Here is a 144179-nt window from a genome sequence, read left to right as displayed (position 1 = left end):
TTGATTTTTACTTCGATTACAATGGAAACTCTGCCTGCTTCTGGAGCAACAAGGGATTCTGAGAACAAGACCAACAATTCAGCATAAATCTTCATCCTGATTTTCACCCTGAAAACTATTTTTATGTGTTTTTTATGAACATCCTTTCAGATATAGCAAGATGTGTTCTGTGCATTTTTAGTATGTGTATCGGAGTGTTTTCATTGCTGTTCTATTTTAGTTTGTATTGTTTTGTGCCATTTGTCAACTAAGCATAAATATATTAACATATTTTCGCAACAAAAGAGGATATAAAGATGGTTAAAAAATCGGCTTATTTAACCAAAATATGTGAATGTGCTTAATCTATTGTTTTTATTCTCTTTACTATAAATCAAACTTTATTTCCACCTTAAAGCCCTGATAAAATCATGATTCAGTAATGTCTGGAGAAATAATTTAAAGTGCTATTGATTAACATAAAGGGGACATATTAAGCCATTGTTTTATTTGAGTTTGAACGTGCTACCTTCTTCCTGAACAATTCTGCAGCCCCCTCTTCGTCCATACAGGTCAAATAACAGATGTCCAGTTTCTGTCTCTGCTTCGTAGTTGCAGGTGGAGTATGTCAAATTCTGAGCAAGAGCACTCATAAAAATGATTTTTAAGGACTTGCATGTATATGTTAGAGTTTACAAGTTGTAGTCATCTTTTTTTTTTGTTACATAACTTGATTAGGAATATAAAAACTACAAAAAAGGGGGCGGGGGGGGGGGGGCGATTTGGGTTAAAGCTGTTAAAGTGAATCTGCATACAAGCTAGGTTTTGAAGCGAAATGTGATCATGGGAAACTCACCCCTCCCCTTGGGTATCTTCCCTGAGATGCTTCTGCTGGAACCGGAAACCCACATTATCAGAGGAAACGAGATAGCACTAAACACCAGTCCCCGTTTTCTACGTCCAAACTTCTTTTGTTAACTTCAGATGGTGTTTTTCTTTTTGGGACTCGGGTAGTTTGTCCAACAGTTGAAGTGGTAGTAGCAGCCGACTGTTACTCCTTCCCTGTGGAGAACCTCTCACACCAGTGGTGTTTTGCTGCTAAACACACAAGTGCGTAAAAGTGGAGGACCCAGGGAAGTGTGGTGGCGAGGCCGACACTCAAATGGTTCCTGTCAGTACGAAACGTGTTATTGGTTAAATGCAAGAGAGTCACTTTTATTATTTTTTTATACAATATATTTATGGCTGTACTATGTTGGAATGTTTGTAAGAGGAATGAAGAAAATGTTTTAAGTAAATTGTTTTTCCAAAGCTACTGCAGCTTTACCATTCTTAAGAAATGTTGGAGCAGAGTTCTGGACAAACATTTGCTCTTTTGATTTTGATGCTTTGTCTCTGGAAGAAAACCTTCAAATGATTTAAAGAAGAGGAAAAACCATCCTTCACCATCTGAGATCAATGGATCTGCTCAAGGCCTCTCAACAACAACGCCGCCATTGCCTCCTGTTTTTGCAGTCCTATTTACTTATTCATTTGCCCCCACCCCCACCCCCACCCCCTCACTGCTTACTTCTTATCTCACCCAGTAAAATTAATCCTCATCTAAAAATATCTCCTCAGAGAGGATGTAATAGTGGAGGAGCCGGTCTTGTAACGCTCTCCCTCCTCCTACCTCTCAGATACGAGAGTTCAAGTGCTGCCATGTGAACCTGTAAGGAGGAAACACAGTCTTTGTTTCTGTTAAAGAGGCTTTAATCACACGCACACTCGCCATCACATCCTGCAACCTGATTCTGAATACATGTCTGCACAAATGTTTTCTTTTTTGATGATAAAAGAGTAGATGTCCGAGTCCCTGTTATTCTTTTTGCAGTTTTCAGTTTGAACGTAAAGTACTTAAAATGAAAAATAAAAGATCCTTTATTTGATTAAAAAATAGTTTTGCTAAGTTTGGACTGTAATTTGAAAAGACATATTTCAGTGGCTTAGAAGAGGCAATAGTGAAGATAAAAGATTTATAAAAAAGAAAAATACTGAGAAATAATTAGTCGGCCTTTATTTGTGCTTCACAAACTCAACACAATCCAAAGAGTTTTACAGGAAGACATTTTAAAAGAACAAGCAATGAAAGGTGAACACAGAAGAACAAAATCACAGGATAAAAGTGATTATAAAGCAGAAAAGAGCAATGGTTACACTTTTCACCTTTGCTTCAGACATCCAGAAGTTAAAGAGTTTATCTGCCGTCTAAAATATGCTTTTGTACGTAGATTCATGTGAGGCCTTTTTTGTGAATAATTGAGTACTTGTCCTTCAGGACTTGTGTTCTGATTCATCCAAGATCATTTTCTATGCCTTAAAACAGCTGCAGTCTCCACAAGTTCATAGTAGCTCACGCAAGCTGGATTTTATTGATCTGTATACCTCTGTCAACTTTGCTTTACACAGCTATATCAGCAGAAATGTAGCAAAATACTTAGAAATTCCTTCTGGACTTTGGATGCACCAAAAAGTTTTGCCGGTGATGTTCAGACTTGTGATAATAACAAACTTTACAAAACCTACCATTAACTTATTTGAAATGTTAGAGCATGGGGGGTGTTTGAAGTTTGCAGCAACACACTTTGGTCTCTGCAGCCTTTGCTTGTCAGTCCTAGCGAACATAGACTCTATTTCTCTGAGCATAGGCTGTTCAGGAAGCCATCTTTAATGACAAGTTGTTCATTTTTAGACCAAAGAAACACTTCAAATTGACCAAAAAAGACCTTGTTAGTGTGGTCAAAGTTGCTGTTAAAAAAGATATGGTTAGAAAAAGTCATAAATTACATTTTTTTAATTCTATTCAATTCAAGTTTATTTATATAGCGCCAAATCCCAACAAGAGTCGTCTCAAGGCACTTCACATAATAAACATTCCAATACAGGTCAGTTCATTAAGCCAATTAGTAAAAAGTTTCCTATATAAGGAACCCAGCAAATTGCATCAAGTCAGTGACTTTAAAGCAATCCTCTTACTAAGCAAGCATTTAGCGACTGTGGAGAGGAAAACTCCCTTTTAACAGGAAGAAACCTCCAGAGGATCCTGGCTCAGTATAAGCAGCCATCCTCCTCGACTCACTGGGGATCAAGAACACACACACACACACACACACACACACACACACACACACACACACACACACACACACACACACACACACACACACACACACACACACACACACACACATACACACAATCATATATACCAAGTAGTAATTCTATGGTTACAATGTGATTTCTTAGTAAACATTCTATTTAGTAAGAGATCAACTTTGCTGTATCTACCCTGGTGAATCTATAATTAATTCAATTTTAGATAAACCTGCCTGGAAAATATGAATAGGTTTGTTTTTTAATTGTTTTTCAAAAATTCATATTAGGGGTAGACCGACCAAAATTTACAGACAAAAATCGGCCAACATTTGCCAAGCCGATTTCAAGTCAGTCACCTCCTTGGGCAGCTAGGTACTGTTGCAGAATTCAATTTAAATGTATTTTTATGTTCACTAATAACATCTGCATAATGAATATTCAAAATTAACTTTATTTAGGTGATTTTTTTAACACTGAACAGTGCACAAAGTTAAGATTTAACAGTTAAATTCAGAGTTCAAAAACGGATTCAGCTTCAGAAATGTTGTGCATCAATCAATGTTATTAGTGACATTTTGGCATGAAAATAAGGTGGAAAATGTTTAGATAGTGGCCATAAAAATCATAAAAATCAGAAGTACATATCGGCCATCGGCTGACCATGCCTCCTACATATCGGCCTCTAATTCATATATGATGTTTTTCTTTACTGCAAACTGCTGTGCCTCAAATATATTTTCTAAAAGAAAAAATAAGGAAGAACAGATTATTAAATGTATCGATGCTGAAAATATTTTCATATTGCAGTCTAATTTTAGCAAGAGGCAGCATGACCACAGTGTCCAATGAAGCTGCTCAAGCTGGATCACTATGTGTGTGTGTGTGTGTGTGTGTTTTTGTGTGTGTGTGTGTATGTGTGCACGTGCAAGCAAGCGACGAACCTTGTGTCATGCCAAAATGCTGATTACCTGTCAGCAGGTTTTGTGTACCTGCCACAGTAGTGTGCGCGCACACACACACACACACACACACACACAGAAATCACTGGCCACCACAGACTGTGCCCACTGAGCAGGTCACCACACTATTGGACAAAGCATATTGCCAGTGAAAGTATACACACACACACACACACACACACACACACACACACACACACACACACACACACACACACACACACACACACACACACACACACCTAAATGGACCCACGCAGGCTCTGGAACAGAGATGGTCTATTAAGTAGTGCATTAGACAGCTCAGGGGCCTGACATTGAGACAGTTTGTGTGTCATTAGAGAAAAGACGCGATGTTGCCTGGTGACTAGTGATGCTGACTGGCGAAACACAAACATACCGGTTGGCACAGATGAACATGCTTCATCCAGTAATCCCGCTAACAGAGAAGAAATGGGCCAGCAGGAGGCGGATATTTGTAGAAGGTTTTGATTCCTCTTGCTTCCTGCCTGAGTGAAAATTAAAGCTAGTTTTATTTGATGGACTCCATCTTTCCTCATCTGAAACTCGTCCTAAAATGTTCTTTGACCCACACCAACATTCATCTCCCGTGATTGATTTCTATTTTGGTCCTTTTTATCTGCAACTTCATATCACAGCGTGTGTGACTTACTTATCCCAGCAGTGCTGGATTTGTGAAGTGATTAGCTCAGTAAATAATGTTTTCCAGTGGAAATTAAAAGCATGGGTTGATGTTTTGTAGAGCATGCATGAGCTCAAAAACAGCCAGCCACAGTGCTGCTCAGGGCGTGCAGCACTGTTGTACACCTTTTTATTGGTTTTCAAGTGTGGGGTTATGGATAAGTGGTTGTTTTCAGCCTGAATACACTTAAACAAGATTTTTTTTTACAGTAATTAACTTAACGGCTCAGTTGGCTAACTTTACAGAAACGTAAAACTGTCACCGAGTTAAAGATGCGGATGTGAACAAGATGTTAATATATATTTTTGTAAGCTGATAAAACCAGAAATAGATGGATGTACCAGATTTTCTGTTAGTGACCTCATCTAACTGGTTCGTTAACGCGACAAATAATTAACAGGGGATTTGGAAATTTGCAGGGCTGCATGGTGGAACAGTTGGTTGCCTGGCAACAAAAAGATCACTGGTTCTAATTTTGAGTTGCAGCTTTTCTGCATGGAGTTGGCCAAATGCATGCAAGTTGGCACCCCGAGCACATGTGTGGATTCATAATGGAAACAAGTCTACTGGTAATTAAAGCTGCAGTGTCAAATTTGAAAAACTTTATAGCTTAAAACATGTTTTTCATGTTTTTTAACAATGTTCATATATAGTAAAGCTATAACTACATTATGGAGATAAAACCTACAAAAATTTAATTATGAAGTGGTTCTCTCACATTTTTTTAAAAACCGATGCCAATTACATACTGGACCATCCGGATGTCTGACTCGCCAAACCGGAGCACTTCCGCACTTTCCTGGGTTCTCCATTTATTACGCACTCGCAACAGAACACCACTGGTGGGAGAGGTTCATGGCTCAATACAATCAGAGAGAAATCGCCAGCTACTACCATTTAAACTGTAGGGCCAACTACCATAGTCCCAAAAAGAAAAACACCAATAGAGCTCCGGAGCCCACGTGACTCTCAGTTAGTGGACGCCATTTTGGCATGCAAAAAAGGTAAACAAACACGGATGTAACCATGAAAATGAAAGGGATCCGCTTGGATTTTACTTCGTTGGAGTTTACTTCACACTTTAAAACAGAAGAAATCGTTTTATATAGTCAGAAATTAAATAGACTAAACATCTCCGACCCTTACCGTGCCCCTGAGATACTTTTTAAAAACGCCAGAAGCTGTCGGAGGGACTTCTTACCGGCACAACACCGGACCTGGCCGGGGGAACCCCTTGGGATTCCCCCGGCCGGAGGAGCTGGGGAGAAGGTCTGAGACTCTCGACTCTACTGCCCGCTCCGACGCCAGAAGCTGTCGGAGCGGGCTTCTTACCGGCACAACACCGGACCTGACCGGGGAACCCCTTGGGATTTACCCGGAGGAGCTGGCTCCGGCGGCTGGGGAGAGGGCAACCCGACTCCGGATACGCGGATGAAAATGGATGGATGGACGGACAAATAACAGATTTACACGTAAGTAGTCTCGGAGAGGCAGAAAATAGCAATCCAAAGTGCTTTTTATGTGTGATCTGACAATTGATCAACCATTGCTTAAAAATTTAATACAGCTTAGCCGGTTAATTGCTGTGATCATAAAACACGGCAACGGCAGCACGCAGAACTCACGAGGCAACGTTTTACGTGATGTTTACTTGTTTCTATGAGTAATAAGACAGAAAAAGCCACGCCAAAATAAGTTTAGGAAGCCCACTAAGAATCACAATAAAAGCATTTAAAATAAATACCATACACAGTTGAGGAAACGTTGGTTTAAGTACCTGATATGAAGTGGTCGCTGCATAAGCAAAAACCTTTACTCTCGGGATCCCACAGTTTCATTTTAGCCCGGTCACTAGTGCGTTTTATTACAATGATCCAACGTTTGCGGCGCTCCGGATCTTGGGGAATCCTGTAGATGGCTCATTCCTTATGTCGTCCGCGTCTGTTCTGCATCCTGGGGCACAACAGGAATCTACCATATTTCCCGTTTGATTGAGTTTTCTGACAATAACAAATAGTCCAGCTGCCGGCTTCTGCATGCCAATATGGTGCCGTTTCGATTTTAACTGTTGCATGCCGGGAGAAGTGACGTCAACTCCCGGAGCTCTATTGAATTCATGGACAAGAAAAGACGTTTGCACTTAGAAAATGGTGGCTGGTGTTCAGCACGCTTTTGTTTCCTCTGGTAATGTGGATTTCCGGTTCGGCAGAAGCATTTCAGGGAAGATACCCGAGAGAAAGGGTGAGTGATCCATGACTGTGTTTGCTTTAAAAAAACCAAGTGTGTACTGAAGATTCACTAAAGCTTTTTTTATGGTGCTTGGCAGCTTAATTGTTTGCCTTTTCCTGCAGTAGAAAGGGAATAACAACAGATATTTGTTCTTAATGGTCATATATATTTTACTCAGTCAGGGTCCTCAGCGGAATGTTGAAGACACATAAGCAGCCACAGCAGTTTAGCTTCTCCTTCTCTTTGGTATGACATCCCATTCCTCAACCAAGCGTTGTTGAAGGTCAGCCAGAGTGATGCAGTTGGGCACTCTGGCACATACAGCACACCTAAGCTCTCCAAGAGCCATCACTCTGGTGACAGTCATGCACCTGTGACTGACACACACCTGGCAGCTCTTGAATCTTAAAAAATATTGGAAACCAACAGGGGATTATTAAAGGTTTTAAAATTCTACCCACACGTTTAGCTGCGTTGCTCTTTCCATGGATGCGCAATCCTGACTGATCAGGATTTGATTTCATTGTTGTAACAAGAACAGAATGAACCAAAAACACATTTACTTACATTTTGTTCCAGGGTTACTCTTCTCATTATATTTGGGATTGTTAGGTACTCAGTGTGTTATGCCACTTAAGGTATGTCTCTATGAAAATAAGTTTATTGATGGTGTTATATCATAGACTATGCAACTGTAACATTTCTTGGCTTTATCCTGTAAATCCTGTAACATTAAATGCATCACAAAACCCTGATTTGATTGGAAAAACAGAAATCTGGAATATTTAATTTGTGTCTTTGTCATCAAGGTTGATCCTCTGTTTCCATCCTTGTTTACATTCGTGACAACACCTCAGCATCAGTTCACAGGTTACTGCGGTTCGCTCACAAATACAGTTTCTATGACCGTGAAGACGACTCTGGTAAAGTAGCTGTGGCTGCTTCTATTAAAGCCGTCTCTGCTGAAGAGATTAACTCGTCTCAGTGTCACGTTAAGGTAACAGATTTATATCACGTCTGCAGACTTCGGTTGGGACAGCACAGCTGGTTATCCAAGCACTTGTGTTCTTGAATAATCTGACAGTTGACACAAGTTATTTACCTCCCACAGTTTCAACAGTACTTACTACTTTACATTTTCCATAATGGACATGTTGAGAAAAAAACAAACTCTGTATCGGAGTTTTGAAATAAGTTTTGAAAGTACTAGAAGAGGATGGTTTTTGTCATTCATTCATTATTCGAATTGCTTATTCCTCAGTAACGTTGAGGGAGCTGGTGACTAACTACAGTCGTAGAGAGGGAGGCGGAGAACACCCAGCACACTTTGACTCACACCTAGGGCCATGTGTGTTTTTGGACTGTGGGAGAAAACCAGAGCACTTAGAGTAAACTTATGCAAGGGGAGAACATGCAAACTCTAATACTGAAGCCAGGATTTGCACCTGCAAACTTCTTGTTGCGGGTCAACAATGTTTCCAACTGCAGCACCACGCGGCCCATTGGGAGTCGTTCATAACAAAAATCTAAGCAAGTGATCTCTTAAGGTTTTGCCAAATTGGATGCGATCGAACAAATTTTTCAAGATTTGACAACAAACAAAACTCAATAACTTGCATTAAAGGTGCCATATTATAGAAAATCCACATAAACCGCTGGACTACCAAAGTCAGTACAACAGATGCTATCCCTGAGATGCTGTTGTAGGTGTGTTTTCGTCAGAGCGGGCATGGGCAGAGCTTCACTGACACGAGCCATTTTATTTTGGGGTATACATTCAGGCTGACGAAAATGGTTCATATTTAAAGAGATAGCGTGGAACTTTTTCATGAATTTAAATCATTTTCTTGAGTCAGTATGTGCTAAAGCGATCCTTTACAGAGTTAATAAAATGCCACTCAGACCCCTACCACCATCTGTGGCCAGAGTACCGCACTTGCAACTTCAGAGTGGTGGTCTGCCACCTGTTGAAAAATCTGCTGACATACCTGGCACTGCAGTCTGCCTTCAGCACATTTCCTGCATGTTTTACATGATGAACACAGCTGATTTGTTTCATTTAGTGATGAACCACTCCTGTAGAAACTAATGAAGGCTGAGGAAACATTTCAGCAGTTAGATTAGAGTGTTTGAAAGACGAATGCACAGCGACCAGACACGTTTTATTTTCGATCTAACCACAGAGAATACTAATGGACTTTGGGGGTGCTAAAAGCAAGCAAAACTGCCAACGTGACTTTAAGATAGTATATGACATCTCAGTAGCGCCAATGGTACTATTTTATTATACTCTGCCTACCTTTGCTCTCAGATGTTTACAATAGCATGATCTGGAGCCTTTAAACTCATTTAGGAAAGTCTGTATCATTTAATTATGTGCTGTGAGAAAAGTTTCAAAAGTCAGTATGCACATAGAAAACCATGCTAATTCCACTCGACCCTTTCTGTTTGGTTTCCTCAAACAATAAATTAAATGTCTGTCTCACATGCCCGCTCCATTTTACACTCAACATCTTCACAATGGTTTCAGATTTATTGACATTGGCCTCTACTAACATCCAACGTACACGTAGATGTAAAAAATGCCATTATTTCTTCTACAGTCAAGCTTTTGGAGCTCTAAACGATTTTTTGAACACTTGGTGCTTGAAAATTTCTTTTCAGTATATCCGATTATTTCCATCCTGTGTGATCTTTTAGTTTTTCTCTTTGTTTTCGGGTTGCTTTTGCAAAGCTCAGGGTGAGGCAGAGGAAAAATCCAGAAAACATCAGATCAGTGAGGCGACAACTGGAGTAGTGGAGGTCCTGCTAAACGTGGTGCCCCTGGAGTTGCCTGGAGGACCTTTAGAAGTCAGGTCCCTCTTTCTTCAGGCTCTTGTAGTCCGTGTTGACGGCCAGAAACTGTGGAGGAAAGGTGGAATACATTTAAATCTGTTTAGCTTGAATTAAGTTTACTGGTGCTGTCTGAAGGAGGGCATGTTAAAAAATTGAAGAGGTGTTAAAAATGTTTTTTTTTTCCTGCAACACACTCATCTAAACATGTCTACTATGGTTGTTTTATCTTTCTGCTGGACGTGCCATGGATACTATACTCTATGTGACTGCATAAGTAAAAACTAAAACGTATAAACATGTTTTTTGTCAAAGATTATTTTCTCTCAGTGATTTCTTGATTGATCTGCCATCATCCATTTCACTCTCTCCTACACCCCTTCCCTCATTATGATTATTGTTTAGACGCTGGTGGAATTTTGATGCGAGACCTTTGGCTTGCTATCGAGAATTAAACATGTCTTGTCCTGACCTTTTGTCTGTAGAAGCTCCAGCTCTACTGGCAGGAACCCAAGTCCTAATAAAACCCTCAGAAAATGGTCATTCCTCTGAAAAATACATTATCCAGACGGCTCGGGCTCTCGTCATGTTTTCTGCTTGTGCAGGTTTTGTTTTTGTTTCTTTATCAGGGTTTTGGTTTCATCAGAACTCAACAAGCTCAGGGTTGTATCTGTCTTTTCATGCTTTTGAGAAATACTTGATTCTCTTTTGTTTGAACAGACGAGAGGACGTGGCCGTAATCAACTGAAGCCATATCGTTAATTTGTTTAACTCTATCTTGGTAAGTTTTTAATCTAAAGAGGATTGTGAGATTTCCACTGAAATGACGCCATTCTTGTCTAGATTAGTTTTCTGGCAAACATGGATGTGTGCGAGTTGGAACACAGTCAAACTGTGTGTGTGTTTGTTATGTGCGTGTGTGTGAAGGGACCTTGTACTGATAGGTTGGATCAAGCTTGTTCCACGGCTCAGGGTTGTTCTTTTTGTCCCAGAGGCTGCAAGTGTGAAAAGGATTCACAGCATGTTGGAGGATGAGAAAAAGAGCAAAATAAAAATGTTAAAAGAAGGTGCAAGGCAAAAATAAAAGATTTGGTGCAGATAGAAAGAGGACAAGATTACAAGTATAACAGAATAAGTAACAAAAAAGGGTGAAATAAAGGATAGAGGAGCAGAAGGACAGACATAAACACACACACACACACACACACACACACACACACACACACGCATGCATGCACACGAGGAATGGAACCAGAAGTTGGAAGGAAAAACAGTGATTATGAAATGAACTCAGCCCAGTGAATTGGCAGTTCTCTGCTGTTCATTAAGCAAAGTCTGGATTTCTGAGCACTCCGCTGCGACTGCCCATCCCTCCACTTCCCCCTCCAGCAGCACATTACGTCGCCAAAGCACAAACAAAAAGATGGGGATGGCAGAAGGAGCGTGTCTGTTCTCTTCCTCTGTGTCCATTACAACAAACACTCGACAGCCTGAGAGGGAAGCATCCACTGACCGCTGCACTCATCAGCAGCTGGTGATGAGGTCAGGCTTCATAGCTGACCCTCAGAGGGAAAAACAGCCCAAAATGGGATGTAATCCATCTACATTTACAGTATGTGAGAGGTCACTGGGTTCAGTCTGGATGATGTAGTTTTAAAATATGTCCCTTTCCAAGCATGTTTCATCCTTTAGGGCTGATTTATTATTCACCCAATACTGTCAGACACTTATCATGAGAGTAGATTGGTTGCAAATGCAATCATTTTCATTTTGTTAGTCTCATAATATACCGTTTTGACTCAGTATGAAGTGTTTTTTCTATCAATATTTTACAAGCAGACCAAAAAAAGATTTATTTTATTAACTCGAGACATGGTTTTGGGGTGTAGTTCCTCCTACTGCCAGATGGGGGAGACAAAAGTAATCTTCACTTAAAGAAGCTCAGTGTGGATTACCAGCTCAGATTTGGGTCTTTGTTTAGCTGAAGAGACTTTCAGGTTTTCTTTCATGGATGACTAAAATGTACATGCATCAATGGGTTTCTGATACCAACAAGCTCAATTTTCCCTTTCCTCATGTAAAATGTTGCTGTTAGCAAACACAATCCAAAAACATTACCCATCTATCCATCCATCCATCCATTTTCATCCGCTTATCCGGAGTCGGGTCGTGGAGGCAGTAGCCTAAGGCGAGAGGCCCAGACTACCTCTCCCCAGCCACTTGGGCCAGCTCCTCCGGGGGAATCCCAAGGCGTTCCCTGGCCAGGTTAGAGACATAGTACCTCCAACGTGTCCTGGGTCTACCTTTAGGTCTCCTCCCGGTTGGACGTGCCCGGAAAACCTCACCAGGGAGGCATCCAGGAGGTATCCTGACCAGATGCCCGAGCCACCTCAACTGGCTCCTCTCGATGTGGAGGAGCAGCGGGTCTACTCCGAGGCCCTCCCGAATGGCCGAGCTTCTCACCCTATCTCTAAGGGAGAGCCCAGCCACTCTTTGGAGAAATCTCATTTCGGTCGCTTGTATCTGCGATCTCGTTCTTTCGGTCACTACCCAAAGCTCATGACCATAGGTGAGGGTAGGAACGTAGATCCACCGGTAAATCGAGATCTTCGCCTTCTGACTCACCTCTCTCTTCACCACGACAGACTGGTACAACGCCCGCATCACTGCAGAGCAGCACCAATCCGCCTATCAATCTCACGCTCCAGTTTTCCCTCACTCGTGAACAAGACCCCGAGATACTTAAACTCCTCCACTTGGGGCAGGACCTCATCCCTGACCTGGAGAAGACATTCTACTCTTTTCCGAATCAAGACCATGGTCTCAGATTTAGAGGAGCTGATTCTCATCCCAGCTGCTTCAAACTCGGCTACGAACTGCTCCAGCGAAAGCTGAAGATCACGTTCTGATGAAGCCAACAGGACCACATCATCTGCAAAAAGCAGAGACTTTATCCTCAGGCCACCAAAACGGATGCCCTCAACACCTTGGCTGTGCCTAGAAATCCTGTCCATAAAGGCATCCTGACCAGATGCACCATCTATAATTAAAGGTTGAATGGTTCTTTTTGTCCCTCCCACTATACCATCTGTAATGGTGGTCAAAGTGCTCAAAAAGCCTCCCTGACTTATCCAGCTGCTGCTCTGCACACTTCACTTACTTTTATTAGAAAACTGCTGGTCAGGCTTCTCTCTGCTGATTGTTTAGTGTTGAATGTTGGAGCCCAAGAGCTCCTTTGTCAGCTACATTTTCTACCGGCTGCTTCCCAGTTTGGGCGTTAAGAATCACAAAATGACCATTTGGGATGGGTTGACACCCGATAGCTGTGAATGAGTTGGGTTTTGCTCATTGGTCAGCTGTATTTAGAGGTGGGGCTTATGAAAATTAAATATAGGAAGACAGTATTGGGTTCTGAGCCTGATCTAATCTTCAACTTGGAAGATTTACTCCTAGTGGAATATTAGTGTATCAACCTTATCATCATTCGTCCACGTGAGCCCTTGGTTCGTTACTGGAATCGTTCTACTCCATCACGTCCCAGAATGCAAAGCGCACCTCGATATGTGATGGTGTTTTGATCAGGCAGGCAGCAAACATCTGACAGTTGTGTTGGATTTGAGGTTCTTTCAGTACGGAAGAGGATTAATGCCAGATTAAAGGCACACTATTTTTTGAGCCAATGTGCTAAAATGACACTTTACAGGGTGAGTGAAAATCCTCTCAGCTTAAATCCTCAGTTTAGTTTTTTACAATAGTGAATTAAAATTACACTATGGGGTGCTAAAAGCAAGCCAAAACTGCAAAGTTTCCCTTTAATCCCAGAGAAGGCGTTATGCCACAAACCACTGTTTTGATGCTTTCTGACTTTTTAGCCTGCGACCCAAGGCGGAAGCTGGTTCGCTTACTTCCGGAGTTATGATATCATTTGAAACATTTGTCTTTATTTGACTGTCGCATCTTAGATGCAGCCTAGATTATCCCATGTACATTATTTTACTGACAAACTTTCTCCTGATTTAAATTATATTTGACTTAAAGGAACAGTACCCATTTGAGAAACTGATCAAGTTTGGGAATGGCGACTGACGAGATATGACATCTCATGAAATCTACATTGATTGCTGAATTTAGATCTACTGTAAACTTCATTTGGGTTTTGAAAGGGGGTGAACCCATTTTCTAAAAGATAACCAAATTCAACCCACTAGAACTAATGATCTTCATCCACACTAAGGTCTGGGACCAGGATAGCACCAAGAGAAGCACAAAATGATTATTTAACAAACACATCAGTAAAAAGCAAGATGCAAACTTGAATAAAGTTGGCAAAAACTCACCTGACATGGGGTCCTCTTGCCAGTCGGATCAGGTAAAGCGAAGCCCCGGAGATTCCCAGAGTCATGAAGAAAAACTGAGGGATTAACTGAAATCAGGAGAGGAGCAATGAATCAGTCCCAGATTAGAGCTATGATGGTTTAAAAAATCCATCAAGTTTACTGTGGTATGTAACATGAAAATGAATGTGTGAGACAAACACACACACACACACACACACACACACACACGCACACACACACACACACGCACACACACACAGGTAATTGTTATTCTTTCTTCTGCTCTCCCTGTCCTGTTGTATATGCATGAGACTCGGGCCATGTGTGAGGCTGCCCACTGTCAGCGTGGTTTGAGCGGGCAAGGGCACAGTGGCACAATACACCCGTGTGTGTGTGTGTGTGTGTGTGTGTGTGTGTGTGTGTGTGTGTGTGTGTGTGTGTGTGTGTGTGTGTGTGTGTGTGTGTGTGTGTGTGTGTGTGTGTGTGTGTGTGTGTGTGTGTGGTGAAACTAAAAAGCAAGCTGAGGGGGCATGGGGACAGTGTGATGTGTCATCTTAAACGCTCCAGCTTAGGTGGGAGAAGTGCTGAAACCAAACAGCATCTATTTGTCGACATCGCACAGCTTCATACTCTCCGTCTGCTTTGCTGTGTGATGCTGTGTATCAGACAGAGTCACACCGCTGGTGAACAGCTGTTCTCAGCCCACACAGATCTAGTCAAGCTACAGAGAGCTGACAGTTTGATCAGGTTGAACTGAAGGATGTCTCTACTCAGCTGTATCTAGACATCTGTCCCTTGCTAAATGCGTTACCACTCGCCTCGTTGTTGATCAGAAAAGTGTCTGGTGATAAAAGTTTGAGATTCACGACATTAAAGTTGCTGCTAATAAATCATCTTTCCCTCAGCACTCAAGAGTCCCCCAGGACAACACCACTCCATGCAAACACTCCCTTTTTTTTTAGTAAAGACTTGATTTTTTTTTATAAGATAAAAAGCAGAAATCTGTAAATGTGCATCATATTTGTGTTTATAACCATTGTACTTTCAACCATTAGGGCGGAGGAGCAGGAAACTGCTCTGTGTTACTTTAAGGGCCTCTTGATCATATGTATTGTGTACTGAACTTTTTAACCTTGGAAATTGGTTCATTGAGTACACACACTGAACACTCACACAGGCAGCAACAAACACTGATGCGCAAAAGCAGGTCAGCTTTGATCTGACACACACACACACACACACACACACACACATGCTCACACACACACACACACACACACACACACACACACACACACACACAACAAATTAAGAGAAGCCTGTGCTGTAGCGCTGATTTCTTTATGCTGTTCTAAACCTGTGAGTGTTTCACCTCCCACTGTTCAGCCTGACCGATACAGGAAGTGTTTTATACTCGCTGGGGTTCGATTCTGGTGCTGCCCTTATTACTTTTCTGGTGCACTGCCAAGCCAACCCTGTCAGCCCATGAATTTGGGTCACCCTCAGTATAGCTCTGAGGCAACAGAGGGGGTGAGGAGGAAAAGAAAACAAGCACGGAAAGCTCGGGTGTCTTTCTTCCCTTTCATGATATGATAGAGAAGAAAATTAAATTACAGTGTGTGCAAACAAAGCACGTTTGCTTCAATTATTATTATTTTTTAAACTCAAAGTTCCATTTATTATCTTTCTGAGTCTTTAGAGCTTTCAGATGATTTGCTCACCTTTTACTTGATGATTAAAACCAGTTGATATGCTGGGGTTGCTATTTTATATAGCAATTTCCATTTTGAAATCCAAAGTGTTTGTTGCAAAATGTTAGCGAGCATTGAAGAAGAGCTCCAGTTTTTGTTTCATATTTTTCTTCAGAAACTGGTTATAAAGTTCCATGTTTGTGCTGTAGATGCACTTTTCCATCTCAAACATTTTGCTGAGTCACTTATTTGAAAGCAAATTTTCATCCATACAGCTCATGCTGCATATTTGTAATGTATCCTTTCTAAGAAACAGTCATGGATGATGAACCCTCCAAGTATTAAGAGATATTTAGTTTAATATGTGCATGAAAAAGTAAAAAATGAGGGTCAGAATGTTTAAAATGTTCATATAAGGTTTGTCATTATCAATGTAATCCAACCTACCCCTGGATGTTTCTTCGCATGCTGAATCATGGTCCTAATCATCTTTTTTATACTCCTGAAAATGAATCGTCCTAAAGAACAGCAGCAGCTAATGTCTGCTGTCTGCCTCCATGTGAGATAATGTGTATGGATTTACTGAAAGAGCCGTTTGCTCGCTGACGTACAAGTCGTACAGTACTGCGGGACCTGTTGCCGGTCTCTTCCCTCCTACTGAATAAAAGAGAGGGTCAGGGGCGAGAGCAGAGACGTAGTAAGTCCTAATCCTCATAATCACATCTGTTCAGGACACTGTTTGTTTCCATACAGCCTCGCTGAGTACTCGGTGTCCCAAACTGTTTTGTTATTCAACACCAAAACTGCAGGAGCTGAAATTTGGCCATTGTGTTTAGCAATTTTAGTCATTTTCTAAATGATGACTCACCTTTTTTTGGATAGTTGTTGCTTAAAAACTTCAAATCACCCCTCAGTAATGAAAACATGATACTGTTTATTTATTTATTGGGTTCTTGCTGCATCTAACGAGAAGTAATCGCAGCATCCAGCATGTCCCTCGGGTTGAGACCTTTGTCACCATCAGGATAATGGCGACTGATTAGTCACTGGTGCTGCACCTGCAGACCTTTCATGTTTCTTACCTGCACTTTGCAACCTAATGAACCAAATGTAATTAATACCAGAATGCTACGCTGGACAAATTGCTCAATTACTGTTCTTCCCTTAAAGCATCAGTTGTACATAAATCATGTAGAAAGCCCAACACCAGAGTGATATTTGATGATGGAGACTGATGTGATCAGGTTTTATTTATTTATTATTTTTGCATTTTATTTTTTCAGATCTGCAAAGAAATGTCATTATCGGAGATGGTCTGATTATAGTACAATGCAGTTTTCTAATAATGAAAGAAAGAACCTATCCAAACCTTGGACCTATGCTGAAAACACAATTGAACTACTCTTTGCAAAGTTGTTTAAAATCAGCCACATTGGAGGATTAAGCAGCATGAACTGTCATGTTCTGAGGCAAGAGTCTAACCCAGGACATGCAGATCCAGGAGACAGAGTCGGGTTGTATGAAAAAATAATCATTTTTATTTCAAACGATGAACTAAGGGCGCACTGGAAATTCAGCGGGTGAGGAAAAGGGAAGCAGCGTGCGTGGCTTGGGAAGAAGAGAAGTGTGTGGGAGGGGTGAGCCGGGGTAGAGTCTAGGGAATGAATGGAGGGCGGTAGAGGTGAATGGTGGAATTGGATCCGGACCGGTGTGGTTCTGGAGAGGGAGCGAGATGTGGAGGAGATCGGGTCGGCACTTTGGAGGAGGGTGAACCAGGAGGCGAACCGGATAAAAATCCAAAACAGTGTTGAAGAGAATCCTGATGAGAATCCAGACCTAAGGTGGGTAAATCCAAAATACAATTAATCCAAGTCATGAGAGAAAACACACGAGAGAACTAGAACTTGAGACAAGCGAAGGCTAGAGACTACCAGTCAGTAGTAATCATCCGGTGTCGAGTCATGTCCACCTTCCTCCTTATAAGCCGGCCCGCTGATCAGCTGATTAGGAACAGCTGCTGCTCCCTCTCCTGAAACCAAGCACTCAGAGATAGTGAGAACATGAGGCGAGTACTCACCCCGGCTCATGACATGAATAGCCTGTTGAAGGTCAAAGTTCAGATATCTTTCATCAGGATTTTATGCTTTAGAGCAGATTTCTTGGTTCTATCAGTTACAGCTTGTTGTCCTAGACCTGAAGCAGCCAAGCCGCCCCAAACCATCCCACTACCACCACCATGTTGACTGATGCTGCTGTTTTTCTGAAACAGTCTTAACACCACATGTGACAGAACAAATATTCTGAGTTAAAGTGTTGACTCATGACCTCTGACCTTAACCTATACCTAGTAAGTCCTGCAGGAATTTAGATGATCTCAGATTTTTCTTCGCAGCAGTACTTTATTATGAGGAGGACACACGCAGCAAGTTAATCAAACAATGTGGTTCAGAGTCTCCAAAAGCAACAGAGCTCATGCCCGCCATTGTTTATCTAATTATGGAAGACACAGCGGACTTTCTCGTGCATGTTAAATGCCGCCCACGGGCTCGGGGTTTTCCGCATTCCTGGAAAGTCCTTCGGATTTATATGTGAACACTACATAGCTTTTTGCCCCTTAATAAATTAAATCATTATTTGAAAACTGCATTTTAGATTTACCCAGATTATATTTTCTAAATTTGAGGGCATACACTGTTGAAGGCTATAGTGGAACCTGAAACATGTCTGTGTAGTGATCTGTAGTTTGTATATTTATACACTGTAATTAGATCTAAATATTATAATCAGAAGTGGTTGTTTTTATCATCAGGGAGTTTACTTAAACACTCTGTATTGACTGAGAGACAAGAAAAGAGAGAGTTGGGATCGTTTAAGAATCTTTAATTTCTATAATTATAAATTCTTACAATCTACCAGGACTATCTCAATGATGAATGCATATGGATTTGAATGTTTCGTGTTGGTGTGTGTGTGTGTGTCAGAATCTCTAGGCTGACGTAGGCGGATCTGGTTGTTATGACTACGAATCACGAGGCTTCAGAAGCTGATGACATGAGCAGCAATTTTGCCGTAACCACATACCGTCTGGAGCCTCCCGTGTTAGATAAGGAAATGCCAGGTCCTCGGACCTTCGGATGTACTGGAGCTGGTGAAACAGTGGTCGCAGCACGACAAAGCCCGTCTGCGGATCGACTCCCGGTATCAGCGGCAGGCGTCAGCGAGTTAGCTCTTATTTTGAAGGGACGTCGTCTTGTTGTTCAAACGACGGAAATCTCCAGCTTGACAGTTCTCAGCTTAAAGTAGGAAAATGCAGCTGGCCAGCCTGCAACTTTCTTAATGATGACGATGGAATCCTTAGGACCTCCAACTGAAAAGAACTGAGGTTAAAATGGAACTGAGTATAAAATGGCGTTGCCTTGTTTTATATCCCCTAGTTGTTTACAAATCTTAGTAAACCAGATTGGACAACTTCATTAAACAACCCAGATTCTGCCCTACGACAGACGAAAGTTCGGATTGGTTGAGAACAATGTGTCATGCGTTTCCATGTTAATGTAAATCAGTCTGTCTGGTGCAGTCCTGTTTATTCATTAAACACATAACTCATGACATCTTTATTTCACAGATCATTCACCTGATTGTTATTGATCAACATATGCTTTGATTAGCTTATCACAAATAAAGTACTTTGATTAATTAACGGAAAGCGTTCTTCTTCTCTTCTTCTGTCTCTTCTTCTGGAATGTAAACATACTGAAACCAGCATCCGACCTTGGCGTTTCCTACACGTTGTTACTGTGTGAAGGGGCAGCTGTTAAGGGCAGACAATAGGATCTTAATAACGCTACATCTGCAAAAAGGTAAAAACAAGTTCTATTTATTCTGTGTATAGTGAAGAACCAAAACCACGGAATCAGAAAAGGAACACAAAACAACCTTTTCACAAAGCTCTACAGGATAGTTAAACTCTTCTACTTCCTGTCGAAATTTCAGTATTTGAAATATTTTGAACAGTTTTAACTCCTTGCAAAAAATTAGATTTACTGTGTGTTTCCATAACAGCCACATATACTCTGGATCTCTGCCTCTATAAGAAGAGGATAGAAATCTGTCTCCATATGTCATGGTTTACTTTGCACAGTCTGCATTATTTGCAATCTAAACCAATTTTCTCCACTTTCTAACTTGTGTTTACTGTATCACAGTTGTCTAATGGTTAGAAGTGACTTATGTTGCAGTTTCTGTCACCCAAAGTTGTTTTACTTGATATTTGTCAGTAAAAATAATGCTATTTCTGTTCACTACATGTCAAATGTAATGGGTGTAATTTTTCACCTAGCAAGGGTAGGGACATTGATGAGGGTTGATGGGGAAGGAAAAGTGCTCAACAGAAGATTTTTAAAGGAAAATGAGATGCATTAAGATGGGAGAGGTGAAAGGAAAAAAGTATAAATGCACTTGTTCTCCTGAACTGATTGAAGACTGAGAATGCAGTATTTAAATGTATTTGCTACTGGTGGTCTTGCTAGGAGGAAGAATGGTTCAGTAAGACATTTGATAAGATTTCATACTGAGAAGATGAGGGAGGAGTCTCAAGTTTCTGACCCATACACTGTGATTGTGTGCGTCTCCAAAAAGTACAAATTCTGCTATATAAAGTCAATTCAGTGCAATTATTGTTCATATACACTGTCTGGCCCCTAAAACAAGGCTCCACCACAACAAAAAGGTCACACACACTAATATTTTGTTGGACCACCTTTTGCTTTGATCACAGCACACATTCACGGTGGCATTGTTTCAATAAGCTTCTGCAACATCACAAGATTTATTTCCATCCAGTGTTGCATTAATGTTTCACCAAGATCTTGCAATGATGATGGTAGAGTCTGACTGCTGCACAAAGCCTTCTCCAGCTCATCCCAAAGATTCTCAATGGAGAGTCAATTTTCCACACCTACTGAAAACCTTAAAAAATTCTGTGTACACATTCATACATACTGTAGGTACAAGGAGGTCATGTAAAACATGTAATCATCTTAAACAGTTTGGACTGGATTTCAGACTGATTCCAGCAAGATGTTTGCATCTTTTCTCACTTAAAGATCACTCTGAATTTTAGCATCCTCAAAATGATTAAATGTATCTGAGGCTTGAACATTAAGAACAGATTATGATGGATTCTCATCTCTGTGTCATTTTTCTCAAGCACACAATGTAAAGTGAACCCTAGAGGAAATAATCAAGATCTGTAGGTGCTAGAAAAATGCAAAAGAGGATTTATGTTTCTTGAAATGGGATAAACGGTTCTTCTTGGATGATTACACACTAATTGCATTTTTTTGTTTCAATAAATAAATTTCGATCTCAAAACCAGTTTTAGAACACCTTACTCAGACATCTTAGTAAATGTTGTAACGCTGCATAATCAGTGCCTCGTGGCAATGCAGCCTAAAAGAATAGGAGAGTTTAATTTTAACAGAGCTGCGGCTGTGATTGTTGAAGGTGTGGCACACTGAAAAGCCACTGCTGTTTCCCAGTCAGAGGTGAGATGTCTAAATATCAAGAAATAAGACTCCAAATCCTGTCGTCAGGCTCAGATGTGACGTTGCTCACTTCTAGTTCTTGGAAATGGTGCACCGGTGTTTTTTTGCCCCGAGTACAACTTCCAAGTACCGTGTGTCCTACGCCTTTAATGCTACCCCCGTGATTGTGTGGCAAAATGACTCTTTACTCTTGTCATCATCAGTTTCTAGGTTAACAACATAAAAAGCCTAGAAGGAGTAATTAAAACATGAACGCAAATAGTTTTGTGAAAAGAAACTTGAAATCATGTTATTAAAATTTTAAACACTTGTGTAAATGAAAAAAGTCAAGAATGCATTATATAAACATTTCATTGCACACAAGACTGTCTCTAATAGCTGGTAAATGTTTTCAGGAGAAAATGCACATTTTCTCTGCAAAGATGGAAATATATTTTAAACACTGACAAACCATGTAAATCTCATTAAAGCACTTAGTTTACCAGAAAAATGCCACAAAGAGGCGAAAACGGTTATAAACGTGTTTTCTATTCATTACATCTAAGAAACCATTAAAATCCAGTTATAAAAATGAAGAAAAGGAGAGTTTATAATCATAAGATGAGCTGTCTTCTTTGCTCTGGGACACTACGGAGCAGTACAGCTCATGATCAAGCTTTCAATGACCAGTTTCCTTGTGGAGACGTTTGATTTTTTAACGTTTGCAGTTGTGTAATGTGTAGCAGATGCTACAGGTTACACTATGTCACGACTGATTGTGCACCAATGAGGCGTGACCTCATGACCGTTGACAGGTGAAATGAAAACATTAAGTCTTTACTGCGGCAGTAAGTGAGATCTTTCAGGTAACAAGTGACACAACCTGCCCTGGATGTCGACTAGTTAAAACCCAGAAATAAAAGTGTAATGTGGAAGGATCGGCTGACGTATTCATGGCTGCATTATGATACCAGATTGGCTTGTTCCTTACACTTCCACAGGTTCAGCTCTTGCATTTCTGGTCTTTAGCCTATGCACTAACTTTTACTTTGTATGAATTTACAAAGCTACGGACCTGTCAGGGTGCCCTGATCATTGACCACTGCTGCAAACCTATTCAACGGGGAAATGAACTGTACTGGATCGTGGAGTTGTGGAGAAATTTAGCCTGATCCCTGAACTCATGTAAATCAGGCTAGGTCAGTCTATGCTACCTCCGACTGACAGAAAGCTTCAGGCAGCAGAATGTTCAGACACCTTTTGTCCTGCCAGTTGTTGCTTTGCTATGCAGCATAGGGTGGGAGAGTACTGAGGGCTGCATTCCACTCCTGCAGCCGTGCATGCTAGTTGTTCAGTAAAACTGCTAATGAGTAGAACTCCTTTAAACGCAATGCAGCCCTCATTATTACAGCTGTAAATGCCTGCTATGAAACATTTATTTTACTTAGCTTGGAAGTGGTGTTCTCTGGTGGCACAGGCCTTTTTCAACAGGATTTAACACTAAAAACATCTTTAAGATTGGATTGTTAGTCCGATGTGTTTATTTTATGTATCACAATGAGTGTTGAAATCTTTTGCCAGCACGTAAATTTGTCTCTACTTTCTGGCTAAATACACACCGACTACCTTCAGCTCATGCAACATATATTTCTGAAATCCACCTCATGACTCGACACACGGCCATACAGCAAAGCTCTATGAATTTCAGACGAGCTCTTGAGTCTTTGTAGAAGAGCAGAGATCCAAGGATAACATGAGTCTTATCCAAACTCCATCTGCACCTGTGTACAAATACCAGTGACCCCTACAGGGGATCTCACCAGGACAACTTCTATATAATAGATGATTTAAAGGTGTGGAACACTGAAAAACATGTATTTTATTAATATTATTTCTGATTATAATCAGTGACTGTTATTTTTTCATGCAGACTGATCATGAAAACAGTCTCCTACACCTATCTGCTGCATTAGCTTCTGATAGAAAATGACTCCACATCCGGCCGTTTTAAGCTCTCCTCTGATGTGACGTTCTGCTAGTTCCTGAAACAAGCAAATCTTAACCTTTTCCCTCCCTAGAGTACCACTTACAAGGCATTCATTATTACTAGGTACCACTGCAAATGTGTGGCTTAAATGAGTGATCCACACCTTTAATAACAAATTTCTTTTCTCACTTTTCTAACTCTGGGAAATATAACAGACAAAATTTAACTTCTGAGTGGAATATCCCTTGAAGTTTGGTGTTTAATGTTTGCACTATTCTTGAACCGTCACCTTATCGTGGTGGAGGAGTTTGAGTGCCCTAATGATCCTAGGAGCTATGTTGCCTGGGGCACTTAGTGCCCCTGGTAGGGTCTCCCATGACAAATTGGTCTTAGGTGAAGGGTGAGACAAAGAACGGTTCGAAGGATCTTTCATGGCGGTGAAAACGAAGAGTCGGAGTACCCGGCCCGGAGGGTTACCGGGGTCCCACCCTGGAGCCAGGCCTGGGGTTGGGGCCCGTGAGCGAGCGCCTGGTGGCCGGGCTTTCGCCCATGGGGCCCGGCCGGGCCCAGCCCGAACCGGATACATGGGCTCGTCCAACTGTGGACCCACCACCCGCAGGAGGAATATGAAGGGTCCGGTGCAATGTGAATCGGGTGGCAGACCAAGGCGGGAGCCTTGGCGGTCCAATCCCCGGACAAGGAAACTAGTTTTTGGGACATGGAACGTCACCTCGCTGGCGGGGAAGGAGCCGGAGCTTGTGGCAGAGGTTGAGCGGTACCGGCTAGATATAGTCGGACTCACCTCGACACATTGCATTGGCTCTGGAACCCGAGACCTGGAGAGGGGTTGGACACTCTACTTTGCTGGAGTTGCTCCGGGTGAGAGGCGGAGGGCTGGGGTTGGCTTTTTGTTAGCCCCGAGACTCTCTGCCTGTGTGTTGGGGTTTACCCCGGGGGACAAGAGGGTAGCATCCTTGCGCCTTCGGGTCGGGGAACGGGTCCTGACTGTTGTTTGTGCGTATGGGCCAAATATCAGTTCAGAGTACCCACCCTTTTTGGAGTCCCTGGGACGAGTGCTAGATAGTGCTCCATCAGGGGACTCCATTGTCCTGCTGGGGGACTTCAATGCTCACGTGGGCAATGACAGCTTGACCTGGAGGGGTGTGATTGGGAGGAACGGCCCACCTGATCAGAACTCGAGCGGTGTTTTGTTATTGGACTTCTGTGCAAGCCGCAGTTTGGCCATAACGAACACCATGTTCGAACATAAGGATGCCCACCGGTACACTTGGTACCAGGGCAGCCTAGGTCACAGGTCGATGATAGATTTTGTAGTCGTATCATCTGACCTGCGACCGTATGTTTTGGACACCCGAGTGAAGAGAGGGGCGGAGCTGTCAACTGATCACCACCTGGTGGTGAGTTGGATCAGATGGCAAGGGAACATGCCGCGTAGACCTGGCAGACCCAAACGCATAGTGAGGGTCTGCTGGGAACGCCTGGCAGAAGAACCTGTCAAGACGGTCTTCAACTCCCACCTCCGGCAGAGCTTTGACCACGTCCCGAGAGCAGTGGGGGACATTGAGTCCGAGTGGGCCTTGTTCCACTCTGCGATTGTCGAGGCGGCTGTTGCTAGCTGTGGTCGTAAGGTGGCCGGTGCCAGTCGTGGTGGCAACCCCCGTACCCGCTGGTGGACACCAGAGGTTCGGGGAGCCGTCAGGCTGAAGAAGGAGGCCTACAGGGCGTGGCTGGTCTGTGGGTCTCCGGAGGCAGCAGACAGGTACCGGATAGCCAAGCGGGGTGCAGCAGTGGCAGTTGCCGAGGCAAAATCTCGGGCGTGGGAGGAGTTTGGTGAGGCCATGGAGAAAGACTATCGATCGGCTCCAAAGAGGTTCTGGCAAACTGTCCGGCGCCTCAGGAGAGGAAGGCAGCAACTCGCTCACACTGTTTACAGTGGGGATGGGGAGCTGCTGACGTCAACTGAGGCTATAGTCGGACGGTGGAAGGAATACTTTGAGGAGCTCCTCAATCCCACCAATGCGCATTCCGAGGAGGAACCAGAGCTGGGAGGCCTGGGGATGGACTGTCCGATCTCGGGGGCAGAAGTTGCTGAGGTAGTCAAACAACTACACAGCGGCGGAGCCCCGGGGGCGGATGAGGTTCGTCCTGGGTATCTCAAGGCTATGGATGTTGTAGGGCTGTCATGGTTGACACGTCTCTACAACATTGCGTGGTCATCGGGGGCAGTTCCTAGGGAGTGGCAGACCGGGGTGGTGGTCCCCATCTTTAAGAAGGGTGACCTGAGGGTGTGTTCCAACTATAGGGGGATCACACTCCTCAGCCTCCCTGGAAAGGTCTACTCCAAGGTACTGGAGAGGAGGGTCCGATCGATAGTTGAATCTCAGATAGAGGAGGAGCAATGTGGTTTTCGTCCTGGCCGTGGAACTGTGGACCAGCTCTATACCCTTGCAAGGGTGATGGAGGGGGCATGGGAGTTTGCCCAACCAATCCACATGTGCTTTGTGGATTTGGAGAAGGCTTATGACCGTGTCCCCAGGGGCACCCTGTGGGGGACGCTCCAGGAGTATGGGGTGGGTGGCTTTCTGTTAAGGGCCATTCAGTCCCTTTACCAGAGGAGCGTGAGTTTGGTCCGCATAGCCGGTAGTAAGTCGGACCTGTTCCCAGTGAGGGTTGGACTCCGCCAGGGCTGCCCTTTGTCACCGGTTCTGTTCATCACATTTATGGACAGAATTTCTAGACGCAGCCGTGGTGTGGAGTGTGTCGAGTTTGGTGGCAGGAGAATCTCGTCTCTGCTTTTTGCGGATGATGTGGTCCTCCTAGCTTCATCCAGCTCTGACCTTCAGCTCTTGCTGGGTAGGTTCGCGGCCGAATGTGAAGCGGCTGGGATGAGGATCAGCACCTCCAAATCTGAGACCATGGTTCTCGACCGGAAAAGGGTGGCTTGCCACCTCCGGGTCGGGGGAGAGGTCCTACCTCAAGTGGAGGAGTTTAAGTATCTCGGGGTCTTGTTCACGAGTGAGGGTAGGAGGGATCGGGAGATCGACAGGCGGATTGGTTCGGCGTCTGCAGTGATGCGGACGCTGAGCCGATCTGTCGTGGGGAAGAGGGAGCTGAGCCAGAAAGCCAGGCTCTCGATTTACCGGTCGATCTACGTCCCAATCCTCACCTATGGTCATGAGCTTTGGGTAATGACCGAAAGAACGAGATCGCGGATACAAGCGGCCGAAATGAGTTTCCTCCGTAGGGTGGCCGGGCTCAGCCTTAGAGATAGGGTGAGGAGCTCGGACATTCGGGAGGGACTCGGAGTAGAACCGCTGCTCCTCCGGATCGAAAGGAGCCAGTTGAGGTGGTTTGGGCATCTGGTCAGGATGCCTCCTGGACGCCTCCCTGGGGAGGTGTTTCGGGCATGTCCTGCCGGCAGAAGGCCCCCGGGTCGACCCAGGACACGTTGGAGAAGTTACATCTCCAATCTGGTCCGGGAACGCCTTGGGGTCCTGCCGGAGGAGCTGGGGGACAAGGCCGGGGAGAGGACGGCCTGGAGCTCCCTAGTTGGGATGCTGCCCCCGCGACCCGGACCCGGATAAGCGGAGGAAGACGAGACGAGAGACGAGACTATTCTTTATATATAGTTTAGATAAATAATTTTACTACAGTGTGATAGTGTGCTTTTATTTTGTTTTGGGGTTTTTTCTTGGAGATTTTACCTCAATCAGCCACTATTTTGCACCATTATTCTGGGTACTGTTTGATTTTTTTCTTTTAAACACTTAAAAAACTTGAATCTGTTTTTTTTTTTTTTTTTGTAATTATATTTTCTATTGTTCTGAAACACAATGTTTTGAGTTTGGTTTGTATTTGAAGTCCAATAAATATTGAGATTTATTGACCTATTTAATTTATATTGCCTCTACTTTTGGGCAACCCAAACTATCATTTATCACTAATACGCTAATACAAGACAGTGATGGCATCATTGACATTTTCTTCTGATATACCAGATTTAAGAAAATGTCAGTGTTGACTTGGTCACCTTTTCCTGTTGATATTGCTAAGCAGTGTCCAGCAGATACAGCTAAGCAGAAATAAAAGACAAAAAGATAGTTTTTTAGGAACATATTGGCTATGTATGATGTGTCAAACATCTGTTGGGACTCATTTTAGTTTCTAACACTCCGTGCACAAGCAGGAAAGTCGTAGTTAGACTGTGACCGTCGTTGATGATAATTTCTCTCAGCAGAAGGTGGAGGAGAGTTTTTTTTCCATGCAGAATGCATTTCACTTAATGGCCATGTGTGAATGCAAGCATGAAAAACAGCACAATCTGTTTACAAATGGCATAAAAAAATACCATCCACCACTCCTGACAATTTGTCTGAGCGCACGGTCTCACAGCAAACACACAAACACACTTTTTTCATCTCTGCAGGCACACCCGCCGAAATAACAGGGATCTGTTTGGTGGGGGAGGGTTAGCGTTTATTATTGAGGGAAGTAGTGCATTTTAAATCCCGTCGCTGTAAGCAGCAGCTCTGTTTTATCCTCATCACTGAGGTTTGGATGGTGGTCACGACTTTGTGTGCCCAAGCCCGGTCTCGTGAGTTCTGCTATTGCTTTGATGCATTTTTTAAAAGGGCTGTGACACGAATGCCAGAGAACACACAGCCTCCCATTCCTCTGGATAGCACACAGTATCCTCAACATTTCTCCTTTGTCACATTTTATTTTCTCAGCTGTGGCCGAAGCCTTGTAACAATAATCCAAGTTATGGTTTGAGACCCCTGTGCTCTGTGTAGGCAGCTGACAGGACTGTGGCGGTGCTGCAGATCTGGAATACAACTATTTCTTCTCACACTTGCGCTGTTTTGTTGTTCTGTCATGAACTGATTTTTGTTCTGTATATCTACGTTTCATAGAGAAACGGACAAAACATTTGTACTTGAACATTGTTTTATTACACTCTTTTGTGATCAGTTTGATTAGAACTATTAAATTTAAAGGTATAATAGCAGTATAACAATACACATCATGTAGCATGTCTATGCATTCTTAATAAACTAATTTTGTGTCCTAAATAGTTTAAAACTTACTTTTCACATGTTTGACCTCTGTGGAACAATTCATGAATGTAAAAGAAATAGAATTCTGGTGAATTCTCAAGATCATCACAAGAAAATGATCTTCCTGATCAGAAGTAAAGCTAATATTTCAGTACATTTTTAGTACTTTTATGTAATTGATGATGTCATGCAAACAAAAACAGTTATAGAAATGTCCAGATGCTTGAGTCCCTTCAACTGGCTCTTCATAATGTGGAGGAGCAGCCGGTCTGCTCTGAGCCCCTCCCGGGTGACCGAGCTTTCTCACCCTATCTCGAAGGGAGAGCCCAGCCACCCTTTGGAGAACACTCATTTTAGTCGCTTGTATCCACGAACTCATTCTTTTGGTCACTACCCAAAGCTTGTGACCATAGGTGAGGGTTGGAACATAGATTGACCGGTAAATCGAGAGCTTTGCTTGTGCAAGTTGTCCCACTTAAAGAGATGAAAGTGGTCCCAGCTCTCTTCAGGTCATTGACCAGCTCCCCCTTTGTAGTTCTGGGATATTTCCTCACTGATCATTTGTCCCTCACGGATTGAGATCTTGCATGGAGTTGAGGGAAATTGTCAACAATCATATACTTACTCCATGTTCTAGTAATAATTGCTCCATCAGTTGATCTCTTCTCACCAAGATGCTGCCCATTGTAGATTGGCTCATGCCAGTCTTGTGCAGGTGTACACACTTATCCCTGGTGTCCATGGATAGCTCTCTGGTCTTGGCTGTGGAGGAGGTTGAGTCTGACTGTTTAAAGGTGTGGACATGTGTCTTTTATAAAGATAACAATTTCAAACAAGTGCTTTTTGTAGGGACCATGAGTGTAGGATAGAAGAGCTTCTAACAGATCTGTAAGGGCCAGAATGATTGTTTGTAGGTGCTAAATACCTATTTTCTGAACCATAAATTATTCAAAAATTATTCTATGAGATTTCCTGTTTTTTTCTACATTCTGTCTCTCACAGACTAAGTGTATCTATGATTAAAAAGTACAGACGTCTCTCATCTTTTTAAAAGGGGCAGCGTGCACAATCAGTGGTTGCCAAATACTTTCTTGCTCCACTGTAATTAATGTGATTGCTTATGGTTTTGGTTTGTGCACAATAAACGTTAACGTAAGCAACTGTTTGCCAACAACTCAGCCATATTAAATGTAAAAATATGGCTAAAAAAAGAGACTCGCTAATGCATTCACACGTTGAAAGCGAAGATCTTTACACCTTTTTGAATTTGTTTGCAGTTCCTGCTCCAGCGCGTGATTAGCACATGCTTTGAGTGTATTAAAGCAAAGCAAAACATATTAATGAAAGGTGAGAGGAGACGACGCTGAGAAGACAGAATTATTTTTTGGCCTCCATCCACTTTGAAAAGGGTTCACTTTCCTAAAATACACTAAACTCCAAACAGATTTCTTTATTTTTGTCTGAGTTTTTGTCAGTGGGGCAGTTTTCCTCCGGCGTTATGGATCGACTAAAGCATCATAAATTCTGCCAAATGGCCTAATATCATAACATTATAGGCAGCGTCATATCTGAATGTGAGAGGAATAATAGCTGTTCCTGCTTGTGTCTGCAGGTCTTGATGAAAACCTAATTTTATTGCCACAATCATAATGGAATTATCTCCAGGTGTGAGGAGGGCATTTAATGAAATCATTACAAAGGATGACTTGCTCTTTTTCATGGGCTTATTAAAAGAGCTTTTATGATTGGAGGCTGTAGTTTCATTTTTTTCCTGTGTTCTCCACTCTGACTGATTGCATGGTTGTCAGTCGCAGCATTTTGTGGCAGAAAAGCCGGCAGGGAGTCACAAGATCTGATTGGGAATATCTGGGGGGTGAAGAAGGGTACCGTTATGCTTTATTGATGCATTTGAACACGGGGCTTGCATTTTCATGCCCTCAAAGCAAATATGTTTTCATATATTTTTTCGCTAAACGCTTCTCTGTGATGCAGTTTATCTGTTCAGAATAATGAAGTTCTTTTTCTAACTTCGTTCGGTGTTTCACTATGGGAATTGCCCTGGCGTGACCAACTACGGAAGCTCCAATGACATCACGTCTGTCCCTGACAGACTGGTTGCGCCGTGCCCAGGCTCCGCCCACCCAGTATATACACGGCCAACCAACCCCTCCTACTCATTCTCGCTTTCTTCCCGTGAGAAACTACACCTTGCTCCCTCAGCGATTTTCAGGCTATCTTTGGTAGCTGCTTAACTGTTCCCAGGCGTACCATCAGGATATGTCGCCAAACACAGTACCAATGCAGTCTGGATTTGAGTTGAGTAAGTGCTTCTAAGTCACTTGTCACACTTCACTAGAAACAGTCAACGCGTCACGGCGAACTGCTCCTACTGCTACTCGGTTGTCATTGACGGAGTAGTATTAGCGAGTGTGCCTCAAGCTAACGCGTTGAGGCGAGCTTGTCCTGTGCTTATTTAGCATTTATTTGCTAATGAGCTACTTTGGTGCAGCTAACGTGTCACGACGAGTTGCCCTCCATATGTAATATAGCTTTAGTTGCAGACTTACACCTGCTAACTAGCTTGCAAATTCTTTTCAGGCTAACGTGTCACAACAAGTCAGATTGTCAGCTATGGCTTCCACCCCTGCCCCGACGGACGGGTCGGAACCGAAGGCTAAAGAGGCTGCATCCCGCCTGTGCCCGGCGTCATGTGGGGCTTCCATTTCAGGCAGGGACCCTCATCCTATGTGCTTGCATGGGTGCTGCTCACACCCAGGCATCGCTGGCTAACCCGCAGACATGCCCTCACTGCTCCTCCATGCCGGAGAAGATAAGGGAAAGGAGGCTTAGAGTGGCAGTGGCTAACAGCCGGGACCCCAGCCTCGGCTCAGGCACGCCTGTTGATACAGGTGACAACCATCAGCCACGAGCCTCCACTAGCTGGGCGGATATGATGGAAGAGGAGCCCCCGCTACCTCCTCTGTTCGAGGGGCTGGTGGACAGCGGACTGCTCAATGCGGGTGATGACGAGGCTGGAGGTGATGTGAACTCAGACCTCCTCGACTTGGACATGGAAGAGGAGGAAGAGGATTCCACCTTCCCAGCTCAACACTGTAGGCCGTCTAGCGGCACTGGGGAGGCATCACAGGGGGACACCGATCTGTACTAGGTTTGCAGACGAGCGGTGGCAAAGCTCAACATTCAGTGGCCTGCAGCACAAGGGGCAGAAGGGGTGGAACGAGACCTGTATGATGGTAAGAGGCTCCCACTATCCTCCGCTCCACCCAAGCAGCTCCTGCCGGCTGTCCCAGCATGCATGAGAGAAATGAGCCGTTACTGGTCTAGCCCATTTAAGAGCAAACTCCCCACCAAGGGATGCTCTAAACTGGAGGTGCATGGAATGGGGGACTTGGGGCTGGCCGAACCCCCAACGGTGGAGCCTTCAGTGGCATACCACCTTCACCCCAACCGCAGATCTGTGTCAGCATCATCCAGCATCTCTCTCCCATTCTAAAACGGATCGTCTCACGGCATCCATTTTTCAGAGGATGTACAAAAATGCTGGCCAATCTGTGTGTTCCCTCAACGCGGTTACTCTCTTGTCAGCTTATCAAGGAGAAATCCTGGAGGAAATGGGTCGTCAGCTGGACTCTGGGATGCCTAACCCAGCTTTATGGGATGAAATCTGTGTGGTGAATGATCTCATCCTGCGCTCCTCTAGAGGAGCAGTCCAGGGCTGTGGACGTGTGATGGGTTTGGCGGTTTCGGGTGAGAAAGCCTTGTGGCTAAACCTGTCAGGTCTAGGTGACACCCAGAAAGCTGATGTCTTGGATGCAGCATATGACCCTACCAAATGTCTCTTTCGCCCTGCCTTGGAGAAGATGACTGAGACGAGTACCCGCAGAAAGCAGGAAGGTGAGGCCTTCAATCTCTGCTTGCCTCGTAAACATAACCATCAGCCACCTCAGGCACCAAAACCTGGAATTGCAGCAGCCGCCTCAGTGGCAAAGGGTCGACAGGGTGGGGCTAGACCACAGCGATCAGCAGGTGGTCCAGCCAAACAAGGTGGAGAACTCTCGCCTGTGGGGCAAGCACTCTTTTGCAGCAGCAGCCGCCAGGAACCGCTCATCTCACCCCAGTGAGGGCAAGAGGAAGAAGACATCCTAGCTGCTCTTGCTTCTCTCCGGAAGAAGAGGAGGTTTTCAGAGGTACAAACAGACCTCTGTGTTCAGGGTTCAGACACTCCTGTGGTTCCCTGCCCAGCAGGAGTTTTATTAGCTCCTCCCTCGTCAGTTCAGAGAGACGAGGGTGTGGAGCAGAAAACGCAGTGTCACCAAACACTTTTCAGTTTTCAAATGAGCACACAGTCGGTGTCGAGTAGCCCCTGGCTGCCTCCCAGAGATTGGGGTGGGGCTAAATGTGGGCGGGATCAAATGTTTATAGGTGGGCGGAGACAACTATTTGACTCCTGCTCCTCTTCAATGGAAACGGGAAACCACGAGTAGCCCCTGAGTTAAGGATTAAAAAGCCCTAAAAACCCACAAAACCCATGTAAAGCATAACATTGGTAATCAAATTACTTGTTTGCTGGATCTCATGATAATTTTAAAGAAAGGGCAAATAATTAAGTTAAATGAAACAGGCGCCATTTTTGATCCAATCTGTTCTGATATTTCTATTCTTTTTCCTACTTTTGTGTATGGTATGTGTATTTATAGCACATAGGTATTTGTGTCGTTTAGCTATGCTTTTGGTACCTATATAAAAGGTTCAGGCATTTGATAGACTATTCTTTGAACCTGTCAAAACCATTTTAATAGTTTATTTTATCAATGCTGCCTTTATTTTAATAGTCATTTCCCAAGTGAGTGTAAAACAGTATAGACAGACACGGGTAAATTTGTTGTACACTCAGTTATATCAGCTACATTAAGAGGGCCAGAGACTTAAATTGTGCTGATACTTCTTAAAACATGCCAGGGTTTGAGGCGGGGTGGTGAGACACCCAAGAATGCAGACTAAGTTCTTCAAAAAGGTAAATTTAATAGAGCAAACAACAGCCAACACAGGAATTTAAAAGAAGTACAAACAAATAAACCAAAAAGCACACAAAAAACAAGAGAACCTCCAAAAAAACAATGTAAGGAGGAAACAGAATGCAAAAACTGAGTTTGACACCGCTGTACTATGGCATTTCAAAGCCAGAAAACACCTTCCTTTTGTCCACAATTTCTTTGCAGAACTCCTCAGTCTGATTGAAAACTAAACATGAACAGGAACGGTTCCCTGCAATCATTCATCTCCTCTTCATCCAGGCCATCACAGAAGCATTCAATTCAATTCAATTCAAAAATACTTTATTAATCCCAGAGGGAAATTGATTGCTGTAGTAGCTCAGAATAATAATAATAATAATCAAGTCATCAAAGAGTTATTGTATATTACAATGGCTGCTGGCAGGAAGGATCTACAGTGGTGGTCAGTGTTGAAGCGCAACACATGTGGCGGTCAGCTTGAACAGAGGGGCAGACCTTCTGTCCAGAGGAAATCCTCTGTACGGAGAATGGAAACTCCACCCCCAGGTGGTGCACCAAATATGGCAGAGATTCGGTCAGGCTACCATAGATCTCTTCGCTTCATGGGAAAGCGCCCACTGTCCACTCTTCTTCTCCCTGACAGATGCGGACACGCCTCTGGGAGTCGACGCATTGGCTCACCAGTGGCCGAGAGTGCTGCTGTACGTGTTTCCTCCTCTCAGTCTGATTTCCTCCATTCTAATAAGAGTAAGAGAACAGGGCCTGTCTTTGATCTTGGTGGCTCCATTGTGGCCATCCAAGCCGTGGGTGACAGAAATAATCCAGATGCTTTGGGAAGAACCGTGGCCCCTGCCTGTCCGCAGGGATCTCCTGTCCCAAGCCAGGGGAGAGATTTATCACCCTCACCCAGACCGCTTGTCTCTGTGGGTCTGGCCCGTGAGAGGTGGAATCTGAGCGTGGCAGGCCTGCCCCCAAGTGTCATTGACACCATTCAAAACGCTAGGGCCCCCTCAATTCGCTCTCTTTACAGCTGTAAATGGAGGGTTTTTGAGGGGTGGTGTGAAGAAAAACTTGTTATCCCATTTCAGTGTTCGGTGGGGGACGTACTCTGTTTTTTGCAGAGTCTGATGGACAAGGGTAAAGCTTTCTCCACTATTAAGGTGTATCTGGCTGCAATTTCTGCATGCCATGTGGGGTTTGGTGACAAGCCAGTGGGGCAACACCCATTAGTGAGTCGCTTCATGAAGGGTGCTCGCCGTAAGCTACCAGTCTTTAGGCCACTGGTACCACTGTGGGACCTCTCTCTTGTTCTGGAGGCCCTCTGTCATCATCCTTTTGAACCGGTAGATGGGACTGGATTGAAATTTCTCTCTTTAAAGATTGCACTGCTCTTAGCTTTAACTACTGCAAAGAGAGTGAGTGACCTTCAGGCATGGTCAGTCAGTCCCTCTTGTTTACGGTGGGCCCCTGGCTACACTAAGGTGTGTCTGCGGCCCAATCCAGCTTTTGTGCCTAAAGTAATGGAGTCGTCTTATAGCTGCTCCCCTGTGGAGCTGCTGGCTTTTCACCCACCTCCTTTTTCCTCAGCAGAAGAGCAGAAGCTTAATTGTCTCTGCCCTGTTCGAGCTTTAATGGCTTATATGGACAGGACTCCTGGTCTCAGAAAATCAGACCAGTTGTTTGTTTCTTGGGCCACGGCCCATAAAGGCAAACCTGTGTCTCGCCAGAGACTGGCACACTGGATTGTAGAAGCGATCAGCCTTTCATATAAGTGCAAGGGTGCTGAACCCCCTCTGGGGGTGAGGGCTCATTCTACAAGGAGCATGGCCACATCTTGGGCCCTGTTTCGTGGGGAGTCAGTCCAGGATATCTGTGCAGCAGCTAGCTGGACCACGCCGCTAACGTTTGTGCGGTTTTACAGGCTGGATGTGTCTCAACCTTTGCTGGCGCATTCAGTGCTGGAAGCAGGATGCACAGCATCTGCTTAGAATTTTGCTGCAGCTTGCTCCGGGAGGGATATGCAATCCGGGAGTGGGCCATATCTCCCATAGTGAAACACAGAACGAAGTTAGAAAAAGAACGTAGGGTTACGTCATGTAAACCTCGGTTCTTTGATAACAGAGTGAGGTGTTTCACCAACAGTTCCCTTCTTGCATGACGGTAAGAAATCGTCCGAATGAGTAGGAGGGGTTGGTTGGCCGTGTATATTCTGGGTGGGCGGAGCCTGGGCACAACGCAGCCAGTCTGTCAGGGACAGACGTGATGTCATTGAAGCTTCCGTAGTTGGTCACGCCAGGGCGATTCCCATAGTGAAACACCTCACTCTGTTATCAAAGAACAGGGGTTTACATAACGTAACCCTACGGTTTTTTGTTTGTTCCCTCCATAGTTCCTCTTCCTATCCTAGTTTAGTCTCCCCGCTCTTCCTCTCCTTTTTCCCTCCACCTCTTCAAGCTCATATTCTTTTTATTAACAGCCATGTTACTTCATCACTCTCCATATTGAACTGTGCTTAACCTGCTCTGTAAATCCTTTCCCTACTTTGCTGGAGGGGAAGACATATTCCACGAACGTAAAGTTTAATGAGCAGCACAGCCAAATCACAGCTGTATTCTCATCCATAATTCTTTTTGACTGAATCCTGAATTGTAAAATCAATGCCCTCTTGCCTCCCGCTCACTCCTGTTTAATATTTCTTTGTATGACAAAGCAACTTTGTTTCTCGTCTCGTCGCCAAATTGTGGCCCGAGGATCTGCCATAAATCAGCCTTGGATGACAAACGAACCTAAAATCTCTCTTACTGTTGTCATCAGCATTGCTGCTATTGAAATATGTTTTAAAACACTGTATTAGTCTCATAAGTAAATTAAGGTTGTTGCAGTATATAAAAAATACAAATAAAACAAGTTATGGAATTATTGTGCAAAGTTGTTGCAGGACGAGATTCTGAAGCTAAAAAGTGTCCGATTGATTTATCAATTTGTGGTTTTTGTCAATTAAACCGTCTTCTTTACCAAATCAGCATTTGTTGCCAAAGCAAAAACATTTTGCTTTGCATGTCGGTCTAGCAATGCTCCATTGGACCCTCTGCAGCCCCGGCCATCGCGATTGGCCCATTACAGCCCGTTAATTTAGAAAAACCTTGTATTTTCGTCTCCTTCCTTGCTTCTTCCACGATGAACGGCAGACTGCCTCGTTGACTGACATCCGTAGTGGTCCAGTCACAGCTCTCTATCGGTTTGATGGGCCAATCAATGTACTCCATCAGTCTGGTGGGCGGGATGTTAGTGTGACTGAGTGAAACTAAGATGGTGACTGCTTTGTAATGGTCCAGTCACAGTGCTCTGTAGTGGGCAAGATGCTACAGAAAAAACAAAGATGATGACGGTTCATTTGAAACTGCTTTAGCATCGACTTTGGCTTTTCTTTGAGTCAAAAGCAAATAGAAGTACTTAAAGAGACAATGTGTAGTTGTTTACCATTAATCTGGAAGTATCCATTGAAATGTTGTTGAAAATGAATTAAATGATGCCCAGTTATTGGAAAATGTTGGAAGCTTTGTAGCCATAAAAATCGGGTATAAAATACATGCAAGCGGGTCTAAGCCTCTGGGTGACGCCATATTAGACGGCACGTAGCTACGTGAGCCCTGTGAGGACAAAATGCATTAGCTGATTTGTAGCAAGTGATTACAAAACTGTTGCCATTCATAAACGTTGTTGCTTTACACATTTATTTTTTGCTCATTGCCAGTGATGAAAGGGAGTCTGCAGGGCTGCCAGCTATTGAACATGTGAAAGAGTGGTGGTGGTTGGGGGGGGGGGGGGGGGGGGGAATCAGCGTGAGATATAGGAGGTGTGGCGTCGGAGTGTGTGTAGAGGGTCAAATGCGTGTGTCTCACGCTCAGTGCATGAGAGTTGGCAGCCCTGAGTCTGATGTGCTTGTCATTTTGCTGGAGGTTATGCTCTCAGGGACTTTTGAGCCTGATGTGTCTGTTTAGGTTTGTGAGGGGATGGCTTGGTGATGACGCGTGCTTGGGTCTGTGTTTTTGCTTGGTTGGGTGTAAGGAATGACTCTAGTATGAAGCTAGTTAGGCTATAGTGGAAAAAGGAAACTTCTGATTGAAGATTTTATTGATCTGTTTTTTTTTCTGTTGAACTACATTATCGATTGATATATGTCGTTATTGACATATTGTCCAGCCTTAGTATGTACGGAGAAGGAAGTGACGCCACCATCAGCGTCAGCCTGAGGAAGTTTGCAGCCGCAAACGAAACGTAGCGGGAAAACAGGTAACAAAACTGTTCTGTGTTTTAAAAAAGAACTACAGCATGGAACTTAGTATGTACTGCTCCTTATCGCCAGGGAAATGCACATAGTCTTTTTAAGATATTTTTTGTTTTGTTTTAACTTTCAAATATGGGAAAAAATAATTTGTTAAAATGAACTGACATGTAATTTCCCTCATTTCTGGATCAAAACGTTTTTAGGATGTGCTGGAGAAAAATAAAACAGCACCCAGACTCTCGTATCCTCAATTTTACCATTTGGCAAAAAATAGTGAAATTTTAGCATGAAAAATAAAAAATCTAAGATGAAAGCATTATAAAACAGATGACTGTGTGATTTGTTGTCCAGGCTCTGAAAATAAGAATCACATTTAAATATTTGCAAACTTGAGTTCAGCAGACACTCAGGCTGAATGATCGGTTTGTTCACAGCTGTTGTCACAATGAGATGAATGGCTCCAACTCCTCAGGAATAATGTTTAAAGCAGAAAATGAGTCCAAGTTGTGAATTAGCGTTTCAGAGATTTGTATTGTGCACAGTCAGCACGGATCCCACTTAGCTGGAGAAAATCATTGGAGGGGTGGGGGGTGGTGGAGGAAAGCAGCAAGAAATCAGGCACTCAGCAGCTCCACAATACCCCATTAGTCTTCATTTTCAGTGGGACATGCAACAGGGCCCTTACGTCTTCAAGAACAAACTAAAATTTATTGGGCTGGCCAGTTTGAGCTAATTGAAAGAAATTGTCTGTCTGTTTGTCTTCCATTAGCTTTCTAGCTGCTGTTGGGTCGGGGCGGCTTGATCATTTGGGGCTGGAGCTTGTTGCCCTCTGCTCATCACCCTGGCCCGGTTTCCTGTTAATGGTTTGATCCATGAGCGCCCTCCGCCGAGCAGACAGTCCGAGCTCGGGGAATGATTCAACCAGGAATTATTTAGGGAGGATTTATGAGATGCATTTGTTACGACATGTTTTGAGGCAAACAGACTTCGATTAGTAATGGTGATTCAGTAATGCTTTCATGAGTTTGCTCACACTGTAGTTTGGGTTCACTTTTCATCTCAGAACGCCAACAGTGATCAGGACTGATCACTGTGGGCCCTGTGAAGTTCAAATATTGCTGTAGACGGCTCACCAGGAGGATTTGGGTTTATGACTGGCTTTACTGCAAGTTCCTCAGTAGTTTAATGCAAGAGATGCAACAAACCAGGCAAAAGAAGTACTTGCTGTTTTATTTAAGTAAAAGTATAGATAAGTGGGTAAAAAAGGACTTAATTAAAAGGTAAAGTAAGAAGTTTTCAAACAAAGTAAAAGCATTGACCTTAGTTTTACCCCAAATTTTTTAATTCATTTGCTGAGGTCTCTATTAGTAGTGAATGAATGCCTTTTAAGTCATTGTCTGGGGAAAAAAGTTCCGGTGCGCCCATTTGAGGAGGTAGGAGTCAGCTGGAGGAGAAAGTGAAGGCAGGATTTGGAGTCTTCTTCCTTGATATTTGGATGTTCGCCTCTGATTGGATGACAGCAGCATGACTCAACTACTGACTATTGGCTCTGCAACATTGATGTTTTATCTCCACAAATAACACAAGCCTGGAGGAGTTCTGCTGTGTGGTGGAGTTGCTAATCTAACAGTTAGCGTCTACTAGTTGAGACGTTCTCTGATGTTTCCTGGGCACTAAACCAACAACTGCAGTGCCTGTCGTGAGTCTTAATGGGTGAGTCATGAATGTTAACTGACAATGTGGCATAGAGCTGAGTAGCTTTTCTGAACCAAGCGTCTATTTTCTGTTAGAAGCTAAAGCAGGAGATGTGTGTAGAAGACCATTTTCATGTTCAGCCTGAATAAAGTAAAAAAAATGGTTTCTCTGTGAACCTCGTCTTTAAAACGTAAAAAGTAAAAGTTCTCAACTAACATTTTAACATGTGTTGTGTTTTAAGTTTATGATTAAAGTGTTGCAAAACAGGGTCCGAATCACGGGGGAGCCGGACTCCCCTGGAAGCACTCCACTTACACACCCAGGGGGAGCCTGAGTAAAGATCCTGGTTCTGCTTATATGACATCATTTGTGTGGACTCTCCGGGGATTGCTTTGAGCGGGTTTTTGATTCGCTCCAGGCAGCTTCATCCTGCGCACGGCCACAGTATCATTTTTAAAGTGTCACCACCCCAAAAATATAATTAACACTCGATGGTTTATGTCGACTCAAAACCTCTGTTGCTTTCTGTCTTTTATTTGTGCCAGATGCAATTCACTGCTGTGGAGTGGAGCACATCACCTGCTTTGTCCTTAGGACTTAACCTCACCGGCACGGCCTGTGCGCAGCGTGAACTCCGCTATTATTGCGGCCGATACATCCATTTGAACTGCTTAGTTCAAAATTAACTCGTGAGGTGAAAATAGGAAGCCAGGCAGCAGTTTATCTGAAGGATTGAGAGGAGATGCAGGAAGATCGAAGGTGGACAGGACAGAAAACCAGTCAAATAAAAAAATCAAGAAAACAAGACAAAGTGGTTGAAGAGGAAAATGTTGGTAAATTTGTCCCACTAAACCTTTTTACATTTATAAAGCAATATTTTATAAGCATGTAATATAAATTTTATATAATTCAGATCTCCTTCAAAACTCAGCCCCACCCCCACCTCTAATCACACTGGGCTCCACAGAAGCCTCTGTGTAATTCGTACCCTGTTGCCAAATACACTAACATAAATAAAAATAAACTCTGTAGATAAGCAAGGCTTGGGTGATTTCACACAACTGTTCTATGTTTGTTGCCCGAGGATAGGACATTTGGTCAGGGCAGAATTTAACATGAGTGTTTCATAGTTTAAACACTGATGAGAAAAAACTGTTCCTATGGTTTGAGTGACTGGTTATGTACTGGCGTCCTCAGTGATTATAGTAGAGCAGCTGTAAAAGTACATTTCCAAGGTGGGAGGAGTCGGCAGCTTTCTGCCACAAGGTTGTTGGGTGTTTAGACCGATGATGCAGTCTCGTTTGAGACTGGAGAAAATCTATGATGCAAATATTTTTTCAAGATTTTACTAATTTTATCCAGTCTTTAGTATTGATGACGCATAGTTAACTATTAAATCTGAGCCATTAACAATTTGCATTTAGTGGGAATAGTTTTAATTTTGTCTCGCAGTAAATGCAGCAGGAGCAAAAGTGAAGCTTACTGGAAATAAAGATGTGGAGAATGAAAATGGAAAATTCCACTTTGAGCTGAATCTGACATAAAATCTCTGTAAATCTGTTTGGCTCACTGAAGGAGATCATCTAACAAAGTGACAGGATTCTGTTTTATTACAGTTTGTAGTTTGTAGTAGCTTCAAACACTGAAATAAAAGCTCTTCGAGATGGATTTTCTTTCTTATAAAGCTTTCATGATGGCAGAATGGCAACGCTATGTTTAAACAGCTTTTAATGCTGAATAAAAAAAACTGTGGGGCAATTTGTGGATTTATATAGTTTTATATACCAGTGTGTACATCAACACGTAAGTGTGTGAATGAGTGATTTTTATTTGTAAAACAACATATTTGAAATTAAAGTTAACGTTAATTATTTTAATGGGACAACAGCCCTTGTTGTGAAACGAGACCAGTTAGATCCTGAAACAGAGACATTATGAACAAGATGGACAATCTGTGAGACTCTAAGGTTGATAAGACAGTTGTGGAGTAAATTTTTAGAGGTATGCAGAATAATCAACTTCAGCAGGACATCTGACTACAGCCAGACAAGCACACAGCTACCTGTAGGTAAAAGACAAACGAGGAACAACAGATGAGGGTAAAGAAGACTAATGGATGGCACACAAACCAGGGCTGCACAATATATCAAAAATGTATCAATAATGCATTACCCATGTGCACAATATCACAGGATTCCAGTCACTTGCAGACACAAACGGCATGCTGAACATTGGCAGGATGGAAAAAAAAAGCAGAGTTTGACTTTAACGACATAAGTTCAAATACTTCTTCATATAAATCTTTGAAACATGTTTCTGAAATGTTTGGTTTCATATCTTTATTTATTTTTGCATGGCATCAAATTCATGATTCATGAAGGTGGGATTCAGGGTTTATTAACTAAATAAGTGGCTGGTTGGGCCCATTGTCCCCTGATGACCCTCTTAGGCATAGTTCATGATCCAGCTGACCTTGAATTTTGTGTTCAACCTCAGAGTCTGGGTTTTGTGTTGGCCACTCATCCTTTTTTCTCATTAATACTGCATCATCCTGCTGGAGATAGGTGTCACTATCAGGATAAAACCAACAAATAGGCCTAAGTGGTGCAGTCAGCCATTGAACTGATTAAAGCAGTGGTCTGTAGCATGACGTCATGAAGGAGAAGGTTTTAAAATGTATACGACTAATAGGAGCCTGATCCCGGTTTCACACTGCAAGCATCAACGGAACGGAACAGCAGCGGAGCGGCTCACTCGCAAACTTCAAAGCAGTCCTTTTCATACCGGGAGAGTCTTGGCCACGACACGGCTTCCTCGCTGCGCCTCGCTGTACCCGCGAGATTCTAAAATCCCTCGAGACTTCTGACACCTTCCTCATCGAGAGATCACAACCCCCACGAGAAATCACACCGTTGCACCTCTCGAACGAAACTGGTGGTAAACAAAGCCGTTCAGTCACAGTACTGACGTAAGTTATATACAACATTGCAACGTTGCATTTTATTTTGAAAATAACCGAGGATTTTACACTGAAACCATGTGGTTTCCTGTCTCGCACTATGTGAACTGCGGAAATTGACGTGTCCCAGAAGCGGCTTGCGGAAAAAAATAGAACTTGATCCTATCTTTAGAAACGTGGCGCGGCATGCCGCTTCTGGGATGCGCCTGGAAATTGCCACGTTGCGGCTGGTTTGAAACATTCCATAGACTGTAATTGGATTATATTTGAAGCAGTGCCGCTTCGCTGCCGTTCCGTTCCGCTGATGCTTGCTGTGTGAAACCGGGGTGAATCCCCTCCCCTTCTAGAAGGAACTGAAAGCTACACCTCATACATTGCATATTCACACAATAGCAATACCCTTGTAGTGCTAGCATAGCAATAGCCTTGTAAAGCTGGTGAACAAGTAATGTTTTTGATATCTTCCTGCTCAGGCTCACTTGATTTTAACTGCGGAATTATCTCCTCAGTCTTCAACAGTTTCTTCAAGGGAAATTTCTAAAACAGGCTGGGAACTGGCACTCCCATGATGGTAGCACACCCTTGCTAATGCTAAAACAATAGTCTGATGTAGCGTAAAGTTAGCTACACTAAAGATAAATCCCTGTTTGTTTCCCTGCCTCCTCTTCCACAGTTAGCTTAAAGTTTACAGATTGACATTAATTCAGTGTAGGTTGAGTTAGCATCAAAGCTAAGTTAGCATGCTAAGCTGACTGAGGCAGACCCTGCAGTGCATGCTGGGAACTGGGGTGTATTCTCGTTGATTGACAGCTCCCTCTTGTCCATGTGTAAGTCTGATTCCATTTTGTTGTTCTTCACTGTACAAAGAGTAAAGAGGGCTTGTTTTTACCTTTTTGCTGACGTATTTCGGCTCCCACTGTAGCCTTCATCAGAGCAACGCCGATCAAGGAAAATGGTAAAAGCAAGCTCTATTTACTTTGTGTTTAGTGAAGGACCAAAACGAATAGAATCAGATAAAGAACACAGAACGGACGTAACAAAAGGACAGTGCTCTAGGCTCATGTAAATGATTTATTTTGCTATAGAGGACAGGGGAGGGACTTGGAGGAAATGTAAATTATGAAAGATTTTATATCATAGAACAGGGTCCGATTTTTTTGAGTTTCTTTAAACATTTTAAAATAAGGCAGAACAACCAGAGCTGCTTGTTTTGAGATTCATTTTGATGAAAATTTGATCCTGTGCAAATTATGGGTAAAGAAACAAAACAGAAAATATTTACATCTGCATTCTTAACTATGAGCAGTTTTCACACACGTGTGTTTAGGTCTGGCCCTTCTTTCTGATTCCTATAAATCAGATGGATCTCCACTCTCTTAAACGCCCAGTGAATGGTGTCATGAACATCATGCTGACGAACATGAGTTCATCCCGATATTACATTATAATGTCACAATCACATGTTTACTAAATCATCTGCAGCCATTTGCTGCCACCGAACGACAAAGACCTTACTGTGTTTTATTTGACGTTTCGTCTGGCGTCTGGTTTTTTGTTTGGCTCGAGGGGCTTTCATTAAAAATCTTTTGAGAAAACAAATCCCAGGAGCTCTTCAGCCAAATCGATATTTTCATACTCAATCTGTCAACAGTGTGCGCTTGGTAAGAGGATTTTTTTGTGTGTGAATTATATGCAAACCCACAAATTGAAGGCCACAGTTCTGAGTGAAAGAAAGGAGCCGTGGCATTCACAGGACTGGAGAAAGGCTGGAAAATCAGAGCATCATTACATGTCTCAGTATTCTTCATGTGCTGTTCTGAAGTCAGTCATTAACAACGCTCAGGCTGAATGACCCAGCTGCCTGTTTGATAAGTGACAGGTTCTGGGTTTCATTTAAAGTTGGTAACAATCCACAACTGCCAAAAAAAATTATAATAATAACGGGGAGGAAAAAAACATTTGACGACTAATGCCGCCTGTCTCACTGTCTGGATAAACTCTGTAATTACTAACATTTAACCGCTGATCTTCAAAATCCTGAGAAGCAGACAGAATAAGTGGAAGCAGAGCACACACACACACACACTTAGAGGGAAAAATATAATAAATGCACGCGCCTTTGGAGGAAACTGACTGGCATCGATGTTTAAAATAATAAGATGCAGCTGCTGATCGTAGCGACTGTCTCTAGGTTTACTTCCCTGTGGCCTCCACGGCAGCAGAGGAACGGTGATGAAGGCAGACAGCTGACAGGTGCTCCAGGATGGCACTGCCATCAGGTGCATCTGCTAAACTTAGAGACAGGGAGACGCAGGGAAAAAAATAAGAAAGCATGAGTGGGGAGGAGGAGAGGAGTGGCCAAAAAAATAAAGGGTTTATGGAAGATAGTGGAGCTGGCAAGGGAGGAAGAATGTGTGTGTGTATGTGTGTGATGGTGTGCTCCTTGAAACTTTATGCCAACAGTGTGTGTAAAGAAACTCACGGGGTGCCTTTGAACCTGTGAGGCTGACGGAATAGGTGCCTCTGCGTCTAGACACCAATGCTCTGAAAGGCTAACAAGTTTAGTGAACAGGTCAGGAGATGGGGAGGCAGAGGAGGAAAGGTAACAAGGAGAGATAATGAGCATGTGCAGAAAATGAAGAAGAGAGGAGGGTGAGGCGTAATATAAAAGGAAGGAATATTAAGCAAAAGGTGCAAAAAGTGTGTGTGTGTGTGTGTGTGTGTGTGTGTGTGTGTGTGTGTGTGTGTGTGTGTGTGTGTGTGTGTGTGTGTGTGTGTGTGTGTGTGTGTGTGTGTGTGTGTGTGTGTGTGTGTGTGTGTGTGTGTGTGTGTGTGTGTGTGTGTGTGTGTGTGTGTGTGTGTGTGTGTGTGTGTGTGTGTGTGTGTGTGCAGAAGATAGGCACTTTGCCATATGTTTGTTATTACTGCATGCATCAGCACTTTGCAGCTACATGCTTTCCAACTCTTGTCGTAAAAAGCAGCTTGGGTGTGAGAACACATCCTGGATGAATTCAACGTGTGCTGCTGTGACAGCAGTGACGCTCGCGCTCTGTCAGACTTTAATAAAAAGGTGCAGCCTTCAGGAGCTGAGGCAGGGGTTGGAACCCTTCCTCAAAGCAGGGGCCGAGCACTGAGGAAATGTTTGCTCGCTCCTTTTTCTTTTTGGGAGGGCACAGCGAAGTAAAAGTTGGCAGGGAGTGTGTAACCAAGCAGTTGATCTTACAGCCCTCCAATCTCTTGTTTGTGTGCGTGTGTCCTGCTTTTCTGACATGCACACACACTTGAGCGTGCAAACGCACAGCAGAGAGCTTTGAGAGGAGACCGACGGAGCCCGGCGCATCACAGGTAGCCCGACGAGAGTGGCTCGGTGCGCTGTCACCAATTTGTTCGTAGCCATGGGGCACATGGAGGGGATGGAGAGGCAGTGGCAGCTCCCTGTCCTCATCATGGCTAATGAGACCTCGGCTTCTTCTTCCTCTGTGTCTGTGTGTGTGTGTGTGTGTGTGTGTGTGTGTGTGTGTGTGTGTGTGTGTGTGTGTGTGTGTGTGTGTGTGTATGTGTGTGTGTGTGTGAGTGAGTGAGTGAGTGAGTGAGTGAGTGAGTGAGTGAGTGAGTGATAGCAGTTTGTAGAAGTTTGTGTCAGAGTGCTGCCAAAGCTTCTGTTTCTGAATAAACCTGGGCCGATGTCTGACACGGGCCACAGTTTACTCCTTTATACAAGTCTCCTAGCTTTATAATTTACCTGATCAACACACACACACACACACACACCACACACACACACACACACACACACACACACACACACACACACACACACACACACACACACACACACACACAGAAAAAGAAGAGATCAGGTCCAATCCAGTAGCTGAGACTTGGTTTTCTGTGCCGGTTCACCCATCTGAAGCTCATCAGAGGAGGGTGGAACCAAAGAATAAAGAGGCTCCTGCTGTGATAATTACAAACAAGATTATTTGTTTTTTCAGAGCATGATGAAACAAACATCTCACCACCAGGAAGGGCCTGTGTTTAGCATCAGCCTGCTCACAGACCTTATTCCATCTACACATCATCATGTCGACACATTTTACCTTAACTTTGGGGGGTGCATGAGTGGCTTGATGCTGCTTTAAGTGTAAAGACTATTAAGAGTACAAAGTGGTGTAATTTAATGAGAGAAGTGGTTTCTCCTGAGGGATAGAGACTGAACCAAAATGTAATTGTGTGTCAGGAGCTCTCCCATGTGTTCACAAAGGACAACTGCAGCCTAGAACCATACTGTGTAATAAAATGTTTGATTAAAAAAAGGGAATTAAACTTAATTTATTCTATAACTCTGCTTGCTGCTGGTTCTTATAACACCAAATACCTGCCGAGATGAAAACACACGGATGTCAAACACACTACACACTACACACACACACACACACACACACACACACACACACACACACACACACACACACACACACACACACACACACACACACACACATTTTTGTTTTCACAATCTTCAATTAAATTTGAATTATTCCAGATAAAACATAACCAGTAATGTTTTGTAGGCCACCAGATGTTTCTACTCTTGATTTAGAACATTTGTTTTTACCTGCTCTGAGGAACGTTCCCCGTTAAAAATAAAGCCAATTGTTCCAAGCTTTTAAACTGCAGTGGGCTTTACTGTTAATGCAAGCTAACTCACATGAACTTGCTCCTGTTAGAGCTGTTCTCAGTCTGGTCCACACTGAGGTGTTTTTGATCACAAGCCTGAAGGTGTGAGTTGATGTAAAGCTGTCTGGGAATTAAATTTAAAGCTGCTTTGTTCTGAGAAGCTGTCATCTGAGAAGACTTACTCCAGGTGATTTGTTTTTTTCTTGTTTGACAGAAATGGCCTCTTTCACGTCTCTGACAAAACGTCCACAATATGAACATTACCTCCCTAAAGTCTGTTTTCAATTTTCAGGTGTTGGCTGAAAGCCAACTGGTCATGTAGCCTTTAACCTTTGGCCTGTTGTTAGCGTATGAACGTGTTCTTCTGCCCTTTAATGCGGATGTTATCAAAACCAGCATATTTACGTGTATTGATGCGTCAATAAATATTCATTAATGCTTTGTGCCAATTAAATAAATAAATAAAACCACATAATCTGAATTTTGCAAGTCTACAAGTTTTTGAAATCTGTTGTAAATTTTTTATTTGAAATGTATATTTATTACAAGAAAATATCCTAATCGGACAGAAAGGAGCCACGCTGGTAGGTTTGTGGTTGTTGCAGCATGCTGGTGAACGTGACGCGGCAACTAAAATAAAGAAATGGGAATCTAACATCAGGAAATAGCAGGGGATGAAGAACCTGGAGTGTTCTGCTGAAACTCTAAATGCCTTTTTGTTTCTTGTTTTATTTTTCATGTTCAGAATACATAAATAATAAGGCACAGTTCCAAAATACACCCATAGCTTTAATAAAACAGAAAAACTGGTGTTCCTGTATCTGATACAGCGGGAACCATAACGTAGAAAAGTTTCACCTGAAAGAGAAAACATGAGATGCATGAAGGCAAATAAAAATGGCCGCTGTGATTCTGATCATTCTGTTTGTTTAATGAAGCAGCATGAGAGAGCAGCAGAGCCATCAGGGTGCAGGCGTGGGCGGTTTAAAGAGTCCGGTCTTTCTGAAGTAGCGGACGATGAGAGGCACCGACAACAGAGTGATGCTGATGCGAACCGGAGCAAAGAGCTTGTGGATGGCGTAGGCCAGGACGAACGTGCTGGTCCCTGCTGCCATTTTGGATTGGACCACCGACTCGTTGAAGCCCAGTTTGCACAGCAGAGCCGCCATGTCGATCCCACTGCAGACCCACAGAAAGATGAACACTGTTAGAAGGCGCAACATCACTCTTCCTTCTTCCATCGGTCACACAAATACATCAAGCTTTGGGAGCTAAGCTGATCTGGAAAAAGCAAAGATCAGAAAAAATCTGAACGTTTTTTAGATGTTTATATAAAAATAAATATAACAAGATTAAGAGAAGCGACCGTTTTTAAAAACCAGACACTCGTGTTTTTGGTTTTCTAAACTGGATTCTTATACAGCAAATATTCAAGACTCGGTTTGTGGGCCAATACCGATTTAAGATTCTTGTTAGTTTGGGCAATGTTTACAATTTTTTCAACCAAAAATCATCAGTCCATCCATCCTCCAAACACAATGGTTCTTAATCAGTTTGCAGAAGCAGATCATGAGGGGTCCACATGTGAGACATTGTTGTTTTCAGAGTTTCATCGGCTATTTGATGCTTCAGTCAATAATATTTAGGAGTACATAAAGAGGAGCAAAATACATGCTAATTTGCCCGTGATCTCCAGCTTTCACTGGAGCGGTCTGCAGCAGAGTGTGAAGCAGCTGGGGTGAGAATCAGCTCCTCTAAGTCCAGGACCATGGCCTTGAATCAGAAAAGGATAGAACGCCTTCGCCAAGTCAGGGATGAGGTCCTGCCCCAAGTGAAGGAGTTTAAGTATCTATTCACAAGTGAGGGAAAGATGGACTACAAGATCAACAAGCAGATTGGTGTTGCAGTGATGCGGACATTGTACCGATCTGTCATGGTGAAGAGAGAGCTGAGCCGGAAGGCGAAACTCTCAATTTACCGATCGATCTACGTTCCTACCCTCATCTATGGGCACGAGCTTTGAGTAGTGACCAAAAGAATGAGATCAAGGATACAAGTGGCCAAAATGAGTTTTCTCTGCAGGGTGACTGGGCTGTCCTTTAGAGAGAGGGCGAGGAGCTCGGTCATCCGGTAGGGGCTCTTAGTAGAACTGCTGCTCCTCCACGTCAAGAGGAGGACGTTGAGGTGGCTCGAGCATCTGGTTAAGATGCGTCCTGGACGTCCAGCCGGGAGGAAACCTAAAGGAAGACCAGAGCACGCCTGGCCACGGAAAGCCATAGAATTCCTTGGGAGGAGCTGGGGAGAGGGAAGTCTGGGCCTCTCTGCTTAGGCTGCTGCCCCTGCGACTTGACCACGGATGAGTGACCAAAAATGGATGGATGGACCCAAAAGTATGAAAAAGATAACAATGCTCTCGAGAAATAAATAAATAAAACAATCGGTGAAGCAGTTGGCCTATCGCCAATAAATTTGTTCAACATTAGTTCTTGTATCAATCTCATGATTTACATGAAAATGAAGTTTGTGCTTTGTTGGGAGTGGATTAGCACTTAGTTTTTTTCTGATCCACAAACTCACCACTATTACTGCTTTGTGCCTTCACTGACCACACGGAAAATGAGACTGGTAACACTTTATAATAAGGGCCCTTCTATTAATGTTACTTACTGTATCATTAAGCATTAATAAACCAAGGGTCCCCTTATTACTCTTCCAATTATTAACTATTAAGTGTCCTTAAGGTTAGGACAAAATGTGAGGGGTTGTGTCTGCATAGTAATGCATTACTTAATATTAACATTAATATAAAACAGTTAATATTGTTTAATAGTTTATTGATGCTTAATATTGCACTAAGTAACATTAATAAAGTCACTGTTATGGTAAAGTGTTCCCATCAGACTTTTTGAACATTTAGGTTGATTGTACTGGAAACTGGCTGAATTTGATCACCAGCTCTTTTTTTGGTGCATCTTTGAAAAAACATGAAAACTACCCATTTAAATCTTGCAGAGTGTTGTTAAAGTAACCTGCAGATAACATTACTGAACTGCACTGTTATTCTTCTGGTTAAGACATGTAGTTCATGTAGTCTCCACCAGAGGGCGGTGTGTTCATTAAGGACTGAAGTTTATCTCACATTCCTGTTAAAACAAATGGTGACATCAGCCTTCACCTCTCCTACATTCACAAACTTTAACCACCCAGAGGCTTCTCTGCCTTCATGAAACAAGCTTTTGTGTTCTTCTGCCGTGGCGTTCCCGTGTGAGCTATTTAGGGAAATAAATATGTAAGGAATGTAGCTCTAAGCCACTTCTGTCAGTGCAAATTTTCTCATATGTTAACAGCCTCACTGCAGTCAGCAAATTCAGGTCTGTAGAAAATCCATCAACTATTTTTCCTCTGCATGCGGCGTATTAGCAGGACACACGCCTGGACTCTGTGGGCTCACAGAGATGACGCTCAGAGATGGATGGCTGCACAGTCACTTCTCGTTGTATGTGTCATGATCAGCTACAGGAGGAAATCTCCAAGCTGTCACATCACATCTGCTAAATCTCTGTTACATTGGTGTCTGGTTCCCACCCCCACGCACGCACACACACATACACACAGATGCTGGGACTTTTAACTTAAAACAGGATAAAACATCCTGCTTTTGGTCCGTTTTATCCGATAAATGGCAACAGAACTCGTGAGCTAAAATAACAGGTCCTGTGTCTTCCATTGGAGGCGGTTGGGTGTGAAGGGGTTACATTCCACAACATACCAGCAGTCTGAACTCTGCGTCTAAAACAAATATTTTCCCAACATGCTCTCACGATACTTGATGACATCAGTAACAAAATATTCGACAGATTCCAGCGTTGCTGCATTTGTACTTTGGCTCAAATGTACACATTTATAATTCTGCATTTAGCTGTGGGACAGATCAATTACAACTAGGGATGCTCCGATCAGGTTTTATTCTGCCGATCACCGATACCGATCAGCCAAGAAGCCGATCATGGCCGATCAGCCGATTACCGATACCAATTACATAGATTGGCTGTAAATTGTTCATTTAGCTATGGTGAGTTCTAATGCATGTGTTACATATTAATTCAGAAAAAACATGGTTTTACTTCACTTCAAATTATGTAATATCAGTAACAATTTATAAGAAATTGAAAACATTAAGGCTCTCTTTAGGCTACAAATAGTGCAAAAAAAGTCAATATCTCACATCACCGCCTAAATTAAATTAAGTAACCAAGGATACATTCAGATACATCCAGTGAGCTGTTATCTCAGCATTGACACAGGACTGACATCTGAGCTCCAAATGTCACTTGTGAAACTCACAGAGGATGAGACGCTTTCTTTAAGGAGTACCTCGATGAAAGAATACACTGTCTGGTGGAGCTCTGGAAGGGCTACGTCGGCGAAATATTTACATCCCCGTAGCATGTAGCGAGGTTCCAAGTGGGTTAGTAGTCGGCGGAATCCGGCATCTTCCACAACTGAAAAAGGCTGGTCGTCTAGTCCAATAAACTCGATGATTTTACGGGTAATTTGCTTAGCCTTTTGACTGCCACGCTCATATGGGCGAATGTTTCCAAGCGTCGGCTGCGTTAGCTGCTGTCTGACTGTGGCTGCATTAGCAGGCTTCTTTTCATTGTCTGCGGTGAGCCTCAAAAACTCACCATGCTCCGCCAAGTGTTTAGTCTTTAAATGTCGGATCAAATTCGTTGTGTTGAATTTTTTTGAAGTGCTTCCTCCATGGGGTATGTTTTCGTCGCAAGTGTTGCAAGACGCAAACTTAATATCACTCTCGCACACCGTAAAGAAGTTCCACACGGCAGACATGTTTGTCTTTGCGGGTTTGCCGCCAGGCGCATGCGCACTAAGCGGGGAGAAGCAGAAGGGTGAACTACCGGCCGGGAAGAGTAAGCGCCAGTGCCAGATCGGAAATGAAAGGCAGTGATCGGCGATCACAGATCACACTTTTGCAGGAAAATCGGCCGATAATTATCTGTGGCCTATCAATCGGAGCACCCCTAATTACAACTATTGTTGCTAATGGAGAATATCTGGTCCTCAGACACACTGTAAAAGTTTACAAGTCAATCTCATTTAGAAGTGATTAGTTTGTAGCTGCTTGATGTGTAAAACAAAGTAAAGCTGTATGAATCAGAGTTGTAAATAAAGTTTGAGTCCGTTTCTGCAGAAACACAAACAAAATTAAAAGCATCGCTTTTAGTTGTTAAAAAGGTTTTTTTTTCACCTGTCTGGCCATTGGATCGGCCATCTGTGAGTTCTGGTGAATCCCAGAACAGCCAGTGTGCTGCGGGCCAGGTTTTGGCACTAACTACTCTCACCCCACACTCTTGCATGCCCACATATTAGCTCCACTGAAATAAGTTCCCTCCATGCTGTAGTAGAAGATGTCAATGCTGCTTCTTGGCTTTAGAGTAAGGATGTCAAAGATTATCGACCAATATCTGCATCAAAAAGAAATGTAGGAAATTATCAGAAAATGGATGGATGGATGGATGGATGGATGAATGATAGAAAAAAGGTGATTTTAGTTACCTAAAATCACTTTTTATGAAGAGGGGGCCTTGCATATATTAGAATTGGACTGGACTGCCTTATATCGGCGAAGAAGCCTGGTATTGGACATCGCTATTTAGGGTGCAGTTTACCAAAATAAAATCTCTTTATTGTAGAATTCCAGAGCCTTTGCTGCAAACATGTGTATGCTAAAGACTAAATGCAACGATTCGTGCAGCATATGTGTTACCTGGATATAAGGAGGTAGAACATTCCCAGAGACATGAGAGAGATCCCAACATGGAAGGAAACCCCCACTGCTCCATACTCTTTGAAGACTTTCTTTAGCTGCTGGGTCTTGTTAGGTTTTCCTTCCTCTGGCTCCGGTTTGTCCGCCGGACTCTGTTCTGAGGCTGAGGTGCTGGAGGCCTCCTGGAGATCCTAAACAAATAGGATGGAGTGAAATAATTTTGGCTTTAAGCAGTGGATGAATGGTGTTGCGACTGTTGGTCAACAAAGCCTGAACTTTGATGAGTTTTCTGTGCTTTATCAGCTGACTCAGATGAACCGCTGCTGCTGTCATTTAGGTAATTCACATTAACACCCACCCTCTCACACACTCGTTAAAGATGTCAGTCACTGCGTCACACATACACACACACACACACACACACACACACACACACACAAAGAGCTTCTTACAAGCACACACACACATTAGTCCTTTGGTGACCTCCTGACTCTCCACTATGCACCACACACTCGGCAGCCGTGGCACATGTAGTAAGGAGGGTGTGTGTGTGTTGGGGGAGGCTAACACCAAAGCAACAGGACGACAACACTACAACTAACACAGAAGTAGTGGTGTGGACGTGAGACAGGCAGTAGAGCAACATGATCCTTTAACGGCAGTTTGCAAGTCATGGTTAAAGCAACAGAAGCTGAAAACCTTGTTTACGACCAGTCGTGCGATAGAGTGTGATGTGGTGGAACAGAGAGGAGTTTTTCTATGAATTCATTTAGTCACATTTAATCAAAAGGCTCCTTTGCTGCCATATTGCTACAGTCTAAGAAAACAGGAAATGCCTCTGTCCTATTTTCAGGTCAACTACTGACTCGGCCTCTGGAGCTGAACCAATACAGAGTGAATCCTGCCTACTGGAGACTATGGTTGATCTCTAGCATGCTCCCGATTTCTCAACCTTCCTAAACTCTTTTTGTCCTCCACTTAATGTTTTCACTTTTTGTTACGTCTGCCTGTATGCACATGTCTTGGTTTAGATGTGTTGCACATTGTTTTAGCTATAGATACAGATTTGCATAATCATTCTGCTTTATAATGCTTTAATGTAGTCTTGCCTTCCGAATGCAGCTCACATCTGCCCCTTATAAAAGCTAAACAAGCATCTTAAGGTGGTATTTAAAAAACTCTCTGTGCAAGTAAAAATGGTAGAACAAGAGCAAAACACACAGGTGGCATGTGATGCGTACCATGAAGCATTATTTTTATTTATGACCCCCACACACCGTGTGGTACTCCGTGCACAACCTTCCTGTTTGGACATACGGGCTTCCGTAGCAGCTTTTCTCTCCTTTTATGGCAGCACACTAAGCATTTGTGTATTCTCATCATCATTTAAACAGAACATTTTATTTCATTTTAATTAGTTTTGTCAATGTGTGTTTTAAACAAATTTCTAAATGTTTAGTATTTCTTTGATTCTTATTGTAAATAGCCCCAATGTTGGACATTTATATGGTAGCTGACTTTAATTCTTATGTGATGAGTCGGTTCAGTCTCACAATTTAGGGTTTTTTAAATACAGTCAGATCCATAAATATTGGGACATCGACACAATGCTAACATTTTTGGCTCTATACACCACCACAATGGATATCAAATGAAACGAGCAAGATGTGCTTTAACTGCAGTCAGCTTTTATTTGAGGGCATTTACATCCAAATCAGGTGAATGGTGTAGGAATTACAACAGTTTGCATTTGTGCCTCCCACTTGTTAAGGGGCCAAAAGTAATGGGACAATTGACTTCTCAGCTGTTCCATGGCCAGGTGTGTGCTATTCCCTCATTATCCCAATTACAATGAGCAGATAAAATATCCAGAGTTCATTTCAAGTGTGCTATTTGCATTTGGAATCTGTTGCTGTCAACTGTCAAGATGAGATCCAAAGAGCTGTCACTATCAGTGAAGCAAGCCATTATTAGGCTGAAAAAACAAAAGAAACATACCAGAGAGGTAACAAAAACATTAGGCGTGGCCAAAAAACAGTTTGGAACATTCTCAAAAAGAAGGAATGCACTGGTGAGCTTAGCAACACCAAAAGACCCGGAAGACCACGGAAAACAACTGTGGTAGATGACCGAAGAATCATTTCCCTGGTGAAGAAAACACTCTTCACAACAGTTGGTTAGATCAAGAACACTCTCCAGGAGGTAAGTGTATCTGTGTCAAAGTCAACAATCAAGAGAAGGCTCCACCAGTGTGAATACAGAGGGTTCACCACAAGATGTAAACCATTGGTGAGCCCCAAAAACAGGAAGGCCAGATTAGAGTTTGCCAAACAACATCTAAAAAAGCCTTCACAGTTCTGGAACAACATCCTATGGACAGATGAGACCAAGCTCAACTTGTACCAGAGTGATGGGAAGGGAAGAGTATGGAGACGGAAAGGAACTGCTCATGATCCTAAGCATACCACCTCATCAGTGAAGCATGGTGCTGGAAGTGTCATGGCGTGGGCATGTATGGCTGCCATTGGAACTGGTTCTCTTGTATTTATTGATGATGTGACTGCTGACAAAAGCAGCACAATGAATTCTGAAGTGTTTCAGGCAATATTATCTGCTCATATTCAGCCAAATGCCTCAGAAATGGACAGCGCTTCGCAGTGCAGATGGACAATGACCCAAAGCATACTGCAAAAGCAACCAAAGAGTTTTTGAAGGGAAAGAAGTGTACTGTTTTGCAATGGCCAAGTCAATCACCTGACCTGAATCCAATTGAGCATGTATTTCACTTGCTGAAAACAAAACTGAAGGGAAAATGCCCCAGGAACGAGCAGGAACTGAAGACTGTTGCAGTAGAGGCCTGGCAGAGCATCACCAGGGATGAAACCCAAAGTCTGGTGATGTCTGTGTTCCAGTCTTCAGGCTGTAATTGACTGCAAAGGATTTGCAACAAAGTACTGAAATGTATATGTTTGATCTATGGTTCTTATTCTGTCCCACTACTTTTGGACCCTTAACAAGTGGGAGGCACATATGCAAACTATTATAATTCTTACACCGTTCACCTGATATGGATGTAAACACCCTCAAATAAAAGCTGACAGTCTGCAGTTAAAGCACATCTTGTTCGTTTCATTTGATATCCATTGTGGTGGTGTATAGAGCCACAAATGTTAGCATTGTTTCGATGTCCCAATATTTATGGACCTGACTGTAACTATTAAACAGCTCAACTGCCTTCTTAAAGGGATACAATGCAACCTTTTCATAATTTTAAATCATTTTCTTGAGCCAGTATGTGCTAAAACGACCCTTTACAGGGTTAATGAAATGTCACTCAGATCCCACTGCCCTCTTTGTCCAAAATATCACACTTGCAGCTTTAGTGTGTTGGTCCCAGTCCCTTTGTGGAACTGACATACCTGGCGTTGCAGTCTGCTTCCAGCACATTTCCTGCATGTTTTAGATAATGAACACAGCTGATTTGTTTGATCTGGTGATGAATCACTCCTGTAGAAACTAAGGAAGGCTGAGGAGACATTTCGGATGTTAGATTAAGGTGCTAAAAAAATGAATGCACAGTGAGGAGTTAAGTTTCACTTTACTTTGACTAACAGACACTAAGGGGAGCTAAAAGCAAGCCAAAACTGCAAAGTATCCCTTTAAAATGTGAACTCTGAATGTTTCCTTACTCACTGATCATGTTAAATAATTAAATTAAATAATTCTGATTCTTAAATTGAAGTTATTGTGATTTTTAACTTTTTTCCATAATCAAGTCTTTACATTATAAGTATTTAATTCTAAGGGTTTATACTTTTGTGACTGTGTTACTCTAACCTTTATTTTAATTAATTATTTTACAGACGATCATGTTACATTGTGACTGAGTACAATCACTTATCTAATTCAGGAGAGGAACAAAAACAAAGACTAGCTGATCTTTTCTCTAAGCTACAATTTGTATCCCTAAATTTTGGCCCAGGCTTCCAGGATGAAGCCATTGCCTTGGCCACATTTTCTCTAGGCTGCCATCAATGGACAATAGAAAGAGTCCAGAGAGGGTGAGGGATCAGGCCTTGGCTTTTCAGAGGAGAGAAAGCTAAAAGTAAAGGCAGGAACCACTGTGGGAGGGTCATGTGAGCGAGCAGCTAAAGGGAGATGTGCCAGGAAGGTTGTATAGGGGTGGAACAGTGGGACTGCTGTGTCTGATAACAGCTTTTCAGTTGCATGAAAACACATGCAAAGTCACAGTGGCATGCAAACAGAGACAAAGGCGCACTCATGCACGGGGCAAATGGGTTCAGAGCAGGAATGAAAATGGTAAACTGCAGATTATGTCAGCTAAGTGTTGTAAAACATCTAACTCCCGCAACATAATTGTCTTATTCTGGAAATTCTCAGATTATTTTATAAACATGCAACTATACATTTAGTACTGTTACTAGTTATACCCCGGTATTGAAGTGTGGGCAAATACAACAGATCAAGCTTGCAATTTGAAAGTAGTCTTTGAGCCTCTGTTGAGCTTATGAAACTTTGTTGGGACTCACGATAACCCAGGGTCCTGACAACTGGCCAGACACAACCCCATAATAAAACCCACTGGACCAGAATATGAATGTCCCAAATTTAGGAAAACATCCCATGGAGCAGTTTGTAGGTTGACAACAATCATTTGCGTGAAGTTTGGTGTGAATTGCATTATGCATGTGTTATTCAGGGCCTAATATCTGTCAGGGGGCGGAGCTAAAAAGATATCAACCAATGACCACATGATTGTATTGGGTGCCTTTGTGTGATGACACATAGCAAGTTTGGTGCAGTTACGACCTCGTCTGTAGGAGTTATTACAGTTTTAAAGGTGTGTAGGGGCGCTGTGGTGATATTATACAATGTTCACCAACCGTTTGTGCCTCATTGGCTAAAGGGCATGATTGTTGATTGCCATGTTCAGTCTCATGCAGATCGGAGGCTGTTTGTGGAAGTTACAGTCAAACGTAAGGTCACGACGTCACGCCAGATTTCGCCATGGCATCAAAGCCCCTCCCTTTCTGGAAAGCTATCAGAACTGAATGGTCATTACAGCATCATGAAGACAGTCTATGACCTTAGTGTCATGCTGACTAAATTAGAGGGGACAAATATGGGCATTTCACCATAAAACAATAGACTTCCTGTTGACAGGGGGTGGAGCTTAGGTGATGTCAGCTGTCCACATTGTCATTGTCTTGAGATGTGGTCAGTGATCACACAGATAATGTTTGATATAGATTTGATCATGCGCATGGAAGTTCTTACGTCAAGTAATAATGGCGAAAGGTCAAAGTTTGAGGCTTAGCCATGCCCACACCTTTCAACTTTTGAAAAATCCAACGGTTTATTTTTTCCCCTATGTCTTAAGAGTATATAGCAGAAGTTTGAAGGCGATTGGTGAAAAGGGCAATGGGGCATCACTCTCCAAACGACGTGTGCGAAAACCACTAAATCGAGTACTTGGACAAAAATGGCTTGACTTCATGTGCAACCTTGACCTTGGCTCCAAGAGACTTTTTTGTAGGTCCCAAGGCACTACATTAGTGTACCAAATTTCGTAGTTCTCGATTAAAGCACGGCTTTGGGCTGACAGTTTTAATGGTTCTAGGGTGTGCTACTTCAGAAAATAGACCACGCCCACCAACCAATCACGTTCATTTCTATTGGGGATCAGACTAGAATTACTCACCATAGATTTCGTGTCGATATCATGATAACTGAGGAAATGAGATGCCAACGTATTTACATGGCGTAATGGCGAATTTTGCCATGCTCCCAAAGCCCCGCCTTTTTTTGAAACCTGTCAATACTGGACACCAAGTTACCTCAACTTTTCTACTGCTATTTGCCAGTGATTGCTGGTGATTGGGTGAAAGGAGTCAAATAGCGAGCTGTGAAAAAAAGAGTGGCGTGGCGACAGATCAAAGTTTGAGGCTTAGCCACGCCCACACCTTTAAACTTTTGAGAAATCCGACAGTTGAATTTTTTTCCTTATAGCTTAAGAGTATATAACAGAAATTTGAAGGTGATCGATGAAAAGGGCGACGGTGCATCATTCTCCAAACAACGTGTGCGAAAACCACTAAATCAAGCACTTGGACCAAAATTGCCAACCTCCTGTGCAACTTTGCGCTTAGCTCCAAGAGACTTTTTTTGTAGGTCCTGAGACACTACATCAGTGTACCAAATTTTGTAATCCTCAGTCAAAGCATGGCTTGGGACTGACAGTTTTAATGGTTCTAGGGGGCGCTATTTAAGAAAATAGGCCACGCCCACTGGAATTTCACATCAGATTTTTTGGGGGGTCGAACTAGGATCACTCACCAGAAGCTTTGTGGCGATATCTTTAGAAATGACAAAATTGGAGGCAAACGTATGGCCACGGCTTGACTTCGCCGAGCCACTACAGCCCTGCCCTCTTTTGAAAACTCCCATACAGTGACGCCAAGCAACCCCCACTTGTCTTGAGTTACCAGCTACAAATATGTGGTGATTAAGTGAAATGGGGCGATTTGGGACCTATGACAGTAAAACTTGACCTTTTTGGTCCTGGGGGGTGGGGCTTGTGTGATGTAATCATCTGACCATTCAGTTTAGTTTGTGGCTGGATGTCAAATGACCACAGAAATTTTTGTAACTCTACTCTATTTGAGTATGAAGTTATAGCCATTTATACTTTTTTTGAGTAGTCGAACTTCGAGGCCTGGCCACGCCCCCTCAGCATATACGAAAAGTCAGTTTTATTTTTTCTATTTGATCGCCCATCCCTTCTGAGCAATTTCCCACAACTATGGAGACAATCATGCGAAAAATTATCGAGTAAATCCATCAGAAGTGGATCCCAGAAATGGCCAAAAGGGTTCAAAATCACCACTTCAAACCAAAATGGCCAACTTCCTGTTTGATGTTGACCATGGTTACAAGAGGCTTTTCTGTGTGGACTGTTGAGTACTACAAGTGTACAAAATTTCATAACTGTACGACAAACTAAGGTTTATGGAGGGGGGTATTTTTCCACATTCTAGGGGGCGCTGTGGAGCTAGTTTTATTGCTATATTTTTGGGACCTTTAAAATACAAAATTTTACACCACGCCTGACATGTGCAAAAATTCCTGAGTTTTCGGGTATGTTAAAGCCTCCAAAAAGCCAATTTACTTGGCAGGAGAAAAATAAACAGAGCATAACACCATATTGGAGCAGGCGGAGGGAGACTAAGGGTCTTAGCACACCTCTGTTGTCGCTTGGCTTCCTGGGGCTGGAGGCTAGGAGGGAGATCTGGCAGTCCGGTTGGGGTCTGGGGTGGTGGATTGCTGTGCTCAGCGTTGGACGGGGGAGCCTGCTCATCAGCACCCCAACAGAAAGAGTCGAACTCTTGGAACCAGTAATGGTTGTACCCCATTTGCAGCAGTACCTGGACCAGAGTGAATAGGGTGTGCATGGGGAGCGTGAGTGGGTGTCCGGCGTGCATTTTTGTAAGTCTTTGGTTGTGTGTGTTTGTGTGAGCATGAGGGAGGGAATGTGTGACTGTGTCTGTGTATGACTGTACAGTATATGTCAGGTGGGACCTTTGACTCCTCCCTTCTCCTGGGACTTCTTTTGATATAGATCTTTGTCTCCCCTCTTCCTGCCACACCTGGTGTGGAGTGCGGTGCCTTGGTCTGCCTGGGTCGGGGCTCCCGGGTCAGGGAGTTAAGATTTTTGGCATCTGCCTGACCAATCCCGGTGGCTGCCTGGTGGGGTCTGGGTCCCTGGGCTTTGCTGGGTCCCCGGCCGGGGTGGTCGCCCCTGGGTCCGGGGTCATCGGGTCCCGGGCTCGGCCGGCTAGGGGGTGGGAGGCTGCGGGCGGGCCTGTGGGTTTGCCGCCGATATCTCCTGGGACTCTGCCGGCTGCTGGTTGTGGTCCCCGGGGCGATCCTCTGCACCTCTCGAGGGGGGCGGGGGCTTTTCTGTCACAGTCTCCCTGGAGTTCCTGTGCTCTGGGGAAACTCCTGGATCTCTGGGACTTGGAGCTCCCTCCGTCTCCTACACATCTTTGGGGGGCAGATCTGTGGTCCCTCACACTCTCTATTGGACGCTCCTATCGAGAAACCTTACATAAACAAGCGCGTGTACAAACACAGGTGCTCACATGGTGCTCTCATAAGTATGGGCTTGGGCACGTTCAACACAGGTCTTAGGACTGTGGCGGGCACTTAATGCACTGTGATTTGTTATTGTGTGATTGTTCAGTTAAACAATGTTGATTATATATTTCTTCAAGTTGACACAGTGATAGCTTGGTTTTGTTGCATTGTTGTTGTGTCCCTTTTTTTTCTCTCTCTTTCTGCAGCTGATTCTTGCTCATAATTGTTTATTTTTGTGACACCCCCCCCCCCCCACCCCCCCACCCCCATCTTTTGTCTCTTCCTTTCTCTTTCACCTCTGTCTCTGTGTCTGGTCAGAATTAAAAAGCATTCAAAAACAATAACAGTAAAGTTTTAAGTATCAGGCGTGACATTAAAAGCAGATGCTTGGATGCTCCACCTGAGAGTAAATCTGTAAGGCTTGTCACCAGCATTCAGACATCAATTCTGTTTGCGTCACAGCCAGACAGGACCCCCCCCCCCCCCCCCCCCCCCCCCCCAAAAAAGAAAGAAAAATAAACAGAGCAAATACAATAGGCCTTTGCAGCGCTTTTGCTGCTCGGGCCTAATTAAAATCATAACTAATGCCTTAACTTTAGATTCTGGAACACATTTTATGAGGACAATAACACTGAGCAGACGCTTTAAAGGTGCATTATGGAGAAATGAAGTAAAAATGACATCCTGTGGTAAAATGTGGTTACTGCAACCACTTTAAACAACTGAAGCTTTTTGCTGACCATCGTCAAATTACAAATGTCGGCACTGCAGTATTAACTCGCAGGAGACATGGCAACCCCCACATTCACTGATGGTAAACAGTAGTTACACCCCTCCTTCCTTTGTTTTGAAAGGAGAAAAACGGACAATCACTGCAGCCAGCTGGATACGAAATATGTTTCAGTATAAAAATGTCTTAAACTTTAGACTCTTCTGGGATTTTCTCTCTGTAAAATTCTCACCTTTAATTCTGCACCTTTAATTGCAGGACTTTTACCTGTGCAGTAAAACAAACTGCTCCAAATCTTATCTCAAATGCACCTTTGACATTTTTGTGTTGCAATTTTTTTATTATTGCTTGTTGCTATCCATCAGGTGGTCCAACGCCACGGCTTTATGTTACAGTTAGAAAATGTGCTTGCAGCATTTTTGCAAACTAATACTCGATAATCAGTAAATAAATGTCATGGAGTTAAACCCCTGCTGTTACCAACTGTTCCTCTGCTGAAAAATATCAGACTGGGTTCTGACCTTTGCCACAGTCCAATTCAAGCACTTTCAATGGGAGTTTCTAAGAGTTTCCAGCGCCATACACTTTCCACAATATGGCACCTATTTTACTCCCTAGATTAAAACACGTCACTGAAGACGTCAGATCAGAGCTTCCATTGGCGTTGTAGTATTTGTTTTGTAAGAACAGCTCTTGAGTTGACTCACCTCTAAGAGCCACGTGCCAAAGAGCAAAGTAAACTCCTTCATCTGCTGGGATGCTGCAGCCAGAAGGACTCAGTCCAGCTGTAACTTCAGATCAAACAGCCTCCTGCATGATTTTGTCATATATTCGTATTTGTGCTTAAGCAGTCAGGCACTATAGCTGTTGCATAACCAGCCTGGTTAGTTACATTCACTCGGCCGCTTTGGGACGTGTGACCGGTCCCTGGAGGTTAAACAAACACTAGTTAACCTTGTTTATTTACCCGTTTGTCCTCATTCTTCGTGTCTGTGGCAGCAGCTCTGCTCTGCGTGCTGCTGCTGGTGTTACCTGTAAACAAAAACACGTCCTTCTGCTTTTTCGCGTCTCCTCCGCAGCTATGGCGCGTCATGCTCAACCCGGAGAGGCTCTTAGCCACGGATCCCACCCGGTTCAGGTGTCCCCAGTCTGAGGTTACAAAACCAGCCGACTTCCTCCAGTCCCGGGATCCAGGTTCCGGTTTACCCAGGTGCGCTCGTTCGACGCCGGACCCTGAGAGGAGCCGGTGCCGCTGAAACGTGCAGCCCGCGCGGGCTGTCAGAGTCTCTCCCGCCGGCCCGATTACTCTAAGTCGCACCAGAACCGAACCAGGACGGATGAAAGCCCGATCCAGAAGCCTCACCGTGCGGCACAAAAGCATGGTCGGTACGCCTCCTCAGGCGGGTTTTAGAAAACCTGATAAAGCGGTGAAACGGCTAATTGTGAGTGAGAGTGGGGGTAAACATGTTGCCCTGTGCCCTCGGTTGGTATATCCCCAAGACCTCCGGTTGACCGATTATCTCCCCCAGCCAATGGGAGCGGACGCGCAATCGCAGATAGAAAAGGAGCAGGAGGAGGGAGGAGGCATTTAAAGGTATAATTCATCTAATTAAGTTACATCACCGACTTTGTGGTGGAAATAGTCCAGATGATGGTTTTAAAAGTAAATCATATCCAACAGAGAGCTGGTTAGAACTAGTGAGGTCAGGACGAGAGTTTTAGGTCTAGTTTAGAAGAATAGAAGCTACTGGTTTGTACAAAAAAATATAAGAAAATGAAAGATTAACTCAAGACTCAAGACAACTGTATTAGTCCCCGAGGGGCAATTCGAGACAGCATTGTGAAGCAGCCGGCACTAAAATCTCTAAATTCTAAAAACACAACCAATTTACACATTTGTAAAACCCATAAAACCTATATACACATTCATGTCATATCCTCACATGTGAATGACCAACAATGAGTAAACCTTTGGCTCACACACACACACACACACACACACACACACACACACACACACAAACACACACACACACACACACACACATGCATACATGTAACTACATGCACACACACATACAAGTAATGCACACGCCCCCTATCTGCACTGAGAATTAAGAAGAAGCACAGCTCTGGGAACAAAGGAACTTCTCCTCCTCTGTGTTTTACAGCATGGGCATCGAAGTCGGCGTTTGGAGGGCAGCCACTCGAAAACAGTATGAAGAGGGTGTGATGGGTCTTTAATGATTTTCTGTGCTAAACTTCCTGTATGCTGGTCACATTGAGAAGTTAAGTTTCGCAGTGGTACTCCAAAGATCCGAGAGCACACCTTGACGGTGCTTTGTAGACGGTTTCTATACTTCAGGCTGACAGAATAAAACCAACAGGGGATGGAAAATGTGATAACACTCTCTATAAAAGAATAATAGAAAGTCAGTAAAATGTCCTTCCTGACTCCAAATGAATTCAACTTCCTCAGGAGGTAGAGTCGTTGCTGGCACTTTCTGAGGATGTCCTCAGTGTTGGAAGCGCAGGAGGTGATCAAAGGTGGTCCCTAGATATTTATACTCTTCAATCAGCTCCACTGGCTGTCCATGAATGATAGCGGAGGCAGCGGTAACCAGCGCTCTCTGTTTGTTTGAGAAGGATACCACCATCTCCTTAGTTTTGGTCACATTCAGCTCCAGGCCTGCAGTGTCACACCAATCCACAAACTCCTGCAGGACCTGCCCGTGGTAAACAGTAGGGCCTGACAGAAGAGACAGGAGCACAGTGTCATCAGCGTATTTTACCATATAACTGTCAGGCTGGATGGATCTACAGTCATCTGTGTAGAGAATGAACAGTAGAGGAGACAACACACAGCCTTGTGGGGTGCCAGTGGAGGTGTAAAGAAGGTCTGAGAGATTAGTCTGCTGCATTTGTCTTTAAAAAACAATGAAACTCAGAAAGCAAACAATACATATATTTATTGCATGTATCATGCAAACTTCAACAAATATGCACAATATGGAAAGCAGCAAACTGCTGTGACATAAAAGCCAAAAAGCAGTAGTGTTTATTTTACCGCATTTTACAGTGAGAGTGAAACAGAATCACTTAACATGGTTAAAACGTGCTATAGACACATTAAAAGCCAAGTACTGTGTGACCCCTATGTATGGGTGTATGTGATCGCCCATCCCCCAGAGTCATTGTCTGCTGTTATCGGAGCTGCTGGGTGTCATCATGGCTCAGACAGATAACGCTGAAGGCCAAAACCCTAAGAGATGAATTATGAGACAGACTTAATGAAAACCAGGGGCATTTCCCTTGCTCTGCATTTTTTCATTTAATTTTCAAGGACTCTGCAAAAATAAATAAATAAAATAAAACAGGTAATGTCAGTGCCATGAGGAATTGGTGACAGCTGTTTTAGTTTAAATGAAGACTTCCTATTGCACATCTGCATTATTCATTTTATTAACACCGTTTTGGGCTTTTCTGCCACACCTGCGCTGCATAAACATGCAATTGTAATGAACATTTGCACTCTGTGCAAAAGACAGAACGAAGCGTGATGGTGAGTGGGAGGTGAGATACAGAGGGTGTGAAGGTGGGAGGAAGCCAATAAAAAGCCCGCGGCTCTGCAGAGTCTGACTTTCAGTCAGCAAAGCCACAAACTCGCCATGTGGGATAACTTTTTTTTAAATGTCTCTACTATTCTTTGCATTTGTGGTTTTAATGGGTTGAAATTAAACATGAGTTAGCCAGCCAGGGGTAGCAGTAGAATGATGGCACTAATACCTAAAAATTTGTGTAAATGTAAAAGTTACACTATAATAAATATGTTTATTTCCATCAGTGTGCACTCTACATTTAAAACCTGCGATATGCCGTTGATTCCAGGCGTTCTGCTTGTTTTGTTTGTCAGCCATGATGGTGTTTTAACTCTATACACTTCCTCTTCATTTCCAGCTGAACAATGTGATGTGGTTTTGTTCATCATCCCTCTGCTTCCTAATACATTATGCAACTCATCAGCTGTGTGGTGTGGATTTTCTCATGAGAGCTAGCTACATTTTTTCAGATATAGTTTGTATTCATTTTTAAAGTGTTTTTATTTCCCTCTATTTTAAATCTCTATTTACATAATAGAATCAATGAAAATATGAAAAGAAAACTTCTAAATAATTTCTTTTTGGCATCAGTATTTATAACAAAGGTCTCGTCGCTGGCTGTAGAAATCAACACAGTCCGTTGGTTCGAACTCTTTATCACATATTTTTGACCTTGTGGAAACCAAAAATGTAGATTATTTGAATGTGCCTGTTTGGTACATACGTTTTTTATTTTATTTTATACTTTAAAGGAACAATATGTAATAACTTTACTGTGAAATAATCTAAAAACCGTCTGTTTCCCAATTATGTTTGAAGGAAGGTTATAATGAAACAGCTGGCTGGAAGGTTGTTAGTTTTCCTCTTTTCAAAATAGCCAAAGACAGACATACTCTTTGCTTACAATCATTGAACCCGCAGGGTTGCCGAATCTAGGTGAGGTAACGCTGCAACACCAGCATTTGTAATCCAAAAAGCTCCAGAGTTTATTTAAGAAACTGAAGTCAGTAAACAGGAGCGACCCAGAATTTATTTCTTGTACCCCTAAGAAGCTGTAGATGTCATAGCATTGTGTCTATGTGATGTTCAGCTGTAAAACCAGCTTTAAAGCATTTTTTAAAAGAAAATGAGTCTGATAAATAGTCATTACGTAATTTTTATCGATAAGCATATAATCGGTGTATTGCTGAATAACTACACTCTTAGTGAAGACCCCAAGGGAGACTCTGACTTTGCTGCTGGAACTTTTATCTTGTCTTCAGTCTGGGAATGCCTTGGGATTCCCAGGAAGTGCTGGAGGGTGTTTCTAAAGACAGGGACACGCCTTGGATTATGTTTATGTATTTTGCAGACACTTTTGTCCAAAGCAACTTACAAGTGATAATGAAGCCAGCCGGTTTCCCTTGAGGCTAACAACAAACACTAATCAGTCAATCCTAGGTGGCAGTGAGGCAGCATAATGACTCATGAAAGGAAGTGAACAAGGAGTGGACAGTAGAGTGGGGGACGGGTGCAAGGAGGGTCCTAGTTTAAAAGATGCTGTCTGAAGACTTGGGTCTTCAGGAGTTTCTTGAAAGTCGATAAGGAAGCCCTGTTCTGGTAGTGCTCGGTCGTTCCACAGACACATGGAAAGAGTTTGGATTGTCCTGACCATGTTGTAGGCACTGCTAGCCGCCAATCCTTCGATGACCGGAGCAGCCGAGCCGCACCATCCAGGACTTTGTATGCTAGTGCTAGCAATTTGAATTTGATGCATGCAGCTAGCGGTAGTCAATGGAGCTCAATGAACAGAGGGGTGACGTGTGCTCTTTTAGGCTGACTTAAGACCAGACACGCCGCTGCATTCTGAACCATTTGAAGAGGTCTCGCAGTACAGGCTGGAAGACCGGTTATAAGGGCATTGCAGTAGTCGAGGCGGGAGATGACAGGGGATTGCACCAGGAGCTGCATGGCATATTGTGTTGGGTACGGTCTGGTCTTTCATATGTTATACAGCAGGAAACGGCATGAACAAATGACAGAGGCAATGTGATTGTAAAAGGTCAGCTGGTCATCAATCACAACACCCACATTTCGAACCGTCTTTGAAGGAACCTGAGATAGGGAATCATTGTGGATTAAGACGTTGTCGTATGGATTGTTTTGCTGGGATGACAAGTAATTCAGTTTTAGAGAGGTTGAGTTGAAGATGGTGGGATTTCATCCATTTTGATATGTCAGGAAGACAGTCCGAGATTCGTGCAGAAACTGTCATCCGGCGGCAATGACAGATGGAACTGGGTGTCATCGGCATAGCAATGGTAGGACAAGCCATGTGATCAAATGATCTCACCTAGTGAGTTGGTGAATATGGCAAATATTGAGGATTAAGCTGTATCATGTCTTTATGGGATTCACTAACTTTAGCAAAACGCTACTAATGGAAATTAACCGATAAGTTGTTGACTCGGGTATTTTAAACTCTTGAAAGCTTTAACAAACTCAGCAGGAACAAGTGGACAAACTGAGCCTTACCTCCAGAGATCTAGCCATCTGCTTTCTTTTATGCATCCGTTTTTCACCCCTATGACAACAACTGCCTCCTTTTGGTGCATTTGACTACTTCCTGCTGCACACTCACAGCTCTTTATTGGTCCTTCTGCTACTTCTGGATTCAGACTGCATTGCTCTTCAGTGAAGAGGCCTGAAGGACCTGGATCTGAGCCAGCTGGCCTGCATTCAGTATAGACGAGGCACAAAAGCAAAGACAGGCAGCATTAAGAATGTTCATGCAGTGCAGATCATGTGTTTTCAGCTCTATTGTACTCCTCTCTATGCTTCAGTTGCACTGACTATGCCTTTTTCTCTTTTTAATTGTTGAGCTAACAGAGGCCAGTAGGTTTTTATGACAAATGCTGTCCTGCAAATACCCTAACCCTTCTATAAAAACATGACTCGATCTATGTGAATGCTGAAGTCTCTTGAAATATTTTTAAAATGTCCTTGTTCTTTAAAAGAATTCTCTCCATCCAAGAACATCATCAGAAAGAGGACACTGGGTGAAATCTTTAATTGATTCAGAAGCCAGATAAAATTAGCAAAATATACAATTTATTCAAAATATGTCAATGCAGCCATCAATATACTCCAGTATTTACAAAATCAGTAGTTCTTTTTCCTTCATGATTTCATTACTAGACAAACGTGCAGTAAGCACAAGCAATGATCTGTGTACAGTTTAAAACACGTCACCGTCGCTTCCTGACCAAAAGCACTTCAGTCTGGATGAATTTATTTAAATACCTCAGTAGTTTGCAGCAGATCTTAGGTCAGTTGATGACAACTGACTCGTGTTTGTAAGGAAACAAAAAATGAGCACAAACATTTTGATCTCAGGTGATAGCTTCTTAATTAGATTAGATTGAAATTTCATACAGATTGCAAGGATTCCGTAGAGAAAATGTGAATCAGTTGTTTTTAAATCTCAAATTAGATTAAAAATGCTTCTTTTTAAAAACTGACTACTTCAAATGGGTCTGAAAGATTTGACCTTTCACCTCTGAATGTTCTCAGGTGATAGCTTCTCATTCATCCAGATTCAAATGTGCTCCTCTCTAATGCATACACAAATACCACCAGAACAGAGGAGATGCAAAAGTATTTACAAACCCATTTATACACGTGTTTTGACACTGTACACTTTATTGGGATTGGGGTAGCAGAATGGCATTATGGGTAATCACATTGGCCACCAAAAGAAAAAAAACTAACTTTGTAAATGTATTTAACTCTTTGGCAATTCAAACAAGACAACAGAGATGCTACTAGATTTAAGGAATAGTTCAGCATTTCTGGAAAGTATGTTTTAAGCATTTGATCCCAGTAGAGCTGTAATGGCAAAATTGGAAAACAAATTAGCTTCAAATATTTTTTAAATAAGAAAAGAAGATATGTCACATGTGTATTCATGAGGGCTGCATTCTACACCTGAAGCTGCACCTGCTGGCTCTTTAAAAAAACTGTTTCTTTTGGAGACTGGGTGTCAGATCAGGTAACATACTAAGATTATTCTCAAATAAGGAGCCAGAATTTTTATTTCACTGGAGTTTGAAAAACTGAAATATCCTAAATTTTATGTTTACTTAGGAAATGAGGCCCATCACTTAAATTTTGATATTTACTGCGACAGTAGTTACAATTTAGCTTGAAATAAATGATATGATGTTTAATTGTTTAATTTGGTCTCATTCTCTTAGGTAGCAAGACAAGACCACCTGTAGTTTTACATCTGTTCTTGCTCTGCTGAAATTAACAATATTCTCTAAAATTGATGGTAATCACATGATTTGAGTCATTATGTCAATATTTGGCTTTTAGTATTAAAACCTGTTTCTGATGGGAGGGTTTAGTAACACACACACACACACACACACACACACACACACACACACACACACACACACACACACACACACACACACACACACACACACACACACACACACACACACACACACTTCCAAAAATGAAACTTGTCCTTTACTCATTTTTGACTGACGAGTTTGTGTTTTGCTCTGGAGACACGAGGCATTAAGACTTATATGACAACATTTATGCATTTTTTTAGACAATAAATTTGTGCATATTTTTAAAAACTCGTCACAAACTTGTAGTAATTCATGACATAACGTTTACAGCTTCTATTATCACCACAAATACAGGGACTGGAGAGGATTCAGCCACACAATGGCCATCAAAAACAAAATTAAAACAAATAACACGGTTATTTGTAGACACAAACATGGACCCATCCCTACAGGATGGCTGGATTTAACAAAATGTACAAAAAAATCTCGACTTGACTTTAACATCTGATTGACTTTTATCTTTTCTGCATCAGAAGGTGCTTTGTCCCCCTAAAATCACTATTCTTCCAGCTCATCTCATGCATTCACTCTCCACACAAATAATAAATACACTCAACTTTAAGAACCAGAATGCCTTTATACATTACAATAATCTCATAAATAAAAAAATGCACAGCAACCACGTTTGTTTAAATTACCTAAAAAAGTGAAGACAAAGTGGATTTTTACTAAATAAAAGCATGAACTATTAGTTTAGGGTGGCTGTGAGAGGATAGTGGTGCTTTAGTGACGGTTGTAAACACAAGTGCAGTTATTTCACTCTGATCCACTACAGAAGTACACTTCTCGGTTAGTTTAACACTGTTTTCTGGCATTTGTCACCTTTTGCTGTTAAACACACAGATGTCGCACGCCACTTCCTGCTACATTTTGTTGTTTTCATCATGAGGCGCAACACAGTGCTGAACAGGTATCCTAGAAAACTCCACGATGGCTTTACAATTAATTTGGAAATGCTGAAAAAGAAGAAAGTTGTTGTTGGACGTTATTTTTCTGGAGGAAATGATAAAAGGTCTGATTCTGATGGGTCTGAGATTGGTTTCTCCTCCACCGTTTCAAATCTCAGACTCTTTAAAAAGAAACCATTTGCAAAAACACGTATTCTCATTCTCCTTGGTTGTTAAAAAAGGAACAAAAACAGCTGCTTAACAGTTTGACCTTCTAACCTTATCAGGTATCATCTTTCAACACATCTGCCTTTGGGCAAGGCAGCAGGAGTTGTCAACATGAAGATGTTTTTAAACTTCTAGACAGTTTCCTGTAGAAGAACAGGATGTCTACGTCAGGAATTCTCCTCCTTTCCTTCCTTCCTCTCATTTACTTCCTGTTTCATCAGCAGTCACATGACCAAGGTGCTACGACACACAGCAGCAGGCCCGCGCCTTCGGCTGCTCCTCCTCCATGGGCTGTTTCAACTTGAGGAGGGGCGGGTCTCCGCTGGCTGGCGTGTAGTAAACCGAGCTGCCATTGGAGGAGACCAATGGCATCCGAGGATCTTCCGAGAGGCTTTTGGTATCAGAAAAGGAGTCTGTGGAGCCGTTGCCAAGGTAGCCGTTGAACAAGGGGTGATTCAAAAGTTTGGCTGCGGCCCTCTGTTTCTTCAGCTCCGACAGAGTCTGAGCACGCTCCTTCGGCGTAGAGTCCTCCTGAGAGGGCTGAGTGGTGATGACCACCCCCTTGTTAGATGATGCTGTGCTTCCATTGGCTGGAGACGGAGGTGGGATGGACGTTGTCGTGGTGACGAGGCCATTCTGTTTGCTGCTGCCATCTTTGAGGATGGTGGGCAGCATGGATTTGTCTGGCAGCTCCACTGCGACAACAGGCTTGAGCTGCAGGATGATAAAAAAAATATCTGACTCTGTCCAAATGACACTGGACTTCCTGAATCCTCCATTTTATCTATTAACGAGATGTTTCATGTCATTTTCAGCAAATCGCTTGATTTAAAAACTGTTTAAGGGAAAGAAAGGCCATGTCTAAAGTTGATAATTTGCCTCTGCAGATTAGTGTTCCTCCTGGGTGGCTGCTGAGTACTGGAGGAAGTCCTTGTTCTATAACTCTTCACACACCGCCACCCAACCTGACATTTATGCTCAGATTGTTATCATTCATGCTTTCTAGCACTCTATATTAGTCACATCGTCTGATAATGCACGTGCAGGAAGCTGGAACAGGAAACACCCCACAGAATCCATTTCTTCTTCTCCTAATAAACAGTAAACATGAAGCTCCATCATCAGAGAATCTGGGTTAGTCACCTGATTATTCTCCTGATCAGACTCTTTCTCCTTCTCCACCTCCTCCTCCCTTCCTCCCCTCCACACGATGGCCTCAGTCTCGTACTCTTTCCGACACAAGTTGTGTCGGTCCGACAAACTGGCTCGTCGAACCACTTTTCTGTGAACAGAGATCCCAAGTCGTCATTTTGCTTTTTATTCACCAACTCATCAGACGTAGTTAGAGATCAGACTGCAGTAGCAGCGGTCTGGCCAGCAGATGTCAGCACTCACCCACGACTGCCTGCGCTGGATGTCCGTCTGCACAGTGAGGTCTTGTGTTTGAGCTGTGACTTCAGGATCGTGTCGTGTTTGTGTTTCAGGTCCAGCAGAATGGCTCTGAACTCTTCATCCTCACACAGATCTGAAGGGACATAAAGGAAGGACCTGGTATGTCAGCTTGTTCCCAATAAAACCAGACACTTTAGGTATCTCAGACTCAGGCGTACCTATGGGAGTCTCTTCCAAAAAGGTCTTGGCGTTGAGACTGGCACCATGCGAGGCCAGCAGCTCTGCCACATGCATCTGAAACAACAGCAGCACATGACTTTGATAAGTTTCAGCAAACCTTTGTGTGCACGTTGTTTTTGTCTCATGTGTCCTGTTTTGTTTACCTTACCTGACCCCAGCAGGCTGCAGCATGAAGGGGCTGCCATCCATCGAAGTCTCTCAGGTCCATGCGAGCCCCCCCCTCCAGAAGCAGCTCTGCAGCCTGCACGTAGCCATTAGCTGCTGCAATGTGAAGCTGCAAAGTATAAAACAGGAAGGCTGATTTGAGTTCAACAGCAATTACTACCGGTTTACTCATATCTCAATTTGTTCTGTGGTTTTATGCTTCCTGCGCTGAGAATGATACGTTTGTAATTATTGATTAAATAATCTGTAGGTTTTTGAGATCCATGTGTAACTGAGAACGATTTAACTTCATAACGTTAAAAAGTTCTGTTCGGGCTAATTGCTTGAATAGATCCATTCACACAGCAGCACTGTAGAGCAGATTCTGCTGTCTAAAGCCACTTCACCCTGCAGTTTCTTTCAGGAAACCTTAAAAGAGGACAGAAAAGTGTAGAGACGGCTTCAGTGCACACACCTGTTTCTCACAACAGGATTTTAAATCATGCCTTGACACTTTGACTCCTCTGACCTACCATTAAACCACTCATTGCAAATTTGTATCAGGTCGACTATTATTTATTATAAATTCAAACAGACAGCATGAATATTTTTATATTAACAACAGTAGACAGGGTGGGGACCGGATAAAAGCTGAGGCCCAAATTCACGAAATGATTGTGTCTATTCCACATGCAATTCAGTGTTCTGCATCCCCATCTAATTCTGAGGTTCCTTGCAGAGGGGCGCTGTAGCTGCTTCATGTACAAAGCTGCACCAGAGTCTCCCTGCGCTGAAGAGATCTGTGGGCATTTAGTTAAGGTATTTGAAGCTCGCTTTCACTGAGAAACCATGTAAATCTTGTTTAATTTGAAATATGAACTGAGTTTTTCATGCAGTGAGTTTCATGGCTGTTGCCAGGCAGAAAACAGCAGCAGAGGATTCTAGATGACAGGTGAAGACGAGTCATACACAGTAAATTCATAAGATGATAAGTGCATTTCACTCTAATATCGAGTGGTTTATAATTGAAAAAATTAGCTTGAGATATTTTTTAGAACGGATTATTTGTAATTCACTGTTAAAATTATTAGCTCAACATTAGCCTCTAGCTTGCTTCTACATAAGAGTAAAAGAAAAGGATGGCAGGGCTTCTTAGGGATACGGCAGGGACAGACCATGCACAGTGGAAACAGAAGCAGTACGATCTTAGGGAATCTGCCTGTGAAAGCTTTAGCATCACAGGAAAAAATGGATCATTAATGTTTACAGTCATTTATTCATGCAGTTTATGAAAGGTTGGAAAATATTGATTCCTGAACTCAAGAATGTTGCGTTTGATGGACTAATTATGAGAAAACTTGATGCCAGCAAAGGTCATATTTTCAAAAGCTTGACAACATCTTTATTTTTATCATCCAATCTGAACAGCAGAACACAAAAAATATTAAGAAGGTTGAGTCCAGATTTCATCACTGCCTCCCTGATCTTTCATTATTTACTAGCTACTTATTTGAGGAGCTCCCCCCACTACAGGTAGCTCTACCTTTCTAGAATCAGACTTTAAAGTATTTTGCAATGTTGGTACAAAACACATATGAAATCTTTTCAAAGTGAACAGGCAACAGGGGTTCAGCTGTGGTCAGCACAGGAGAAACGGTAAACCTATCAGTTTATGAATTATGCTCTCTGATTTGATATCCGTGCACATGGACGTCCTGCCTGCGTAATAAAGATAAGATGGTTGCTGCCTATGATTCATTTAACTTCTGTCTTCAGCACTGTTGGTGACGGTTTCTCTGACCCATCAGCTGTCTTTACGCGTCTGTTTTGTTTCAGCTCAGCTCATTTTGGTTGAGGCCATGCTTTAAAACCGCGTGGTACCAGGTGGCACCTACAATCAGCAGGAAAAAAACAGGCAGTCGAATGGAGCAACGGCAGCCGGTGATGGGGGCCAACAAAGTATGTAAGGAATGTTAAGGTCAGCCAGGTTATGGAGGGTTTATCTGTGTCTGGTTTTAGGATTAATGGCTGACCCCCTGACAGAGACATCTCTTTAGGAATGAGGTTTAGAAAAAGAGTTATTATTTTGTTAAGAAACATTTAAAATAATGAAAGGCAGGAGGGTTGGCAGTTTGGGGTTTCATCCTAAGCAACAAAATAAACTGAAAACAGGGAAAATAGGAAAGAACCACATGTCCGGTGTAAGAGAGCTGCTACTGGAGGAGCAGGTGCAGAGAACCTCATAAACAAACATTAATTTTCAGACCTATATTTTCCCTTACTGAACAATAAGTGTAATTCTGCCGATTATCTACTTTATGTTATTTGTATTACATTCATTTGAACGTTAAACATCAAAAACCAGCTAAGGAAAAATATGGATGTATTTTGATTTAGCAGTTAAAAATGACAGCAGTCCAATTACATTAAACAAATCTCTAAAGTCTGCTCAGCAGCTTAACTCTAATTTGTTTGATTGAAACTTTTTTTTTTTTTTGAAGCACATGAATATTTGTGTGGGAGTGTGTGGAGGAACCCCAGCAATACGAAATGCCCTCATGGAGTCTCCGACTCCACAAGGAGCTAAAGCTGGTCGGGGTCAAAGCGAGGTGCAGAGTGGAGTCGCTCTAAGCTCAACGTAAACATCAACAAGCTGCAACATCTGGGCCACAGTTCTACACACATCCATGCAAAACGAATAAATATGTTCGAACAGAAAAGCCTGGACACGGTTGAGACGTTAATAATAGAAGGTCCGATTGTGGCAGTCAAATTATTCTTCCACTGGGGGAGGATATGATCAACGGAGCCAGATTTAACAGATTTACCTTCCCCACACTGGATTCAAAACAAACAGAAAATGTTGACCTCGTGCTGCAACTAGGATAAAAAATAAAGGATTGAGTCAGATTTCTGTCCGGATCAAGCTCTCGTTTATAAGTCATGATGCAGTTGCTTTCATCATTCTAACAAAGATCAACAGGATGCATAAAGCAAAGGGACAAGCCGCTCAAATCTGTGGTACGAATTCAGAGATTAACCGGGTTATTTTGGGATGAAACCATGCGTTTCAGCACCGTCGCTAAATCCATGATGCATAATAAAGACTCCATTTAGGTCTCCGACATTATACATCCTTCTCAGGAAATTATATGCAGATGATCCATTTTGAGCCCTGTTTGAATGCATCACTGCTCTGAATGGCTAAACAAGTTCAGGGACCAATTTATGCACTACACCCCTTAATTAATACACAGAGTGCTGACTTACATAAACATGGAGTATTTAGGGAATGATGAATTGGGCTTTTCCAAGGTTTTATTCTCAAGCATGCTGGAATTCTTTCCAATATTTGCTCAAACAGGTATTGCCTTAGCATTCACAAACCTTGCTGTTCAGTTAGATTTAAAGGTGCGTTATATCATGGCGTGACATCAGATTGACTTACATTAATTAAAATAATTTGAAAAACGTACATTTTAGTGACAAAGTGTTGGAACTAACGGTGTTATTTCTAATCTCAACATCAGATCTCTCTGTAATTCCTTTTCTGTATAGCAATAATGTATTTTATCCTAGCACTAATTGCATATACATTACAAATGAAGACATCAACAGCTATGTTGATATAAAAGTTATAATTGAGGATATCAATAACAACAACTGTACTAGTAGGAATTAAGTTTGAGATGTCCCAGAATCCCTAAAAACCTAAAGGTGGCCTTTTAAACATTTATTAGGCAGACTGGATACGTTTAATTCCATTGTTCCGAGCAGAAATTACATTCCAGATATCCATATGAACTGTAGAACATGAAAGTAACATCAGTTATTTTAATAATTACTTTTGCAATGTGGTAACTCAGTTACTAACTCAATCACTTCTTGGAAAAGTCATTTGTAAATATAACTAATTACTTTTATAACATAAGATGCCAAACAGGCTAAATGTGTGTTTTTCCATTTCTCCTTATTGCCCATTTTTACCACTACGTGTTCACTACATTTTACTACTTTGAAGCGAGTATTTAGGTGAAAATCAGCATGAGATAACTTGTGTATGAGCAGAGTGCATTTGACTTGCTTTTGAGAAGATTATGACCGTCTGATGCCTGATTAGCTCTGAAGGGTTTAAATTCTCCTGAGACGCTGCTGCACAGGACAAACGTAAGAGTGCATTCATAATGAAGATTGTTAAATTTTCATTTTTACGAAACACTTTTTGTTCTTCTTGCGGCGTGTGTGGGCAGAAAGTTACCCAGAACCTTCTCAGAGGGATAACGCTAATTACGGGCCTCGCATCAGTTGGTTTGATGTTGCTTGATCTCACTTAGAGGCTTATGCTCAGTATTAGCAATCAATAGCTTAAACTAGCCCAACTGCAGGAAAGAGTTTAACTACTGAACCAATAAATATGATATGGCCTTCAACATAATAATTTTAATGGGCTCTTACAGGTTACATTATTTATTTAGCTGAATCTCAGCTGAAATGTATAACTAATGAGCAAAAATTAAGATTCCTACAGTTTAAAGAACCACTGTTAGCAGATATGTGAGCATATTCTTCTGCATGACATCATCAGTCCCATAATTCTGTGGAGGGCCTTTGCTTCAATAGACGAGTCATCATGAACTATTGCCTTTAGGTTTCAGTCAGACTGAACTTTAACTTTTGCTTTTTGCTGCTGCGTCTGTTATGAGGGACATTCTTGTGCCACGACTCAGATCTGACCAGGCTCTTGGACAGATGGTCTCATATTTGATTCTACGATAGTCTGGTTAGTTCTGGAAAGTTTATGGTTGATTTGCTGAGGTGTACGAATTCTGAGGCAAAAAAAAAAAAAAACCCAAGTCATCAGTTGCTACCACCATGCTTGAAAGTTTTAGAGCTCTCATTCCCTAATGTTTATATGAAACTGCTGTGGTGTCTACTATGAATGAATACCTTGAGTACCTTTCAGTGGAAAAAGAGCTCTGGCGCTCCTGTTTTAGAAAGAAGAAATTAACCGCAGGACTGGGGATTGGGAAAACAGCAGGATTATGAGTCTTACTCATTAATACTCATTTATTTCTACAAATTAAACTCTAACTGCTAATGCTAGTGGTTAGCTTCTACTAGCTCTCTCCTGGCTGCTACATCAGCACAGCCATCCCCGGTCTGAGAGCCAAAGTTCCAAAGACAGTTTTCAGAGTGACCAATCCTATTTGAAAAAGAAGGAGTACTGCACGGTTCCTCAGTGAATGAGATACTTAAATAATCTGTTGATATGCCGTCAATCACCAGCACTGTTTGCATGTCTGTCTGTACAGTAAACATTTACACAAAATCCTAAAGACACCAGATTTTACATTCTAATGTTTATATGAAGCAATAATGAGGGGTTTGAACTTTAAAACTCATTTGAACAGCTGCTTACCAGTGCGGCTCCCTGACAGTCCTGCTGGTTGACCTCTTCTCCTCGTCTCAGCAGTTCCTGAATGTCCTCTATCATCCTCCTCTCTGTGGACGCTCGCGTCTCATTGATCATCTCCTGGGTGATGCCTGTCAAGAGAGCCAGCCGAACAGATGTTAATCAACCAGTACAGATTTTTTAGGGGGTGGGGTCAGGTTTATGTACAACTGTAGCCGACAGGATCAGAAAGACATCTTGGGTTTAATCCATCGTCCTGCTGCCTCACAGCTCTAACCCACAGTCATATTCTAGGGTAGAAGCTTTTGTGTGAATGCAGCCTGTCTGTAAGTTTTATTGTGATATTGACTAGTTTTGGTTTCACATGATCTAAAGGTAGAAGATGACATCATCCTCTGCTGCCCACACAACAACGGTGACAGAAGATTCCAGAATAACACTTGTGGATGCTCTGTGGAAGGTGACAGAAGAATCAGAAACTCTCCATAAAAACTGCTTTTTGCTACTCTGTGTGTGGATGTAAGAATCGGAAAAAGATTTGAAAAAGAATACAGAATGAATATAATGAAGATGCTACTGCAACGCAGGGGCGGATTAAGGACTGAAGAAGATCCGGGGCTTAACACACACACACACAAACACGTGCGCGCGCACACACACACGTGTGACACGCACTAGTCAACATCATATATATTTGTCTTGTACCACATCATTTTTAATCTGAAGCTACAAATTAAGCATATTCAAGGCAGAGTATTGTTCCTGCTACCCCAAAATTCCACTATCTCCGCTCCGGCACTAACTCTGCAGCAAAAATGGTCCCGTTGTAGTCAATCAGAGCTGTTTCACTACTGCGGCCGTGCGGCGCAGTGCGCCGCCGTTCCGTCATCCAGCAAAAATAGGATCGATTCTATTTTTGCCGGATGCCAGAGCACCTCCGCAGTCAATGGACAGAAATCACATGCCTGTTTGCGCACCTCAGGTCTCTGCACCGGAGCGGAGCCGTTGTAGAGCGGGTATAGTATAATTTGAGTTCGGAAGCAAGCGGCAGCAGAAAGCGGGGGTGGAGCGGAGATAGTGGAATTTTGGGGTTAGTGTTTAGTGTGAGATGATAGTAAATATTCCCTTTCTTTCTCCATCAACTTTACCTGATAGTAAGCTAACTTTAGGCAAACCAGCAGCACAACAAATATTTTCAAATAAGACTCACAAACCTGAGTCAACACCAGTCTCATCAAAGCTGGGGTTCTGTTGTGGTACTTTTGGTCTAAAAAACGTCCTTATGTCCATCTTCACTCATGCGTTTCAGGCAGAGTGTAGAAGAAACCAGGCACTGCAGAAGAAGCCAGCTGCTGAAGGGCTTCTTCTTCAGTGGTGGAGGCTCAGGCAGGTATACAAACTACTGCTAGCTGCTCCCTCTCTGTTGGACTTTGGTACTGCATGTTACTTCCACGTTTGAGATCCGGGGCTTTTCATTAAAGATTCGGGGCTTGAGCACAAGTAGCCGGGCCTAACGCCGCCCCTGCTGCAACAATTGGTCTAGATTTCAAGGCTACGCTTTGGTTTTTTATTCAAGAGAAAGCCCAAACTGAAACCCCTGAAATAAATAGAAAAAGCAGACATGCATCACCTGGCTGCATATTTTATCTTCCAGATTCAACTTCACAACATTTCGTGTGACTAATGAATGTGCCCACTCACTCAGTCCTTCCAGGACTCCATTTTTTAACTTAACCTCTGCATTTGTGTCACGCTCATGATTAAAGGAAAAGCCTGCACCAGTGTCAGACGGTGATTGCGAATGAAGGGAAATGAATTTACAATCAGGGTTTAGCCCGAGGGTGCTGAGAAGAACAGGAATCAGGACCTTTTGTGGTTTTCATGCATTACTTTTCCCTTTCTTCCTTTTTCTGGGAGGAATTCTGTTCTTGTTAGAATAGCAACTATATCAACGTTAAACTGTTTCTCTCTGAAAGTTCGGACTGATGGTTCGCTGCAGGTAAGTAACAACATTTCTTCTCACACTACATAAAAGTCACTGAACTTATCTTTCCCTAAAATAAATTATTCGTTTAATAAGTCAAAAGTAATTTTTTCTGTCATTTGTACAAAAGCCATAAAATCAATTTATAAACACAAAGCCTGATTAATTGGTGTCCTCTTGGTCACTTGGCACTGTAGCGTCCACAAATGGTCAGTTTTTCTTGTACAGTTTGACCTCTTAAGTATATGGTCATATGGAGACAGGAGTCGACATTTGTTGCCTTTAATCTGCTGGATACTGCCATTCCATCAGCTGGAGTCCGGGCCTCTCTGCAGCTCTGAACACATGATAACGTATTGTCAACATCATGTTCCCTTCTCAAGGTTCTTCTCTGCCAAGCCTGTCTGCTTATCTAGGCTGTCCTTCACAGAATAAAGGACTGAACCGTTATAATAGTGAATGATCATATGGTTGAATGAACAATAATGGTTGATGAATAATAATGTTTTGATTAATATGTGCTTAAATTAATAAGGTTGATTAATCTGTGCTCCTCCTTGAACCGTCACCTTATCGTGGTGGAGGAGTTTGAGTGCCCTAATGATCCTAGGAGCTATGTTGTCTGGGGCACTTAGTGCCCCTGGTAGGGTCTCCCATGACAAATTGGTCTTAGGTGAAGGGTGAGACAAAGAACGGTTCGAAGGATCTTTCATGGCGGTTAAAACGAAGAGTCGGAGTACCCGGCCCGGAGGGTTACCGGGGTCCCACCCTGGAGCCAGGCCTGGGGTTGCTCCATCAGGGGACTCCATTGTCCTGCTGGGGGACTTCAATGCTCACGTGGGCAATGACAGCTTGACCTGGAGGGGTGTGATTGGGAGGAACGGCCCACCTAATCTGAACTCGAGCGGTGTTTTGTTATTGGACTTCTGTGCAAGCCGCAGTTTGGCCATAACGAACACCATGTTCGAACATAAGGATGCCCACCGGTACACTTGGTACCAGGCCAGCCTAGGTCACAGGTCGATGATAGATTTTGTAGTCGTATCATCTGACCTGCGGCCGTATGTTTTGGACACCCGAGTGAAGAGAGGGGCGGAGCTGTCAACTGATCACCACCTGGTGGTGAGTTGGATCAGATGGCAAGGGAACATGCCGCGTAGACCTGGCAGACCCAAACGCATAGTGAGGGTCTGCTGGGAACGCCTGGCAGAAGAACCTGTCAAGACGGTCTTCAACTCCCACCTCCGGCAGAGCTTTGACCACGTCCCGAGAGCAGTGGGGGACATTGAGTCCGAGTGGGCCTTGTTCCACTCTGCGATTGTCGAGGCGGCTGTTGCTAGCTGTGGTCGTAAGGTGGCCGGTGCCAGTCGTGGTGGCAACCCCCGTACCCGCTGGTGGACACCAGAGGTTCTGGGAGCCGTCAGGCTGAAGAAGGAGGCCTACAGGGCGTGGCTGGTCTGTGGGTCTCCAGAGGCAGCAGACAGGTACCGGAGAGCCAAGCGGGGTGCAGCAGTGGCAGTTGCCGAGGCAAAATCTCGGGCGTGGGAGGAGTTTGGTGAGGCCATGGAGAAAGACCATCGATCGGCTCCAAAGAGGTTCTGGCAAACTGTCCGGCGCCTCAGGAGAGGAAGGCAGCAACTCGCTCACACTGTTTACAGTGGGGATGGGGAGCTGTTGACGTCAACTGAGGCTATAGTCGGACGGTGGAAGGAATACTTTGAGGAGCTCCTCAATCCCACCAATGCGCATTCCGAGGAGGAACCAGAGCTGGGAGGCCTGGGGATGGACTGTCCGATCTCGGGGGCAGAAGTTGCTGAGGTAGTCAAACAACTACACAGCGGCGGAGCCCCGGGGGCGGATGAGGTTCGTCCTGGGTATCTCAAGGCTATGGATGTTGTAGGGCTGTCATGGTTGACATGTCTCTACAACATTGCGTGGTCATCGGGGGCAGTTCCTAGGGAGTGGCAGACCGGGGTGGTGGTCCCCATCTTTAAGAAGGGTGACCTGAGGGTGTGTTCCAACTATAGGGGGATCACACTCCTCAGCCTCCCTGGAAAGGTCTACTCCAAGGTACTGGAGAGGAGGGTCCGATCGATAGTTGAATCTCAGATAGAGGAGGAGCAATGTGGTTTTCGTCCTGGCCGTGGAACTGTGGACCAGCTCTATACCCTTGCAAGGGTGATGGAGGGGGCATGGGAGTTTGCCCAACCAATCCACATGTGCTTTGTGGATTTGGAGAAGGCTTATGACCGTGTCCCCAGGGGCACCCTGTGGGGGACGCTCCAGGAGTATGGGGTGGATGGCTTTCTGTTAAGGGCCATTCAGTCCCTTTACCAGAGGAGCGTGAGTTTGGTCCGCATAGCCGGTAGTAAGTCGGACTTGTTCCCAGTGAGGGTTGGACTCCGCCAGGGCTGCCCTTTGTCACCGGTTCTGTTCATCACTTTTATGGACAGAATTTCTAGACGCAGCCGTGGTGTGGAGTGTGTCGAGTTTGGTGGCAGGAGAATCTCGTCTCTGCTTTTTGCGGATGATGTGGTCCTCCTAGCTTCATCCAGCTCTGACCTTCAGCTCTTGCTGGGTAGGTTTGCGGCCGAATGTGAAGCGGCTGGGATGAGTATCAGCACCTCCAAATCTGAGACCATGGTTCTCGACCGGAAAAGGGTGGCTTGCCACCTCCGGGTCGGGGGAGAGGTCCTACCTCAAGTGGAGGAGTTTAAGTATCTCGGGGTCTTGTTCACGAGTGAGGGTAGGAGGGATCGGGAGATCAACAGGCGGATTGGTTCGGCGTCTGCAGTGATGCGGACGCTGAGCCGATCTGTCGTGGGGAAGAGGGAGCTGAGCCAGAAAGCCAGGCTCTCGATTTACCGGTCGATCTACGTCCCAATCCTCACCTATGGTCATGAGCTTTGGGTAATGACCGAAAGAACGAGATCGCGGATACAAGCGGCCGAAATGAGTTTCCTCCGTAGGGTGGCCGGGCTCAGCCTTAGAGATAGGGTGAGGAGCTCGGACATTCGGGAGGGACTCGGAGTAGAACCGCTGCTCCTCCGGATCGAAAGGAGCCAGTTGAGGTGGTTTGGGCATCTGGTCAGGATGACTCCTGGACGCCTCCCCGGGGAGGTGTTTCGGGCATGTCCTGCCGGCAGAAGGCCCCCGGGTCGACCCAGGACACGTTGGAGAGGTTACATCTCCAATCTGGTCCGGGAACGCCTTGGGGTCCTGCCGGAGGAGCTGGTGGACAAGGCCGGGGAGAGGACGGCCTGGAGCTCCCTAGTTGGGATGCTGCCCCCGCGACCCGGACCCGGATAAGCGGAGGAAGACGACGACGACGACGATTAATCTGTGCTTGAATTACTGAAGTTGAAATAAATATTATTATGATGATCAGTAATGTTTGGTTTAACAAGTGACTCATTATCTACACTCAGACACAATGTTCATTAGATAAATTAAAGTTTAAGTAACGTTTAATGAGAAGTTTGAGAAGTTTAATGAGAAATTAAAATCAATAGTACAATATAATGGTATAACATAGAAACATTTGCAGGTTTACAAGCAAACACACAACTTACACAATGCTAAGAATGGGCGCAGGCAGAAGCATAAGCTTATAAGCCCAGCCCCCCAAACTCTTTGAACTTAAACAAAATTTGAGAATAGCATACCGATTCCATAATTTTTACATCATGTTTGAAATGTATGGGAATATATTCAAATCCCCATTCTAGCTTTATAAAAAAAAATAATAATAATGACCTTTAATGTTTTATGCATTTTTTCATTGACTTGATTCATAATATTTAATCACATTAGATTTAAACATACCCTTAAACTTTACCATTGTTGAACAATCTTTTTGCTCCTGGTCTAATTTATTCCACACATCAACCCCAACACAAGAAATACAAAGTTGTTTCATTTTAGTTCTTACTTTAGGCTTTCTTAACATTTCATACCCTCTGAGATCATGAACACTCTCTGATCTGGAACAGATCCTGAATTTGTTTTGGCATCAAATTATACATCACTTTATACATAAATTGTGCAGTTCTTAATGTAACTAATTCTTTTAACTGTAATTCTTTTAAACGAGTAAAAAGTAAATGTGTATGCTCTCTACAAGCTGCTTTATTTACAAGTCGGATTGCTCTCTTCTGAATTATAAACACAGACTTTAAGTGGGTTTCGTAGGTATTTCCCCACACTTCAACACAATACATGAAATATGGCAAAATTAAGGAACAATACAAAAGATATAAAGCTTTTTCAACTCAAAATTCTTTAACTTTATAGAGAACTGCTAATGATTTCGATAACTTTGCTTTAATTGAGTCAATATGCGGTTTCCAACTTAACTTTTTTTCTATGGTTACACCAAGAAATTTTATTTCATTCACTCTTTCAATTTCTGTATTATTTATTTTGAGATGTGTATCCACTGTAATTGCTCTGTTAGTAAATATGATAAATTTTGTTTTATTTAAATTTAAAGTTAATTTATTTAAGTTAAACCAACATTTTAATGCATTTAATTCTTTCTCAACCTTGTCCATTAATGTTATTAAATCTTTCCCAAAACTTAGAACATTAGTATCATCTGCAAATAGTATGAAGTGCAATGTTTTAGAAACTAAACATATATCATTAATATAAAGAATAAACAACAAGGGACCCAACACTGACCCCTGTGGGATACCGGTGGTCACTGTCAGTAGCTGTGAATCAGTGTTGTTAATGTGGACATATTGGAGTCTGTTCTCTAAATAACTCTTAATCCAGTCATAGGCCACACCCCTAATGCCATATCTACACAATTTTTTTATTAATAAGTCATGATTAACCGTATCGAAAGCTTTGGTCAGGTCTAAGAACACCCCAACAGCATATTGTTTGTTGTCAATTGCATCAGATATTTTCTCGACTAGATCAACAATTGCCAGAGAAGTTGTCCGATCACATCTAAAACCATATTGCTGTTCAGAAAGAATATCATGATGCTCAATAAAGTCATACAATCTTTTATGAAATATTGTTTCTAGTATTTTGGAGAACTGAGATAAAATAGAAATTGGTCTATAATTAGAAAAGTCATGTTTGTCTCCAGCCTTATAGATGGGAATTACTTTTGCAACCTTCATCCTTTCAGGAAATCTTTCTAATTGGAGAGACTGGTTACAAATATGTGTAAGTGGTTTGGCTATAATCTCAATGATTTCTTTTACAACAGACATATCAAATCCATGTAAATCTGCTGACTTTTTACTTTTAAATGTTTTAACAACTGTTATAACTTCATTTTCATTTGTGCCTTGAATAAATATGGTTTTATCTAAATTTGTTATTTTACTCACAGCATCAGCATCTAATTTAGTATTTGATATATCCTTTGCCAAATTTGGCCCAATTTCGGTAAAATACTTATTGAATTCATTTGCAATTTCTTTAGACTGATAAATTTCTTGATTGTCTTTTGTTAGAAAAATATTTGGAAGCCTATTGGTGCCACTACCCTTTTTTATTACATCATTTAATATGCACCACGTATTTTTAATGTTAGATTTATTTCCTTCCAATAATTTGCTATAATAATTTCTTTTACTAGATCTCATAATACTTATTAATTTATTCTTGTATATCTTGTAATTCTGTTCTGCTTCCTCCGTTCTTTTCTTTAAAAAAGTCTTTATACAGCTTATTTTTTTCCTGCAAGCCTTCTGAATCCCCTTAGTTATCCACGGCTTTTTAGCATATTTATTCTTATCCACCTTATAAATCAATGGACAGTTTTTTTCATAAAGAGAAGTTACAATATTAAAAATTTTCCATAAGCCATATTTACATCTTCCACATAAACCTCCTCCCAATTTTGTTCCATTAAGTCAGTTTTAAATGAATTTACTGCTTCTTGATTTTTTTAGCCTTGTAACAACCACAGATTCACTTTGAGTAGTTACAGTTGTCCTTTGTACAACTGTGAAAGCCGGTAAATGATCAGACATATCGGTAATTATAAGACCACTTAACACATCATATTCAAGAATATTTGTAAAAATATTGTCGATCAGTGTCGCACTAGTTCTTGTAATTCGAGTTGGCCGAGTTATTAGTGGATACAGTCCCAGACTAAACATGGAATTAATAAACTCTGTATTTGCATTTTGCATTTGAGGATTCAACAGGTCAATGTTAAAATCCCCACAGACAAAACACATTTTTCTGTTGATTATATCATCATACATATCAACTATTTTTTCTTTAAACATTTCAACACAAGATCCTGGTTTCCTATACATACAACTGACTAACACATTCTTAGACTTTTCCATTTGTATTTCCACAGATACACACTCCATAATGTTATCCATAACTAATGTCATATCACCCACCAACGTCACTGCACATAGATATTTTCTTAGCCCCAAATCAGAGCATCCTGTATCTGAAAGAAGGCGTGATGTTCTGAGGGTTTGTTGTTAACACCCCTTAACGTGGCACGTTCCGACTGGCCAAGTAAATCATAAAATGAGAATATTAGAACAGAATCACTTACGGAGTAATTTCAGCATTTCAGCATTCCAGCATTCTGTGAGACTCAGCATCCTGTTAGTTGAGCTAACTCTGACTGGCCATCGGAGGAAAACTCTCTAGCCACCGCATCTCTTGACAAGCTTTCGACAAGCTAAAAGCTGCCTACAGCTGACACAGCAAAAAGGTTCCTTCAGCTATTCAGAAACAGCTGCTCTAGACGCAAACTAGTTCCAGCCTATGTGCCTGGCGACATCTCTGGACTGGAGCATCGGTGCTGTACTTAATCTACTGAACCTTGGTGCCCAGAGGTCATCCGACCTCCCTGACCTCCGGATCCGTGAAGAGGGTCTCCAAAGAAAGGGTGAGGTAGACACACAAGATTGCATCTGATGCCATTTTGATAAGAACCAACTTCATAGTTTAATGCAAAATAATTCCTTTTCACACCCAGAACTCAGTTCTTCTAGATACAAGGTTCTGATAAACACACACCATTAAATCACCACACATCACATCCCATCCACTTAGATTCATCCATCACAGTAGCCTTGGTTAGCTTGTCATATATATTTTTTTTGTTTAGAAAATAAATGACTTATCTTTTATAAACCTGACTCTGTCTGAATTGAGGTGTGTTTCATCCCTGAATAAACAAAGAATCCTAGAATCTTCTGATTAAACATCCAAAGACCAAGCAGGTTGATATTCTATATTTATATAGAGTATCACATCTTATTGGTCATAAGGTAATATATTAAGCTTAAAAGCAACAATATTTACCCTCTACATCATCCTATGCACAGCGCATGGGCAGAGCACCATCACTGCTGAGAGATGTATGTTAGGATCAAGAACGCATAGGCGTCTGAACCATAATATCATAAAGGGCCGTAACCCCAAGTGTCTCTGTCCAGAATGTGTACTTCAAAAGTGTGTTCCTTGTCCTTCATGAAGGACATGGTGAGGCCAGTAACTGTACTTAAATAGAAGATCTTAAGTGATCAACTTGTAACATCAACAATAACTATCTATCATTTTGGAGCTAAAACATTCCTAAATTATTACTGTGTACCCCTAAAAACACCCAAAACACAATACATACATTATTATTATTATTCATTTTATATCTAGTTAAAACATGATTATGAATGTGTGTTTAAATTTAACTGAGAATATAAATCTGCATTATTTTTGCTGGTTTCTAATGGTCTGACTGGTCGACTGGAACCTTCAATCCAAGTAGTCTGATCTCCTCTTCGTCACTGCAGCTCATCACAGATCAATCTGACGCTACAGGGAGGACAGAGGCAGTCAGATCAGTCGATGCTGCGTGGTGTGTGTGTGTGTGTGTGTGTGTGTGTGTGAGAGTGTGAGAGAGAGAGAGAGAGAGAGAGAGAGAGAGAGAGAGAGAGAGAGAGAGAGAGAGAGAGAGAGAGAGAGAGAGAGAGTGTGTCCCTGCAGCGTCTCTAGAGATCGAAGCCTTATCCGTCGCCACAATGCTGAGAACATTACCAGAGCAATTAGCAATGCTGCTCTCCCTTTGATCGGCTTAATAATCCTCCTTCTCACCTACTGTACCACTATCTGCATTCTGCAGCCCGAGTGAATCCATTGTAAGCAGGGATCAATCGAGTGTGTGTTTTCCCTCTTCAGTCACCCACTGTGTGAGTGTGTTCTAGTATTTGCTCACAACCAGGATGCAGCTAGCCCGGCGAGGTGTACTGTGGCCCATTTGTGATGTTAAAATACAATCTGAGTAATTAACCCTGCACCTTTTTACAGCACAGCGTTTATCATAACGGAGTCTCTCTGACTTTTAGTTTCCCAGAGATGTATAAATATTATTTCAACACACACACGCACACGCACACGCACACGCACACACACACACACACACACACACACACACACACACACACACACAAAATCTGTGTTTACCACTGCCAAGCTCACTGGTATTTGGGATTTGAGACGCCAACAGGCATGTGAAGCAAAAAAATGGACTTTTCTTGCTCGTTCTTTCCTGGCACCAACAGTCGCTACATAGACTCATATATGCAAGATTATGTTATTAATCAGTGTATTTCAGTTTTGATTTAGGCTCCCAAAAAGAAAAACATGTTATTAAAACTATTCAATCACATTCTGCTTTGCAAACATGCTCTTATCTTCCCACAAATGTAACCAGTTTGCACCTGTGCACGTTTTAAACTTTTTTTTTAGATTCATTTAACTCATTCACTGCCAATGACGACTAAACTCGTCATTTGCATTTTTTTTCTGTGTGGGCGTCGGAACGAGCCCCTGCACTGTGTGAACAAACCTCTCAGCTCTAAAGACGATCTTCATCCGCATATGTCACACACCATGTGATCGAGAAGCGGAAAATCCATGTGTTAGGAGATGGTTTTGGGCCGCTGCTGTAAAAAACGTGAGGCGCGAACCGGAAAAGCTTCTGCCGATCACAATTCGACAACGGATTATGAAAGAACGGATAAAGCTCGAAACGCGCTCAAAACTTTAGTCGTCATTGGCAGTGAATGAGTTAAGATACACAAGTCTTTTTTGTTTAAGTTTATGGATTTATTTTTACACTGCCTTGTGTTCAACTTCCTGTCTGGTTTTATATGAATGGCCGAAGCGTTAAAAAATAGACCCAAAGCGTAAATTAGTGACACCATTACGCTTCTGAGATGCGTCCAAGATGCACCACTTTGTGATTGGTGGAAACACACCTATCACTATGACAGCAGCTATTATTACGTATCACGTTTCCCAGGTGTCACACGATGGTTATGAGCCTTCTAGAAACTGCGTGTTTCAGGTCCTTCCATAGAAATCCAATAATTGGGGCTACTTTTTGCTTTTGGTCATTCTTGTGTGTGTTTTGGGTCATGATCCTGTTGGAGGACCCACAATCTACCACTGAGCTCTTAGTTTCACTCCAGAACGCCTCAATGGTCTTGAGATTTCATTGGACCTTTAAAATCTAGGACACCCTGGGCCTGATATAGCAAAGTGGACCCAGAACACAACCTAAAGGCTAGATCTCTGTAGTTATGCTGCTATAGGCTTAGACTGCTGGAGGACATACTGACCACTTTCCACACTCTACTACAATTTGCTCTTTAACTGTATTATTTCCTGCTATTTCAGCTGTTAACTTTATTTTTTCTCTAAGTATTTTTCTCCCTAGAAGAATCTACAATGATGTTCTGCTGAGCTGTGGTAGCCTCATGGAGGGGGCCATCGTCTTGAACACTGCTGCTAACCATTTAAACATTCTCCCTCTCCTGATAATAACATTTTACTTTCTTTGACATTGAATGTGCTACTACTAGTTTACCCATTTAGTTATAGATTCACTAGGATAAATACAATAAAGTTTATCTCTCACCAAATAGAATATTTACTAAGAAATCACAATGTAACCATAGAAACATTACTTGGTATATATGGTGTGTGTGTGTGTGTGTGTGTGTGTGTGTGTGTGTGCGCGTGTGTGTGTGTGTGTGTGTGTGTGTGTGCTCTGTCTTCTCGATCCCCAGTGAGTCATGGTGGATGGCTGCTTATACTGAGCCAGGATCCTCTGGAGGTTTCTTCATGTTAAAAGGGAGTTTTCCTCTCCACTGTCGCTAAATGCTTGCTTAGTATGAGGATTGCATCAAGTCACTGACAGTGACTTGATGCAATTTGCTGGGTTCCATATATAGGAAACTTTTTACTGATTGGCTTAATGAACTGACCTGTATTGGGATGTTTACTATGTGAAGTGCCTTGAGATGACTCGTCGTGATGTGGCACTATACAAATAAACTTTAATTGAATTGAACCAAGCCTCCCTCTATTATTGGCATAATTATGGCATACGATTATTTTTCAGGTCAATAATTTCGTTCAACCATGATTTAAAAGCAATCTGTAATTTTTGGTAAATTTTAATTTAGTATTACTTTGAATTAACAGTTTTTCCAGTAACCAATATGGGCTTTATTATCTTAAGAGGACCTTAACAGTCTTAATCCCAACTTATACACGGTGAGAAATGTATGCCCTTTGAAATGCCAAATATGCACATAAGTTTCAATCTCTCACAGAAAAAGTTGTTTTTAAACATTTTATTATACATAATATGCTTTAGAGAAACTAAAGAATCACTGTCTGGGCTGGAAAAGGGTGGGATTTCTCTTGGGAAACAGAAACAGTTTGACTAACACCCTGTTTGCAGAGTAAGTATGACACAAGGAAGCGTCCTGTTTACAGAAATGCTGAAGTTAAAATAATTAGCAAAAAGTAAACAAATAAAAAAAAACTACATTCACAGTTAAATTAAAACTTAGCTGCCAGGCTCCCAGAGCTTCAGTTCAGTTCCAGCACACAGTCAGAACCTTAAACTTCTCATAAAACTGCCAAAATAAAAGTTCTCAAACTAGTCCTTTAAGCTAATGATCAAGAAGCTGCCAAGAAAAAATGTCTGTGTCTTAGTGAAAATCATCCACAGAGAGAGATTTTTTTTTGTGCACACATCTGCCTGTAAATAAAACTATTTCCTGCAGAATAATAACAAAGCATTGACAAGACTTCAGGATTATTCTGATCCAACGTAAATAAATCCATGTCACTCTGACCCATAACATCCTGCATCCTTCACCTCCCTCTCACTAAAATCCCAGACGAACTGCGGCTGTTTATCGTGACGCAGCGAGAATTTGCCGTGTCCTAATCTGCATCCCAGCTGAGGGGGAGGAGATGGAAACTGAGCCACCCGGAGTGCCGCTCCTAAATCTGCACGGGATGCTAACTGCTGTCTGAGGTCACAACTCTGCTGCAGTCTTCTTCAGCAATCTGTTACCTTAACAACCGATGGAGGAGAGCCAAGAAGCTCAAGCTACAAGGTTAAAGGGGATATTAATGACCGGTACTCCAATCCTGAGCATCCATGTTTTACCCCGCATCATAATGCATCGAGGCACTTTTAGGGTTCTCCAGCTCACTGAAAGAGCAGAAATATTTAGTTTAACCCCTTGATCCACAGATCCCAATCTCTTTAAGCATTTCTACTCTACCTCTGTTGGCCATGGCTGTCTCGATAATGTCCAGCGTCGGATCGTCCTCACAAAGGTCGTAGGGCATGTTCCCGTCAGAGTTTACTGCCAGCAGATCTGCACCACTGTGAGGGAAGAACAGATAAATACATCATTATTGTTCTCTAAATGTTTATCGATAACTAAATAATGCAAATGACAAGATGAGATAAAACTATGATGAGATCATTTATATTCAGAGTGAGAAATGTGTTCAATTAAATTATTTTGTCTCCGGTGCATGTTTGACGTTATATCTTCATTAAGCTTTACTTTCAATTTAATAACTTGTCTAATTAAATCCTAATTAGAGATGTGAGTCACATTCAGTCCAACTATTAGAAATGCATTTATATTAAACAATGGGGCCTGTTGGCCTGTGAAAATTAATCACAACACAACGTCAATAATTCTTTTTAACATTGATTTTATTTTAAAGATTTGAAAGCATTCTTTCTGGTCTCAATTGCATTCCTTTTGTTCAAAAGTGAAGTTGTGATATCTCAATAGAATTCTTAATAGAAAAAGTACAGGTGAAAATTAGAATATGGTGCAAAAGACAATCTATAATTAGGCTTAGACTGAGAGACCATCTAAAGGAACCCTTTGCAGGTGTTTTGGGTTCATTAGCTGATTAGAGTGTGACACTTCCAGTCTGGAATATTGAACCTTTTCACAGTATTTTAATTGTCTAAGATTTTGAATGTCTTTCAGATATTTTACCTCCTGATTCATATAAACTGCAGCTCCAGAAACACCTGAGTGATGTTGATTTTGTTATTATGAATAAAAGCTGAATTATGGATAAATACTTAAAAGATTCTACCTAACCATTAAATGGTAAAATCACCTGCCACAGTTTCTGTCTGCGTTTGTTTTAGGAATTATGCGCTTAAAACGTTTCAAAAAGTCTCTGATTGTGACATCACAAATGTGGAAATTTGTATAGAACCCTCACCTCTCCAGGCTGAGGAGCAGCGGCTCTACTCTGAGCTCCTCCTGGAGATCAGGGCTTCTCAGCTTATAGTAGCCTGAGTGAGGGACGGGTGGGTGTGGCCAGCCCCAGCTTGTTTTCTTAGTGACAGAGCCCTGATTCTGGAAAGTACTAAACTGTCACAGTAAAACTGCTGAAATTGCTTCATCTGAGAGGAGCTTTGTGCAGAAACCTGTGTTCTAGCTTGTAGGACTACTATTTCAAACAAGTCCTAATACGTCGCTTTAAGAGAAATAGAAGGAAACTTAGATGTGGGATTTTTGCACGTCTTACTGTGTGATGAGGATTTTAACGAGCCCCGCGTGGCCACAGGTAGCGGCAGCGTGCAGCGGCGTCCACAGTTCGTTGTCCTGAGCGTTAACGTTGGCTCCTCGGTCCAACAAGATCTTCACCATCTCCTCGTAGTTGTCTATGCAACACTGTGGAGAAACAAGACGGCCATCACAATCTGCAGCTGATCCATCATGCAATCCTACGTAGATCAAATCGTTATTTTAAATGAGGTTTTTGCTGATTTTGGCTTTTGCTTTTATTCTCAAATAACAAGCTTAACAGGTGTCTTTTTGTTTATCAGCATGCTTAAACGTTTGACAGTAACAAAAAAAAATCTACCATTTTTAATTCTAGAAGCTCAAAAGAAAAAGAACAGGATGGTGAAAACTATGAGAGATGGTGTTTGAAGCTGCAGTTTTAATTAAATATACTTTTAAGGGTTTTCTCTTGTTTGAAGAGAAGTTTGCATAATTCACACTGTGAGAGTTCGGCTGTGAGCTGTACGCATCAGCACCTTAATCAGAGCTGGAAGGAATGAAAAAGAAACTCATTTGTCTCCAGCAGCAGAGAAGAACAAGAAGTTCATAAAGGAGTCAACCATGTCTGTCTTTAATGTCAGAGGGCCAAAAACTGGAAACGCATTGAGCCAATTTGGAGGCCGTATTCTCACACCTCAGTCGTTGTGTGGAGCTTCCTGGATCTGAGACAACACTCACCTCCACCCAGAGATGCATGGATAAAGAAAAAATAAATAAATAAAAAGACTTTTCCTTGTTACACTGGGTGTGAGGGGGAGAGAAATGATTCTTCCATGGAAATTGTCCTCCAGAGTTTTGTTCTATCAAAAGCAGTTTAAATGAGTTTCACACTTCCGTGTGACTGAATAAACTCTAAATGATGCTGGAGAGTGGAGTGATGAAGGATGAGATTACTTTGTCACAGTGAGAGGATCCCATCCGACGCCGAAGGATTCGGAGGAAAAATCTTCTTTCTAAAGTCTATTCATGGTTAAGTGTGTTTGAATCTTCTTCCTGACATCTTCAGTTAACTGGAAAGATGGGATCGCTCTGATTTCCGTGTTCAGGATAAAATCTAAAAACCTCTGCTGAGGAACGGCTGATAATCGAACAATAAAACGTGTTTCACAGAAAAAGGAGAAGAAAACAAACTTGCACTCATTTCATTTTTAAAGTGTTGATGGAATTAAAAAATGTATAATGTCAATAACGTGGAGCCATCGCTGCCCCCTTCATTGTCAGTTTTGGTGAAGCTGACAACTACAAATTTGGGGGTCACTCTGGACGCTTTTTTAAATGGATGCACAGATAAACCAGGTAGTCAGGTCATGTTTCTTTCATCTTGGCCGGCTGGCCAAACTAAAATCTGTCCTGAACAAAAAAGATCTTCAGTCAGTTGTTCATGCTTTTGTAAAGACACGTCTGGACTATGCCAACTCTCTTTTATGTGGTATTCCCTCCTCTTCAGTGGTACGCCGCCAACTGGTACAGAATGCTGCCGCAAGGTTTCTTACGGGCATAGACCGACGGCAGCATATCACTCCAGTTTTGGCAAATTCACACTGGCGTTCGGTTTCATATTAAGTTCAAAATTGTCCTGTTGGTTTACAAATCTATTCATGAAATGACCCCCTCTTATTTGGCACATCTTTTAAGCCCCTGTGTTCCAGTGCGAACCCTGAGACTAGCACCTTCTGCTTGTCCCTCCTGCCCACCATATGGCCCATGGCGAAAGGGCTTTTTCAGTTTGTGCGCCTAAACTTTGGAACCAACTCCCCCTGATGGTCTGACTCGCCCCCTCCCTTCCCACTTTTAAAGTACGTTTAAAGACATATTTCTATTCCCTGGCCTTCCCGGCTGAGACAGTTGTACCCTTGTGCTTTCCTGTTTGTTACTATAGTTTTTATTTGTTTTATCTATTTTATGCTGCTGTATCTAGTTTGGTGATGCATTGTCTTGTACAGCACTTTGGTTGGCGTTGTCACCGTTTAAATATGCTTTATAAATAAAGGTTGATGATGATGATGAAAAAATTACCTACAGCCTCATTATTGATGCTCATCACAAAAACCTCAAGTCTACCAGTGCAGAGATGAGAGTTTCTATTGAGTTTGAGCTAAACCTCTAGAGGTTTCTAAGAAGTAAGAGCCGTGAAGATATCGCACAAAAAAGAGCAAACATCAAGCAGACAGACAGAAGTCACTTTGAGGAATGCAAAAAGTCTTTATTCCACCATCCTGCATCCCCAAGTCCTGGTTTCCAACACTCACGCCCAGTTTTGAGATGACTAAACAATTTGAACCATCTGCATTATTGTTTCGTTTGTCGTCACATATGTTGCATCATAGATCCAGGTAAAACGTTTATTTTCCTCAATTATTTGCAAATAAATTCTTTAAAAATCAGACAATGTGATTTTCTGGATTTTTTTTCCTCATTTTGACTCAGTTATGGTAAACCTATGATGAAAATTACAGGCCTCTCTCATCTATTTAGGTGGTACAACTTGCTCAAATAGAGGTTGACTTAATACTTTTTTGTCCCACTGTATTTAAAAACAACTCAATGGTTTTAGATATCTTCTGTCATGCAAACTTAAAATGTGAATATGATCTTTGCAAAAGTTGACAACTACTTCGATATAAGTTAGGCCTGTTGTATCAAAAAAACTAAACTATCTCAAAAACTTCACCTCGGACCTGACACACATTGACATTTGGGGTGAGAGAAGAAGTTGCTGAAGAGTTTGATGTTTACTGTAAGTGCATGGCGTGTAAAAGCTGTGTTATTAAAAGTGCCCGCCCCCGTAACCAGAGGGTTGCAGGTTCAAACCCCGCTCAGTCTGTCACAGTGTTGTGTCTTTGGGCAAGACACTCAACCCACATTGCCTGCTGGTAGCGTTCGGAGGGACTGGTGGTGCCAATGTTCGGCAGCAGAGAACGTGTCAGTTAGTAGAAGCTAACCATTAGCATTAGCAACTCTGAACACACGGCAGAACTCTTTCAGGCTTGTGTTATTTGTGGAGATAAAACATCAAGATCGCAAAGTTTGTGCCAGAGTTGCTTTGCTGTTAGCCAATCAGAGAAAATATGTCCAAATATGAGGAAATAAGACTCCAAATCCTGCCGTCTGAAGCTACTTTATCCTTTGGCTGAAATTTCCGTGCTAAAACAGTCGAACCGGAGCTTTGTTTCCAAGAGATCAGCTTACAAGGTATTCGTTCCTACTAGAGACCACTGCAAAAGTATTAAAACTACGATTGAAGGACCTCTTTAAATCATGGCTGTGCTTCAGCATGAAGATTTACGGATTGATCTTTGCACATTTAAGGGATAAATATGTGTGACTAAATAAATCCAACAGAGAAACAAGAAATACATTTTCATTTTAGGAAAGAGACAGTCAGAATCTAAAGCCTTTTCAACATTTAATCCCATCTGGTAACAAAGTTAAGTTTCCATTTGTTGGACTGCTTCTTCCCCCAGGAGAAGGGCTAGCGACCCATTTTGTTCTCGAGTTTGTGCACAGATGTTTAGCAGTGATTAGGTCCGTGCCTAAGGTCTGCACTAAATCATTTACCTTACGTCATTTCAGAATAAATTTTTTTCAGATGAGTTTATGAAGTGGGTCATCCTGTTGAATCCATCTTCTCTCTTTTCTTGGTTATTTATTTTTTTACCGTCACACAGTGTGAAGTTTTCTTCTAGAACATGTGGTTGAGTTGAACAATATTTATGCACCTTCACTGGAAAAGATGGGAAAGTACTTTTTGCATGAATTCAGTCCTTTTGCCATAAGCTTCTCTGCTCAGCTGAAAAGTTCAGATGCTAGAGTTTGGTAAGAGGCATTTCCTCTGAAGAGCTACACCATTTCGGTGTTAAACCTTTCATTGTGGTCATCTGTGGTTTGATTTTTCAGTTGCTTCAATAATTGTTGATTGTTTTGACACATTTTTATCACTTAAAAACAACAAAAAATGTTTTAAGCGAAAATCTGACAAGTTAAACAAAAATGCAGAATCTCAGTTTTAAACGTTTTTAAGTAGTTTTATTTTATTTCCTGGAGAAAGAAGCCAGAATCCAAACCTAAGCATTGTCTTGTTCGCTCAGCAAGATGAAATTTAAACGTCAACTCTTACTGATGAAGTTCAGACATTTATGTAATGTAAAACATAAAAACAGAACAGGAACACAGTTTATTTATGGTCTCCATGAGAAGCAGTCACAAGCACAAGTGCTGCTTTATGCTTGGCGACTGCTTCCGGTGTTAATGACGGGAGAAAAGAAAAACAGATTTAGAGCAGAAGACAGATGAGCATGAGTCACACGTTTCCTTAATTCAGCATCTGTGTGTGCATGTATGGAGGAGATAAATCTGCACGTTGGAGGTGAAAACAAAAATAAAAGACATCATTTCCTTTTTTGTGAACTTACAGACACAATAAAGCCCGAAAAGCATCATGAAGGAGATTCTTAAGGCAGACTTGTGGAACACAGTCAGAACACATATGGTTCATGTCACAGTTTGAAAAAAGACTTTTAAAAGGGGGTGTCTGCAACCCACAGACTCCAGTTTAAATCTTAGTTATCTTGGAACAATAACAGTAATCTTATTTCCACTGATTTCCCTCTTTCCTATTCACACTCTCTCTTTCTTAACATTTTTTCTTTTAAATCGCAATTGCTTATTCTTGCTCATTTTAAATATATTTTTAAACATTTTCCAAATGCTTTTTTATATTTTTATATTTTTTGTTTTTGTGAAGCGCTCTTCTTCTTCTTCTTAGCTAAACTCCTGAATTAGCTCACATGTTCCAGCCCACCCGGTTGGTAAACAGTGGCGCCAGTAACACATTACTTAGTAGCGTGTTACTCTAAAATGAACACTTCTTCCTGTGACGACTAATCTAATGCGTTAATATTTCCAAATCAGTAATCAAATTGAAGTTACTTGTTCAAGACACCAGCCTAATATTTGTTGAACTTCAACTATAAAACAAACTCAAAACATTTTAATACCTGGTGTGTTAGGGTCCTTCGGGTCCTTTCTTCAGTCTAGTAGTGGCAGCAGTTGGCCACACGAGTGCCGGATTTATTGAATATTTATTTATTTATTTATTTAAATAGGCTTTTAACTCATTCACTGCCAGCCGTTTCCTGATCAGTAAAGCCCTTCACTACCAGTGTTTTTCAGCGTTTTACTGTTTTTTTTAAGAGTCACAGAATGTTGCATGCTAGGATGATGTTGATGCCAAAACTACCAAAACAAAGAGTAGACTTACCGCTTAAATCAGGAAGAATCCACACATTTCGAGCATTATCCATTCTTTTATAATCTGTTGTGGAATTGTTATTGGCAGAAGTTTTTCCGGTTTGCGCCTCACCTTTTTTTTTACAGCAGTGGCCCAAAATGATCTGCTAACACATGGATTTTCTGCTTTCTGATCATGTGACGAGTGACGTACGCGGATGAAGATCGGATTTAGAGCTGGGACGTTCTCACGGTGTGGGGGCTCATTCCGACGCCCACACAGTAAGAAAATGCTTGACTAAAGTCGTCATGGAACAAGACTTCCGTACGGCTTCGAGGAGATCCTGGTCCAACATCTGGCGTCTCAGGAAGGGAAAGCAGTGCGCTACCAACACTATCTATAGCGGGGACGGTGTGCTGCTGACCTCTACTCAGGACATTGTGGATCAGTGGGCAGAATACTTTGAAGACCTCCTCAATCCCACCGACATGTCTTCCAGTGATTTAACAGAGTATGGGGACTTTGAGTTGGGCTCTCAAATCTCTGGTGCTGAGGTCACTGAGGTGATTAAAAAGCTCCTCTGTGGCAAGGCTCCAGGGGTGGATGAGATCTGCCCGGAGTTCCTTAAGGCTCTGGATGTTATGGGACTGTGTTTGCTGAAGCGGCTCTGCAATATCGCGTGGACATCGGGGGCAGTCTCACTGGACTGGCAGACCGGGGTGGTGGTCCCCTTATTTAAAAGGGGACTGCAGGGTGTGTTCCAGCTACAGGGGGATCACACTCCTGAGCCTTCCTGGTAAGGTCTATTCGGGGGCTCTGGAGAGGAGAGTCCGTCGGATTGTTGAACCTCAGATTCAGGAAGAGCAATGTGGTTTTCGTCCTGGCCATTGAACACTGGACCAGCTCAATACCCTTAGGGGGATCCTGGAGGATGCGTGAGAATTTGACCAACCAATCTACATGTGTTTTGTGGATTTGGAGAAGGTGTTTGACCGCATCCCTCGAGGGGCCCTGTGGGGGGTACTCCGGGAGTATGGGGTACCAGGCCCTCTGATACGGGCTGTTAGGTCCCTTTATGACCGGTGTCAGAGCTTGGTCCGCATTGCCGGCAGTAAGTCGGGCTCGTTCCCAGTGAGAGTTGGACTCCGCCAAGGCTGCCCTTTGTCACCAATTCTGTTCATAACCTTTATGGACAGGATTTCTAGGTGCAGCCAAGGTTTGGAGAGCATCCATTTTGGTGGCCTGAGGATCAGGTCTCTGCTTTTTGCAGATGATGTGGTCCTGTAGTCTTCATCAGAAAGTGATCTTCAGCTTTCGCTGGAGTGGTTTGCAGCCAAGTGTGAAGCAACTGGGATGAGAATCAGCTCCTCTAAATCTGAGACCATCTTGATTCGGAAAAGAGTAGAATGTCTTCTCCGGGTCAGGGATGAGGTCCTGCCCCAAGTGGAGGAGTTTAAATATCTCGGGGTCTTGTTCACGAGTGAGGGAAAACTGGAGCGTGAGATTGATAGGCGGATTGGTGCTGCATCTGCAGTGATGCGGGCGTTGTACCAGTCTGTCGTGGTGAAGAGAGAGGTGAGTCAGAAGGCGAAGATCTCGATTTACTGGTTGATCTACGTTCCTACCCTCACCTAGGGTCATGAGCTTTGGATAGTGACCAATGAATGAGATTACAGATACAAGTGGTTGAAATGAGTTTTCTCCGCAGAGTGGCTGGGCTCTCCCTTAGAGATAGGGTGAGAAGCTCAGTCATCCGGGAGGGGCTCGGAGTAGATTCCCTGCTCCTCCTCATTGAGAGGAGCCAGTTGAAGTGGCTCAGGCATCTGGTCAGGATGCCTCCTGGACGCCTCCCTGGTGAGGTTTTCCGGGCACGTCCAACCGGGAGGAGACCTAAAGGTAGACCCAGGACACAGTGTAGGGACTATGTCTCTCACCTGGCCAGGGAACTCCTTGGGATTTCCCCGGAGGAGCTGGCCCAAGTGGCTGGGGGGAGGGAAGTCTGGGCCTCTTGACTTTGGCTACTGCCCCCGCGACCCGACTCCGGACAAGTGGATGAAAATGGAGAAAGTCGTCATTGGCAGTGAACGGTTGGATTTAAAAAGACGACTTTTGTCGTCAATGGCAATGATTGAGTTAAAAATAATTTCAATCGATGGCCAATATAGAAAAAATTGAATATGTCGGCCTCTACCTGAAAACACACCAAAATAGGCAAAACCACTGAAACCCAGCTACCCACAATGCACCTTTCCCACTGCTTGTTCAGCAGTCACTAGTATCACTAGTGACCCTACCCACTGCGGAACAGACAATAGGCACGTTGCATTGTGGATAGCTGGTTTTCAGTTGTTTTGTCTTATTTTGGTGTGTTCTCAGGTGTTTTCCTGGGTTTTAATGTTAGGGTTGTGCTGGCTGTAGTTTGTTTCATGTTCAGTGTTCTGATGGTGCTATCTTTTGTTAGTGTTCATTTTGCATCTCGAGTAGCGGCCCCATTGACCCCGGAAACTAAGTTTCTTTTGGAAGGAGTAATCAGCAGGCAGTAATCCAATTAATATTTCAAGGTAACTATGACAACACTGTTGGTAAAATATTTCCTAGCATCATTGCCTGAAGGAACACAACAACAACAACAACAAAAAAGAAGATTCATACTTTTGCCCACAAATGAACTTGGAGCAAAGATTTGGGGCATGAGCATAAAGGTTTGGCCCAAATAAAGACCCGGGTTATCAGTGTGCAGCTGGAAAACAACGGTGACAATCTTCCCAGCGGGCTGAGAGGGCAGCGGTTCAGGGAGCGAATGAGAGGCTGATATTTGGAATCTTAAATGGGTGAATGTTGATCGAGGCTAATGCCAAGTGGGCTGCTGGCAACAAAGATGGCACTAAAACTGAATTACGGAGGTGATAAGTGAGCAGGGCCAGGTGAATACGAGTGCAGCTGAGGCTGCCAGCAATAAGAGCTTAAATAGGCTCTAAATTTTACCGGAGCTGAACAAACTCAGGCCATTTATCATGATTCACGAGACTCTGCAGCTCCACGGGTAGAGGTGAGACCCAACAGATAAAAAAAAGGTGCTGAATCGGTTTCCTCTTGACACGACGTCAGTGGTCAACTGCAACAGATTTCACCAGAATAAATAAAAATAACAAATCATTAATAGGGATCAGAGGGGGCTCAAAGTGCTGCTTATCGCTGAGCTTGCAGGGCAAAGAGTGAGAACACGATGCTTGTGGGTCTGAAGTAATGAAAAGCTGAATAACTAATAAAAAATAAGCGCACAGGACTACAGAGGTTCACAGCTCAGCATCTTCAAATGCTGCACAGGCTCCAAACGGCAGGACCATCTGTCATCTCTGCATGAATATTTGAGCAACAGAAATGACGTGCAAATGTTTTAACTCTAGCGCTGCATTGGTGCTCTGGGTCACCAGGCCCCAACCAACCTCTCCGGTCAAACACACACAATGAAATACGAGAGTTAACAGCCAGAAAACAGCTGTGGCTCCACCAAATGTAGGTCAACACGAGGCAGGTGTGTCAGCTTCTGCTTTCAACAACAAAAATGTGCTTTACACCTAAAACAATACCCTAGGGCTTTCTGATTAGATGAAATCCAGACTGAACAGCACACACGTTACATTAGAAGCCCGACCTTTGTGGCCCAGAGGTCAAAGAGAAACTCATTTTCATTAACAAATTTACCAAAAGATGCCTGAAACAAATTCTAAAGCATGTAAACATCTTTCCTGCAGTCAAACAAGGTGACGGCAGCATCATGGTGAGGGATGTTCTTTAGATCTGGAAAGACAAATAAAGAAAAAAGAAAAGCCACCTAAAGTCAAATCCTTTAAATAAAGTTATATTTGTGTCTTTTTATTCCGAGTTATGATCAACAAACCTTGTTCTGTTGAAGACAGAGAGCATAAATTGATGAGAAAACCACAAACAAAAGAAAACGGATATGAAAATAGGGGTGTTCACACTACAGATGAGATGATATTTACGATTATTAAGACTGAATTTTATTGAAAAACTCAGCTCTGTGTTATATTTCCTAACATTCTTGTATGAAAACACAAAATGTGCACTTTTTTGTAGCTTTTTTAAACCGTTTTTGTTTGTTTTGATTGTCTTTTGCACACCTGACATCAATAATCCATCAAATGATTATAAGTGAAGTAATTCCAGAGCGCTAGCGTCGCTCCGACAGGAAGGAGAGAATAAAAACGTATTTTTTATGTGTTTGTGATTGTACGCCATGCAAACAGTGACCCTGGAAGCCTTGTGCTGATTGACGTCTCGTATCACTGAGGTGAGATCGGCTCTGGACATATCCAACATCTCATTTAAGGAAACACTTCCTCATTTTCTCACCTTCTGTCACCACTTCGGTTTGTGTGACGAAAACATTACTGGTGTCATGAGGACAGCAGATTGCATCACTAAATACGGAGTGGAAAAAGGGCCTCCTAACACACCTCCTGTATCTGTGCAGTGGCTTTCTGAAAAATCCAACAATAAGAGGGTCTGAGGCCGGCACATCTGAGCAGGATATAATCAGAAGTCCAATTCAAAGCCGAAAGGTCATTCTGATCTCTTGGCAGTGTTTAAAACACCAGTCACACTGCTGGTGACTGATGGACTTCAATTTTCTTTTCCTCTGTTCATTTCACTGCCTCTCAGCTGGAGTGTGAATATTGAGCTTTGAACAGCCAAGAGGAAGAGATATGGCCGTGTTTTCCAAAGGGGGGTAAAATGAGAAGAGGGGAGGAAAGGATGGAGTGAAAAAGGACATCACAGCCACACTTGAGGTGAAATCCTAAAAGAAAGACTTCATCTCCCCCTCAAGAACTGAAATCAAGATTCTCAATTGACATTTCACTTTAGCCCAGACCACCCCCCCCCCCCCCCCCAACCATCAAACAGTCACGATATTACAGTTAAATGCTGGATTTGGTGGAGATGATATCAGTGATCACAATCATTAGTTACACCCCCCCACCCCCACCCCCACCCCCCAAATGAATAAATAAATACAACTCAGCTAATTACCCCATAATAGGTAAAACTTGTTTTGAGAGAACGATTGTTCCCACTGAAGTGTTGTAGAGATTTATGCTAAAGCACAAGTCAGCAAAACTTTTAACTGTTTATTTCCATTTGTAAATTAAGAATTTTAGACATTTTAAAGTTGAATAATTATTTTATGTAAGTTATTAAAAGCTTTAAAGGTCAAATTTACTCATATTTTAAATTCCTTTGCAGTGGTCTCTAGTAGGAATGAATGCTTGCTAAGCTGTAGTCTGGTTTTAGATGCTCCTGTTTGAGGACATAGAAGGCAGCCAGAGGAGAAAGTGCTAGAAGATAGCAGGATTTGGATACATATTTTCTGATATTTGGGCATCTCATCTCTGATTGACTAAAAACAACACGACAATAACACAAGCCTGAAGGAGCTGTGTTGCGAAGTTGCTAATGCTAACGGTTAGCTTGTAAAAGTAAAGAAATTCTCTGCTGTTACCTGGACGCTAAACCAACAACAACCTTGCTCATTGTGAGTCAAGACAGTGTGACGTAGATATGTCAGACGTTTCTGAACCGAGTGATTTTCCGTCCATCTGCTATGCAGGAAATCGATGTAGAAGACTATTTTCACGTTCACCCTGCATGTTAAACTCAGAGCTCTTCAACCCTCCCACTGTCTTCATGGGTGACCCTGCGAGGAAAGTTGACCATTGAGCAGGATTGATGGTTTATCCCTTGAGGTCCACGTGGCAGGGGTGAGGTGGTGCTCACTCCTCACCCCTGCCACGTGGACCCAAGGGATGAACCATCAACCCTGCTCAATGGTCAACTTTCCTCGCAGGGTCACACCCATTAGGACAGTGGGAGGGTTAAACCAGAATTAAAGCTGCAATAGCAAATTTTGAAAACAAATTAGCTTTAAACTTTTTTTTCATGCCTCTTAATGCTCTAACATAGAATAGCTATTAATACATTTGAAGTCACGGACAACAAAAGACGTTTGGGTATCGAAAACAGCAACTGATGTTTAGTGCTCTCTTGTTTCCTCTGGCATCTACATTCTCCATCTCTGACGATTTAACTGTTGCATAATTTTCTTTAGGTGGGTTCATGTGATTGTTCTAGGTTAAACGTATGAATCAGAAGTCAGGTGGAAGTAGTTGAACCTACCTGATGCAGAGCAGTGAGGCCATCTTCGTTACAGAGGTCTGGACTCACGTTGTTCCTCAGCAGGTAACGAACTGGTGGGAAAATGGGAGAAAGAAGCAAAATTAAGTAACTCAAATGAACCTGTAGTAACATCACAAACCAATCTGCAGCTCATTAATCAAAACACAGGATCAAAGATGCCTCTCCGCAGGGACTCCAATCTCACAAATTACCTCTCCTGTCAGGATGTGACCTTGGATTGGAAATGGGGGAGGGGGGGCGTTAGGGGAGGTGATGCAGAATGATGTAATGATGCTTAGGATTACATCATTCCGATCCCCAACGTCTGTCAGTCTGAATGACAGCTGCCTGAGAATTAAACCCGCAAACCCGAACAGGAAGTGACGTTAAAGCTCTTTTCTACGTCACTAATACTCTTTGTTTGTTTATCAGCACTTCCCAGAGGCATAAGTAGATAGAATAAACCATGAATAGAAATATGAGGTTGTGACACTGAATGCTGAGTAGAGATGAGATATTTAGGATAATAACTGTCACATCAGTCTGTCTACTGGCAGAAAACCAATCCCAGACACGTTAGTGGGAAGGTTTATCCTCATCCTAACACCGATCCATCAAGGAATTGGTTTTTCAAAGGTACTGATGTCATCGTAAAAACCTCTTGTCACCTTCATGACTTGAAATGATTCAGCTTTTGTGTTTCTATTTGGAAAAAGTATGCACATCAGAGCTGTGTGTGGGACTTATCAGGAATCTGAGGGGAATTACTGGTTCAAGCGGTGAAAATCTCCTAAAGACAAGAATACGTCTTGAATTAGAAGCAGCGTCTTGTTCTATAAATGCTTCTGTGTCCAACTGGTTCAATTCAGAGCAGATCCTCAAGTGGAAGAATGGATTTAAATTGTTGCTGGGTCATTTACACCTCAAGAGCCATTCAGATCCCTACCTGCACGTCAAGGACGAGGGACAGTAATGTCTTCATTTGTCTCCGAGAAGACGGATGCTTTGAGGATGGAGTGGAGGAGGGAGCGTTTGTTGTTTAATGTTACCTGAACTATAAAACGCCTGATCTCACTACCCTCCAGTGGATTCACCATTTTACACACTGAAAATAAATCATTCAGCTAATTATTGAATGGATGGTTGGGTGCGTTAAGTTGGTATCTCACCGTTAGAAACAGCACAGAGACTGTTGCTGGGGGGGCGTTTTCACACTGAATTTGAACATGCAATAATTGTATGGCAAGGTCACAAGGGGATTATTATGCAGCTTCTGACTAATTGCAAATATTCTTATTGTAATTTGTTTGTTACTATTTTATTTTGTTTCATTCATAATTTGCTCATCGGCTCCTCCCCCGCCTTCAGAAATGAACTAAAAAGTTCGAGGCTGATTCCAGCTGTGCACAAAGATGAACGGATTTTAGGAATAAAGATTATTTTACTGGTGCTGTGAGCCAGATAGACTCATGTTGCACAAAAACTAAATCTGTGCCCTTCTAGGGATTAGAAGGGCTGGAATACTTTTTTTTTTGCAGCCTGATCCTCTTTGATGTTTCTCTGACAAAATTTAAAAACTGCAGCCTGTTTATTGTAGTTTTATGTTATCTGGGCATTAAGACGATTATGAGCATTAAATTAAAGTTTATTTGCTGGGTGCAGATTAATCCCTGAAGCCAGGCCAGATAAATGCATCAACATTTTTATCTTCTTTCATCTTTTGTACTTTGTCACAATCTGTTTTGCTACAGAAATCAGACTTTGCATTCACCAGCTGCTCATTTGTAATCAGCTCATCTTTCAGCCAGCTCAAGAACATCCAGAACCTTTTGTATGATAATTAAATCAAGGAGAGCCGAGAAGCAGATTCTTCTTGAGAAGCTGCACCTGTGTGTGTTGCTGACATCTCTCAAACATGCTTTAAGAGCGTTTTAGACAAAGGGTCCCATCATATAAAATGAGTTTTTTTTGTGAAGTGATATAAATATGAATGAAATTTAGAAATACTTCTAATCCCGGCACCTTGTTTAGTGTCCTTATGAATACAACAATCCTCTAAATCTGTAGCTCCCAACCTTCCATTAAGCTCTGAGGAATTAATGAATGCTTGTGGAAAAAGAGGCGCATCTCCTTTAATTGAGGGTTCAATGATGACAGTAATGACAACCACTCATTATGAAAGAACATTGTTCTCTTTGCCAACTCTGGCCGTGAAATTGGTTTCCTTTTTTTTTTTTTTTTTACCACAAAGAAGCTGGGTGATGGAGGAGCAGCTTTTATCAACGTGATTCTGTTAGAGAACTTCCGGAAAGCTGCAGCTGTTGGATCTTTATTAAGGTTCTGTCAACCATCTCGCTGTCAAATCTCACCTCATCAGAACATTTTTAGCTTTGTTTCAGGTTCACCTGAAAAGCACAACTCAGCTGCTGGTTAAATCTAGAGGGAAGACATGAATTAAATGGAAAAATGAGCAGCTTCCTGCACGCGGGACTAAGGCGGTGAAAGTGAACTATGACAGTGAGTGCTGAGAAGAAAAAACCCAAGGTCGCACAGAACAAGCTCAGTCAAATAATCTCTGCTCTGCCGTAAGACAAGAGTCCAAATCTCAGAGGATGTAAAATGCAAACATCATTTCTGCAAGACACATCCCAGAATTCCCAGTGCTTTCACTGCCTCCTGGTTGGTTTCCTCTAAATGTCACCATAATCGAACCTTCGGGGATAAAACTGCATCCATACCGATTTGAAAGCAGCAGCTCTGATTAATATGCAGTTAATACATGAATATTTATTCATTATTTTACAGGAATCGTTTCCCACTTAAAAGTGACTTATAAACATCTTTTGTGATTTATTATTGAATGGTAATAAATAGATCAACAACAGTTGAGCTGCTAAGTAACTCCATAAAGATGGCGGATAAAGAATAAATAAACTGATGAATGGGTGTTGATTGTCAAGGCAGATAAAATAATCTGGGTTTTTCTGCCATGCTGGAGTTTTATTTAGGGCAGCTTATGAATACAAATGAATATCATCAGGATAAAAGACAAAAGCCAGACGAGCCTCAGGCTTCATTCTAACAGTCCTCTTATAAATATGTCCAGGATTCATATTAGCCTCTTTTAGAAAACAATGCTGCCAATTTGCTACAACGTCGTCGTGGCGGTAGTGTGGTGCAACAGTGTCCTCTTTACAAAAGATTACGCGATGGCAGTATAAAGGAGGCATGGGGCGGTCTCTGCGCTGCTGCAGACTTCCATTCATCTCTGACATAACTTTATTTTTATTGTAGTCGACGCCACGCTCACAATGTTTTCTTTTGATAAGCTGATCCTAAAGGTGTCTGTCCCTCAGTCCCTGTGCAGTCTCTGGTGATCTGAGCTCCAGCTCAAATGGAGAGAAACTCCTGGAGCACTGCATCCCTCCAGTTTATCATCTCAGCTGATTCCGTTTGCAAGTGAAACTCACTACCTGTGTTTACTTTCATTTTCAATATAGTTGCCGGCCGGAGCTAGGCAGTAACTCCACACATAATCATGACACCCCCGTCGGTTGCACCAAGGCGTAATATGCATTTACAAGTCTGGCGTTGCGGTAATATTACTACCAAGAGAGGCGGCATGAATGCTGCAAAATTTCCGCATCACCATGCTGCCGTTAATAGGACACACCCTGGCGGCAGTATTACACTGATTTGCTGGCACAGTGTGTCTTCTAAAAAGGACTACTAAATGCAATTAAACAGCCTTTAATGAAATAAACAACCTCTAATTTTCATAATTATTTTAAACAAATCTTTAAAGGTGTGGGAAGCTCATTTAATCAGTACATTTGCAGTGGAATGAAGGAATGTCGTACTCACAATAGAGGCCAACAACTCATCAGGAGGTAGGGAGGAGGGGTATTAATAGGTAGTTTCTGCTCGTTAAGCAACAATAGCCAGCTACAGTTTATAAGCTTCATCCTCCCATGTTCCAGTCAGAACTGACAAAGCTCCTCGGATGAGAAGCAAAATGTCTTCAAGAAACTAAAGAAGTCCAGTTGTCTTCATTTAAAACCTCTTTGGATTTCTGATTAAAAAACACAACGGACTAGGGATGTAGACAAAAACCGCAAATATCATCTGACTTTTAGTATCGCGGTATATGGACTCCCCTGTAGTGAGGTATAAATCGTATCCCTGGATTCCAATACACACTCCTACAAAAGGCCAGAAAAAGTAAAGAGAGTTACATTTCATCAGTTATGAAATGGTTCAAAAACAAAAAGCACCTATTTTCTTTGGGTTTATCAAGTATTAGACGTGAATGTATGTCACCAGAAATTAATATGTAATAATCCGTTTACGTGTTCCAGAGATTGTTTTTTTTTTCTCAGCATGAGCTCCTTGGTTTTTGTCATATTGATGTATAAATATTCCAGATTTTTCACTGCTGGAGTCCAGAAAAACAATCAGACGGTGACAGTCGGTGATAGATGGTGTGTGTTCGACGCAGACCTCTTCAGAGGTTCTTTAAGATGGAATTAATTTTAGAATATGGAAGATATATGTGAGCCAGCCAGAGACAGTGAAAGGGATTGGTTTGTTGATGGGCGTGCATCAAAATGCCTGCATGGGAGCAGAATTGCTGTTTTCCGTGAGATGGGAGCCACTGATGCAGTTGTTAAGGTGAAATGGATCTGAGTTATGTTGTGTATTTGGTGGTGGAGAGGATGTGGAAAAACAACGAGAAGATGACAGTCAACAGCCCGAGGAAAATCCCAATTCGACAAATGTACTTTCATAAGGTTCTGTTTTCATTACCAACCATAAATGTTCCACAACTTTTCTTTAATGCATATTTTATGTTGTTTATCATGTTTTTGAGGCAGACATGTTTCATTGTGTTAATAAATCAGCCTTATTCATTGTCTTAGAAACTTGGGGAGAAATGACATCCTGAGAAATAGAAGACAGGAATATGGGTCCTTTCTTGAGAATTTTTCAAGAATGCAACTAGATCCTCGTTCTTCACCTGAAAATAGATGAATTGTTGTGTTTCCTTATGCTGCTGAGATGGCTGAACTCGTCTGTCATTAACTGGTTTACGCAATTCAACACGCAAAGTCTTTGACACAATCCCTCACAGCTGAAAGGATCAGTCGATGCAGCATTAGCATGAAAACTACAGCACACACACGCAAACACGAATCCCTAAATGGTTTATGGAGCAGTTTGTTTGCTCATAATTAATATGTCCAGCTAAACGGGACCAGAAATAAGGGCAATACTTCATAACCAGGACTCTTGTTCCTATAATTACAACAAGCAGCTTTAAAGAGCAAGTCACCCCCAAATCAACTTTTTTTTTGCTGATAAACTAAATAAACGAGTGTCTAATCATGCTGCAGACACGTGTCGTCAATAATTTGGCACTTCAGTGCATATTAGTTAAAATTTAAATATTCTGCCTAAAACTGTCAGTGTTGTGCCGTTGTCAGGTAAAAACTCTGCACTGTATTTGAATTTAAATCTGCCACCACTATTGGCTAAGAGGTATGCTATGATGTAAACTGGTACATTATGATGTCACAATGCTGTCGTGAGCCTGTGTGTGTATTTGTTAGCGGCTCCACCCTCTCGGTCTGCCTGGCAACAGCATTTGTTGCATTTTTCAAGCATGAAGTGGGAGTGGAGTTAGACTCTGGTAGGGGATGACTTGCTCTTTAATGAGTCGATGGAGAAGTGGAAATCAACAACACACAACGGCAACAGCGGTGTGTGTGTGTGTGTGTGTGTGTGTGTGTGTGTGTGTGTGTGTGTGTGTGTGTGTGTGTGTTTCATTCTAAACTCCTCCTTGCACTGATCATTTACTTTTTTATGTTTGGCTCTTTTGTTAGGTTTAAATCAATCCCATGAAAAACACAGAAATGATTCTAGGTCATTTCACATGGAGGCGTTGGGGTGAGCAACAGGAAGAACATAAATGTCTGACATCCAGGCGATTTAAAGGCTGATCAACAACTACTTGCTTCTTTTTAAGGTTTTACTGCATTAGAGAGCAGCCGGCTTTCCCCTCGGTTTACCTAAATAAAACGTGACCATTTATACTGATTGGTAAGGATTACCATAAAAGAAAAGGATTAGGGCCACTGAAGGAAAAGTATTCTCAGATTTCTGAGAATGACGTGAGAAATAAAGTCTCAAATCTTTTTCTTCCCCCTCTTCGGTTAGAGAATACTATCTACTATAAGAGATTTTTCGCCATTTTAAAGACTTAGCATTTTGTATCTAGTGATTTTTAAAATGAAGAAAATACAACTTTTACTAAAAGAGTACGGCTCTTTTCAATGGAATGTTGATTTAGTGCAAAAAAGAATAAAAAAGCTAATGATATAAAAATAAAAGCATTTTTTGCAGAAATTTGATGCCGTTTTTCCCCATTAGAATAACTAAAAAGCTGATTAGACCTACACTTTTATTAGTAATTAAATTAGCACTGAGGAAATTAATCTAATAATTGATGCATCAAGATGCTGACATAAATGATTGTTGAAGAAGAACACATTATGGATTATTGTGTAATGTTGTTTGGTTTCAACTGCAGCATAAATATTTGATTCTAAATTAGCTCCAAAGACACTCAAAAGCTCATATGTGGTACGTTTATTAATTACATGGAAGGCAGGACTTGGAACATGGTCCTATATGTTTTCAGTATTGAAGATAAGCATCTGCAGAGCATGCCTGAGATGTGAGTGTTGAATGAGGAAACAGATTTTATTTTACTTTGTTAAATCTTCTTTAATGTTTAAAACTGTTTGCTTTTTGACATTGAGCTAAGGACTGAGTTTTTGGGGATGTCAGTAAATATCTGACATCTTCTATTCACTATTGAAAATTGACCCATATGAAAAAATCCTGAGGCATCGACATACCGAATTGAATCGTTGGCATGATAACTGAAGCAAGTGTGACTGGTGAAGATGCACATCTCTAATTTAAATACATTAGTTTGGTCATTTCTAGCCAAACATTAAGAGCCAGTGTGAAAGGTCAGAAGAGCTTCTTGTGGATGCAGACCCCTGATACAGAGGAATAAAGTTGGAATGTAGTGAAGTGTCTCATCATACTGGATGAAGAGTAGCTGCAGAAAACCATCTGAGTGAAGGCATTTATGATTGTGCTATGCTGTCACCAAATAGGTTTTGTATTTTATTTTCTGCCTCTCTGAGACAATCTCCAGTTTCCATCAGCACCAATATTTCCACCATTAATTCACAGAACACCTCCAGCCTCCAGGATGCAGCTACGTGCTAAAAGATCATACCGTGCATCCAAAGCAATGACGAGATCTTAGACATCTGGGTACCCGGACCTGAAGAAACGGCCACCACAATGATGAAAGACCTTCTGATTCTGATTTTGCAGAGACCACCCATGTGCTGGATGACTGTTTACACTGCAGTGGTGGTCTTCTCCTACCTAAAAGAACTGTAAAGTTGTACTAATAATGCATGCAGCATAACAAACCTCTCTAAAGGACATGTTTTCTGACTAATCTTATAAAAAGAAACAATGAAAATCAGTTTTTTAACATAGCAAATCAATTACAGTACGTAATAGAAGCCAATATAGTATTGGTAGCTTAACTAATCATTAAATTCTTGATATTTTAAAGTAAAAATACAAAAATGTTTTACTTTACAGATGCATCCTAAGAGTAAAACAGAGTTGGCATGATGGTGTTTCCTTTGAGCCTCTTGGACAGAGAGAGCAAACAGACAAACCACAAAAGTCTTTAAAACATAATCTAGTCCAACTACAGATCACCATGGTGATTATCTGCGACCCCACAACGCCGCAGAAATGCCATGAGCGCCTTCCTGGGCAGGTCCTGTAAATTCTTATCAAGGGAGGAGATGGATCTGGACGAGATGATTCCCAAAAGATAAAAGATAAATCAACAAATATCAGAGCAGGAAGAGGAAACCCTCCCTTCCTTCCTGTTATCTTACAGTGCCTCCACAAAACTGTGTGTGTGTGTGTGTGTGTGTGTGTGTGTGTGTATGTGTGTGTGTGTGTGTGTGTGTGTCTGTGTGTTTAATTAGTTACAAGTTGGAAAGGAGACAAAAACAACAGTTATTTAGGTCAAAACATTCCTAAAATCTGATTATTAGTGAGACATTTTTAACAAAAGCCATGGTGACTTAAAAAAATAAAGTTTTTAATCAATCTTTTGCGTTGTAAGAATCAACATTTGAGGATTCAGATTTGTGTTTAAATTTAAAAAAGCTGATTAATTTACTAAGAGAGAAACTATACAGCTAATATTTGAATTTAAGACCTTCCACAGACACCACAAGTGTCATAATCTACTCTGACTTCTCTCATCAAATACGTAAAGTTAATAAAAAAAACGTCTGTATCCTTGTACACATGTGTAGCAGAAAGGTGCTACTGTCTTTAGTCCTTGCTGGTTTGTCATTTAGTCTCTTTTGGACTCACTTGCACATCTACAGTGAGGAACGTAAGGATCTGAACATCCTGCCATTTTGCAAGTTCTCCCACTAAGAAATCATGGAGGGGTCTGAAAGTCACACAGCAGCATTCCAACGGTGACAGACGGCATTTTAAACTAGATCACTTGTATTTCTTGCAGAAATGCTGTTTGAATGCTGGATAGCTTAAACTCTAAGCTGAATCTGCTTAATAGCTGAACTGAAGCTGAAGGCAGGTGCGCAAATAGGGTGGGGGACGGGGGTTGGGGGATTTGTCCCCCAAGATTCAGATGGACCCCGATTCCCCCCCCCCCCCCAAACTAAGGCCAGAAAGAAAACAAAATCGGAGGTTAAGCGCTTGAAGCTCCTTTTTCCAATTACATTGAATGCAGTATGACGTAAACAAACACAGACTCCAGAGGTGTCAAAAGTGGTTGCTGCTAGGATGCAGGATGAAGCAAAAGAGGCAAGCAATAATTACTGCATTTTTAAAAAAGACCAACAGTGTAAGCAGACTGGACCGATCTGTTTGTTTATGCATGTTGGTTATAGTTTCAGTACATTGTTGTCAGTGTTGGGACTTACTCGTTAAAAGCGCCAAAGCCTCATTGCTGACTTTAACAAGTCTCATCTACAAATATGATCCCTCATGAAGTTACTACCGTACACCAGAAGATAGTGGAGATGTGGAACCTTCAGGCTGAGCAATATTTTGGAGTTTGTAGAGTTTGAAAATCGCCCCCCGCTGAGAGGCTCCCAGTCGGGGAGAGGAGGAGATGCGCGCAACATGAAGAGAGCAAGTATTAGATAAAACGTATAATTGCCGGCAGGTCTGGTCTTTGTTGACTGATCACTATGTCTGGTGATGACCGACTCTGATTATGAAGCAGAATATTGACTCTGATGAAGAAATTCACTCATCCAGCCGGGAAGATGGACGCTGCTGCAGCATCAGACAGCTGGTGCTGCACGAGTGTGTGGAGTTTACAGATTCCAAACATTGGGTTTAATGTTTGTTTAACCTTCTTTGGGACGTGATGGATGTAGAAATGATGGTAAAAACGCCGCTAACGCGACAGACGTAGCAACAATGTAAAAAAAAAAAAGTTGTAAAAAAGGGGCAGATGCCGATGCGTTATATGGAAGTCAAAGTGTGCCACATAATCATAAAAATAAAAGTAAAATATAAAATTTAAAAAGAGCTTTATGTATTTATATTAGGGATGTAAGAAAATATTGATATGGCAATATATCGTGATTTTTTTCCAGCAATATTATAACAATATTCAAAAGCTGTGTATCTAATTCTTGAAAGAATTTACATGCAAACATTTGTGTATTTTCTTTTCGTTTTGTGCAATTCAATCGCCACCCGCTAGTTGGCAGCAGTGTGCAACGGGTTTTGTTTCCACCATTGAAATGTAAATCCCTCTATCATGGTTCAGAGACCTCATGTTAAACATGTTACGTATCAGTTTGGACTGTTATTGAACATTCTTACAATAAATTCAGTAAAAAAATTGCTTGTAACGTCTGACTGAATGTATCGCAATATATCGTGATATATCGTATCGTCTCCCCTGTATGTATCGTATCGCCAGAATTTCAAAAATACACATCCCTGATTATATATATATATATATATATATATATATACATATATATAAACTTTTCAAATGTAATGAAAATTTCAAAATAACGTAAAAATACGAAGGAACATCTGTTGGTCAGGCTGAAAAGTTTGGGAACCCCTGCTCTAAGTGATAAATGAATATCTTTTTTTAAATATACTTTATGTGCAATTTTTTTGGGCTTTTATGTTTTCTGTAAAGATTGGTATGCTGAAAATCATACAATGTTTTGCATAAAGCGTGAGGTTTTGCTTAGTAATTGATTGGGAGAATAACAAATGACTGATTTGTATAGTGTTGATCAGGCAGAGCTTTGCTGCCAGCGTTCCATTGCATAATGGCTTCAAACACGTATATAAAAGTGTTAGTTTTTACATAAACTATTGGATGAAATTACACAAACTGACTGAGCTCTAGTTAAGGCTCTTGCAATAGTTTGTGTATGTGTACGTGCATGCCTGTGGGTGTATGTGTTTGGGGGAGGGTACATTGGAACTTTGTTCCCCCCAGTTTGAAAATCCTATCTGCGCTCCTGGCTGAAGGTAAGCAAAACTGTCAAAATGAGTTGAATGTTTTGAAAGATTTAGAAGCAAAAAGCATTAAAAAGTGAATAAAGCACAAAAAGTAAGTGAAGAACGGAGAAAAATATCCTAAACAGCAGAAAACTGAAATCTGTGAACTAGGGCTGCAGCTATCGAATATTTTTGAAATCGAGTACTTTATCGAATCTTTTATCGACTAATCGAGTACTCTAACAAATTACCCTTTTGTGTTTGTAAACCATTTCAAATAGCATGTTATAAAATGTTAAATACCTCTTAAAATGAGCAAGCAATTCCCAGTTTTTCTTCAAGTTTTATACAAAATTAGTTTTCAAAACTTCAGCACTTCAACTTTACTTCACAGTAAACAGATGCCTGTGCAAAAATAAGTATACAACCTGAGCCGATTTTCCCCTCGTGCGAGAATCTATGTTTATGTATGTTTATGTATTTAGCAGACGCTTTTGTCCAAAGTGACTTGCCCCGGGTTTCCACGGGAGCCGTCAGCAGCACGTTACTGCAGCAGCACGTCTTGCTCGCGTAAACTGCTGCTTGGCCCTTCCCACGAGACGCGAAGCAGCAGGGGAGCAGCTGTCACCGACCGAGCACGAAGTCACACGAGTGACTTCGTCAGTCAACACAACCACAAGCAGGAGAAAATTACAAAATGGTTTGTGTTTTATGTTCTGTCCGTTTTATAATTGCCAATACGGACCTGAAAAACAAAGGAGACCGCTAGCTAGGTGATAACTTCTCACGGGGCCGCACAGTTAGTAACCTTTTTTAAAAGTAAAGCAACCGGAAGGCAATACGTTCTTTATTCTGAAAATCTCGGGAGCTTCTCTCCATTTCCGCGTCCGATTTCCTGTCTTTCCTTCCCCAAAAAATGTCGAACTTGACCCGTTTCAGAGGCGTCACGAGTAGAAAATAGAACCGGCGCGTAAAGGCCGCGACATGCTGCTCCTGAGACGCGGCCGACTCGCGCTGCTGAAGGCTGCTGACGGCTCCAGTGGAAAAGGTTCTGTTGACCACAGCGGTTCCTATCAGCAGCTATGACGTGCTGCTGCAGTAACGTGCTGCTGACGGCTCCTGTGGAAAGCCGGGGTTACAAGTGATAATCGGCATGTTGCCCTACTAGGTAGTAATCAGGTGGAGCTGGACTCAGCATTATAAACAAGTAGCGCTGCGAGCGGCTGCGGCCCAAACAGCACCTGAACCGCTCACGGCGCATGCGCAAACATGGTTTAACAGCTATTTCCCTAATAAAGCACGTCCGTTTTAATTTCTACACTTTTTTTCTCGCACAATAACAAGGATTGTCGAGAAAGCATGTTTGCCGTGGTTATGTCAAATTATACTGATCACAAAACATTGATTTACTTTCTTTCGTTTTCCTCCGCCACTCTCATAAATACCCGTGTCCTCCTGCAGCAATCCCGAGGGACAACAAACCTCAATAACAACACAATAAAAAGTCTGACGTGTTGTTTAAAAACTGCTATTTTTAGCACATTTTTAGGTTCGACGTGTTGCTACCAGACGCACAGTATGAGCTGAAACTGAGTGCTACAAACAAATAAGTCGCACAGTGTCCGCAGAATCTATAGCGGACCTCCGAGTCCATTTGCAGAAGTGGCATTTACATGTGGGTGTTTCTTGGTCAGGTCCTGCAGCATAGGACGTGATGTTGTGGTAGGCTAAATCCATTTGACAGTATTTACACTGGACTACGTTTTCTGCCTCACGACATGAAAAATGGTCCCACACCTTTGACATTTTCTGTCTTTTTCGCACTCCACAAAGGTCCATGTTATCCGCTATGGCTTAAGAGGAAGTTAAGTTACATTCGCTACTCGCGTGTGCATTCAGTGCAGTGTGTATGTGCGTCACTTATTTCGGTCTGGGTGAAACATGACCACGGGTGAATGCAAAGCCATGAATTAATTAAACATGAATTAAACGAATACTCGAGGCAGAAAATTTGACTCAAGGCTTTTTTGTACTCTAATTATTCGAGGTGCTCGAGGAATCGTTTCAGCCCTACTGTGAACATTGTTTAAAAATCTGGACGGCAAAAATGTCTAAACACTTGTCATTTGACTCAGTGTTCAATCTATTCTTACTCAAACGCCAGGTGTTTAAACATTTCAGCTGTCTAGTTTTTAAACAATGTTCAAAGATTTCAGTTTTCTGCTGTTAAACTTTTTTAATCCATTCTTCACCTACATATTGAGCTTTATTACATTTTTGGTGATTTTTGCTTCTAAATCTTTAAATACATTCAGCTCATTTTGACAGTTTAGCTTAGTTTCAGCTTCACTTCAGCTATTCAGAAGCTTCAGCAATCAGTTTCTGAATTCGGCATATGCTGCTCATTTCACAATTCACCTAAATGTAAAAACGAAACGGTTAAACTAGTCCTACTCAAATAACAAGTATTTAGACATTTTAGCTGTCCATATTTTTAAACAATGTTCACAGATTTCTATTTTCTGCTGTTTAGGATTTTTTTTCTCCATTCTTCACTTACATTTTGTGTTTTTTTACTTGTTGGTGCTTTTTGCTTCTAAATCTTTGAAAACATTCAGCTTATTTTGACAGTTTTGCTTAGTTTTGCTTCATTTCAGTTATTCAGCAGCTTCAGCTTACAGTTTAAGCTATCCAGCATTCAAACAGCATTTCAGCAAGAAATGCAATTTATCTAGTTACATTTAGAATTTTCCAGCTGTTACACAAACACAAGTCCTGACCACTTGTTCAGAGTTCAGTCCCAGTTTCTTGTGAGTGGAGTGAACAGTGAAGATAACAGCGTGGATTCTGTCATCGCCAGGGTTTTGCTCGGGACTGTGATCAAAACGGGCATCGCTGATGATTCATAACTCCCGCTCATTGATCACACTCAGAGATTTGAGGATGAAGGAAAGAACCTGATATGAGAGCTGGGCTGTGTGAACTCAGGTGAGAATAGATTTTCTGTCTGGAGCATGTCTTTGCTAAGGTGAACAGGTATGTATCTGTTGAGCTGTAATGGGAAGGTTGTAGCTACTTTGGTCTGCTCAACAAATTGGACTTCACACTCCGTACTAGGGCTGAACGATATTAGGAAAACCAGCGATATTCGATAACAGTGCGTAATATTGCGATATCGATATTAATCGCGATAAATGAACAAATACTTAAGTATGCAGTGTTGATGTCGTCTGGCGTGTGATGGCTGCTCTGGGTTTAAAGCAAACAAAAACTAATGCATGAATTCCATTACAACATACCATTTTTATTGAAAAAATATGCAGCTGCACCTGCTAATGTATTAGCAGCAAAACAACAAACTGCATGCATGCAGTTTCTCAGTGACTTTAAAACATCACCACCACCATAAAACTTTTTCTGATGCTCTAAATACAGAAAAACATCCCATACCAGGGTTTTTGAATAAATAAAATCAGAAAATAAGTTTAAATGTTAAATAATAGTTAACATCACTTAAATGCAACAGCAAATTCTCTCATTGCTACTGAACATTTTCTCCACTTATGTGGTTATGATATAAAGCTGTTGCTGCAATTGGGAAGTGAACTGTGCTGGGCCAAACTAGGAAAATATTAAGATTTTCTGAGGGAAAGAGAAAAACAATTGTCTACCTTTCAGAAGAGGAACTGGCAAAAAAAACTACATGGAAAATATGTGAAAACGTTTGTTTTTAACCCCAAATTGAACAAGTTTACATAGATCTTAAAAAGCAGCTCAGATGATGAAACTGCAACTATGATTTTGATAACAAGCTAAGAAATTGAACTAAGATAACCGGCTAGCAGAGCTTCTGACTTGACAGTTTATGTGCAGCAGCAAATCAACTATCCTGATTAACAAGGTTATAAAAGCTCACAAATGAAAAATCACTTTGATGTGTGGGGGAACTTTTCCAGGCCCTCTTAAGCAGGGTGGGACTGGGAGGAGAGTGCTGTAGCCTTTTAGCTGGAAGCTAACCGGAGTCTGGGGCTAACACTAGCGACATGAAGGAGGGTTGGTTCACCGGCACATGTCGGAGTCAGCCCGGTAAAAATGATTAACAACACCGAGCGGAGTCACGTTCACGTTTGAAAGCAACGCTGAATCCAGAAACATCAGCACAAAGTGCGTTCGTTGCTCTGAGCCAGCATGACGAAAAAGGGAACAGCGCCGCTAACTCTGTTCAGGTGTTGCTTTCCAAAAGGGTCTATGTAGGGGGCGGGCGTATTACGTGAACGGAACCATCTGATTGGCCGCATATCAGAAGGACTACATTTGATTGGTCAAATAATACTTCCGCATAAAAAACAGAGCTGGTTTACAAAAAGTTGATGTATGACACGGATGGAAATGTTGAACCAAACATTTATCGCTGTTTTTGCCGTGTTTTGCGATGGGACTATCGCACGTCCTGTTATCGCGATGACGATCATTTTTCGATATATTGTGCAGCCGTACTCCGTACTGATGTCCACAGACATTTATTTTCTTCAAACCCTCAGAAGGTTGTGGTATACTGTGAAAACTAAAAGGAAATCAAATATCTTAAATGAAACTCTTAATAATCTCAATAATAACACAATTACAACATTAAAAAACAATATTACTAACCGTGTGCGCCTATTTGACCAGTAGTAGACACGCGAGGAAGATTTCATGTTTTTATCGTAGCTTCCTCTTCCTTCTTTTATATGTCTTCTTCACGTCACAACAACTTTATCTCGAGCACCGGTAGTTTCACAATAAAATTAACACACTAACCTATAATATTCATTTTAAATGACTGACCAGTTAGCAATATAAACCAAAATGAATCTCGTAACACATTTGAACTTGCTGTTGCCATGGAAACATAACCGGACTTTTCTAGCGTCAGCTACAAAGGTTACTGATTAGAGAAAGAAGCTGTCACGGTGGTTTTGAGTCCCCGTAGAAGTGTGCTACGCTGCAAGGTTAGATTTCAATTCCCAGCTTAATATTGGCTGTGTAAATATGACTCAAGATCCATTAGATAACATTTAAAACGACAAAATGTGAATTATTATTCTAGCAAATAAAAATGGGATTTTGGTTTTCATTATCTTAGGATCAATCCTTCCTTTTTCCTCAGACATGACTAGCATGAGTCATCTTTCCCCCTCAACAAAGATGGAAAATATTTCCAGACTTATTTTACCATTTTTCACCTGGATAGAAAAAACTTTTTAATTGTTAAAGGTTTCCTAACAATGGCCGACCGCCGATGTTGGTGGCGTCAGATAAAGGGAAGAGACGCCACCGACATCAGCGGTTGCTCTGACGAAGGTGGCAGTAGACACCACAACATGTCGGTAAAGGTAAAAACAAGCTTTATTTACTCTGTGTGTGAAACAGAACCACAATACAAACATATGCAGTGCATGTCATTCAAAGAACAAACCAACACCCTTAAATAATGTCAGAGCAGCAGTTCCCAGTAAACAGCGTAATTTTATTCCCAGTTCTCTTCAGGCAAGGTGGCTTTTTCTGAATTCCTGTCAGCTGTGCAGAAAGAAAGAAGGCCATCCTGCACGAACAGGCAGTAAATAGGAGCTAAATGACTTTGGCTTTATTAGGACGTTAGGAGATCACTGATATAATTAGTATGTTGTTATAATTATCACCCATATGAGGAGCCATTTAAAGACTTTAATTGGATATTATACAGCCTTAAAACGTAGCAGCAGATCTGCACTGCACTTTTCACAAAGCTGCAGATGTTCTTCTCATTAGAATTTAGTTTGACAGTTTTTACAAACAATTAGTTGTAGCGAATGAAGAAATCCAAAATATCCATGCCTTTTTCTGATCTTATGTTATTAATTTGTAAAAGGTTCAATTTACTTTGAAAAAGTAAATCCCAACAATTATATTCCACTTACTTAAAGCAACACTTTAACCTATTGCTTTTAAACTGGTGCCAGTGGTTCTTGAGCCATAAACTTGAGGAACTAGACAAGTTGCTTATTTAAAGGCTAGTAGTGTTTTCAGCTCGCCATATGTCAAACAAACACACAAGAAGAATTTATGGTTATTGTTGACATCATGGTGGAGCCTGGAGGTAAAAGTAAGGGACTAATGTCATTGGAGGTAAACAAATCACTAAAACACATCGGCACAGTTTGTAGAACCTGGAGTAGGCGATGAAATCACGGACTGATGGTGACCTGGCTTTGCTGCTACTGGACTTGTAAGTAATACTATTTTTTGTCAAACAGTGAGGATCTTTTTACTTTGTGGTTTATTGTAGTATTGGTTGACTCATTTTAGTGTTAGCTTGTTATTAGCGCTAGCGACAGCAGGGTTTTTTACGACAGTTGTAATTCCACTTTCAACCAGTAGTAGGAGAAGTGAAAACCGTATGTAGTGTTGCTTAAAAACTGGTAAATAAAATGTATTAAAATCATAACTTTGGCTTAAAACTTTTCAGAAAAATCGTGATATTTCTGATATTTTTACCACAGGAAGCACATGCACCAGAGTGGGTAACTTAAATGTTAAAAGCGGTTTAATTTGGGGTTTGTTTGCTCTGACTGACGGTAGGGCTGCTCAATTAATCGAATTTTAATCACGATTACGATCTGAGTTTTGAACGATTATAAAAAACAAAACAAGCCGATTATTTGCTCCTCCCGCCTGCGCTGCCCCGAGTAGCAAATGAAGCGCTCCTCCCACAGTGTTGCCAATTTAGCGACTTTGACGCTATTTCTAGCAGCTTTTCAGACCCCCTTCTTGACTTTTTAACTTAAAAGTGTCTAGTGAACACCTCAGAAACATCTCTGGTAACCCTTAGCTACTTTCTGGATAACTATCGTCGACGTTTCCTGCAGGTTAGCTAAACACCGCCTGCTCTCCGGACCGTTCTTCAGGACATTAGGAAAGGGAATGATGTAGCGATGTCGGTCGCTAAAAAAACAGCTCTCGGAGCCGGCTCCTTGTTGGAGCAACCAGAGTGAGTGACACACACACCGCACCTGCGGACTCCTGAGCCACTAAAAACGGCTAAATGTGCGCGTGCGGCGCGCTAAACACACGTGCAGCTTGCCCCGATTGCTGTGAGACCGGGTTGGGGGGTGGGGGGTGCAGCTGTGGTTGGGACAATTATTACATTAACTGATGGACTTGTAAATAAATAGTTTATAAATAAGGTAGAAATAAGTTCCTCACGCTGATAAATAATAACTAATCTCTCTGAGGATACGGTGCTAGTGCACTCTCCTACAGCACCTTGACACGACTAAATACGTATTATGCAATTTTTTGTGAACATCAATTTATTTGCATGTATTTGTTATGAATGCCACAGTATAATTCTTGCTGTCAGTATTTGCAAGATATTGGTATTTGGGTCTGTACTGGTTAGACTTAAATGAGTTAAACCAAGGTCATAGCCCTTGGGTCATAAACTATGAGCTATAAGTATATTGGTCTTTTTATACTGGGAATCAGGAGTTATTTTAGTGATCATCTTGTTTCTTATTTTCGTCCTGATTGTGCCCTGAGCAGTTTTATGACTGAATAAAAACAAATAAAATCAACATAAATTGAAAAATCGTCCTAAATAATCGTGATCTCAATTTCAGTCACCATAATCGTGATTATTATTTTTGCCATAATCGAGCAGCCCTAACTGACGGCTCCTCGGGCGATAACCAGCTGCCATTTGCTGATCTCTCCCCCCCCACCCCCCACCCCCCCCACCAATAGCCCCCTTTAGATCCGTCTCTGACATACCTAATAAAACATGCATTCACTGCCACAAGTAGATTATTAAAATGTGTGGGTTGTTGTATTTTTTTATTGGGTCAAATGTTGTTGCTGCTTCTTGGTTTGTTGTTTCAATCCTTGTGGGATAATCCAAATTACTTCTGAAGGATTTACAACGGACGGCTGTCCAATCAGTGCCAGCAGGTGGACAGACATTAAAAGATGTTATAAGGCAGGAGCAGCAGGATGCTGAACATGCATTCAGGGGATTGGCAGCAGCAGAAGTCTCCCCCGCCCCCCCACTGACCATCACAAACATGCCTTCAGCTGGCTGATGTTCAAGCAGGAGGGCTTCGATCTCTGTCACCGATAAGACGGAGTTAGGCTGATAGATTTATCTTCAGCTCAGCTCCAGAGTTCTCCTTTTAACTTGCATTAACATTTACTTCTCCCTAAATACACACTTTCATTCAGCATCTTGCTGCCTCGTTTCAGTTTTCAGCTCTAACTGGGTTTTTCACTTCTACTCTCTGATTTACGGATCAATTTATGGCTGATGGGATTTTCTCCTGAACTTTGGCTGAATTAAAAGTTGTGCCAGCTACAGAAATTTTCCCTGCACATAAACCCAAAACTGAATGTCTTCATAAATCAAGATGATGAATTATTAAACAACTTTGGCGGTTTTTAAACACACCAAAATATACACCAATAAACTATTTAAACACTTTTACAATAACCAATTTGGGGGTTAATGCAAAAATAGTTTCCATTCTCAAAAATAATATTTGGAAAGAAATTATAAGCCTTATTGGTAAGTTGCCATTTACAGGTTGGATGGAAACTGCTTTTATTTGATTCATTTATTTAGTAAATATCCATGGTGAACTAAAACTTTATATTAGTCACCATCTCTTGCATTAATATTTGCACAGTTTCACTTTAAAATTTATTTATGATAATAACTTTTAAAATAATTAACATTAAAATGTTATGCAAGTCTATGGCTTGTGTAAAAATGCTGCTAAAACACCACTTTCTCACTGGGCTGTCATCACTTGGAAACCCCAGAATAAAAAAAAAAAACTTCCAGTTGGAATCCTACAATCATTGGTTTAAACAACTTTTTCATGCAACGTTCCTGCAAATGTTCTCATCTGTATTACATCCTAACTGGTTAACGTTTTATCTCTTTGTTTCCAGTCAGGCGCAGCCGGGTTTCGAGAGTTGAGTTGTCTTATTTTTCTCAAACTTTATGAATCGAGAAAACTAAATAGTGCAAAGTTCTCGACTCCCATGTAAAGAAAACAAGTGAAAGCTTCAGAAATGTTTCTAGACTTGTTGGAAACTCTCCTGGAAATGCTGGTTACTGAGCCAAAACCCAACCAGGAAGATAAATATATATTAAATAGTTTTACTACGTTCAGTAATAATGTTTCTTTATTTTAATCTCTGGCCCTTGAAGCACTTTGACATATTACAACAATGAAACTTTATACAATGAAAAACTCTCTTTGGAACTGTCCGATTTTCTTTCTAGGAGCATTTGTCACGTCTTCAGAAAGCCACGAACCTTCCTCGACGGTTTCCAACATAGTATCCCACAATAACAGTGCAAAATTTGTGGCTTTCCAGCTGAGTAGCTCAGGGCCAAAGCTGCATGACCCTGTCTCTGCCTGCCTCAGTTACCATGGAAATGGAGTTAACTTAAGAGTCGGGGCCTCTCCCTGTAGGATATGTGATGTGACGGAGAGGAGGTGATGGAGATCTAAGCCAGGGAATCAGCAGTCACCAGTCAGGCAACATCTGAAGCCAACTAAAGAATAATAATTAGGATAATGATGAAATGACTCTTATGTGAGCGGTCTGAACAGGAAAACGGATGGGATGGGAATGAGGAAGTGGAATTAAAGAACAGACAGACAGCAAAATGCCAATAAGGCTCAACAAAAGAGTCTCTGTTGCTTTGACAGAGTTGTGCAGCCACAACACGTGTCCAGATAAGAGACTAAATCAGCCAACATTCTGATAATTTCTCGCTCCACTGCACCCTGCCCCTCTAAACGATCACAACCACTGACGACATTCCAGAAACATCTGAGCTCCACTTCAATCAATCATGAGGCTTTCACCTTTGTATATTTACTCTTTGTAGCATTTCTCTGTCCAAATTACAGCCAGCATGAGTCCCCCCCCACCCCCCGCACTAATAAACAAGCATGGTGAGGAGGAGACAGCAGTGCCAGCAAGTGTCGGGCAAAGTAGCAACACCCAGAGGAGCTGGAGACAAAATCCTGCTTCAGAGGGGAGAGAAAGACTGGAGCTATGAAAAGATAAAGACAGATCACCAAAGAGAGGAGAAGCAGAGTTCTGTTGACCCCAAGGCTGACAAAGCCTCCAGGAAACCTCCCTGAATCACAAAAAGACTGGCAGAAAAGAAACGACGGAGAAAAATGCCACCAAACATAGCGCAGAGGAGAAAAGGCATTTTCCATCAACGCTCCTCGTCTTTCGACAACCTGTCATTGTGGCTGGAGAAAATGAAATGCAAAAACCCTCTTGAGTAATCAAGCTCTTGGAATGTTGCAGAAAATCAATGGTGACGAGGAAGATGAAGAGGCAAAGTGGGTAGAAGAAGTAGCAGAGAGGCAGTGGTGCACTGAGGGAGTGGAGTGGTTTCATGCTGTCACCTGGAGACATGCAGGGAGTTGTCCATATGAATGAATACATGAATCAAGCAGCCACCTGTAGGTCAGCGGCTTTACACGGCCGTCAGAATGAAAGCTATGCGTCATGGCTGCAGCTAACAACACTTCTAATACAAATGAACAATGACCCAAACCATTACGTATCCTTCTACCGAAGTGTTTTCTAAGTATTTTCTATGATTTTTCAGAATAAGCTGCTCAACACTTGTTCAAAGGTCATGTACACACCAAACAAACTGTTGAACACACGGTCCGCAGACACTCGCCACAGCTGTCAGAGGTCAGCTTAGCTGGACATGTGAGCAAACAACCTCATGTCACAGATCAGCGGTTAATTCCAACCAGGGAGGAAAGATCTCTTTACGAGCTTTAGAATTAACAGCAAAGACCTTTGGTCCAACAAAGTCTGATTGTGTATTTGACTATTTGTATGGAAAAAAGAATTCAGGTGCTGCTTTACTAATGCAGACTTCAGTAATACAAATGATATGGAATTCTTCAGCCAAATACAAAGGTAACACCAGAATACGCCGATATGCATGAGTGTCTGATCATTTTCAGACGAATGGCTTTTGTTAGTAGCCTGGTAAGCCATCCCATAAAAGTGAATGTTTAGTCTAGCCACTCAGTCATGAGGCAGAATCTACGGTTGTGTTTCAAACGGTCTCCACATGCTATTGGACAACAAACAAGGAGACACACTCACCGCTACGGATGTCCATCAACAGGGCAGTTATACACTGTTGTATAAGATGCAAATACATCCTTTTTCTAAAGACCTCCATCTGGTCTTGACTCAAAGAAAAGCCCAAGTCTAAATAGTCTTAAGTTGATGCCGTTTCAAACGAGCCAAAGCCATTTTTGTTGTTTTGCTTAGTCGCATCATCCCGCCCACCAAACCAGTGGAGAACAGCTATGACTGGGACGGCACAAGACTGGTCCAGGCTACTGAGGTTACCAGTAGAGCACGGCTAGAATGACCTGCAGAGCAAAATCATTTTGCTTGGGCTTCTGTCTCGATTTCTAGGCTATTTTGTTAGAGTATGATGGGTGAAGTATTTAAAGGTTTCATTCACCCTTTTTCTCTAGAAATCAGCAGTGGTGTCTAATACAAATGAAGATCTTGTGAGATGTTTTATGTGGAATAAAGTTGCAGCGCTCCTGTTTCAGGAAGCAGAAGTTTGTCGGAGGGGGTAGAAAATGGCCGCATTAAACACACTGAAGAAGGCAGCGATGTCTGGTCTAGATGTTTGTTGTTTGACAGTTACAAATAATAACTTTGAAAAGTGTTCAAGTAAAAGAACTGCACTGAAAACAGGTGAAAAAGCAGCCCAGAGAAAAAACTCCTTCAGAGATTTGAAAACTCCTAAAAATGATTTTAAATTTTTACTGGAAAGTCTGCCTTCTTTAAAGCAAATAGTGAAGAAATAAAGGGATGCTCTGACAGTTTTCACAGTGCTCTGTGTCACTTGTCAGCTCACCGGCCCTTACATCAGACTGAGAGTTTCCGTTTACTTGAAAGCATTTGGATGGAGGAGACAGATGGAAGGTTTAGGCGGCTTTTGCTGGCTGATACATCTGGATCAGAAGTCCATCCTTTCATGTCTAAGTGAAAATCATCTGACGATCGTCAATTCTCTTTTGTCTTGCTCCAACAGTATCAGAGCAATGAAACACAGAACAGTGACACTGATGTTTCTGCCATGCGACTTACATCATCACAGCTCTGCGCTGTTTATTTGTCACTGCCAGATGTCTGAGTGGTTCTGTATCGCCCGTTAGGCTCATTACTCTTTCATCATGACAGGATAATGACACCATCAGAAGAACAGAGTGAGAGTCTCCATTAAAGTTAGACAAGCCTGGCTGGTCTGGAGATTATTACATTATATAATGATCATTTAATTTAATAGACGGCTTTTAAATACACCAACTAAAAGAAAGTGCACTGACAGAACACTGAAATGGGAATTAGATAAATATGGTTGAAAGGAACAATTGGTGAATGATGATGAAGCATATATCTAATTGAATGATTAACAGAATTTAGTACATATAAACAGTCTTGATTAATTATTTGTTTTGGGCAGGTTACCTAACCTTCAGATGTATCAAAATACACTGACGCAAAAGGAAGTATGTTTGATTTGCGGTTTGTTTTATGACTTGTGAGTGTGAGTTCAGATCTTTTGAAGTGGGTTTCTGTTGTAATGCTATGAAAATGTTATACTTCACCTGTCGACAGCTCTTTGAACAACCTCAGCTTGGAGGAATAGATAAGTTCTGACCTGATCAATAGCTAATGGCTAGGCTAAATAAAGCTAAAACTAAAGGGATACCTGCTGTTTTAAAATAATTTTAATATTTCACACACATTTACACAATAATAAGTCAATTACTAAACTATAAAAAAGATTCTCTACTGTATATTCTACAGTTGACGTCAGGCAAGTGCTGCTGAGTGCTAATGCTAGACAAACAAACCACATTAACTAAGGGAATAACAATATCCTAATATCACGATGCGATATTTTTTGCGATATTGTGGGGAGGCTCACCATAATAAGACTCACAACATAAATTACTTTCACTGGTCAATGGTACATTTGTCATTAACTTTATTATCATTATGACATTTTGAACAGGCTGAAAAGCCACAAAGTGCAAAATTCAAGTAACAACTTCATATATATTTATAAAAGAAATGACAACACAAGTACTGAATTAACAGCCCGAGTAAAGGCATTATTAAACAGCCCATTCAATAAATAAAAACACCAGGCTGTGTGGGCCGCACGCACTCCCATTGGTGAACTGGCCGATGACGCGGAAGCAAAGGATCATGGTCTACGTAGTTTACTTTGCTACGCTCCTGTGGAGCGGACTGAAAAGTGGCATTTTTTACCTCAAGATGTACAGTACAATATTGTGACAAGACCCCGACGATATTGTGGCCATTTTACTACGGCGATATTGCGATATTGTAACAGCCCTAGCATTTACCAAGAGAAAAAACACGGACAGAGCGCCTGGACGTCAGACACCATATTCAAACGCTTACGCTCAGTTACTCATTACTCACAGCGCACAAGTAGCATTTACTATAAGGTCTTTTTTTAACTCTTAGGTTGTTATTTGTATCACTACTTTCTACATACCACCCACCTCTGGCCTTTCTAATCCATGTTTGGATGCCGTTTGGCTGAAATGCTCTGCTGGACTGCTTGTCATTACACCCAGAATTAAATCTCCATTTCTATAGAGTGAGGTTTTTCAAAGAGCGCTCTACAACGAAACCAGGTTTAAAAATGGACTCTGAACACAAAATGGGCATCAGAGAACTGAACTAAAAAGAGTGAGAGGTCTGTGTTTTCTTGATAACTGGGGATTTGTTTTCTTTCTTCTTCCTTTCACTCTTATTTAATGCCATTCTGTTGCTGCCATATGCCTGCAAGCAGCTAAGCCTACTTTAGGCCTCTAAGGAGAAGGCCTTACCTCCTCTAATAAGACAGCAGAACAAGACAAAAACTCCTCTGAGATCTAATTTGCACATAAATAACTAGAGAGGGAAAAAATAAGACAGATCCACCTTCTTCCAGCGGGAGAAACGCTCATAGAGTCCTTTTTCCATCTTAAAATCTAGACTTTACTCCGGCTCAGTTTTTATGGTGATGATATGGCAGAAACAAAGATGGTGAACCAAATGCAAACACCACCCGCCTAAAAATGGACTGTGGATTTTTAACAGCGGTTTCTCTCAGCATCTAAGTTAGGGGTTACGAAGTTTAGAATGAGGGATAGGGGGTAATTAGAGCGCTGGGTGTTGCCTTGTGAGTGGGTGAATACATTAAGTTCAAGGGTGGGAAGCAGACAGAGCTGCAAAACAAAGACTTGGTTCAACAATGAGCATGTCTCTCAGATTTCTACAGTCACATGATAATAAAAACGCTTCAGATATCCTAATAATCTGTTTCAAATTTTACACACTGGTTTTTACACCGCTCCCTGTAAACACTACACTCTTTTTTGCTCACTTTAGATTTAAATATTTCTTCCCTGGAACTAGTCCATCTTTTTCAATCATTAAACCTTGTGTGTTTGTATATAACTGTCCAGAGGATGGATTTAAATTTAGAAAACAAAGTTTTACATGAACTTTGTTTTGATTCACTCTGCGGAAACAAAAACAACAAAAAAACTCTACTTTGTTCTTCTACAGAGCTATTTTCAAGTGAGGTTCTGTGAAATAATAATAAATTATTGATATCCCACCGGCTGTGACTGGCTCTTTGAGTGACCTACGTTTGGAGAAACGGAGATTAGAGTTTGACAGAACTTGGCTAACAAGCTAACAATTTTGGCTCCCAACAAAGATGGTTGAAGACGTGTTTAGGGTAGAATTTTTACTATTACAAGGTTTGCCAAAATAAAGTATAATGAAATAAAACATGATAACTGCATGTTTACTTTTTTTGTTGGTGTAAAAGCTGAAATAAGTTTGTAGGAAACGTCAAGTTTTTTTATTAGAAATGTTTTACGATGGAAAAATGCGCTTTGGAAGCAGGTTGAGTCCTCGCATTTAGATGGCTGAAGGCTAGTTTACTTCTCCGTCTGCGTCGTCACGGAGACACAGTTCCGGCTCCTTCACCAGTGAAGCTCTGACGAAGGCGACTGTAAGGAGCCCAAACTGTCAGCAAAATGAGGTAAATCTTATTTGTGTCGGGAAATTACGGTAAACCTGAGTGAATAGAGAGGTGGAGGACATGTCTACATTAAAAGTCTCTGAATTACATAAACACAATATAAACACACTGTGATACTAACAGGATACCCCAGAAAAGCACTTCGCCCTCTGCTGTCCCGGTGGAGGATTACTTCCCAACACTAACACCAATGAAGAAGTATAAAAGAAAAACGTCTCTGTCAATACGCGAGCATGTGAGGCGAGCACAAACTTGCTGACAGAGAAGTATAGACTAGCCTAAATTGCCATTAGCTTGTCATGCTGGCATGGCGCGTTTATGACACACCGTTACGGTAACGTTACACCGATTTGCTGGCCTGGTGCATCTCATAAAAAGGGCCTAAATCTCTTTAGGTTTGAGGTTAAAAAGACAATCTGTAGTTTTACTTTTAATTTTTGGAAAAATCCATAGAAATGTTGACTTACAAAAGTTACGTCACCACGCCCAAAACCACTTAGGCAGTAAGAAACATGAACTTAATAGCAAAACTGCTAAACTCTTTCCAAAACCTACGTGAAAGAACAGAATTGAAGAAGAGATGCAATATATTTTGGCCGAGTGGTATTGCCATAGTATGATATCATTGGCAGGTGCAGGACCTTGAGCAGATCTGGTAACTACAGCACTGAATTCTCTTGATGGAATTAACTGAGAAGTCACGCCAAGGTTGCATGCTTCCTGCTACACAGGTAACAACATTTACCCTAATGTATTTTTACACTTACGACACTCAAAGCGATATGGTGTAAAACTACCCTGAAATGAATGTACTGCCAGTGCCAGGAAACTCCATACTGCCACTTGAATCTATGGATCATCACGTCATATAAATGCACTCCTCCTCAGACCAGAGGACTCACCCAGAAATAAAAGAGCACAGCCACAGTTTAAGACACAACCGTGCTAATGGACACTTACTGAAAGTGCTGATCATGAATGCTGCTTTCACCACCCACTAAAAGTCAGCTCATAACCAGCAGGAGTCGGCTGTGTCCAGTACTTCACATCACCCCTAAATGCTGTCATAAACTACAAGAACTCAGCTTTATTCCTCTCTTTTCTCCTAAAACTATGTGGAATTTTTAGACTCCAACAAATAAAAATCAGCTCTTTTCTGAGGAGCGTCAGCGCTGTCCGTGCCGAGTGCATCTCCTCTGTCCTTTCTGACCCCAGCGGCAGCTCTTTATGGGGACAGCGGCTCGGCGCACAGCAGAAATCCCATCAGACTCAACGGCCCGACAGCCACACAAAAAGACACCGAGGTGATTCAGAGTAATTTCACAGCCATTGACTCTCATCGCTGTGCGAGGGTGGAGAGTTCAGGATGGCGGCCGCCCGGGAGCAGGGAAATGACCTCACACATCTCATCCCATCAAGTCTTTTCCTCCATGTTTTTGTTTTACCTCACCAACGACAAACAGGACAGTTTCTAAGAGCACAAACTAAAATCAGAATCAGAAATAAACTCCTTTAAGAGAAAACAGACTTTTCACTGAACTACTGATAACTGAGTGTGTTGGTTTCATGTGTAAATGACTCCCCTGGTGGTCTTCTCAAACCATCGTGGGATGGAAAAACCACCCGGCAACAAATACATACTGGTTTCAGTCTGAACCGCAGCAACAGACACAAACGGTGACTGAAATTTAGTTGCTGATCTGATGTTCTCAGAAATGTTAAAGCACTGAGTGCTTCTCCTTTTTAATTACATATTCTCCACACAGCAAAAAAGTGTGAGTTTTAACATCTAATTTTCATCCATTTACATCTAATTATTAGCTTTGTTAACTCCAACTCACTCCTAAATGCATCACCGCTCACCCCACCTCCCATCCAGAAAGCTCCAGCAGGAGAAACCTCCCTCCCTCCCACCTGAAACATTTTCCAGCAGGAGGGAGGAGAGGGATAAAAAACAAGACACGATAAAGTCTTTGATCTGGGTGTGGTTCTGATATATATAGGGAAGTATTTGTTTAAAAGTCAGACTTTTAAACAACAATATCTGTTTGATAAACTCACTTACAGCTACTTCCATCCTCTACAGCCATAAATGTACACATTAGTGTTCAGCAAACATGTTATATAAATGCTCTCAACCTCCGTTTATTTACTACCAAATCTCCTATGAATGTCAAATATTTCACATGCATGCATCTTTTTTCCATTTTACACAAGTAAGCATTGGAATGTTTCTCCTTTACCAGACTAAAGTCATTTATATAATCTAAACTGGTTTCTTTTACTGTTTACAGTTTTTTCCCCACAGAAACATTGGAAAAACCTGAAACTGCAGCTGAAATGCACAATGCTTTTCTGCCTGATGAGCTTTGAAAGAAACACAGACAATGCTTTTCTACAATTTTCTGCAATTCCACCTCATCTACTGCCTGATGAGTTTGCTCCCAGAGCTCTCAGAAGGGAAATCATAATGACAGGAAGTTTGCAGTTGAGAGAAAGAAAAACATCCAGGCAGACAGAGAAATTAGAGGGGTCTCAAACGTGCACACCAACAGATCATTTTGTGTTGCAGCTCACAAAACACAATAAATTATTCTTTTTAACAGCCAAGGACAAGGACCACATATCTCTGACACACACATGCTCTCACATGAAGCAGAACTAACACAAACTGTGGATTAAATAGCAATCCTCCAGCTTGTCATCTGATTATTGTCAGCTTCAGGTCAAAGTTCAACTCAAAATCTCAGTTTGTTCACATCTGTGCCACAAATAGCATCTGAGAATTTCTCTCCTCATTGTTTAGTTTGGTTCCACGGGTCGCATAATAGTCAGACGTTTAACTTTAATATAATCAAAACATCTTCATTTAGCTCAAACTCTTATCATCCTTTCTGAAAGCCTACACAGGAGAATCCTTGACGCTGATATTTTTTTTGTAAAATAAGCTCAGAGCTTGTGCACAGTCAGCTGGAACAGCACAGCGCGTCGAGCCACGGACACCTGATCGAGCATTTGGGAACCAGAGGGACCGAGAGGAAAGATTATCAGGCTTCTGAGCCAGCCAGCTGCCACTGGAGCTGTGTGGGCAACACTACATCCTGGCTCCCTCTCCTTTTTATCTCCCTTCCTCCTTCATGGCCACCCTCATTAAACAGCAGTGATAGCAGACGTTTTTGTGCCCAGGCAGTGCCAGCAGCAAGGAGCCAAACCTTCTGCACATCAGACATCTTCAAAACAAAGAGGGGAAAAAAAAAAGAATTTTTCTCCGGTATGTTCAGCTGTGAGTCACAGAAATATACATTTAGAAGGGAGAAAATGGCATCAAGTGGGAAGTGGGAATGCTTGAAGACTGGAAATATTAACTGGGACAAATGACTATTTTTCTTGAGTTATGATAATTCTATGATGATAAAAAACATCTTTAAGTTTTATTTTCCTCTAATTTAAAGCAATTTCACCAGATTTATACACTGCATTTTCAGTACAATCCAGAATGAGCCAATACAGGACTCTGTCACTTTAAAATAGAATAGAATAGAATAAACTTTATTGTAATTGCTCATGGCAATTAAATTACAGATGGTCTGCCATCAACAGTGCACAAGACAATAAATGACAATAAATGTCAAAAACCATAAAGGAACACATTACTGATGGGGATGTGGGATGTAAGCTGTGGCTGGCCACACCCACCACTGCCCCCACTCAGGCTGCTATAAGCTAAGAAGCTCTGATATCTGAGAGGGGCTTGGAGTAAAGCTGCTGCTCTTCCAGTAGCAGTTCACTATTTAACATGGGAAGTTGTTCTATTCTACTTTCCCCAGTTGTGACATCATGAACTGGGATTTTTGAAACAGCTCATCTTAGGCATATAACTCTTAAAAAATAAACACCGACAGAAAGCATAGTTTTTTCACATTTAGGGTGTTTATAGAGGCAGTAGAGACCCACATGGCAGCACAAAACGATGCAAAAGATGAGATCTCCATTATATGTCTCTTTTAAACTTATTCAAACTAATCTTCCGAGATTATTTGCCTGATTTCATAGGACTTTCTTTTCCTAGACCACCTGATTTAGGTTAATCTCTGTTCATCCAGCTGCTCCAAAATCTTCATCTACACAGAAATGTTTACATGAAGATGAAGTCGAGTTCCTAATGCATCTGGGTGATTCAGCATGATTCACCTTCAGCCAGAATATCTTGTTTACATGCACTTAAAAAAAACGACGTCAGTCTATTTGGGGTAAAAGGTCGGTTTGCTCAGCCCATAGAGATATAGTGTTCACTTAGTGATACTATCCTTTTATTTTAAAGTGTGTGTGTGTGTGTGTGTGTGTGTGTGTGTGTGTGTGTGTGTGTGTGTGTGTGTGTGTGTGTGTGTGTGTGTGTGTGTGTGTGTGTGTGTGTGGTTGAGGGGGAGGGTTATTGTGGTTATTGTTTTATTTTCTGTACAGCACTTCGAGTTGCCTTTGGTATGAAAAGTGCTTTATAATTAAAAATTGACATGACAAATTTTTCAACGACTTTGCATATTTCTAGATCAGGGATTCTCAAAGTGTGGTGCGCGCACCCCTGGGGGTGCACGAGCTGCCGCTAGGGGGTGCGCGAGGTGAAAAGTGTAATGGCTGCGGAGCTCAGAGAAGATTGTCATATGTCACCATTAGCGTAGCCAGAAACTCTTATATGGGTGGGCCAAAGAAAAAGTAAGTGGGCACAATAAATGTAATTGAAAACAAGTATATTTTTGCGCGCGTGCGCGTCCTCCACATGTGCCCTAGCTTCATAATAACAATGCGCTGAGCTTCAGCACTCTGGCCTGCGCACGCCGATATGTTCAGTATTTGATCATTTTTAACGGTGTTGGAGGAATCTGAAGGTGGTGAGTCATTCTGGCAGATTGTAATTAACACCTGTCTCACACAGGTGTTCTGACATTGTAAACCTCACACACAGAACATTGTGGATGAAACAATATAACAAGAAATGATTCCCATTCAGGCTATTAACAGCGCGCTGAAGATCTGAAGTTCAGAGTGCGTCGGTCAGAGGTCAGACGCGTTCCAGCGGAATCACGGCTCACGGATGCACAAGTGAGCACATCTGGGCTGGGCAGAAGTCATTTTACAACATTGGTTTAAATAGCGCGAGAAGCGGTGACTTGAGCGGCTGTGCCGCGCGTGCGTGCGCACACACACATACACACAGATTCAATAAGCGCACACGCTGCTTTAACTCCGGCGCGCCGTCAGACTGAAGGCAGAAATGAACGCTGCCTCCACCGTGATAAAAACTTTTAAGAGGTTATTTTTCATTCAAGGTCAAATTAAGATATTAGCTTCTGGGATGAGTCGGGTCCACTACAGCCAGTGACTCCTCATGAACCTGACCACAAGTCCTGTTACTGCACCATTTGTTACTCCAGTCAGCGTGGCAGCGGATCGCAGATTCAGCCACACCATAAAACAGCAATAAGTCGGTCTGAGGTAAAAGTGAACATCATGGCTATATCTTGTCCCCTATTGACATTTGATTACGCACAAGTAGGTGATCAGTTCAGGTTTACGCAGAGCAGAAGGAAGGAGAGCGCTCTGGCCGCACAGGTTAAACGTTCCTACTTTAAGAAAACTGTTAAATTGCATTTTTTATGTGCTACCTGGGCACTCTTAATATTTATTTAAAATTAAATCAAAGGAAATTGTAATGGTATCGAATGTTTATTAATTACTATTTAAAAAATGAAAGTGATGGGGAATTTTTTTAACCCTGTCTGTTTAGCTTGACATCTGATATATATATATATATATATATATATATACATATATATATACACATATATATACACATATATATATACATATATATATATATATATATATATATATATATATATATATATATATAGAGCCATGCTCCAATGTGGGGGCTGGGGGGGGGGGGTGCGTCGACATGGTCGGGACATAGAAGGGGGTGCGCGGCTAAATAAGTTTGGGAACCACTGTTCTAGATAATGTGGTGGTAAAGCAAAAATGACTTCCTGTCCAACCATCTTTGAACGTGAAAACATTAAAGAGGAGAATTCCCCCGTGGCACAGCAGCCAAATAACAACCTTTAAAATGTTGCTGAAATCACTTCCAAAACAATGTGACACTGCAGCATGTTGGGTGCATCCTGCACACGCCCAGCTCACGCCTGTTTACCCTAGAATCACCGCAGCCTTGTGGAGGTATCTGTATCTGCAGCGACACTGCTGTGGGCCATTTTTATTCTGGTAAAAGACTTCAAACCAATTTCATGTTAAAGTGATGTTAAATAAGACACCATATAAGAGAGAAAGCAGCGTTTTGACATCGCAGCATCACAAAAACATAGCCAAGGCCCCATGGAACTGCCTCTACAGGAGGAAAACAATTATTATCTTCTAACAGGGGGGCAGTATGCACAGCATTTTCAATTAAAAGACTGGCAGAGTTTCATCTCGGTGTGACAAGTCCATTATTTCCCCAGCGATAAAACGGTCATGTAGCAGAACAAATTTGGTTTGAATGGAGTGACTTGGGCTGCTTGAGTGGGAAGGCAGAGCTAATCGTTTTCATAACCTTGGCATTTGGATATCTGGGAGGGGGAATGACGGGAGGCTGGTATTAACGTAGTTATTCATGTGCTGCAACAAAACAACAAAATACCCAAAATGCATTTGTGCTTTAGGAATAAATAAACTATGTTTATAATATATTACAAACCTTCATCTGGGTCATTCCTGGCCGACGCTTCCAGAAGCGCCACGCTGGCAGCGAATGACACTCGCCTCCTGAACTCTGACTGCTGCAGGTTGTTGCCGTTTCGTCCCTTCCTATCCGCCTTTCGCTTCTTGTTCTGCATCTCCTTCTCGTAGACGGCCCACCTCTTCAGCTGCTGGGTCCGGCGCTTCTGGGCCGCCCGCAGCCTCTCTAGACTTGGCACCTTGTCCAGCTGCTGCAGCTCCTGGATCAGCTCTAGGTGGCTGGCCATGGTACTAGGTGGGATGGACAGCAGTGGTGGATGAAGACGATGATGATGGTGAAGAGGTGAGACGATGGAGATCGTGCAACTCTAGCGAGGTCTGGACCGTCGGCTGTGGCCTCCACCTTTTATCCTCACCATCTTTCTTTCAGCACCTGTGAAACACCTGGAAGAAGACATGCAGAGATATAAACATTTGTCTTATCATCCTTTTTATTTTACTCACAATGTTAACTGGATTTTACACGAATGTTTTAAAATATTAAACCAAATTCTCTCAGGAAGTGTTGCTTCAGTTCAACAGTAAAGAGCAACAATTTAGAGCTAAGCTACTAAACTGGCAAGAGCTACTCTCAATCGGTCTGCTCCCTGCCAAATAGCACCAGACTCAGACAAAACTGCAGTCCCTTTTCTCACAAATTCTCACCATTCTTGCATTACTTTGAACCATTTTTACACCATACATAAATTCAAGTTTGCAGGACAAAATCAACTTCCTGAAAATGGCGCTAAATCTTTCCGTTTGAAACCAGAGGATTGATCAAAGCGGACACAGTTTTCCATTTGCTTCGTGAGCTGCTATAGATCTGTCTACCATCCACCATCAAGGTTAACCGCTTCCTTAAAGCTGCAAGCAAAGAGAAAAACTGATGAGAAGGAGGGGTGAAGTGTTGGGCCAATGAGCTGAAAAGGGGATTTCTGTGCATTTCTGCTCTACATTTTTGCACCCTTTATAACAGCAGTCATAAACAAATCGTCCTTACACGTGTAGGACATTTGAAACACACTTTATGAAGTAACATCAGTCTACTTGAGAGCCCTCAAGTATCAAAAGCCCAATAGAAAAATGCAAAAACAAAAGCCCTCATTGCTTTTTAAATGAAAACATGAACGCCTCTTGCATGAAAAGTTTCCTCATGTTTGTAGCCTTCCACTACAGGAGCCGCGTTGTCCTGCAGCACCGTCTGATGAAACACTTCACGAAGCACCGCGCTGCCACTTCCAGACTGCCACCATGCTCACGCTATATTTCCTCTGCAGCTCATACCCAAGCTGTTAAAAAACACGGACAGGAAACAAGCAGAACAATCACTTACTACAGCATCTTTTTCCATCATCGGTTTACCGGCGCTGAGAGTTTCTGTTTGTGTCAAAGTTCATCTGATTTCACAACGAGCGCAAAGATGAGACAGCCCTTCCACGGGAGAACACGTGAAATTAATGAATAGTTGACTTTTCAGCATCAACATCTAAGATAAAATAGAACAACAGTTTGAGATGGGGTCAGCTCCGTGAAAGAAGCGCGTGCTGTGAGAATCTTTAATGCAGCTAATGATTTGTAACGGCTGGGTCACGACCCAGAGGGTGATCACAAGAGGATTAGCAGCAGGGTGTCCAATTTATCCTTCAGCTGTCGGTACATTTTTGTTTTCCATCTGAGAGTTTTGACTCAGACAGCCCGACATCGTTGACGGTTTCACTTGATGGTTTGCAAATCAGTCGGTTTTACTGCAGACAGGAAGTAGTGTTTAAATAAAAACTGAAAACAACTGATTTAGAGTAATCAGAGATGGACCGGTCAATCAGCTGGACTGAAAGATCTAATCTGTTTTTAAATAGTCTTTGATTGGTCATGCTTGTGCTGACTTAGCCAGTTACCAGGCAGGAGAAATGCAGCTGGAGCTAAAACCAGCGGACTGCAACATGCGTTTCAGCTAGAATGCTCTTCTCGTCTTTATGCCTTTCATTGCCAACATATACATGGAGGACGTGGAAAACAGAACACTGAACTCTTACAAGGGATTAACCTCACAGTTTCCAACATGGGGATGGCACATGGGCCAAAACTTTGACTCAACAGAGACTTCACCAGACACAAGGCTGTGAACAAGAACATCACGTTCACTAGGGAGGACGTTCACTACCACACAACACTACTGGAAACCTACCCACATAGACTCACTCACAACACCACCCACTGGAGTTCAAACTGATTTAATTTTTATGAAAAAATATTAACTCAACCAGGCTAGCTACAATGTAGCTCATCACAATCAGCATGTGTGCGTGTGTGAATGATTGTAGTGTAAAGCAATTTGGAGTTCTCCGATTTGGAGTTCTCCGATTGAGAGAGAGAGAGAGAGAGAGAGAGAGAGAGAGAGAGAGAGAGAGAGAGAGAAAGAGAGAGAGAGAGAGAGAGAGAGAGAGAGAGAGAGAGAGAGAGAGAGATAGATAGAGAGAGAGAGAGAGAGAGAGAGCGAGAGAGAGAGAGAGAGAGAGAGAGAGAGAGAAGAGAGAGAGAGAGAGAGAGAGAGAGAGAGAGAGAGAGAGAGAGAGAGAGAGAGAGAGAGAGACTTAAAGGGACTTTACAGAGTTTTGAATTTTTATGCTCGTGATTGCCCCCTCAGGCCAAAAGCGTAACGGCAGCTTCAATATTAGGCTCGTGCACGAGGCGCGCATGCTGTACGTGCACACTCCTTAATGAAAATAACAGCTGAGACAGTCCTGTGTGTGTGTGTGTGTGTGTGTGTGTGTGTGTGTGTGTGTGTGTGTGTGTGTGTGTGTGTGTGTGTGTGTGTGTGTGTGTGTGTGTGTGTGTGTGTGTGTGTGTGTGTGTGGCCCGAGGATAGAAGACAGGAGAACGCGCAGCTAATTACTTAAATAATTTGGTTCCGTACCTTTCTCTTCAGCACAGCCGACAAAGGTTTATGATGGGTCAGTCCTCCTGCAAGCTCAGATCATTCCCTTCCCTTGCTTGAAAAATTGTTCCAAAATGGAAGTTGAACACACATCTTTATTTATCTGAATTCAATGCCGTTCGGCGAGTCTCAAATAAAAATTTGGGCATCTTACTGTAAAAAATATTCCATTAATGTAAAAAAGAAAGTCTAAATGAACTATATTTACACCCAGAATCGAACCCGGGTCTTCTGCATAGGAGTCAGACATCTTATAAGATGAGCTACACTCTAGTAACTTTCACTGTATCTGTAACTTTTATATCCTTGATAACACCTGAAACAACGTCAAACCAAAGAACAGTTCGAAGCGAAAATGGCTATTTTGTTGCTAATTTGCAGGAAATATCCAGAAGAAAGTTCTACAGAAAGTAGCTAAGGGTCCTCAGAAATGTAGCTAGGTTCATCACTAGGCGTTAGGAACAGCGACAAAGTCGCTGAGTTGGCACTACCTCTCTCTCTGCTGCTAAAGCTACGGATAGCAAATACTATGGGCTATGCCTGAGCGTGAACGCGCATGAAGCAGCCTGCTCGACCCGAGCACCTCTCTTTTTTTGTGATTTTACAGAAAAACAGGCAATCACAGTAAAAATGCCAGGGCTCATTCTACAGGACCAGGGCATTGCAGGAGAATGTATGAAGAAGAAATTTATTATTTCTATACATATTTTGGCTGTCAAACTTCCTTATAGTCCCTTTAAATACTACTATACTATAGATTTATATACATCTTTAGATTCATCTTCCCTTCCCAATAAACCCTGACTAATGGCAGATAGTCATCATAGGACATGTAATAATAGTAACTGCTCTCAGCGCATCTTTCACTTCACCGAAAACCAGTGACAACACTGATAAATATGGTTATTCTGCTTCATGAGCTCCTGGTGCATCATTCAACAACATGAAACACACTCAAGTTCATCTTAATGCACCTTCACAGCTAAAACAGGAAATGCACCATGATGGGTGGAAAAAAAAACTTTAGAGGATGTTCAGAGTAAAGGACAAAAACAATGTGATAAACATGTTTGGTTCCCAACTTCACCAGTGGTATTATCTTAGAAAATGCATAAAAGATTATTTCCTTATTTATTATTCAATTATTATTCAAAAAGAGGTAAACAAGATTTAATGGATGTCGATCTTTAAAGAAACTCAGAAAATTTGAACATGAAGCAAAAGTTTGTTTATTGCAGTGATTCAACTCAGACTGAGAGACCATCTAAAGGCTCAGGAAACCTTTGCAGGTGTTCTGGATTCATTGGCTGATTAGAGTGACACTTTCAGTCTAGAATATTGAAACTTTTCACAATATTCTAATTATCTGAGATTTTGAATTTGGGGTTTTCATAAACAGTAAACCATAATCTTCACAAATATAACAAATAAAGACTAGAAATACCTGGCTTTGCACATAATGAGTCTGTCTCATTCATTAGTTTCACTATTTTAAATTGATTTACTAAAATAATGAACTTTTGCATCATATTCTAATTTTTCAAATGTCAGCAGCAGTCCTTTAAAAACGGGGGTTCAACCATACACTTTAAACATGCAAGGACAGAATATGTTCAATTAGACTTTCAGAAACATTTTTTTGTGTTTGGCGATTTATATTTAGGGAGGAGGTTTACTTTGATGGCTGCAAATTATAAAGTGTGGCATTGATAAATAAATATTTAGCTCAAAGAATTGGTCCAAGAAAGTGGAGGTAACTATGAGCCGAGCTATGTTCGTTCTGCTGCTCTGTGAAGAGGCTAAAAGACACACAACGTATGACAATCAAGCGCAGAAAGTGAATTAAGTTCAGGTGGTGACAGTGCTGCATTTTCTTCAGTGTTGTTTGATGGTTGGCGGCACTGGTTCTGGGAATACAGAACCCAGGAACCTCCGCTGATCAAATCAGGGGAATCAGAGAGAGGTAATAATGTTACATATAGAAAGAGAGAAAAACACACATAAATTCATAAAAATAACAGTGAATACAAGAAAAAGCAACAGATCCCATACACATAAAACGTGTCTGTCACTCATGTTCTCCATGATCACGTACTGCATGTTAAAAAAGGGTCATATTGTGATATAAGTAAGGTGTCACTAGTGTATTATGTGACAGCAGATTACAATAGATTGTCGATATTTATTAAATAATTTGTAAAAAACAAAACAAAATCACCTATAATGTCATGATCATGCCCTGATCTCTGTGTTTTCCTGTCTCCCTGCAGCAGCAGTAATCTAGCTGATTAATTCCACCTCTGCTGCTCCCTATTTAAGCACCTGGCTCCTGCTGCTCAGTCGTCTGCTGCCCTGTCACAGTCCTTCGAGCGTTTTAACCTGTCTGCCTGCCTCTTTATCATTGATCTCTGCCTGCCTGACCACGGAACCTGTCTGCCTGCCTGTTGCCCGACCTCGGTCTGTCTGACCATGGAACCCGTCTATTCCCTCAGTTCCAGCCTGAATCTGAGTACTCCCCTTCATCGGCATCCCTCAACGCTGAACACCGCTGCTGTTTTTAGAAGGTCAGTAACTCCTCAGATTAAGACATCTGAATCATCACCCTCGCTGAATGTTTTCTGTCTCCCAGGCCACGTCACCCGGAAGGAACTGACTCCAGCTGGTCCAGATCGCTTTAACAAGTCTTTAAATAAACTCTTTAAAACTTTCTCTGTGTTTGGCTGTTGTAGGATCCGGCTGATCGTCACTAGGTCTGACCGTGACATACAAATGTGGCAGCCACCTGCGAGCTGCAGTGTTTTTATCTACATTTCTTCAAAAGTATTGCAAATTTCCTGAAAATGGGATTCAAATTTGAAGCTGTCTGGCCACCTCTACTGCACAGAAAGAAAGGAAAACACACATATTTTATGTAATTCTGACTGTATAATATTTCCTGCCTTCTCTGCTTGGCTTTCAGGTTGGTAGTTTGCTTAAAAGATGCTCATCAGTAACAAAGCCAGGTTTTGAACAGACTTTTGTTTCTGATCCCAGACGAGCCGCCAAATATGTTATAGTTGATCCAGGACAGTCTTTGGGGACACATAACAGAGACATTCAAAATTATTTTTATGAAAATAAACACCTATTCTACTCATAAATAATATTGCCCTCAAATATTCAATTATTCTTATAAAAGTTGCCACGCATTTCTCGCAGATGGAGACTATAACAGTTTATTTTTCTGTCCTACAAACAGAACCCCTTGAAACTGTACTGATTCAAGTTGCTGAGGCACAACAGCTTTATCACACGGCACAGAAAGTAAAAGGGAAACTTCCTTTTAATGAGTCGATCAATGGGCCAAAATGCTGATGTGCGGCTTTGTTTCTGAAAGATTAAAAACAGGTGCAGAGTAAAATTACAGCGGATAAAAAGAACAAAATAAATCATTCAATTCTGCTCTGCTGAAATTCAAACAATGACTTGCATTTGAAACGATGTCCTGGCAGGAGGCAGAGACGAGCTTTTTGATGTTGGTAGTAAACACAGGGAGCTGTAGGTAGAACTGTACGCCCTGCAGAAACATCACAGCTGAGGCTGAAGCAACAAATCACAGATTGACCTCAATCAGCTCGCTGGCTGCAGATATGAACGCAGTCCTGCACGCCCACTTTGTGTTTCACATTTATTACATAGAAAGGCAAAACCTGAAACTGATGCTGATTATCCCATAAAAAGCAGGTCAGACTATGAGAACAGGGTCTGTTTATGCTCAGAGCAGCCTCTAAAAACAGGGAAAAAAACAACAGAATCTTTATTGTTTTACTTTGTAATTCTTGGATCTACCTCCACAACACCCAGCTTTGCATCGGAGATGTTTCTGAACAAAATCTGAGTAGATGCAGCAAGATAGGGTGCAACATGAATGGTAGAAACAACCATTTAATACAAAAAATGCTATAAAATGAGCCACATTTTCTGAAAATAACCATTTTTTTTCTTTTGCATGGATAAACACATTTACTGCATCTCATTGTGCTGCTGAGAAAACTGGAGAAATGGGGGCAGTTAAAGGAGGCTCCGCCCGTGAGAAATCCTGGCATTAAGATCCATTTTGGTCTCACCAACAATTATGTTTAAGAGATTTGACATTTTTGAAAACTGGCTCTTATACCATGTAATAGAAAATTAAGGCACAAAAGTTATTTCATAAAACATCTGAGTTGATGGTGAAATTTTCCTAAGTGAGCTCAAACTCACATAGAAAAGT

The 144179-nt window shown here is 42.0% G+C and overlaps 3 protein-coding genes and 1 long non-coding RNA gene across 5 annotated transcripts; 1 reads left to right on the top strand and 3 right to left on the bottom strand.

The window, feature by feature from the left end:
- Positions 1-9289: 9289 nt before the first annotated feature.
- Positions 9290-16495, bottom strand: LOC107385343 (cytochrome c oxidase subunit NDUFA4). Its single transcript, XM_015959166.3, has 4 exons — positions 16313-16495; positions 14175-14260; positions 10769-10832; positions 9290-9906 (listed from the first exon to the last, which is right to left on the bottom strand). The coding sequence occupies exons 1-4, from the start codon at positions 16352-16354 to the stop codon at positions 9850-9852; spliced, it is 249 nt and encodes an 82-aa protein (XP_015814652.1). The 5' UTR covers positions 16355-16495; the 3' UTR covers positions 9290-9849.
- Positions 16496-47878: 31383 nt separating this feature from the next.
- On the bottom strand, positions 47879-63309 carry fam210b (family with sequence similarity 210 member B). Of its 2 annotated transcripts, none has more exons than XM_015959167.3 (3): positions 62750-63309; positions 52896-53086; positions 47879-48289 (listed from the first exon to the last, which is right to left on the bottom strand). In XM_015959167.3, the coding sequence occupies exons 1-3, from the start codon at positions 63161-63163 to the stop codon at positions 48073-48075; spliced, it is 822 nt and encodes a 273-aa protein (XP_015814653.3). In that variant the 5' UTR covers positions 63164-63309; the 3' UTR covers positions 47879-48072. The 2 variants fall into 2 exon arrangements, with proteins under 2 accessions (XP_015814653.3, XP_015814654.1); XM_015959168.3 differs by lacking the exon at positions 62750-63309 and adding an exon at positions 62490-62649.
- A 7626-nt stretch (positions 63310-70935) lies between these two features.
- ppp1r16b (protein phosphatase 1, regulatory subunit 16B) lies at positions 70936-137382 on the bottom strand. The gene is made up of 10 exons (XM_015959169.3): positions 136970-137382; positions 104421-104491; positions 92955-93100; positions 91670-91773; positions 78098-78222; positions 72683-72808; positions 72513-72588; positions 72298-72427; positions 72046-72184; positions 70936-71616 (listed from the first exon to the last, which is right to left on the bottom strand). The coding sequence occupies exons 1-10, from the start codon at positions 137235-137237 to the stop codon at positions 71143-71145; spliced, it is 1659 nt and encodes a 552-aa protein (XP_015814655.1). The 5' UTR covers positions 137238-137382; the 3' UTR covers positions 70936-71142.
- A 5014-nt stretch (positions 137383-142396) lies between these two features.
- On the top strand, positions 142397-142635 carry LOC129167807 (uncharacterized). Its single transcript, XR_008566150.2, has 2 exons — positions 142397-142491; positions 142557-142635. It is a non-coding gene; the product is annotated as an uncharacterized lncRNA (long non-coding RNA).
- Positions 142636-144179: the final 1544 nt, after the last annotated feature.

The sequence above is a fragment of the Nothobranchius furzeri genome, chromosome 3 (assembly GCF_043380555.1).
Source record: "Nothobranchius furzeri strain GRZ-AD chromosome 3, NfurGRZ-RIMD1, whole genome shotgun sequence".
Lineage (NCBI taxonomy): Eukaryota > Metazoa > Chordata > Actinopteri > Cyprinodontiformes > Nothobranchiidae > Nothobranchius > Nothobranchius furzeri.
Note: the sequence above shows the minus strand (reverse complement) of the source record. Positions and strands in the feature narration are given on the sequence as shown.

What these genes read in the sequence shown, in the direction of transcription:
- LOC107385343 (XM_015959166.3), bottom strand. Translation starts at nt 16,354, where the DNA reads ATGATTAGGACCATGATTCAGCATGCGAAGAAACATCCAGGG. An exon ending in ATGCGAAGAAACATCCAGGG is followed by an intron (nt 14,261 to 16,312) that starts GTAGGTTGGATT and finishes TCCTGATTTCAG; the next exon opens with TTAATCCCTCAGTTTTTCTT. An exon ending in GCAAGAGGACCCCATGTCAG is followed by an intron (nt 10,833 to 14,174) that starts GTGAGTTTTTGC and finishes TCACACTTGCAG; the next exon opens with CCTCTGGGACAAAAAGAACA.
- fam210b (XM_015959167.3), bottom strand. Translation starts at nt 63,163, where the DNA reads ATGCTTTTGTGCCGCACGGTGAGGCTTCTGGATCGGGCTTTCATCCGT. An exon ending in CGAAGAATGAGGACAAACGG is followed by an intron (nt 53,087 to 62,749) that starts GTAAATAAACAA and finishes CTATTTGTTTAG; the next exon opens with GATCTCCAGGAGGCCTCCAG. An exon ending in TTCTACCTCCTTATATCCAG is followed by an intron (nt 48,290 to 52,895) that starts GTAACACATATG and finishes GTGGGTCTGCAG; the next exon opens with TGGGATCGACATGGCGGCTC.
- ppp1r16b (XM_015959169.3), bottom strand. Translation starts at nt 137,237, where the DNA reads ATGGCCAGCCACCTAGAGCTGATCCAGGAGCTGCAGCAGCTGGACAAG. An exon ending in CTGCAGCCTGCTGGGGTCAG is followed by an intron (nt 72,589 to 72,682) that starts GTAAGGTAAACA and finishes CTGTTGTTTCAG; the next exon opens with ATGCATGTGGCAGAGCTGCT. An exon ending in CTGATCAGGAGAATAATCAG is followed by an intron (nt 71,617 to 72,045) that starts GTGACTAACCCA and finishes ATCATCCTGCAG; the next exon opens with CTCAAGCCTGTTGTCGCAGT.